Source organism: Xyrauchen texanus, chromosome 10 (genome assembly GCF_025860055.1).
Source record: "Xyrauchen texanus isolate HMW12.3.18 chromosome 10, RBS_HiC_50CHRs, whole genome shotgun sequence".
Classification (NCBI taxonomy): domain Eukaryota; kingdom Metazoa; phylum Chordata; class Actinopteri; order Cypriniformes; family Catostomidae; genus Xyrauchen; species Xyrauchen texanus.
Window position 1 is genome coordinate 38,015,297 of NC_068285.1, and position 144,179 is coordinate 38,159,475.

Here is a 144,179-nt window from a genome sequence, read left to right on the forward strand (position 1 = left end):
TTCAGTGTGGATCTTGGTTCTGAGTGAGGTTCTGGCCACATTGATGAGAGTCTCTCGGTCCATCTGCTTAGTGACCTTTATCTCCTCCAGCACCTCAAGAGCCTTTTCCTTAGCAGCCTCGAAGCCATCTGCGATTACTCTGGGTTGAAGACCCTCAGAGACATAGAGGTCTGACTGCTAGAGGAGCACATTTGATGTTGTGCCATCTCCTGTGATGTCATCCTGGGCTGTGGCGACCTTGGCGATCAAAGAAGCTGTGGGATGCTACATTTCCATCTTTGGTGAGTTTGATGTCTCCTGCACCAGACACAAGCATTTTCATGGTTCCTTTTGGTCCCAGGTTACTTTTGAGCACATCCTGAAGTCCACGGCCGGCACTGATGTTCACCGCTTCCTCCTTTATTGGTCCTCTTCTTCTTCTAGTGTTTTATGGCAGTTGGCAAACCAATGTAAGAGGTGCATTTCCATCACCAACTTGACTGGAGTGTGAAGCACAATATGGTTGTACGACATTGGTCCTCACCTCCTCGCGTTTATTTGAGAGAATTGATACATCCTTCATGATGGTGGACTTTGATCGGTTTTTGTGTCATTGGCTTGAGGAGGAGTGAGAAAACAATTTGAGAAGTGTGGAATGTTGGACACTTCATGCACTCAGGGCTTGCAGCTTGCCGTATGTAGCTGAAATGGTGGAGTTACTTGGCTGTGTTGCTGGTCTGAAAAAACAATTGTAAATGATGGAGAATGTAGCAACTAGTGAAGACATCACCTTCAGGGTAGACATCACCTTACAAATGTAAGTTGAATGCTTTACCATCATCGCACGCGTTGAGAAAATGTACGTTGTTTGAGATACAAGTGTTGAACTGAGGTTGACATACTGATGTTAGAAGAATATCTCAGCTCTGTAGGTCCATTCAATACAAGTGAATGGTGACCAGGCCTTTGAAGCTCCAAAAAGGAGATAAAATCAGCATAAAGGTAATCCATATTACTTCAGTGGTTTAATCAATGTCTTTTGAGGTTATCCAGTTCGTTTTGGGTGTGAACAGACCAAAATATAACTTATTGTTCACTGTACAGATATTCTTCTAAAAATCTTCATTTGTGCAGAGGAAAGAAAGTCATACACATCTTAGATGGCCAGAGGGTTAGTTGATGAGATCATTTTCATTTTTGGGTGAACTATCGCTTTAAGTGTTCCATTTGTGACGATACTACACTGTAACCGGGTTCATTTGTGGGGTAAAGGAGGAAACGGGAAGCGTGACTTTAACTTAGAAAGGTCAGTCTTTAATAACAACTCAAAATAGCTTTTTAGCACACAGCATTTAACTCACAGACAGCTTTTGTGCAACTCTCTCTCTCCCAGTCTCTGGCATGGTTCCTCCTTATATCGCTCACCCCATTGCTCACTGCAATCATAAACAGGTGTTAGACATATAGTACTCAAGTGTATAGTACTTACCGCTTTCTCTCTCTCTCTCTCTCTCTCTCTCTCTCTCTCTCTCTCAGAATGAACACTCCACCACTGCCCCACCTCCACATGCATTTTAAAAACTCAAACACTACATGCTGAGTGCATAGTGTATAGTGCGCCTAGAGACGGAGCACTTTAAAATGTGTGGGAGAATTTGGAACACTCAATATAGTCAAAGTCTTTCTAGAAAGATAGTCCACTGGCGACCATCTTTGGAACGCTCCCGGGCAGCTATTTTTCTTTGTATAATCGATTATTATTAAGGATGTAGCACTGTCTGATCATTTCTGTATTTTCTTTGATATATTGATCTCTCCTGCCATTGAAGCTAGATCTGTGTCTGTCAAGAAGAGATGCTTAAATGAGAACACTAGTGTACTATTTATGAAGGCTATATCTTTAACACCAAGTATATCTGCTGACTGTTGATTTTCTCCTTGATTCTTTTAACTCAAAAGTTAAAAGTGTAATTGATGATATTGCTCCTGTGAAAGTCAGAGTGGCAGACAAAAAGCACCTTGGAGAAACTCAACAGCAGTGCAGAATATGAAAAGACAATGCAGAAAAGCAGAGCGTATGTGGTGGAAGACAAAACTCGTAGTCCATTATAACATCTACAAAGACAGCATCCATGCTTTTAATATGGAAATAGGCAAAGCTAGACAGACTTTCTTCTAGAATATTATAAACAGCAACTTAAACAACACACGCACTCTTTTTGCGACTGTAGAGAGACTGACAAACCCCCCAAGCCAGATTCCCAGTGAAATGCTCTCAGACAGCAAGTGCAATGAGTTTGCTTCTTTCTTCTCTGAAAAAATCAATAATATCAGAAAGGTGATCAGCACATCCTTGAGTTGTGCTGGGGTCAGACAAATCAAACCACAACCTGAGAAAGTAGTTACTATGTCTGATTTCAAAGAAATTGATGGCAAAATTTTGGAAGAAACCGTACAGCACCTTAAAACATCAACCTGCGCCCTTGATGCACTTCCCACATCTTTTTTCAAAAGTGTGTTCAACTGTTTAGAAGCAGATCTCCTAGAAGTGATAAACTCTTCACTTCTCTCTGGGAGTTTTCCAAACTCCCTGAAAACTGCAGTTGTCAAGCCCCTCTTGAAAAAGAGCAATCTGGATAAGACCATATTAAGCAACTATAGACCGATCTCAAATCTTCCTTTCATAGGCAAGATCATTGAAAAAGTTGTCTTCAATCAGCTGAACAAATTCTTGAACTCAAATGGATACTTTGACAATTTTCAATCTGGTTTCCGATCGCATCACAGCACAGAAACAGGCTCATAAAGATAATAAACGATATTCAGCTTAAATACTGATACAGGCAAATTATCAGTACTGGTACTACTCGACCTCAGTGCTGCATTTGACACTGTTGATCACAACATACTTCTTGACAGGCTGGAAAACTGGGTGGGGCTTTCTGGGATGGGCCTAAAATGGTTCAAGTCATACTTAGAAGGGAGAGGTTATTATGTGAGTATAGGAGACCATAAGTCTGAGTGGACGTCCATGACATGCGGAGTCCCTCAAGGCTCAATTCTTGCGCCACTCCTGTTCAACCTGTATATGCTCCCAATGAGCCAAATAATGAGAAAGAACCAAATTGCTTACCACAGCTATGCAGACGACACACAGATCTACTTAGCCCTATCACCTAATGATTACAGCCCCATTGACTCCCTGTGCCAATGCATTGATGAAGTAAACAGTTGAATGTGTTAAAACTTTCTTCAGTTAAACAAAGACAAAACTGAAGTCATTGCGTTTGGAAACCAAGATGAAGTTCTCAAGGTGAATGCATACCTTGACGCTAGGGGTCAAACAACTAAAAATCAAGTCAGGAATCTTGGTGTGTCTCTAGAGTCAGATCTTAGTTTCAGTAGTCATGTCAAAGCAATAACTAAATCAGCATACTATCATCTGAAAAATATTGCAAGAATTAGATGCTTTGTTTCCAGTCAAGACCTAGAGAAACTTGTGCATGCTTTCATCACCAGCAGGGTGGATTATTGTAATGGACTCCTCACTGGCCTTCCCAAAAGACCATACGACAGTTGCAGCTCATACAGAACGCTGCTGCCAGGATTCTGAGCAGAACCAGAAAATATGAACATATCACACCAGTCCTCAGGTCTTTACACTGGCTCCCAGTTACATTTAGGATTGATTTTAAAGTATTATTACTGTTATATAAATCACTCAATGGGCTAGGACCTCAATATATTGCAGATATGCTCACTGAATATAAACCCAACAGATCACTCAGATCATTAGGATCACATCAGCTAGAAATACCACGGGTTCACTCTAAGCAAGGAGAGTCTGCTTTTAGCTATTATGCCAGCCGCAGCTGGAACCAGCTTCCAGAAGAGATCAGATGTGCTCCTACATTAGTCACATTCAAATCCAGACTCAAAACACATCTGTTTAGCTGTGCATTTACTGAATGAGCACTGTGCCACTGTGTGTCCGACTGTTTGTACTGTATTTAATTTTATATTCTAAACTGTTTCAATTATTCTTATTTTTTAATTTTTTTTATTCTTATTTTAATCTCTTTTATGTAAAGCACTTTGAATTACCATTGTGTATGAAATGTGCTATATAAATAAACTTGCCTTGCCTATGTAAACAAGCAGCATGACAGTGTAGCTCCTATCCACTTGAATGGGGAAAGACAGAAATCTCTAAAATGGTTGGTCAAGATTATGATCAAAATACATTTTTCAAATCAGCATTAAAATCTGGTATTGTAACTCTGGTTCCCCGTCTGTCGCTCACTTTGACGTTGTGTCGAAGAAGCGACACTAGGACACAACGTTTCGTTCCATCCATCAGGGAACGGAGGTTACAATAGTAACCTAGACGTTCCCCGTCTGTCACTCACTTCGACGTTGTTTCGAAAATGCCTCACGCATCTCTGAACTTGAGAAAAGGCCAATGAGAAATTGGCAGACAGAATTTGCATGTCCCGCCCCCAGACATACGGGTAAAAAGGGAGGGAAATGCAGGGGAGTCTGATGTGTGACCAGCGAGTACACACACCCACCGGCACATCACGGTAAACGTATGGTTTTCTGGTCTGATTTAGTCACAGTATGTCTGTGATAATCCTGTCTGAATGAATGAAAGAGCTTCTTTTAACTCCTGAAGAAGGATTTTGATGCATCTCACAGTGCAGCACAATGAAGGTATATAGAATATTGGTCACAAACATGGCGGCGATGTCATGTAACTTCACATGAAACAGATCAATAGCCAATACAGATGCGTGTTCTTGAGTTGATTGACAGGTGATATCTATATCTAAAAGGTCACTGACTCTTTTACCTTTAGGGCATGATTTAATTTCCACATCCATTGACCGTTGGGCATTCCAATTTCTCCCATTAATTTTAATAGAAAGGATCCATCTCTGCTAAATATTCTCTGAAATGGTGGATATAAAAAAAGTCCTGCCTTACTGGTAAAAGAGCCAATACACCTTTTAGATACAGAAATTGCCTCAGTCAACTTGAAAACGCACATTTGCATTAGCTGAACCAGCCTAAAAAAATTTAATTTTTTTGCAGGATTTCAGCTAAAGAAGCACAATTTATTAAACTATTGTTGTGAGATTTTACTGCTGATTTAAAATATGTTTTTTGATTGTAATCTTGACCAACCTTTTGGGCATTTCAGATTTTCCCCATTCAAGTAGATAGGAGCTGTATTTTTATGCTGCTAGATTCCACAGAAAATAGCTGCCTAGGAGCATTTTAAAAATGGCTGCTGAGTGAACTGACTTGCCCTAAAAAGGGACATTGATATTACATTTACATTTATTCATTTGGCAGACACTTTTATCCAAATTGACTTACAAAAGAGGAAAACATAAGCGAACCATCTTAAGGAGACAGTGGTACGAAAAGTGCCAGACTACACTAGCATCAGAATAGTATTCAAAACAGAAGTGCAACAAGAAATATATATATATATATATATATATATATATATATATATATATATATATATATATATATATATATATATATATATATATATATATTTTTTTTTTTTTTTTTTGTAGTGACTGGTTAATTGCTCATGGAAAAGATGTGTTTTATGTCGTTTTTTGAAGACAGAGAGGGAATCAGCTTCACGGATGCAGTTGGGAAGGTCATTCCACCAACATTGTATGATGAAACTGAAAGTCCGGCAAAGTGTTTTGGTGCCTCTTTGTGTTGGTACGACAAGGCTTCTGATGGACGTTTAGTTCTGCAGAAATGATTTTAGGTATGCAGGAGCAGATCCAGTGACTGTTTTGTATGCCAGCATCAGAGCCTTGAATTTAATATGTGCATCAACAGGCAACCAGTGTAGTGAGACAAAGAGTGATGCTGCATTCTGGATCATTTGCAGAGGTCTAATTGCACATGCAGGGAGGCCTGCAATGAGAGAGTTACAGTAGTCCAGACTAGTTATGACAAGTGACTGAACAAGCAGTTGTGTGGCATGTTCAGAGAGGAAGGGTCTTATCTTCCTGATATTGTAGAGTGTAAATCTACATGATCGTGCTGTCTTTGAGATGTGGTCTGTGAAATTTAGCTTGTTATTGATGGTTATCCCTCGATTTCTGACCGTTTTGGAAGGTGATACTGTAGTTGTGCCCAGCTGCATGGTGAAGTTGTGTTCAACAGCTGGGTTGGCTGGAAAGACAAGGAGTTAGAGATCTTGGTTGGGTTGAGTTGCAGGTGGTGTTTCTTCATCCAGTCTAAGATGTCTGCCAGGCAGGCAATGATTCGAGCAGTCACAGTGGTGTCGTAGGTCTGGAAAGACAAGTAGAGTTGCATGTCATCAGTATAGTAGTGGTAAGAGAATCCATGTGACTGGATGATGGGTCCCAGTGATGTTGTGTATATAGAGAAGAGAAGTGGCCCAAGCACTGATTCCTGAGGTACCCCAGTAAGTAACTGATGTGGCTTGGACACCTCACCTCTCCAGGCTATCTCCAGAAAGATAGGAGTTAAACCAGTCAAGCACAGTTCCTGTGATGTCCAGAGAAGTGAGGGTGGAGAGTAGGAACTGATGGTTGACTGTGTCAAAGGCTGCAGAAAGGTCCAGCAGAATCAGAACAGATGATCTGGATTCAGCTTTCACCTGTCTTAGTGACTCGGTGATAGACAGCAGGGCAGTCTCGGTGGAGTGTCCACTTTTGAAGCCTGACTGATTGTCATCCAGCAGCTTGTTCTGTGAGAGATAGGCAAAGATTTAATTGAAAACTGCCCTTTCAAGTGTTTTTGCAATGGATGGGATGAGAGAGACTGGTCTGTAGTGTCCTATCTGTGTGGAGTTAAGTGCAGGTTTTTCAGCAGCGGGGTTACTCGAGCCTGCTTAAATGTAGAGGGAAAAGTGCCTTTTCTATATTATAGATATATTACTATATCTTCGATCTAATTTTCTACAATTAAAGTATTTGTAAATCAACTTGCAATGGCAAAGAATAAATTATACTTACATGAATATATTTAGGATAGTTAGTTTTATTTATTAACAGCAAACAGAAAAAATCATACAGCTGAACCAGGGACATAAATCGTAACATCTGGGGTGGTCACACTATCTAAAAGAATCATGTTAATAGCATAGTACTTTTTGTTTATGAGGAGCCGTGTAGACCACAATTGTTGAAAAGCCTCTTACAAACACTAGTGAAATATAGATATTGATATAAACATGTGTGATACTCATTCATATGCATTACTGAAAATCTTACAAACACTAGTGAAATTATTATATTGATTTACACTGATCAGCCACAACATTAAAACCACCTGCCTAATATTGTGTTGGTCCCCCTCGTGCCACCAAAACAGCGTCAACCCACATCTCAGAATAGCATTCTTAGATGATATTCTAATAACTACAATTGTACAGAGTGGTTATCTGAGTTACAGTTATGGCAAAGTTATGGAATTGTTCCGATCCATGCAGTGTAGTCTCACATGTCAAATCAAACACAAGGCATCAGTGCAGTGCCACTCTCATACTGTATAATGACAGTGAACCCTTACCAGCTGCTCCAGCACCAGACGCAACAGGGAAAAATTATCGGTGGGGATTTTTGCCGTTAACCGATAGTTCCAGAAATCTGTTATAGGTGCCGATTAATTGGCAAAACCGATGTATCGGTCGACCTCTAGTGAAATTACAACATTGATATAAATATTCCTGAAATTCATTCATATAAATTATTGAAATGTTTCTTACATACACTAGTGAAATTAAGATATTCATAAAACTGATTCTGTTGACTTACATTACATTACCTAAACTAAATTTACACAGTTGTAGCTGAAAGTGTCTTTCAATCATTAATTAATCTCTTCTCATATATACTTATGAAATTGTCTTTCAATCACTACTGAAATATCTTTCAAACAAATGTATGAAAATGTCTTGCATTAACTACTGGGTGCTCATACTGATCTAATAAGATGCTGATATGATATTGTCTGACATCCTCTCAATAAGTTCAGTAAGCTGTGTTCCCACTTCCTGTTGAAATTGGTGTGTGTGTGGTGCAGGGAGACGAAGTTAGCTGATCAGCAGGTTTCTGTTAGCTCCTGCTGGGCTACCTTAACACCCTAGCAACCACCTAGCAACCTCCTAGCACCACCTGAGCAACCACCCAGAACACCCGAGTAACCGCCTAGCAACCAACTAGCAATGCCCTAGCCATCATCTAGAACACATAGAAGCTGCCTAGCAACCAATTAACATTGCCCTGTCAACCACCCAGAACACCCTAGCAACTGCCTAGCGACCACCTAGTAACCAGCTATAAATAAATAAAATAGAATAGCAAGGTGGTTGCTAAGGTGGTCTGGGTGGTTGCTAGGGTGTTGCCTAGCAGGGCCTAACAGGAACATGCAAACCATCTAATTCCTGACCCGCTCCATACACATACCAATTTCAACAGGAAGTGGGGACACAGCTCCTGTGTGGTCGCTAGGGAGTTGAAAGGTGGTTGCTAAGGTGTTCTGGGTGGTTGCTAGAGTGTTAGGGTAGCCCTGCAGGGGCTAACAGGAACATGCTATCAACTAATTCCTGACCCGCTGCACCACACACACACTGAATTCATCAGGAAGTGGGGACACAGCTTCTTAGTGGTCGCTAGGGAGTTGCAAGGTAGTGGATAATGTGTTCTGGGAGGTTGCTAGGGTGTTAGGGTAGCCCAACAGGGGCTAACAGGAAAATGCTAACCATCTAATTCTTGACCCGCTGCACCACACACACACATCGATTTCAACAGGAAGTGGGGCCACAGCTTCTGAGTGGTCACTAGGGAGATGCAAGGTGGTTGCTAAGGTGTTCTGGATGGTTGCTAGGGTGTTAGGATAGCCCAGCAGGCACTAACAGGAACATGCTAACCATCTAGTTCCTGCACCTCACACACCCACTGATTTCAACAGGTAGTGGGGCCACAACTTCTGAGTGGTCGCTAGGGAGTTGCAAGGTGGTTGCTAAGGTGTTCTGGGTGGTTGCTAGGGTATTAGAGTAGCCCAGCAGGGGCTAACAGGGACATGCCGATCAGCTAACTTTGACTCCATGCACCACACACACCGATTTCTACAGGAAGTGGGGACGCTGCTTCCTTTTCCAGTGAAATAAGCTCTCATCAACTACTGAAATCATCTCTCATCAACCTGTGAAAATGTCTCTTACTGAACTTATGGAGAGGATGACAGACAATATGACCATATCATCTCAACATCTTGTTAGATCAGTATGAGCACTACAGTTTACAGTTTTTCTCAATTGCTTTGGCACAATCGCCAAATGACTATGAAACTTCGTCATACTATATGACTAATTATATGAACATTAGGTCATTTGTTCACATGACTATTGTCATTTATAATTGCTTTGCCACAAAATGCATTGAGTAAGCCTTGCAGATCAAAATAGTTTGCATTAATTTGCTATTGAATGATATTACTCTCAAATGCAATTATTCACATGTTCATTGTGTAAATCCCTACAGGCTAAATAGAACAACCAACAATCACAATAACCTGTCACACTGGGGAACAATTCAATTTCCTCACAAGTTAGAGCAATGGATGTACAGGTAAGAATTCATCATTGTACACTACACAGTGCTGTAACCTTGTCTTTCAGTATTGACAAGTACAACCTGTATATGCAGAATATGTTACACTATGTGGATATGTTTAACTGGATGATTTACAATATCTACTGTAAATTAGTTCCTAAATTGCTTTACTATCTTTTATAGAGAATGATGGAGCTAGAGGCTGATGAATCAATACATTTTTGTGTATGTTGATGAGGCAGGATTCAACTTGACCAAAGTCAGGAGACATGGCCATAATATTATTGGTCACCGAGTCACTGTTGATGTGCCAGGCCAGTGTGGAGGGAACATTACAATGTGTGCTGCCATATATGAGAATGGTGTACTTAGCCACATTCCCATCATTGGGCTCTGTAACACACAACATCTACTCAGTTTCCTGGAAACTCTTTACAGGGATCTCATTCCTGAGAATGAGAGGGGGTTGGTAAGAAATCACTGCCAACTTATGTTATAGTTTGGGACAACATAAGTTTCCATTGTTCAAATACAGTCAGGGAATGGTTTGTTGCCCACCTACGTTTTTTGATGGAGTTTCTCAAACCATTCCTAAATCCCATTGAGAAGATCTTTTCTGCATGGAGATGGAAGGTCTTTGATCACAGTCCTCACCATCAGTTGTCCTTACTGGGTGCAATGGATGCTGGTTGTGAGGATATCGCAGTAGATTGTTGTTGGGGGTGACTGCAACATGCCAAAAGATTTTCCCCTCATTGCATTATAAGGGAGGATATCAGGTGTGATGTAAATGAAATGCTGTGGCCAGACAGAGAGGAGAGATTGGAAGACCCACGAGGTTGATGAACTTACAGCATATTTTATTTTTTCTTGCACATATTGTAGTTCCTGAATTTTGCTGTTGTATAAATTTTTTTCTGTACAAGCTTTCTATACGTATTTTCGGTTGGCTGTAAAGTGTGTAGGCCTACATACAATGATGAGAAATGTTTGAATAAATGTTTTGTTGAAAATAGTGTGTGCCATGACTTTTTGACATCAATACAATTCAGCCTACATATACAAAGTTATCAATTGGACAATATTACATAGTGGTTAACTATCACACTTTCAGAGTAGGGGCCTACACTGTCATTTGACAAGATGCCTTTGCATTTTGACTGTCTTGGTCTAAGCAATGATAAAGGAACCTTTTGTTTTGATGACAGGGATTTATCCATTGATAGATTTATTTACATTTGAAACACAAGTTAATTCTTTTGATTGCGTAATCACCTTTTGCAGGTCACATAAAGTGGTGTGCTGAATGTACCATGTGATGATTGTAAGTTTGTATCAGTGAATGTGCCAAATCGATTGAGAAAAGCGGTAAAGGCAGCGCTTGTCTTCGCAAGTCAATCAATTGGCTGTGTGGTTATGCTCTTTTGTGGTTGTGAGACCTTAAAGGTAAAAAAAACCCCCACACATTTGTTCGTGAAGGTGTACAACTGATTAAAATCCCACACTCGAACAGACAAGATGGAGAAAATGTCGCTAATAGCTTGCACAAACCAAGGCGATTTCGGAGCACTGCTGCTCCCTTCTGTCCAAACTGTTTTACAAACGTATTAAAAACAGCAGGCCTGTGTAAAACCGCATTGCTTCATACAATTAGAAACAGTACAACTATATTGCCAGCTAGTCTGAGCATATTCAGTGTCGGAATTCCTAATGGGTACATTATTTGCATGTGTGTTTCTTTTGAACCTTAAGTCAGTTGTGTTTTTGTTTGGTATGGTGGGTCTTACTTTACCTCCTTTGACATTAAACCAAGTGTCAGCATATTAATGACACATTCCCTTAAAATAGTCAAATAGGTCAAATAGGAAAATAGTCTTTAAACATGAACTAAATCAGAAATCTGAAAATCACATTTGGCTCTTAAGCTCATCGGCCTCCACAGCCAATTTTGTCTGCAACATTGTTCTAAACCGCTAGAGGGGGCTGTAATACAGTAAGCAGGCATCAATACCCAGACTGAACCCTTTTAGACAATACAACGTTTTGGCCAAAAAAATGTACACCAAATCATGCTGATACATAAACGGAAATAAAGTCTTTGCTCGCCAAATGGAAAATATGTAGGTGTTTGTTTGCCACTCAAATTTGAGTTTAACTGAAAGGTGTTCTTGCTGTGTAAAACAATTGCAAGGATATGCACAATTTAAAGAGGTATAGCACATGAGCATGACTTTCAAAGGTACATTTTCTCTAATTAGTCATCACATGGTTGTTTTTGCAGCAACCACACTTCATTTAAATATGAAAGGGACAGGATCTGACTTGTGCAGTGAATAGCATTGGCCTGCGAAGCTAATTTGACACACAAAGCTGCCTAAAGCAGAAGTGTGGTAAACTAAGAGAGATCTTCATGAACAAGGAATGCTGCAATAGACACATGTGCTAAATACAGTTCATATAGGAAAGAAAATGGATGAATGACAAATACGTGACCAATATGAAGTAAAGTATTAAAACTCATGTGCCAAGTTCTTAATAATTTACTATTTGTATTCTTGTTTCATTTGTATTTTCCTTTGTTTTTCAACAAACATTTTGATTGAACGCCTTTTAATGATTAAAAATGTAAAAGTAAAAATATTTATAATATGTGTATAAAAAAATAAAAAGGGGTTTCCGTTTTTTATTTATTATTATTTACTGTATATAGATCACAACAAAAATCATACATATTTCAATCATGAATTTTTGAAAAATTTCTTGGTGTATTATAATTTGACAATCTGTCCTGAACTAACATTGTCATGTCACAAAACCCAAATTATAGTCCAAACCTAAATATATTAATCGTCCCAAATTATCCAGTATTTTAAGAGACTTACGGACAGTGTCATGTATTTTTCTTGGGCTTTTATCATTTAGCAACCTGAACTAATCTTGCTGTCATAAAAATGGTCAAATTACCAGATATGTTTAAGAAACTTACACCGACTATGTCATGGGGATCTACAATGGGATCCACTATGATATCTTTCCTGTTTTATGGGTTTCATGTCAAATGAGAACAAAAAGGCTTCTTGTACGTTATTGTATCACTTGGCTTAGATTTGGCTGACAAATAGTTCAAATATTAACATAAACAAAACTGCTTCACTACGTATTAAAATAAATAAATGTAGTGTATGCTGCACACAGTACGCAGCTCACGCTGAACTCAGCACAATTAGGGTCTTGCAGAGCCAGAGGTCATATAGTGACCCATTTTCTTTAGCTTGTGGTTTATAATAAACCCTAGTAAATTTGTTACCATTAAATTGACACCGTTTTTCTCACTTGAACGAAAAGCAGAAAAGTAGGACAGTTTTGACAATAACATGCACATGGAAAAAACATTGAAACAAGGTTAAGTTTAAAAAAAACAGCTTTATTAGTATCTCTCGTTCAACGAAATACACATGTTTGAGAGTTATTTCTCTATTTACAGCACATAGTTTTTGCTTCAAACAAACAGAAACAAATCCTACTTGTACAAATTGAAAAAATATCCCCTGCTGTGCCAGTTTGATAACGTGTCAGCAGTAAAGAAAATAGTTCTCTTCATCTTTCAATAATAGTCTGTGCAAAGAAAGAATGCATATCAAACACACTGTGTTGCTGCTACATTAAGGCAAACCCCTAGGAACAATACACATAGAAAACTCCTTGGTAAAGTGACAGTGGCTATAAGATATTGGTCTTATACTTTTCTATAGATAACTTCCACAAAACAAGCTTTAAAAAAGGTAAACAAATAATAATAATAAAAAATAAAATAAAAAAAAACTCTTTAAATGGTTAACATTGCACTGATAAAACAATTCAGTACCCTTTAAATTCAAAAGCAAAATCTTATGTTGACCATAACAGTGAAATACATTACAGTTACAATACAATACAGTTTGACAACTTCCTCTCTACTCAAAGTGCTGCGAGTGTTGGCGCCCCTCACCATAAATACCTTGTCATTGGCATGGAAACTTCGAAGACCTCAAAACAAACCTAAAACAAACTCAAACCCACTGCAAAAGGAGCATACTGAAAAGTGGATATTGCATATTAAAAGCACAATGTAAAACTCAATTAAATTAGGAAAACAAAAGCTACTTCCTAAACAATAGAATTCCTCGTTGCTTAAAACAGATTTGGGCAGGTTATGAGGCAAATATGTCAGTTTGAACTTGCAGCATGCTATGGAAAAGTTCTATAAAAAATAAAAATAAAATAGATGTATATAGATATATTTTTTTAAAAGAAACCTTTATCAGATCAACTGATGAAATTAATTTAAGAGACAAACAGTAACATGACAAACAAATATCAAAGACTGAACAAAGTCCATCAATGGTTTCAAAAACAACATTTCCAAGTGACCCGACCATCACAGTGTTCCGACTCTTAGTCGGCCACGGAGTCATATCTAATAAAAGTCTCAGGGAAGACCGGTAGGCAAGCTTAGTTTTGGTACATCTTCTCACTGGTGGAGTAGTCATTGGTAGTGCAGGTGTGGGTGGCCATTACTCGGTGGATAGGTTCGGGGCTGTTGTCACCAGCGATGGTCAGACTGAGCAGACTCGTGCAAGTGGGCAAGTAGACGTGCTGGACGTGTTCCACCTCTGACCGACACACTGGACACGACTGCAAAGAAAACACATGCAAACTTGTTAATAAACATCTTAAAATGGGTCAGCTGCTTAATTCATAGCATGCCAGGGATATTGTTATATTGCCCTCATATATTGATATAAAGCGGGAGTGTAGGACTGATCTGATTAGTCACACAGTATTACGTTAAGTATTATATAAAAGGATAATGTACAGTCAGCCTGTTGTTATCACTAAATAAACCCAGATAGGGTTATCAGGACCCTGACACGAAGCGGACATGATCCCACTTATTACATGGCTATTAACAAAATATATAAATAAATACATGGGCATTTTATATTGACAGGCATTCCTAATTTTTCAGCCTAATACAAGACTACTTGCAAAAAAAATAAATGCACATGAAAGATGGCTCAGATACCTGGATGAGCAGTCTGATAAGTGGACATGCGGTTGTTACTGAGAAATATCAGGACACTAGATGGTGCCATTGACTAATCAGAATCAAGTATTTCAAAGAGCCGTGTAATAAACATATCTGTATATATTTAAATAGAACTGTGGCTCAGTTGGTAGAGCGGGTCGGCCACTAATCGCAGGGTTGGTGGTTTGAATCTTGGCCCACACGACTCCACATGCCGAAGTGTCCTTGGGCAAGACACTGAACCCCAAGTTGCTCCCAATGGCAGGCTAGCACCTCACTTAGCAGCTCTGCCGCCATTGGTGTATGAATGTGTGTGTGTGAATGGGTGAATGAGACGCAGTGTAAAGCGCTTTGAATACCATTAAGGCTTAAAAAGGCGCTATATAAGTGCAGACCATTTACCATCACAGAATAAACACAAATCAGAGGTTGATTTCAGCGGTTATGTGATTTTTTATTCTCACATAATTACGTAATTTCAGTGCAAAATAAAATGTCAATGTATTTATTTATTTGGTCAGTAGCTGTGTAATAAACAGGATAATGTAAAGTTAGCCGGATGTTATTGCAAAATAAACCCCTTCCCGTCAGTAAATTGTCATTTTTTTGTCATTTCTAAAAGTAGGGGTGGGACTCTTAAGATTCCTCACAAATCAAATCGATTTTGATTCAAGGAGTCACTATCCACATTTGTGTTTGAAAATGCATTGATTTTGCCATGTTTATGCCTCTACAGCAATGTTTTCCTCCACTGTAAATAGAGCATTCAAAAAGAGCTCTCCATTACCACATACTATGGAAAACGATGACGATAAAAACTAAACTAAAAATTGTTTAAAGTTTTAAACAAAAATGGATTAGCAAATTTTGAGTTTATCTGCCAAATTTAGAATTACGATTATACATGTTTAAGGATTGATCCATAATAGTTTGAGTCAATAACAATGCAATCTGTGAATCAATTTTTACCTCACCCCTAATGTCAGGGGACATGATCAATGCTACGCAGCTGACAGGACCCACAACCCTTCAGATTTTGGTCCGTGTTTGGGCTTGTAACTTGGGGTTTGAGCTTGTAATTAAATGAAAAATTATGCATGTGCGAGTTTGGGCTGTTCACAATGAACAGACAGACTTCTTTGACTGTGGTGTTGCATCTCACAGTTTTTCCAGCATTTCGCACAGGATTTTATCTTGAGATACCTGGATTCATTCACTGAACTGCCTTCAAAGATTTGACATTCTGAAGAAGTTCCAATTGGAAAGAGGACTTCATGTGACTGTTACACATGAATCCAGATTGTTTTTCACAAGGCAAAGTTTTAGTACTTATAATACACAGTAAGACAATGTTAGCCCTTTTGCTGAGGGGACGTCATGCCTTGTTAAAAATGTGGACGTTTACTGTAACTATACTGTTGCAAATGTTGTTACAATGCTTAAAAAAACAGCATATTGTAATAAACGTCATAGCTTTGTGAATAAATTATGAGAGATTGAGCGATTTCGGGTTTGGCCGGGTCTCGTGTTTGGGCCGGGTCTGGGCTTCAAATTACCGTGCAGACCTCTATGCGCCTGATACAAAGTTATGTGGTAAACAGTTGCAATGTTGGGCAAATTGTCCCTTTGATATGCATGTTCTCTCACCTGCAGCTGTGCAGTACAGTTCTGGCAGCAGACCATGTGACCGCAGGGGCAAAATGCGGCGTCGATCTCCTCCTCGCAGCACAGCATGCACAGCAGTGCCTCCCGCAGTTTCTGCAGCTTCTCCTGCAGCAGGCGACTCTGCTGGCAGCCTCCGCAGTCAAGCAGCCCCTCCTGGTCATGTGAGGGCGAGCGCGATAAAGGGGTGCGCTCGCCTGGCCTCGACATCATTTCCACGATACCAGCATTGTAGAGCGCGCGCCTGGCATAGTCGTACACTTCCTTAGAGGTGCGGCGGATGTCGAAAACATACTTCTTGCCCAGGTTGATATTCTCATTAAGGAAAAGTGAAGCCAGGTGACCCTTGAAATCCCGGCTATATTGCATCATGACCGCGTTTGTCACCGTGTCACATCTATGGAAAATAAACACATATTAAACATTAGCACATTATTTGCTCAGAGACTGACACGAAACAGCTCAAATGATCCATGATACATTAAACAGATTGGGGCACAGAACAGGTGCTATAGTTGTGGAAATGGAAGATTGCACCATGTGTTATGTGTTCAAGAGCAAAGAGCACTAGCTGAGGGTTTTCCAGCCCTGGATAAAAGCTTTAATTGCCCATTCATTGAAGTATGATGTAACAGCTCCCTGAACTTTCACCTGTTTTAATGTGTGTTAGTGTGTAAGGCAACAGAGACAAGCATGTCATTTTATGAAAAGGGCTATGTAACGCTGCCACTCCTATCTAGGTTGATTAATGGGAAGAAAAAAAGCTGTTAGCGTAAGGCATTTACAATGAAAGTGAATGGGGCCAGTCCATAACCCTTACAAAAAAAAAATCGAATAGTATAGTCAAGACATAAACATTACACGTTAACATGGATTTTAGTGTGATAAAATTGAAATCTGTGTAAAGCTATATTTATGAAGCAATGTTTATTTGAGCGTTTATGGACTGGCCTCATTCACTCACTTTGTAAGTCCATTACTGTAACCATAACTTTTGCTTTTTGTAAATAAAGGGTGTGGGGGTGAGGGGTGACTCAAAATATTTTTTGGGTGGAAATCATCATTATGCCAAAAATGTTGTAAACTGAGCTTAACTTGCAGAACTCTTAATTCTTAGTTTCAAATCAGTAGGACATACAAAACTTTATTACCAAAAAAAAGTATCATTGTATATTTTGTACAATTAGATTTTTAAACAGCTAAATGTTTACAGAAACAGCTTAGGGTTGCTATGAAAACTATGTACAGAGAAAGCCTGAAACAAAAGTGAATATTCCTGTACTTAACTAACAACCAAACAAACAAGGACAAAACTTGCGTTTTTGCAGCTCACAACAGAACAATTCAAACTGTTGACAAGGCTGGTTTCTACTAAGAAACTACACTTCAAAGAGAGCTTTACCAACAATAACCAGGGCAAAAAGAGAGATTATTTGTCTGTGATAATGTCTACAAAACATTTCTGAGTGGTTCAGACTATGGCAGGAGGCTTAAAGATAAGCTAAATCATGCAAGACACACCATTCCAAAACCTAGTGGGCTGCCTCGCTGTCTACTGCCTACATAGGCACATCAATTCTAAAGCAGCACCTTAGCCAATATGAAGCCTCATAAATATTGAATTGGAGAGCTTTACTTGCACACAGGAGACTCAACAATAGTTTCCAATTGAGTTCAGCATTAGCATGTTGCTAAGCTAGGAACGCAACGTTCCAATAAGCAACAAAAAGATGTAAAATTGTTTCTCATGACTCATCCAATATTTTGGATGAACACTGGGGTTAGCATGTTGCTAAGCTAACAACACAATGGTCCAATAAGCATAAAAATACATGATCAAACACTGAAACGTTCAATAAAAATGAAGTATATTTATCAACTGTATTTCTCTTGAGGCAGTTGCAATTTTGAATGAACATTTTCATAATCACACTGCAAAGCATTCAGGGATTACTTCCTTGAAGAACAAGCTATGCTGCCTAGAATTGGGGAAAAATTAAGTGGAGGGCAGAATAATGTTGCTCCCAATCTTTTAGAACAGCCTTCACGTCGAGTGTGCCTACGGTGTCTTAAAATGCAGCCTAGGTAGCTTTTGGAACAAAGTTTTAAGGTAAAGTAACAGAAGTCCTCTGCACAAGGCATGTAGTGGTGAGACTGGTGAATTAGTGACAACTTCTGCATAATAACACACTACAAACCATTTAAGAATCAAGGGTTTTGATGGTTTCACCCCTGAATGTTCGTGTTTTAATGAATCTCACCTGTAAAAGGCATGTGTCTCGGTGATCGCCCGGTACAGTCCACTGGCTGCTCGATTACTGATCAACTTGAACAGCAGAACCACACTGTCACTGGTTTCCTTGGTGACTGTTAAGTACACACTCTTCCCTGATTGCGTGGCAATTTGTATTATGGGATAGGATATCCTGCAATGAAGGGAAAAGATGAGACATTACGCAAAGGCAGTGACATCACAAATAGACGTAATTAGACTCCCTGCAAAAATTAAATACATAAATAAATTTGGTTTCAATCAATTTACCTATTTGTACTCTAAAAACGTACTCATACAATTTTTTTGTTTATTAACTAAATTCAAACCACATCTACGTGTTGTTTGAAATCAGACTATAATCAGGTTTTTGAAATTTCGGTCTGATTTCAAGTAGCTAGTTTTTCCTCTTGTAACATGAGTGTAGAAAATACATTTTAAAGATCAACACAGAAATCATATTGGAATTAGGTGCACTGTGTGAACAAAGCCTGTGTGTACCCTGTACCATATTATACATTTCTGACACTGTAATGTAAGATTTGATATATATGTTTGTGCTTGTGTCTTCATGACTGTTCTTTCGAATTACAACATCATCAGCACATCAAAGTTGTGTCACGCGGTCTTTTCTAACCTGTTAACCAGGGTGAAGTCTTCTCGGCAGATAGCGATGCCCTCTGGCCCCACTCCGATCGCCAACTTGTGTCCCTCTGCGTCCCGCACCCAGTGCCACTCCACTCCATAATGATCCAGTGATGAGACCAGCTGCAGGGCCTGGTACTCTACTGAGCCCTGACTAAATCCCTCCAGAGCCTTGTGCTTGGCTATGATACTGCCAAAAAAGCATCAACACAGAGACACTTTGAGTTTAGAGGGAAGATGAAAGGCACAGATGCTAAAAGACTGATCAAGTGAAAAGAGGGGGAGAAGTGGATAAGTTGAAGGTATAAAGTAAGGGGTTCTTGATATATCAGCGGCCAAAACATTATTGGTCGATAACTTGGAAAATTTAAAATTATTATTTGTGCAGATTAGTGGAATTAATACCGATATTTTCACCGATAATTTGTCAAGGTTTATTTGCATGTTTGTATCAAGTGAATAGTTTATTCATTTAAAGCAGCTCTAGTTTAAAGGTTTAAAAAGACAAAAAGCACAATTATCGGTATCGGCCACAATGAGCTGGGAATTATCGGTTTCGGCCCAGAAATTCAATTTAAAAGAATCCCTAGAAAGATGAGAGAAGAACGTTCTTTTAAGGGGATTTCTTTAAAATGTTATGTTGTGTTTGGCCAGAGATTATTTAGCAGAGACGAGACTCTTCTATTTAAATAAATTGAAGAAATTGCTCTAGCACACAACAGTCAACGGATGTAGAAAGGAAGTCCCACCTTACAGTTAAAAGAGCCAATCACCTTTTAGATACAAACATTACCTGTCAATCATCTCAAGAACACGTATGCACATTAGCTATGCAAGCTGAGAAAATAGCTTTTTTATTTTTGCGTATTATGGAGGTAAAAAAAATAAAATAAATCACAATATATTATTCCAGTATTGTATTGCTGATTTAAAATGTTCTTTGATCGTATACTTGACCAATTGTTGTTGTTTTTATTTTATTTTGGTCTTTCTCGATTCAAGTAGATTGGAGCTGCACTGGCCTGACTGGAAATGGCCTCACGACAGTGTTCAAAAGATGGCCGACAGTGGATTGACTTGCTAGAAAGACTTTGGTTTGCCATATACAGTATAAGATTAAATGGAACAAAATGGAACATTGTAGTTCAAGTTAACAGCCAACAGAATCTAGGGATGCACTGATATAGAAATTGACATATATCGATATAGCCATTAATTACTTTTATTATGTCCAATAACCAAAAATGACCGATATTATAAGTATAATGTTTGATCTGTCATTTTTTAAAAGTGCTCACAATCAAATATTCAATCTCAAGTTTTACTTGCTTTTGGAAACAATAAGCATCACATTTTCTGCTTCCAATATTGGCCAAATCGATAACAAAAATAAAATTAGCTAACTTTGATTAACACCAAAAACCACTGATTATTTATGTTATGGCAAATAAGTGATCTAATTATATAATACTGTTTTTGTGAATGAATTCTCATGCTAATATCTGGCATGTCAGCCACTAATAGGTGTTGCCATTTCCAAAGCTCTTGTTTTTATTATGTCTATACTTAAGTCTTGATTTGAGACTTTGAAAGAAAGTTTAAATGATGATTAAATCACTGCAGACAGGTTTCATTCATCCACTATGATTGCATTTTAATAAGGTCATCAATTATCTAACCAAAACTAAAGTTAAGAGCCTTGAATAAAAAAAAAATATATATATTTTGTGTCAGGGTTCTGCCCTTAGTTTTGGGGTTTTCCACTTTGTGGCAGAGCCCTGATATGTATGTGTTCCATGTCTGATTTAGGTCTTGTGTCTGGATTCAGCCACTTCAGTTGGTTTGGTTTATTTACTCTGTGGCACTTGTGTTTTGTCTCATGTTATGTGAATGCACTTGGATTTGTGTTTTCTCATTCCCTTGTGCATTCATGTCCGTCTTCAGTGATAACCCCACCCTCCCGTTTGCCTTAATATCTGTCTAATTATTAGTTTTTGTTCCACCTGCCACCCTCGTCATCTCCTTATTTCCTTCCTCTATTTAAGCTCCTCTTGTGTTCTGTCCTATACCAGTTTGTTGTGTGATGTTGCTTGTTTTTATGTCCCCTGTTAGGTCTCTGTCAGTGATGTTCCTGTCCAGTCAGATTTCTGTTGGTTCCCCATTCCAGCCCAGCCAGTCACTGTGTTATCAATCTGGAGTGTGTTTGTTTTTTACCCTTCGGGGTAGTTTGTTTGTTTTTGTAATATTGTGAGTCCTTCCATTTCCTCAATCCAAACCTGACACCATTAGACAAACACCATTAAGAGTGCTTGTTTACATGGACACACCCCTGGATTAGATGTTCATCAGAATGTTATCATACAGATTAGAGATGCTACAGTTCATGCAGGTCTAAAAAAAAAACAGTCAATATATGAATGCGTCTTCTACAATAGCACAAACAAACGGTCTTATTTGCAATGATTAGTGATAAAATATGTATTCTCTTGTTAAGTCTATCTTATTGTTCAATGTTGAAGTTTGACAAGGTAGTCTGAAACATACTTTACTAGACTCCAGAGTGTACACTAAACCACTGCCATGACAGGGTGCAACAGCTGCAAGCTATTTCAAATCAGTTGCAAAGAGAAAACACAAGTAACTAGCAGCGTTCACAAAGGTATTCATCAGCATTACTATTGCTCATACTCAGACTTAAGGATAAAGTCAGTTGTTCACTCTCTATCAAAGTTTCAAACCAAATAATTCAGAGTGAAAGAACACCCATTTTGCAACTGGTATGTATTGTAAGAAATGTTGTGGGAAAGAAAGCTCACTGTTAGCTTCTTTTGGGTTGCAGTTTGTGGGATGAGAATAATCCCAGCCTACAATTAGGGCTGCAACGAACAATTATTTTGATAATAGACTAATCTAGCAATTATTAAAATGATTATTCGACTATTCGGCCGATTATTGCAACTATTAACTATTGCAACTTATGTAAATACTGCAGTATTTACATCTTAAATTATAGGCCAATATCTGGCTAAATTCATAGTGCAAATGACTTGACAAACATTACTTCACATCAGTCGACTTCAAATTTCTTTGTTCTTTCTTATCGATTCATAACATGGTCGAACTGAATGCAATATAAGATCTTAAATCTGTTGTATATCCATTATAAAAACACCAAGTTGAAGGTCAGGAAAATAAATGTGACTGGCATTTAGGCTCACCTGTTGATGGTTGCCTGGTTGGGCTCTTGGCCACAGAGTTCTGTGTACCAGTACTTGGCTGTGTTCTGGTTGTAGTCACCAAACTCGGCTTGGGCGAGAAGGGCGCTGAGCACTTCGGCTTGTTCGGAGCACATTCGCAGATGTCCACGATGAAGATCCTCTTTCACGTGCATAAAAAACAGGTGTCTGCAGCACAGAAGAGAAAGACAAAGAAAGTGAGAGAGCGTTAGAATGGATGGAGGCAGATGGCTGGTGGTATTGTGGAACATGAGGGGACTACATATGGAAGACGACGGCAGGTGGTACGACTGGAAAGTGAGAGCACTTCATGCAGACTGGAGCAGGTGATGGGGAACTTGAATTACAAACACACATCTTACACATGCTCTCAAATGTGTTCCATCTAACTAACTTCTGAGTTTTACTATAACCTCAACAAAAAGAAAAGTTTCGATCAGTGTGTTTTAATCAAAATCAAATCAATGGGACATAAAAAGTGCCCATATTTGAAGAACCAACTACAGATGAGCCATTAAAATATACAACAACAACCAAAACTTTAAAGAGGAACAGTACAAACCAGAAATGCCTAACAATCAATTGAAAATAGCATTGGTTGAAGGAAAAGCAGAAATACTTGTTTCCATTCCAACTGATGTTCACTTTCACTTTAAAAATAAACATTGGAGATCTTTATAACTCATGTGTGTTCATGTATGTATGTATGTATGCATGTATGTGTGAAGTGGTTTGACTTTCACACCGGTCTCATTGGCTTGTGTCTCTTATCTAACCCTAGCAGTTGAATTGTTCCCTAACGCATAACCCAACCAGCTTGTTGCTAAATGATAAGCCTGCAGCCTCCCACAACATACAGTATGAACACCGCAATCACTATTCACAGCTGAAAAGGACTGACATAAGTCGACAGAAATCCCTAAAGCTGTAATTCAGGCGTGCTTATGTGTTTTTGTGAGGACTAGTACCATTTTAGCCTTCTGTAAGATTGCCAGTATTTGTTCTTTGATCGATCAGTGGGAGGAGTGGTGTCAAGTACCATAAACAAGCTTTTTCCCCTCACAAGTTTTCATTGATTTATTTATCTTTTTTATTGATTAACTCTCTCACTCTTTGGGATTTTTTTTTTTTTTTACATTTTAAGAGTCAGGCTACTTCCTGCTCCACTGCAAATGAAGAATACTGTAGACATATTCCACAGTAACGACAGTAATTAACAGGTATTTTGCAGATACAGTGATTTCCTGGTTCAACAGTCACTAAATGCTGATTAGAAGATCTAGAGAGACCGGCAAAGTCTGGAGTAAACAAAAATAAATATAAATAAATATAAAAAACAAATACAAACAAAACAGCACATGCATAACATAAAACCAAACCAACAAACAAAAAAAACACAACAATAACAACTTTGTGGGTTTGGGTGCCTGCATCACACTTCACGGGGAACGAATGCACACACACACACACACACACACACACACACACACACACACGTTTTCTTTACAGAATCTTCTAACTTCACAGGTGACATACTGCCTAAACATCCTTGCTGCTCTCCATTCTTCAGTGTACAACTGAGACATGGTAATCAGCTCAGGCTGCTTTACATAAATCTGACCCCAAGCCCTAATGTCCCCATAATGTCCAACTACACAACACAAATGTCAAATTGAGCATGTCCCCTGAGATTAAATTGAGACCAAACAGGACTGATGTTTTCCCCCATCATGCCTCTTTCCCCCCAGACAGCAGAGCATGGAAACTCTGAAAACAGGCTGGGATATATTCCTGCACGCAGGCGATGGATCTTTACGAAAACAAACACGGGCATATCAGTTACGCACAGTGTTGCCGACAAAACCCCCTACCGCTAAACATTGACTTTGGATGAAAAGAGTGCGTTACAAGAATTGCTGGAGTAAAAGATGGAGGTAGATTTATAGGCCAGACAAATAAACAAGACCTGCAGTTTGACAAAAGGAGTCTCGCCCAGTATGACGTGGCACTTCCCTAGTGATATCACATTCATGTGATGAATTACCTGACTTATAACAAAGGCGGCTGATAGGAGACATGGGGAGGGGGCAGGGAAAGGTTACTAGTGGTCAAACAGTAATCTAGGATTGAACATGTAGCTTCAATTAAGTCAAGCTTTTTATGAGGCTAATCTTAGAATCACGCAGCTGTGCTGATGCAGTTAGTCAACATCAACAAGCCCTGAATCACTACATGCGGGTCTAATTAGCTGGTGTGAACATACAACTGAAGTAAAATAAATGGAAAGATGATGAATTTGACAATAAATGTCTGCAGTTACAGTGATTTTATCATGCCTAAAAACCCCTTAACCATGGTAAATCACTTCATCTGCCTGTTCAAATATAAATGTCAATACATAATTGAATATTTGATGGAAAATAATATGCACAGTTAAATACATGTTGAGCATCACATACTGTAAATGTACTGACTGTTATATGAATTACACATTTTCAGTTTTTACAGATTACAATTTATTCATTTAGGGCTAGTGTTTAATCAAACAAGGCACCTGGTATTATGTCAGCCACAAAGCTTTCGTCTGCGAGCAGACAAAAGCATTTGGCTGTTGTGAAGTCTGGTGTCTTAATACTATCAGATCAGATAAGCGGGTTTAAGGCGGTCTGGAGGCCATAGGTGTCACCCAATTCTCTCCCTCCCTGTCTAAAGATCCTCCACCTGTCAAAACCTATGGGTCCTTTCAGCAAGAAGCGATTGAGGCCTATGTGAACCCTGAACATGTGCGCATGAGGTCAGGCTTTCATGTTAAGAGTTTAAACAGACATCATTCTGTCTGCCGGTAATCTTCATTAGCAATGACACGGCTCCTTTCAGGGGCCGCAAACAATAGAAGAGCACAAAACGGTACATTTTTCCTATCAGCTCTGCATGTACGTACATAAAAGTACACCCTATTTGATTGCGTTTACAGTTTAAAATCATGATATTTTTAACTGAAAAGTTTGGCCATACCTCAACAAAGTACACTATAACTTGAAAGTGAAACTAAGCCAATTAAAAGACATAACCTGCTGAAATACAACTAAAATAATTGAATTTATTCAGCAGTTTGCTTGGACTATTCTATACTACGCCAGAATTAAAATCTACTCTGCTTTTCAAAGAATGCATTTTGTGTAATTTCAGAATGAAAATACACTTTGTCATGTCCCTGCTTAAACATTCCCCACAAAAAGAAACAAATCGTCCCTTTCCATCTGAAATGCTTTGCACTCGATTATGTAATTCGAAGAATTCAATTAGAAACACCTGCACCCTTCAATTTACAAGAAATGGGTCATTGTATGATATGAGAGAGAACTGGAGGGTTTTGTGAAACAGGGCTTTTGAGGATTTGGCTTCAGATGTGGTGCACTTTCTGCAGAATTTCCTCACATGTTTTGGCTAGAAAGTGAATCTTATGACCTAATAGTATTTCTTAATAATCTGAAATACTGCACAGAGTTCAAAATTTACAGAACCGTCAAAATCCTTTTATCACCCCATTTTTTGGTTTCAAAACAGTAGCTAAGCATAATTTCACATGAAAAAACAGCTGGTTGTTGGTTTGTCATTGAAGAGCTTAAACAGAAAGGCTGGAAGTAGGCAGTATTTATTATTTTTATTTTTTTTGTGAATTTAATGCTAGTAAAAATTGTAAGTTGAGTAAAATTTTTTATGACAAATTTATACAGAGTAAATGTTGCAAGTTCTCTCTACACTTAACCTTTGTATTCTGGACAAAAACACTAAATATACTCAAATAAATAAATAAATATAAATATATATACAGTATATATATGCGCATGTGTGTGTGTGTGTGTTGCAAGATTAAGTTCTTACAAATTTTGGAAAAACTAAAACAAATAAAATACAATGTATAAAATGAAAGTTATATTTAAATTGAAAAAAACAAAAACAAATATTATATAAAATGCTGTTTAACCTAAGCTGATAAAAGTTAAGTGTTCCTAAGTGATGACGTTCTCTCTCCACTTAACCTTACAGGATCCTGGCCACTATATTTCCCCGAGCTAATTTTTCCCTTACTAATTGCTTTATCTTCGCAATTACAGACAGATTCACTGTGTCAGACCCCCAAACATCTGGGCCCCAACAAAGAACAAAACATTTCCCTGAAATGAAATGAGAAGCTTCTGCCCAGAGACGGCAACAACGAGGTCAATCCACACAGGTCTTTCATTCTATTCAGGCACCCTTTGAAACAATGTGGTTTCAGAGTTATTCAAATAACATTGCTCTGAGCAATGCGGCAGGGGTTACTCGCGGTCAACAAACTTTAGTAAACCCTGCCATCAGTTCCGTGCACGTCAGGTAAACACCTCCTCACTAAACCACAAAGTGTTAATCATCATTCGCAAGAACTTGAAAGCAAATGCAGAATAATATTCAACCAACAACTGACATTCAAACAAAGATATGTATTGTTGAGTAAACACCTCAGGTAAGGGATGTGTTCAGCAAACAGCAAATCGCTGTGGTTGAAAAATAAAACTTAAACACAATTTAAATGTGTGCCCAGACAACACAACCTCATTACTGAGTGATAAATAATCAGAGAGGTGGAGGTTACTATAGTTTATCCACAGAGGTGGTTAAACCTGTTCTGATGCTATAGGGGCACATGCATCCTGCTAACCCAGCAAAAAAAACACCACTCTTGTGATTTAGCTCACTAAACGAACACCTGATTGAGACAAATAATTCTGTAAAAATGGTTGGAATTAGTTTATAGAGAGAGAGAGAGAGAGAGAAAATAAATAAAATACATATATAAAACTGACAAAGAATGTAGTCAGATATATGCATAACTGATGTTTCTGAAGAATTTAAGACTTTTGGAACAGCATACAGTCACCTTTGTTCTGGTGACTTTCAGGAAATGATGGGAAACTGGATTTGGAACAATTGTGAGTTGAATTTGAATTCATTTTTCTAGTATGAGCACCAAAGCTCAGAGTTTCAGAGCATTTTCGGTAACCGCTAGCCCATAGCTCAAATATACTGTAAACTGTTTTTTTGTTTTGTTTTTTTAAAATGGTATGAACATCTTAGGAAGGGTCTTGCAAGTCACCTTCCTCAGTGTTTTCCAGAGATGTCCTGCTGCGTTAAGGAGGCAATCAGGAGCTTACGAGGATTGCTGGTGACCCGGTTACTGGGATTGGCCGTGGGGTGAGAGTGGCGAGAGGATTGTCTCTGCAGTTGTCTGTTCATATTCACGTTGACCCTGAATAACACTGGAACAAGCTCCTGTTACTGCAGAAAACATCCAGGTCCCTGACTGTGTAAACAACAAGCACTGAGATCATGGAGGTGTGTTTTGCATATTTGGAGGCGTATGGAAAACCAGTGGTTTCACTTATGAGAATGCTGTGAAAGTTAATATTTTTGAATTGGAACCAAGATGCCAGGGTCACAGTATATGCACACAATTTAATATTTTAAGCATTATTTGCTGCTCTTTCTTATAAGAGCCTTTGTTTTTTTTGTTGTTTTTTTTTAAGTGTGCTGTACCTCTGATATTGGTGCTGGCCTCTGTGGATCACAAGGATCATGGAGTCCTGATGAAAACACTCAAGCCCTGCAAAACAATACAGCAGCCTTCCAGAAGCCTGGCACAAACCACGTGCAATTTCGACTAGCTAGTACATAATAACTGATGTACAACCACCGTAAGGGCTGATGACGAATGTAATTTAGTGAATGCGAATCCAGGTTAAACTGGTAGTGGTTTTTGGAAAATGGTAACTGGTTTGTAGCTGGCCATAATTAGATGCTCCAAATTGGTAGACCATCATGGTGTTTATCCAGCCAGGTCATAGATGGTCAGGCTAGTTTTAGAGGGGTTTTAAAAAACACTTTTTTTTTTTTTTAAGCTGGTCAGGGTGATCTAAGCTGGTCTCCCAAACTGAATAAGCTGGTCTGAGCAACTAAAATGTGTTGAATACCCCTATAAATCCATACCAAGTTGCCTGACCAGCTTAGGCTAGTTTTCCAATTTTTTTTGAAGTATAGGTCTCTGCAGAACAATAAATGGGCATTTCCCAAACAGTGTGCGTTTTCAAACCAGGTTGGGCATTTCTTAACTATCCAATGAAAGTAGGGAATCTAGTAAGGAATCTATGTTTTAAGCAAAGAGTGAAAAGCGGTTGAAAACACATACTGATTGGGAAACGTACACATTTGTAGTCAATTAGTCTTTTTTTTCCAGAAGGGCAGGATGCAGATTTTGGAATTCTAGTATGGCAGAATTCATTCATATTTGAGTTAAGCACTACCTGATTTGGTGGCATGCAGCCATTTTAGAATGCAGTCGGATAACACTTGGCTTGACAAGTGTGAACATCATCTGTTTTCTCATGCTGAAAATAGAGCAGGGCAGATTAAGAGATGCCATTCTGGTTGCGGGAATATATATATATATATATATATATATATATATATTTTTTTTTTTAAACACATGGGAGAGTATGCGTGTGAGTGTTTGTGGTCAGGAGAAAGGGTAAGGCTGCTCTGCTCCTCAAAGGATTGAATAATGCTGAAAGCAGGATTAAGCCCTCAGGGCCAGTGATTATCTTTAAACTATGCCTCGTTTAAGGATTTTATCCAGCCTGTAATACAAATTTTGATATCCAGGGACTGTAAAGCAACCATTTCTGCCAAGTCCCTTTCCATACTAGTAAATACTGTATTTCTTCCATCTGGCAATCCTCCACCAGCACTCTGCATAGAGGAAGTATAAGGATCTAATTTTAGAAGATGCACTTAGTCTAATGAACATGATGGACTGTCATAATAATGGACTACAGAAGCTAGTTTTTCATTCAACCTGCTCCTAGTCTTATATAAGCAGCTTGCCTGCATTCAGAGGCCTGTGCACAGTTTAGTCTATCTTACATAATAAGAGCAGACAGAGATAGAAAGGAACTGGAGAGAGAGTGAAAGGCTGAACAGAGTTCTGGCCTTGGACAGAAGGGGAATCCAACAAGGCTCAGTGCTCGGCCCCATCTCGTTTCAACATTTCCAACTTGGGCAACTCTCAATGCACACAGGATTTTTGCTTTTTTGTAATAGGCTAAAAGGTAGTGTATGTTCATCATATTTATTGAAAAGGTCCCATCCCCTTACCCTGGGGTATTACTATAAAAATGTATAACAGAAAAAACATGGACTACCTTGATTTTTCACCACTACCACGATGGTATACATGTTGCTGGTCTTATTGTGCAAAACGTAGAAGTTGATTTTATTCCAAAGGGGTGGAAAACGTCTCTACACAATATTTCGATCAAAATGTAATAACTTGTTTCGATTTTGAAACAAATTTCCTATTTGCTGACATCACAATGTCCTCTTATTTTAAAACCCCTCCCCTTAAACCACATAGTTTCTATTCTGATATGAAACATTTATGATCCAATAAATAAAGGCTTTTTGACTATAAAAAATTTTGCAAATACACATGCTCGCACGCACACATACATACAATAATCATGGTATTACCATCTGACATCAACACTGAAATAATACTGTCGGTCACAGTATATTTTTGACCATGACTGACGAGGCCCAATCAGCCCCTCTCATGCTTGGAACAGTATGTTCCTGACGCGTGTGTGCGTGTGGTACAGCCCTCTCTTTCAGTCATTAATCAGATTGTTTGGCTCCCTGGAACAGTTTTATGGGGACTCTAGTTTCCCTAAAGCTGAAAGATGTTGAGACTTTTCCAGAGCTTACATCAAACGGAGCAGAAGTTCCAGACAGAATGCGCACAAAGAGAATGACCGACCTGATGTGCATGCAGAATGACAGACCTGACGTGCATGCACAATTCCACTTAAAACATTCACTTGGGGAAAACTAAGTGGCATGTAGTGAATACATGCCAGAGCTCACTCACGGTCGATGCGATGCATACTGGCACACAGTGTCAAACTAGGGCAGTGGTCATTGCACAAAGAAGGTTAGAGAACATGACCCTAGCGGCTGGAAGCCAGGGCACATCATGTGTGCATGTGCACACACACACACATATGCATTTGACGACAGTGCCAGAGGAGGAACAATGGACTGTTTTCATGGGACAGCATCCTGTGTTACACTCAGAAATGCCAGGCAGCCATCTAATAATCTGCCACCTTGATTTAGTCTATCAACATCCTTCTATCAATCACAATGATAAATACAAAGAGAAACTATGTGAAATTGTGTTTGTGAAGGTAAAGACATAAGCTCAGAATAGCATACACTATGCTGCTCTTTCGACAAAAGTATACTTCGGTTTTCCGTGCACATTGTTTTAAAATTTATATTTTTTGTTTATTTTATATAAATATGACTGTAAATGTGCCAGAATTAGCCAAATTGCTATTTTTCATCTGTAGACCCTTTAGAATGTTAAAAAGTCACACCTAAAATACAAGGCATTTATATATTACTATATTAAAAAACAAACACAAACTACATTATCAAATACAAATAATAAAAAAATAAATACATACAAGCACATAATCGATTCCAAGCACAATAAATCATATTAAATACATTATATTAGTAACAGATTTTATCTAGACTTATATTGTGCTATTTATGAGGTCAGAGAGATAGCGACAGGAGAATAAACAATTAACCAAGAACAATTGTTACAGACAAGCTAAAAATGAGAATAATATAACTAATGTAGGCAGTGCTGGTATTAATGAACCATTTTTTTTAAGATGAAACTTAAAAGAACTGTATGTATCCAGTCCTCTAATTGTTGATGGGATGGAGTTCCATTTCCATGCAGCTTTAACAGAAAATACAGACTGACTAAATATACACTTTCTGGGGGAATAATACAGTCCCCCCTCTTGCCCCACCCCTTGTGAACCGATGGGCAGTTGTTCTTATGTTAACATATTGTTTCAACGGGGAGGCCAAGTTATGTATAGTCTTGAACAGAAAGACAAAACATCTACATATTTGATCATGTTATCCCAACCAAGAAGATTATATTTTTTTAATATTGGACAATGATGAAAATAAACAGATTTTTTTATACAGAGACTCCAATGGTTTTAGAGTAGTTATACTAGCTTGTGACCAAGTTGATAAACAATAAGTAATATGAGAAATAACCATAGAGTGTACATACATCACAGCGGCCTCTGTAGACACAATCTCGAATAAATCTAAAATTTGAGACTAAATTTGACCCGATTACAGACCTTTTTAACCTGAGCTTTGAAAAAGTCTTGAATCAATCAAAACTCCATGGTACTTATATTCAGATACAACTTGCAGCCTCTTCCCTGTCACAAAAACATCTGGGACTACACTTGAAATATTTGTTTTGGTAAAAAAACATACAAACTGTTTTAGAGAGATTTAATTGTAAACAGCATTGTTCTAACCAAGCTGTAACATGAACCATGGATTTTGTAAGTTCATTAGCAACTTGTGACACACTGCTCCGCTGTATATAAATAACAGTGTCGTCTGCATACATTTGGATGTTAGTGTCGGGACAAACAGATGGAAGATCATTAATATACAAAGTAAATAGCAATGGACCCAAAATAGATCCTTGGGGAACACCTGTGGATACATTTAGGGCTGTTGATTTATAATTCATTACTTGAACATACTGTGTTCGACCTGACAAATATGATTCCATCCATCTCAATGTCTCTGGAGAAAAATTTTATATATAAAGAAAAACTAATAATAATTAGTTTTTAGACATAAGAATTCAATGGTTAACAGTATCAAAAACACAGCTCCAACAACCCCACCTTTGTCCAATTGAGGCTTTTTCAACGAAGTAGCAATTTGCCATCTCTGTTGAGTAGTTTGCTCTGAAGCCAAATTGCATTGGATGCATAGCAAATTAACTAGTATTTAGATGATCAGTAATTTGCGCAGCTATCAATTTCTCTGCAACCTTTGACACTATAGGTAAAAGACTAATAGGCCTATAATTACTGGCACAATGAAAATCTCCACTTTTGAATACAGGTACAACAACAGATGACTTCCAAGCACATGGAAACGTCCCCTGAAGAATGGAGTGGTTGATCATTTTAGCGATGGAATAAATTAGTGACACGCTAAGCTCTTTAAGCATTACTACATCCATACCAAATATATCCTTTGCTCTAGATGGTGTAAGAGATGTAATTGATCTTATGACATCTAATTCAGTGACGGCCTTTAGAGTAAAGGCTTGTTCAACTGTATTAACTGTACAAACTTCTGTATTTTCAGGGGAAAAACATTGTGCAATTGAGACTACAGAATCAATAAAGTAATTATTAAGTGCTTCGGCCATTTCAGCTGCATGCAACACAAATTTTGTCATCAGCACAGTTTGCATGGACTGTCCGCATGCAGCCTAGTGTTTTTTTTTGTTACGCGGATAGTCCGCATTTTTGCACGTCATCAGCACATGCCTGCAGTTGACTTTACTAAAGAGTATAACAAAGCAGTAATGGTGCACGTGTCGAACGCGTTCGTATGGCCGCATCAACTTTGAAAGCCTTGAGCACTTGAGCAATTGCGGAAGACAGAATGACACTGAAAAAAGCTAAGTACAGTTGAAGTCAGAAGTTTACATACACCTTTGCCAAATACATTTAAACTAAATTTGTCATAATTCCTGACATTTAATCGTAGTAAACATTCCCTGTCTTAGGTCAGTTAGGATCACTATTTTATATTAAGAATGTGAAATGTCAGAATAATAGTAGAGAGAATTATTATTTCAGCTTTTATTTCTTTCATCACAGTCCCAGTGGGTCAGAAGTTTACACTTTGTTAATATTTGGTAGCATTGCCTTTATATTGTTTAACTTGGGTTAAATATTTTGAGTATCCTTCCACATGCTTCACAATAAGTTGCTGGAATGTTGGCCCATTCCTCCAGACAGAACTGGTGTAACTGAGTCAGGTTTATAGGCCTCCTTGCTTGCACATGCCTTTTCTTTTCTGCCGGATTGAGGTCAAGGCTTTGTGATGGCCACTCCAATACCTTGACATTGTTGACCTTAAACCATTTTGCCACAACTTTGGAGGTATGCTTGGGGTCACTGTCCATTTGGAAGACCCTTTTGCGACCGAGCTTTAACTTCCTGACTGATGTCTTAAGATGATGTTTCAATACATCCACATAGATTTCCTTTCTCGTGATTCCATCTATTTTGTGTGCACCAGTGCCTTCTGCAGCAAAGCACCCCCACAACATGATGCTGCTACCCCAATGCTTCACGGATGGGATGGTGTTCTTCAGCTTGCAAGTCTCATCCATTTTCCTCCAAACAGAACTATGGTCATTAAGACCAAAGAGTTCAAATTTTCATTAGACCAGAGGACATTTTTCCAAAAAGTAAGCTCGAACTACATTCATCTCTAGGGGACCGAATGAGTCTCCTTCCTGAGTGGTATGATGGCTGTGATGGGGTTTATACTTGAGTACGTACAGATGATCATTGTACCTTCCGGCATTTGGAACTTGCTCCCAAGGATGAACCAGACTTGTGGAGGCCCACAATGTTTTTTCTGAGGTCTTGGCTGATTTCCCCATGATGTCAAACAAAGAGGCACAGAGTTTGAATGCAGGTCTTAAAATACATCCACAGGTACACCTCCAATTCAGTACACCTCATATCAGAAGATAATTAGCTAATTGTCTCAAGGCTTGACATCATTTTCTGGAATTTTCCAAGCTACTGAAAAGGCACAGTTAGCTTGGTGTATGTAAACTTCTGACCCATTGAAATAGTCAATTAAAAGTTAAACAATCTATCTGTAAACAATTGTTGGAACAATTACTGATGTGCACTACACCATGGACATTCCCCTTTGGAACTTCTGCAATATATTTAAGGAACCACGTAAAATGAATTAGCAAAAATAGCGCCATAGCCGGGTAATTTTTATGAGACCAGGCTGAGAAAAAGCCAAAATGCATGTATTGCATTGGTAAAGAATAACTAGAACTTAATTTGTGTGGAATAGTAGTCCGTCCTCTAAAGTGACTATTTAGACAACTTTGCCACTAAAACCTTTTATCAGGTAGGAGTTGAAATAATCTTCTATGGTAATGGACATTATGCCACAAATGCTGTCAACAGAGCTTAAAACTTGGTAAAACCCAGAACATTCCTTTAATAATGTATGAAAATGAAACCACAGTTTCTTTTCTGAACTCAATTTTGAAGAAATTAGTCCTTAGAAATGGATTTAAACCGGTTTTACGGTGTGTAAGAATCTGCCATGTGGTGACATGTCATGCACAAAGTAGATGTGTTAAACGACTTGCCAAAACTCTCGTTTGCTAAAATGAAATCTGTCGAGTGGTTAAACGACTTCAACCTAAGTGTATGTAAACCTTTGACTTTGTGTATACCATGACCTTTATTATTTGTAGTGCTTCCACAATCTGCAGGTTTGTAGACAGCATGCATTTTCACAATTAGTGGTATGCATGACCTGCTACATCTGCTAAAATGTTTAGTATACAACAGAGCACACTGCTTGGAATACTGTATCCCAAAAGCAATGCACTCAACTTTAATTTCCACAATCTTGGACAAAAATTTTAAAACTACTTTTTATTTCTGAGCTATAAGGATTTTGCTCAAATTCTAGGAATATAAATTATTACTCTTTGAACAGTTTTTAGTATAATGTCTAAGGCTTCACAATTTTTTTTTTTTAAATGGTAGCGCAAATTCAATGTATAATATACAGTATTCAGTAATCAACATGCTAGTATTCGGTTCTGAACATAGCCATTGGGTTAAAAATGCAAATAACAGATTACATTTCTGAGATAAAAAAGGATGTCACTTGCAGAATTAAAAATGCATAGAATGAGGTCACGTGACAAAGGTAATGAGGTCATGCGACAACACAGTAGCATCCTACTGTTTGAAATGTTTCTTACTTACTGCATATTGTTTGAAAGGGCTGGGTATCAACAACAACCTCACAATTTATGTATCGCAATACACATTTCATGATTCAATATATAGTGATGAATCACAATATCATAACAAAACTTTATTAACCTACATCAATATTGAACTGTTGGACATGAACACACAAATATCGACAGCGTGACCTAAAGCCTCAATACTATATCATAATAAAAAAGTAATGCAACATACAACATTTGATTGCATCAGCACATCCCTATTGTTCTACACAGGGCAGTATGTAGTAAGCAGAATGTTAGTACAAAATTCCGAACAGCCATTGTGCCCCAAGTGCCAGAAACTATCAGTCTTCTTTGTCATTCAAACACCGAATCTCAGTCTGCTGACATGCTGTCGTGTTGATGTCAGCTGAGAAACAAAAGTCTCAACCCCTGCCATCTCAAATTTACCCAAAACATCAGCTTTCACACACTGCAAGCCGTTTTCATGGCCATTTGGAAACCCATTCAGGCTGCCATAACAGCTTGAATGATCTTACTTGTGGCATTTCTGAGGGAGTCACGTCCCTCCACCCTGCATCAAGAAGTCTTGCGGAATGAAGCGCAACACGTGCAACTTTTAATTAGCAGTCCAAGTTTCTCCTTTCGACCCCCCACACCAACATCCTTCAATCCTACTCAGCGACAGCTGTCAGCGACCCCCGCTAATCTCCCTCAGGTCACCAGAAAACCAAGTAACTGCCCTCTAAATGCAAAAAAGTGGCGTCGGAATAAAAAATCCTCACAGGAGAATGACAGGAAATGGAAGCAAGCCTACAAGCACATGCTACCCTGCCAGAGTAATTCTGCCAAGAGGCCGCATGGCTGTGGGAATGCCCGCAGGAGTTGGCAACATAATAGGCATCAGTTTAATGAAAAGAACCCAGCTGAGCTTAGAGCGCATGGAACATTGTACTCCAAAATGGGCCGAATATCAAATAATAGCAGCAGTAGATACTGGTGGTGTAGAGAGTTCCCTGTAGTGAACCTTGAGCACTTTGAATCAGGAAATCACCATCCGATTCCAAAACTCTTCTAAATTAATCTATTTTTAGCAATAGCACAGGGGAAATAAAACTTGGCCAATTCAAAATTCCCATCATGAATGTGTGTATTAATCCAGAATAATTTAAGAAAGTATTGTGATGCATCCGTGAATCTATTTTCCCCCAACCCCAGCTCACTTTTGGTTTAAAGTTGTAAAGTGCAAGTAAACTCACTCCCACTGGAAAGCAAAGCCATGCACAATCTGATGCTAATTAACTATGTATGAGCAGGTCATGGAAGACTCTATTTATAACATCAAAGGAGGAGAGAGAGTGGAAAGTCAGAGGAAAATGCTTGTTAACACCAGTTTCTGCTTCTTTGTCAGACCCAAACAGACATTTCTGGGACCAACATCCTGACAGAAAGCAGAGTAGTATTGTACCGACCCAGTCAAATGATACTCATTGGAAGTTTTTGAAGTTGGCTACTCCAGAGCAGGAACAAGTGTCTTATGCTAGGATGGCCCCGATATGACACCTGGATCAGTATCGGGTCTGATACTGACATTTTTACCCGGATCGTGTATTGATCCGACGAGCCTGATCGAAATCCAATACCACATGTTGGTCATTGACGTTACTGCCAAGCTCAAATAATGACATAAATATCCATCAAATCACCATTAAAACGCAGTCCATATAACTTGTGCATTTTATTCAGGCTCTTACAGTCATCCAATAGCTTTATGAATTGCAAAAGGATGTGATTAACAATAAATATACAGTCAGCATTCACAGCGAAGTCTCTGGCACCACACTTTACTGAACGAGCGTCGCACTGCCGACACACACACATAAACGTGGAGGATTGTGATATGCTGCTCAGAGCAATAAGTGGTTGCACCACACAAACTCCATCTCAGATGTAGATGATCAATAGTTCGGTCCGCCTATAACATGCATTGAGAATGGAACTGGAAAAGTATTTTACCAGATGTTGAATGAGAAGCTTATTGCACTACTGTGAATTAGCCTTCAAACAAACACTCAAATAGACATGCAAAAAAATAGGACATATAACATAGAATGGTGTATTCACATGTGCAAGTGGTAATATACATGCAAGGTAGGGGTATGTACAGTTATTGAATTAAATAGTGCAATAATGAAAATAAATATCTGATGTACATATGTAAATTCACTCCTATGGGGAGTCTTGAAGCCAGTTTAATTGTGTTCATGTGGGGGAGGGATTTCTCCTGAAGTCCACTAGCCCAGTCTCACAAGCTGCTTCCTATGTCAGAAAGCTGTTGATCCACCGACAGTTTGTGGTTGGCAAGGAGAGCTGGGTCAGTTTGGTTGAGAGAAGATCGTGCATGAAGGCTGAACTGAAGTCCACAAATAGGATCCTTGCATAAGTCCCAGGTCTGTCATGTTGCAGGATATAATGCAGTCCCATGTTGACAGCATCATCCACAGACCTGTTTGCTCAGTAAGCAATCTGAAAGGGGTCTAGCAGGGGTCCAGAGATATTCTTCAGGTTGGCCAAAACCAGTCTCTCAAATTACTTAATGACCACATATGTGACAGCGACAGGGGAGGGTGTGAGACTAGGTTTTTCAAACCTGCAGTAAAACACATTCAGTTCATCAGCCAATTGATTCTCTACAGAGCGAGGGGGAAGTGTCTTATAATTGGTAATGCTTTTCAGGCCTTTCCACACAGATGCAGGATCGTTGGCTGAAAACTGTTTTTTCAGCTTTTCAGAGTAGCTTCTTTTATCCACTCTGATTTCCTTTGTACAACCAGACCAGAAACACATTGACTATGTTTTATCACCACTTCTGTAAGCATCCTCTTTGGAGTTTTCTTGTACATCATGGTTTATCATTATTGAATGATAAAAACGTCCTAGTAGGGATGCATATATTCTCACAGAAACTGATATATGATGTCACATTATCTGAGTTCGTCCAGGTCTGTGGCTGCAGCTTCACTCCAGTCAGTGCAGTCAAAGCAGGCTTGTAGTTTCAGCTTTGTTTCATTAGTCCACCTCTTTACAGTATTAACTACAGGCTTAGCTGATTTTAGTTTTGAAATTCTTCTTGTACGGTTGGGAGAAGATGAACCAGACAGTGATAAGAGAGTCCTAAAGTTGTGCGTGGGACAGAGCGATATGCATCCTTTACAGTGGTGTAGCAGTGGTCCAGTATATTTCTGGACCAGTATATTTGGTATCATTCCATCCCTATCTTATGCTCTTAAAAATCTTGAAAGGATGGCTTAAATCCATTTTCAAGGACTAATTTCTTCAAAACCGAGTTCAGAAAAGAAAGCAAAAGATTTTCATATGTTATTAAAGGAATGTTCTGGGTAACGCCCTATTGACAGCATTTGTGGTATAATGTCCATTACCACAGAAAATTATTTCAACTCCTACCTGATAAAATGTTTTAGTGGCAAAGTTGAATAAATAGTCTCTTTAGAGGAGGGACTACTATTCCACGCAAATTAAGTTTTAGTTATGGTTTACCAATGCAATACATGCATTTTGGCTTTTTCTCAGACTGGTCTCATGAAAATTACCCAGCTATGGTGCCATTGTTGCAAAATCACTGGTAAACATCAGGAGACGAAGTTGGAAACAACAGTGGATGTGCACGTCAGGAGGGTGTGTGTGTGAGAAGGTCAAGAGATACCTGCATTTGTATACCTGCAACTTGAGTCTGAAGGCATATAAAGACACCTTTATGGGTCGAAACTCCTGAAGACAAACTCCTGTATGCGTGCACAGGCAAATGTAGTATACAGTACTTTGAAAGGCATGCACTCGTTTGCGTCTGCGTCAAAACAAATGTATACATTGGGCTTAAGGTTAATGCTCTATCAAGTTTTAACTCGACAAAACCTACCTCCAAACCCTAAACCTGAATGATAATGATACTGCAATTGCTGGAGCTACCACATCATTTTATGGTGCTTCCATGACACTTTTGGCTCACCGGTTTGACTCGCGTACCCATCATTTCAAAAGTAACAGGGTTTACGGAGTTGGAAATATTGGAAGTAACTTTGTATAACAAGGTTAGTAAACGATTCTATGACACTAGTCTCAGTTTAACAAATTAATGTGTAAAATTGTGTGGCTATACTTGTGCAACAGCTTTTTTTACTAAATTATTTTCTGTGGTATTCAGCATTATGCCACAGATATGGTCAACATTTTTTATTTGTATTAAAAGGACACCCAAAAAGTCCAGAACTGTCACAATTTTGGTGGAAAAGGGATATGTGAAAATGAGTCTGTGAGCTGGGGGGGATCATATTTCCTGCTGCCGCTCACAGCACCACGACCTACAGTAACCCACAGGGAACAGGGTTACTACAGGGCACTCCACTGTACTTAAAAAAAAAAAAAAAAAAAAAAAAAAAAACTTTATAAGCTACTGTGTGCAAAGTAGCCTTTGTCATTTGTCCTGCCCAAGAAACATAACTGTAGTTGATGTGTATATGAAAAAACACTTATAAAACCAGTATTGCAAAATGAATGTAACATGCCCTAGATTTTTATCGTTATATCTTAACACAGACATGCTCCAAAAAAAGATATGGCTAAAGTTGGGCATGGAACATTAGACACAGAAGAACAATCGCTTTTTTCCTAGTTATCTCACAGAAGATATTCGTACACCCACATACTCTAAAGAATGACAGGGAAAAAAAAACTCCTTTTTTCCCCACTGTACTGTAATATTTATTTTAAAACGTGTCTACCCACAAATGACCCTGAAATGTTCTCTCTCACAGCTTCCTCATATAATGCCATTTTTTATCATTCTAATGTGCATGCTACTCATACGCTGTGTGTTTATGTACCTCGTCTGTTCCTGCAGAATAAGATGAGGCTCCACAAAGAACTTCACTCTGAGTCGTAGTCTGCAGGGTGTGAGATTGTCCATCTGCTGGGAGATTCTGTTCCTCAGGTTCAGCCACAGGTTTTCTCCCTTGCTGCCAGAAAACTGCAGCCCGAAGTAATCAACTTCTATGATTCCTAGCTTCCGACATACCTATAGGGAAAGAGTGGGTTCTCTTTTAATCATTAGGCAATGGTAGGCAGCAAAGAATATTTCATAACTCTATTTTGCATACCAGGCAAACAATCCTAATCTCAAGCAGTAGCCATCTCATTCTCCAGTAAAAAAAAAAATAAAAATCTAAACATCCTAGATTTTGAGAAAACTAGGTAAAGTTAAGTTTAGCTGAGACACAAAAGTGCTTAAAGTAATAGTTCACCCAAAAATGAAAATGTTCTCATCATTTACTCACCCTCATGCCATCCCAGATGTGAATGACTTTCTTCTGCAGAACACAAATGAAGATTTTAGCAGAATATCTCAGTGGGTCCATACAATGTGACCAAAACTTGAAAGCTCTAAAAAGCAAATGAAGGCAGCATAAATGTAATCCATATGTCTCCAGTGATTTAATCCATGTCTTCTAAAGTGATTCAATCGGTTTTGGGTGAGTACAGACCAAAACACAACACCTTTTCACTGTAAATCTTGAAATCAGTAGTCTCCTTAGTGATCATGATTACAAGGTTGATTACACTTCCTAGCAACATCTAGCTCTCTTTGCATACGTCAAGCACTAGAAAGTGTAATCATAATCTTGAGACAGCAATGGCAAGATGTACAGTGAAAAAGGAGGTATATTTTGGTCTGTTCTCACCCAAAATCAATTGGATCACTTCAGAAGACAATGATTATAACACTGGAGACTTATGGATGATTTATATGCTTTTTGGAACTTCACAGTTTTGGTCACCATTCACTTGCATTGTATGGACCTACAGAGCTTAGATATTTTTCCAAAAATCTTCATTTGATTTCAGAAGAAGAAAGAAAGTCATAAACATCTGGGATGGCATGAGGGTGAGTAAAATGATGACAGAATTTTCTTTTTGGGTGAACTATCCCTTTAAGACTTGTTTTTAGAGAATGTGCATTGAATGTACGTTTTGTTCCATTGATATTTTTTTACTTATTGTTTTAAAAGGAATAGATGATACAAAAAGGAAAATACTGTCATCATTTATCACATCCAGCCTGAGTGATTTTGTTTTGGTCCACAAACAGAGATATTTTAAAGGCTGTATCAAAAACAGCAGCATGAATCATTAAAGCAGAAAGTGTCTAAGGGTTGTCTAAATACAGCAAAATGAATAATAAACGTAGTCAATATGACTTATTATCTTTATCTTATCTTATTGGCACTTCCACTTATTCAAACTTGGTGCATCACGATCGGCTACAAAACATGAGACCATAGCATTTGGCATTAATTAATTAATGTGCAAATATCCAAATAAAACTAAGCGTTACAGAGACTCATTTTCAGTGAATAAAAGACCATTTCAGTCTGTTTCTCCCTCAAAGCTAACGTATGCCATCAGAAGACTCGGAATATAGTGTACAAAACATATAGACTAGTTTTATGACACTTTAATTATGGATTTTGTCCTTTTTGGGTGTAGCCTAACATTCTCAGTCCCCCACTTTTGTTGTATGGAAAAAGAGTAGCTTGAACATTCTACCTAACATCCTCTTTATCCACTAAAGAAAGTAAGTCATGAATGTTTTGGAACAATATGAAGTTGATTAAATAACGACAGAATTCTAATTTGGGGTAAAAGGTTCCTTGAAGCCTCACTAAAAACCTCACTATACTGCATTGCTTATTTTTAATAGCCATTTTGCAGTGCAAGCCTGACATTGTTCACATGGACATTACATTAGGGAAAATGTAGCAGTTTATTGTAAACAAGACCAAAATCCAACAGTGTAGGCATATGCATGTGTGAATGGGTCAGAAGTCCAATTTAAAGGCAAATCTGAAGTAATATACTACAAAATGATGTTATTAGTGCACTATAATTTGGATAGAGAATACTCTGCAAAGCCAATGAAAACAGCCTGCAATGACACGCTGATACTTGCGGAATTAATGCATTAAACCAACCAAAGCCCCGTTAAGGAAAAATTCTGTGTTACACAAATTAACACACAAATGTCATCTGGCTCGTGCAAATTTGATTTCTTTGTTTTCCAAATTGCTGTCAGACTAAAACAATGGTTTAGGCTAATTTTTGTATAATAATAATAATAATATATATATATTTATATTAGGGCTGTCGATTTAACGCGTTAATTCAGTGTGATTAATTTGACAAGAAATAACGCGTTAAATTAATTAACGCAATTAATCGCAATGCCCCTGGACCATAATAAGGAAGATTCCTGAGAAATGCAAGCTTGCAGTACCACCTTTTTACTCTGTAAGTGAAGTTTCATCTGTATGAGCAACGCGCAATTTATACAGTGAAGAAAACAACCTTAAGTAGGCAGAACAACCCAAACATACGTTACGTTCTTGCGTTCAAAACACTTCAAGGAGCGCAAATGCGAACTAAGGGATCTCAAGATGTTGTTAAAGATTGAGTATTAAACTATATTTAACTTGACACAGTGGCCTAAACATTTTATGTTTATGACGCAACGCACCAGAGACGCTACACAAGCATGTCTGACGCAGGTGTAAATTGACAGGCTCTTAAACAAGCCCTCATAATAAATCTCCAACTGATAAATTAACTTGTGAAATGATTGCTGTGAACTGTGTGCCAATGATTGACTTATGACCAATAATATGGTTGTAAACAATACATTTTGTATTGTCTTATCAATGATTAACTCTTCTGCCAAAAGAATGTAATGCATTTTACTTATCTGAATATTTGTTATTATATATAAACAAATTTAATATTTAAAGATAACTATGTATAATTATATTCTGATATTAATATGTATAATCTTTATCGGTTGAATTATTGTTATATGAGGGGCTTTCTCAGCAAATATGTATATGCGATTAATTAATCGGGACACCCTGTAATTAATTTGATTAAAAATTGTAAGCGATTGACAGCTCTAATATATATATATATATATATATATATATACACACACACACACTATTATTATTATTATTATTATTATACACAATGCAAATGAGAAACTAAACAATTGTTTTAGTCTGACAGCAAATTATATAAATTTAAGATCTAGCTGTCTCTAAAATAGTTATATTAAAGTGTCAAAAAGTAGAAAGCTCAGTACACGAGCCAAACAACCACGCTGAAGCGATTGAACTTTAGTAACCTCCAGATGCCATTAGATCACACATGCAAAGAGCACGCTACTGTTTAGAGTAGCTCAAACAAACATTGTGTCCTTTAATACTTCATTTCTTTTCTTAGTATACATGTAGGTAGCCTAAACATGTATCATTAAACTGCTTGATTTAATGTGCAAACGGTGACCATGTCACAACAATGTTTTAAATTCATGCAAAATAACATCTCTCTCTTTTCCCCGAATAAGCACATCTAATCAAAGAGATGCAAAAAACAAAACAAAACAAAAAAAAACCCCATCAAGTTTCCATTGTGACACATCAACTCATTCGTTTGGCGCTCAGTCTATAGTTAATTTTTCTATATGAAATGAGGCATCATTGAACAAAATCCCATTTGTTTCACATTGACATTTTCAAGCATTATGTACCTTATTCAGACAGTCTTCTCCGTTCGCCTTTGCATCCACTTCAATCTCCATTACCACCGAATCCGGTCGAGTTACATGGCAAAGCATCTTGGAGAGGTGTTTTGTCTTTGGTCTACTCGTCCTTTGTGAAAAACACTAAAAACAGCTCTCACTGTTCTCCTCTCTAAGAACCCTACATCAGCGCTTGGTCACTTTCCTAAAGCCTTCTGTTTCTCTCGGAGTACAACGCTCTCTGCACTATATTAAACGAGCACTATCTAAGCACCGCCCACTTCCACAACAGCCAATCATATTATGCGGATCACAGCCTAGAGCCAGCGCTCTGACAGCAACAGCAAGTCCTGCTGTGTTCACTTAGCAGTGAATACTGTAGATGCCACTAGCGTCCCCTACCGGTGCATTATATTCTAATTGAAGATGCAGGAATTGTTTCACATTTACAATAGACAGACAGACAGACAGACAGATAGACAGACAGACAGATATACTTTTTTATAATATATTTTGTCACACAAAATTAAGCCTTCTAAGAGACCTATTCACTTGGTCCTTGACTGAGAGTCCCATCACGTGTTACCCCAGCAAATATCTCTCGAGTGAGAATGCCTGCTATCCTGTTCAGTGCCAGCGGACGGCTAGAGTGAGTGCCAGCATGCAACAGACTTGAGCTTACACTGCACATGTTTTATACATGTATGCCTGGAACATTCCCTGAGGAGCGTGTTGACACTGTGAGTGAGACATCACCCCAAAAGCCTCTCTGATGTATATTTAAGTTGCTAGAAGAAAACCGGGGGAAAAAAATAAATGCATTTAGAGAAATAGCATCTATGCCCCTTCCATTCTAATGTTCTGTATGTTATGTCAGAGCACATAGGGGTGTGTCTAGATTCTACAGTCCGGTGTGCAACCGCATTTAAGGTTATGGCTAGGGTCAGGGTCTGAGTTAGGATAAGAATTAATCATGTTTGATGGTAATGTTGCTAATGTTATTATGTTTAGTGGTCTCATTATCACAGTGATTAGCTTTCCCAACATAGACAAGCCTGTAGCAACTCCATATTGAAATGCATGTAAACACAGTCTGTTTTTTCTGCCTATATGATTCTAATCACTCCATTATTTTGACAGGGGTTGAGGCCTATCTTGACCTTGTAGGAAGAGTTCTGCAAGACAGTTGCCCAGAGTTCCAACACCTGTTCCCAAACTCCTCTCACTGATCCCTGAATACATCACATGCAGAGACTTTCCTCACGTTTGAGTGAACTAACCATTTCAGGCTGCTTGTAGAGGAAAACAACAAACGTGAGATGCCCAGTTGGATCTTTTCTGCTGACTGTAGCCTGCCCACGCATTGCCAGTTCAGAATTCTCTCTCTGTAAGGATTCACGACCAAACATGACAACAGTCTGACTAAATTTGTCTGCACAGACCATTTGGCCCTTTAAGTTAAGTTGTTGGTGCAAGATACTGGAATTTATAGGTTTCTGTAGGTTTTCTCTAAATACGTGGTTCTCAAATAATATAATGCAACAATATAATTGTGCATATTAAGAATAAACGCACATAGAGAGCATACCTCTTCTTAACAAGCAGTTTGATTTGAGTTATTGTTCATGTCAATGAATGGTTGCCTTACCAAGCACAGCTAAACACATCAACCCAGAAATGAGAGCATTGGGATTTAGATTAGCTGTATGATTGCTGATAGTTGTCCATCTGTGGTTTCCATGGATTTACAGCTGTACTTGCTGTACCTCTCTCTGTGGGTATGGGATGAAATTAATGAATGGTATTTCAATGATGCAATAGAGAAGCATGTGGCATTCCAGTCCTGAACCAAAGAATATTATAAAATAATGTCTAGAAATAATTGCATAACCAATTAATTATTAATTCAAGGAGCAACAACAACAAAAAAGAAAAGCTTTTGCTAGGATGCTGAGTACATTGGTCCAGCATCATTATGCCAATGTTGGAAATTTGGCAGTAATTTCTCTTTAATAGCTGAACAGCTTTCCAAAAACAGTTCTAATTGGCAAATTATCATATGGAAAAGTACTCTTAAAGACACAGAATGTCCAGTCCTCAATAGTTACGTTTGCCTCAATTACCCAAATAGGACATGCTCCTCGTTGGTCCTGGAACAACATTCCACTCCCCCAATTACATACAGTATATTCCACAACATGAGGTTTAGGTTAGGTTTAGGTACACTCATAGTAAAGTTCTTCATCGTTCTTCACTCAGAGCTAGAAAGAAGGTTGATAAAGCTGAGCAAAGATACACTGTTTTGAAACAAGTTTTGTAAAGAAAGACATTGATACTGCAAAGATTGATGTATAAAAGGGTGACAAATCTGCACTCCTGTGTGTTCATGTTGACTGATCTCGACTGAGTGAAGAAATTACCTGGAAAAAGATGTTGGTGTCAAATAGGTGGGGCACCGGGTAAGACCCACCTATGAGGTGGACCAATAGGAGTAAGAAGAAATTTAAGAGCCAACATAAAGTTTTCCTAAAAGTTCATACTGGCGAGCTGTTTTGAAGCACTGAGAAAAAATCGAAAACCCCTTTCTTTTTGGGCAGATTTTGTTTTTATTTTCTAAATGACATCAAACCAGTTCATTTTACAATTTCACTAGAAGTCTATTGCTGCCTTTAGGGTTGTTGGGGTTACGGATAGAGTTAAGGGGGTTGCAAACCAGATGCGTCTGTCAGACAACATGGTGCGTTCTAAAATTTGAAACATCTGTTTTCAATGAAGGTACATACACCGCCACTGACACTCACCATCTGCCGGCAGCGCCCATCTACGAATCTAGAGGCTGCTCAAACTTGCAGATTTTCAGTTAAATTAGATCCAAATCATTATAAAAGGACATATATTATTTACTCTTGCATTGATCATTCTTGAAAAAGGAAAAATCATTGGTAACTCTTGTGTGTATTGTCTGCAGCATTGACATGCCACGTGTTTGATACATGTGCTGTGTCCTAGCCGCAGTGTCCGGTGTGCGACTTCCTTTAGGGTTATGATTATGGCTAGGGTCAGGGTCTGAGTTAGGATAAGAATTAATCATGTTTGATGGTAATGTTGCTCTTGTTATTATGTTAAGTGGTCCCTTTATCACAGTGGTTAGCTTTCCCAACAAAGACAAGCCTGTAGCAACTCCATTTCGAAATGCATGTAAACACAGTCTATTTCTAATCACTCCATTATTTTGACAGGAATGGAGGCCTATCTTGACATTACATCATATTATTCTGATAGAAACACACTTCCAGTATAAAGAGAAGCTCAGGATCTGTCCCCACATTTGCAAATTAGGCCACTGTGGGAGGGCGGAGGGCGGGGCCAGGTTGTGATTATACACACCCGGTCCCTTATCAGGCTAATTAAGCCTCCGAGAGGGATAAAGGCCGATGGCAGACGGCAGGCACGTGCGGGGGGGGGGGGCGTTGGGTGCTTGAGCACCTGCCCCTTTGCCCCCAAAGTGCCCTTTTGTCAAAGAAAAAAATTCCTCTTATTTTTATTTATTAAAGGCCCTTTTGTGAATGCCTGCCTATGCCAAATCTAAATATTAGTAAAATGTATGATTAATAATTTAGCCTTAAATAAAATGATCCAGATGATGACCTTTCACCTGACGACGACCTCATCCGACCGGGACTATTCCTCACGCCGTACGGCCGCAGCACGCGCATTTTTTAATTACCGGAAGATATCTTCAACACCGCGACCGCGGCAGCTGGTAAGTGGGGATTCATTCCCAGTGAAGTGATTTTGAGGTTTATTTACTTATTATTATTATTATTATTATTATTATTATTATTATTTTACAAGAACGACGTGAAGAGAGCATGCAGATATGTTGTATATATTGCTGTGTGTAGCCTGTAGAAGTAACGTTAAGTTAGCTTGCTGTTTGAGGGAGAAAAGTTTCACTCACAGGCGTCGAGGGGTCTTGTCTTTTTATGCCTTTTGACTAAATTATTATTATTATTTCAGTATTTATTTTAAAAAAATGTAGAGTGCCTTAAAATAATTATCACAACAACACTGATAAGGCTTATACTGATTTTCTCATTCTCTGAATTATCATTATAAAAATAAAACAATTCAGAACAGGATTAAAATATAATTATATTTTAAATGACAAAAATATTTTCTTTCCACAACAGCAAAGACCACTATTCAGAGACGCTTTAAAGGAGGAGATAATTCCAAATGGGAAATATTGCATGCCTTCCATTGCCTGACAGTCCCAGAGAACTGGAAAACAGCTAGCATTCCAACAGCAGCACTCCAAGCTGTGAAGAAACTGTGCCAGTTCTACAATATTGAAGATGAAGACAAATTGCAGACAGAATTGAAGGTCTTCCATACGTCATACTCATGCCCACCACCAGCCAATGTGTCTTCTATTCTGTCAGTTGTCAAGGAAAACAATGCACATCTAGTTTTCCCCAACATGACTCTGCTGCTGAAGACATATGGCACACTTCCGGTGTCCACAGCAACTGTGGAACATTCCTTCTCAAAACTGAAGCTTGTGAAAACCAAACTTCGCAGCCTTTGCAAAGAGGAGAGATTGTCTGACCTTCTTCTGTTGGCCATTGAGAAGGACATTCCAATTAATGACAATAATGTCATTAACATTTTTAGGGACATGGCCAACAGGAAATTTCTGTTATAAAAGTCTACAACAACTCATCCTCCACTTATTGGTAAGATTAATGCTACACTGTGATTTTTAGTAGGTGCCAACAGAATGAACACACATACACATTTTAGTTTCTTTATTTATATTTTTGATTAGACATAATCAATCAAAATCCAACTACATCTCAAATTCACAATGCAACATGAAATCATGATCACAGTATTGTGTACCGTAGACAGACAAGCACACACACACCTCTGTCTATATAGATGTTTGTGTCTCACTCTCACCTCTGCCATGGCCACCATCATCCTATCCCCCATTAATGTTTTTTTTTTTTCTCAGATAATTTTACTTTTTTGAATCTGGTATCTTATTTTCTCTACCTGCAGCTCTTGGTGTGCAGCAGCCTCTGTGAGCATCTCCCTCTTATTTTCTTGGAGCAGTCAGCCTTGGCAGGTCAGTGAGCCAGTTCCAAACACACTCAGCAATCTTTACATCTTGTCATGGTAACATAACAATTGTTTAATCAGCTAATATATCTCCTATATGTTTGTTGTTTTAATGTCTACAGTCTCTCAGATCAACTCCAGTATTAGCAGCAACAACAAACGCAAAGGCAGCATACTCACTCAAGGAATTTAGTAAGATTTTACCAGAACAGGTATCACATTAATGTAAAAAATCTGTTGTATTTGCTGTAAAATAAAATTGCTGTACTTTTTGTAAAATTGCACCGCGCTATTTAAAGCCTTGTTCTATGTGCCCCTTTTATACTTTGAGCACCTGCCCCTCCAAAGGTCTCTGCACGGCCCTGGCAGACGGTGGTGCGAGAGAGAGAGAAATAGTTTACGGACATGTCCGTCATGTGTGTGTTTGTCTTTTAGTTTAAGTTATTCATTAAAATATTATTTATATTATCAAGCCGGTTCTCGCCGCCTCCTTTCCATTGAACTATGTTACAGCCACCATTACTACCTTTCACATCAACATCAAGCTCTGAGGAATTTAAATATATTTCTTACTCTCCTGCTGGCTCCACTCGTCCAGTTGATGAAATGGACTGTCCTGAGTTTAAATAAAATTTCAATGACAAGTAGTTTTATCCATAGACAGTTTATAAAATGTACTAAATTAAAAACTGAAGAGATCAAATCACAAGAAGCTAACATTTGATATACAAAGGACATACTTTCCTCATAAAAAAGTTGTATTCATAAATTTTTTTTAAAGTACTTCTGAAAGATATGTTTAAGCTGATCTCTCACATGAGTTAAATGATAAATGAGATAAATAACTGATCACATTGTGAATTTGGCAAAGTTGGTCGAAATGTTTACTGCTGAAATCAGATCTGAGTTTACCGATATTTGAATCACTGCCCCCAGTGGTCAAAACTGGAAGTGCGTGAACTCCAGGTGAAATATCCACAGTGTCAACAAAAGTGATTTTATTATAATAGAGTCAACAGGAATACATATTTTATTAACCGTACCCCCAAACACAAATCCCAAACCTAAACCTAACCATCAGTGGACTAAAAATGATATTTTAGAGCGAATATTCAACCTCTGAAATTGCACTCACCATTGGACCACATGAATGCATAGAGGATTCTCCAGTCTCAAAGGACCCTTGCTCGGCAACCATCTTGGTTTTTGCTACTGGCAACCTGCTGAACTCTGACTCCCCCAATGATAAATATACTTTTAAAGACTCAGGATTGAAGGGAGGCTCCTGTACCAAGACACATACAAACAGGGCCAGAAAATGGTGTCTGTCATGTCTTCTGTGGCAATGTGTCCAATGGAGGAGGCCAAACTGAGATTTTGTCTTCTGCAAATAGTTTTTTTGCCCTCAATATAACATCCAGACCACAAAATCAAATGTGCATGCAACTCACATTTATTATAACTCACATTTCTAGTTATTTTGTGAGTTTTTTTCATGTTTTCATGAACAGCGTTTTTAAACAGTAAAAGTTATGATAACACTCAGAATCATGTTAATTGTAGGTATGACATTGATAGGATATTGGTCTTGGTGGACTACCCTTTACATACTGTACTGTAACGAGGTTAAAAAGGGGAAAGGAGGAGGCTGGAACCGGCTGAACAGTCAAAGTATTATTTGAATAAGAACTTAAACAAAAAGACACAAATATAAACACACACGGCAGCTGCATGTGGCTCTCTCTCTCTTGTACTTCCACATCTGACTCTGCTTTATCCCTCTCCTTGGCTGTTTAGCCCGATTGGGGGCCGGCCATAAAATCTCACGGCCCCGCCCTCCTCCTCATCACATGTACACATCAACCATATGGTCATGGATGATTTTGAAAAACTCTGGTATACAAGTAGTTTTGTATTACTCATATATATTTATCATGTTTTTAAAGTTTAACCTATATCCTATATATGGTGATGCAATAAAAAAAAACAAATTCACACAAACAAAAGTCTAAAATATGGTTGAGAAGTGAGTTAAAGGGTTAAAAGTGAGTAAATATCAAATTAAACAAAATCTCGCTTTTTCACTAAGGAAAACAATTGTGCTTTAAGCGTCAAAAAGTAATAAAACAAACAATTTGTTTCGCAAGATGGAAGAAATTGACAGCATGCATGTATTTTACATTTTTAGACAATCGTTATCATGGAAATTCAGAATAGGGGTCGTATAGGGTTTCTGTTTCAAAGGACAACTAATGGTGCATTCAAATCATGTCGAAATTATTGTATTAGCAATTTGAGTGCACATCAATGCCATTGCAAAGTTGTAATTACCAGTGAGGAACTCTGTATTTTCTTTGAGCCCATGACTTTCCGAGTTGGCAGCATATTGATTGATCATTTATCATGGTGGAAGCAAATTGGTATTGGTTCAGTTTGACTTGTGGATTTTGACTGTAAAGTTTAGTTTGTATACATGTTTTGTACTGATAATGGGGAATAGCAATACATTTTGCCAGAAATAAGACTCATTTGGCTGGTTTATGAAGTCACTGGCGTGTGCAATACAACTACATTTCCCATCATTATTTATGGTGGCAGAAGAATGCTAAGATAGATGGATAACACATCAATCACACAATTAATTCATTTTGTTGCATTAGTGTTAAAAAAGGTTTTTGTCACTATATGAGAAAGAGAGAAAGAAATGTCTTGGTTACTGTCGTAACCTCTGTTCCCTGATGGAGGGAACGAGACGTTGTGTCGAGGAAGTGAAACTAGGGAGCCCTTGAGAGCCCGAAGGCCAACGAGAATTGGCAAGTTGAATTTGCATCTCACTCCCCCGACATACAGGTATAAAAGGGAGGCCAGCAGGCAAGTTCATTCAGGTTTTGCACTGAGGAGCTGAGACAAGGTCCCGGCCATTACAGCGGTAAAGTTCTGTCTGTGGCAAAAGGGACACAATGTCTCATTCCCTCCATCAGGGGATCGCCAGCCATTTTCTCTCCGTAGAAAAATAGATTCAGCTGGGGCCTAAAAAAGAGTGGCAACTACACCATACGGGCCCAATGGCCGGACATGGGAGAGGCGCTGTGGTAAGTTCTGCCTTTCTTGGGGGGGAGATTCTATAACACAGCGACTGGGGCAGAGAGGGCTCTGCCAAGGGAGACGCGGGTCTACCACAAGGAAGGGGGAGACCGTGCCACAGAAGATACATCACAGTAGGTTAACAGGGAAACCGAAAAACTGTGGAGCACTTACCCCGGTACAGGGTATGTAGCACAATTACTGGGTCTGACCACGAATTCCTCCGCAGAATTCGTGAGTCAGAGTGCTAGGAGGAAGAACATCCAGGGTTCACAAGCCGTGAACCCGCACGGGAGAGAAGAGTGCACGGCTTCAACTTCTTGGAGGGGAAAGGCGCTATGCACAAGCGGTACACCCGGCCAGCTCTCCGTGAAATGAAACTTACTTACCTGCTCGCACCTGAAAGAACACAAGACGAGACCAGCTCAACCCGGAGATTTTAAAACCTCGCAAAGGTATTGGGTGTTGCCCAGCCCGCTGCCCTACATATGTCTGCTAGAGAGGTGCCATTGGCCAGTGCCCACAAGGTAGGCCAACGTTATGGCGTCCATGACACAGTGGACAAGCCTCTGTTTGGAGACAGAGTTCCCTTTCACTGTCCACCAAAGCAGACAAAGAGCTGTTCAGAGCATATAAAGCTCAGCGTGCAATCCAAATTGATGTTCAAAACGTGCACCGGACACAGCAACGATAAGGCTGGGTCTACCTCCTCTGGGGGCAGCGCTTGTAGGCTCACCATTTGATCCCTAAAAGGGGTCGTGGTAACCTTTGCCAGGTAGCCCAGTCGGGGTCTGAGGATCACGTGAGAGACTTCCGGGCCAAAATGTAGGCACTCTTCGCTGACAGAGAACGCTTGCAGGTCCCCAACCCTCTTGATGGAAGTGAGCGTGGTCGGGAGGGCAGTCTTCAGATAGGCTGCCTTTAACTCAACTGACTCGAGGTGCTCTTCACGTAGAGGTCCCATGAAGGAAAGAGAAGCGGTCTAGGAGGGTTCAGCCTCCTGGCGCCTGTCAGGAACTTGATGATCAGGTCGTGCTTACCGAGGGACTTACCTTGAACCACGTCGTGGTGTGCCGCTATGGCAGCTACGTAGACCTTGACAGTGGAGGGGGACAGCTGCCCATTCAACATCTCTTGCAGGAAGGCAAGCACTGACCCGACTGCGCAGCTCTGGGGGTCTTCATTCTGGGAAGAACACCACTTAGCACAGACACGCCACTTCAGGTAATAGAGCTGCCTTGTAGAAGGTCCTTCCTCAGGGGAAGGCCCTGAGCGGCACACCGACCCGAGAAACCAGTCATCCAGCCGCGAGTGATCAGGGGCGGGCGGAGGGTTCCACTCAAGCCCGACACTCGCAGCAGCCTGGGAAAGCATGGAAGTGAGTTCAGCGTCCGCCTCAGATCGGGATACCACACCCGAAGGCGGCAGTCCGGTCGAGTCTTCAGCATTTTACACCACTAGGATGCCCTCCGATGCAGTGATCAACATCTTGCATCATGATCGATCGTCTCTCCCGGGTCTCAGCCTCCGGGAGAGACATTAGGCTGGCACTGATGCGAGTTGCCTGTCTCATCCCAGAGGTGGACAAAGTGCGCTGTGGGGTGGGCGGCCCATGGGGAATTACCCGGCGGGACCATACCCAGTGAAGCCCTCTAAACATCTACAGCGTCAGCCACATCACAGGGGGACGGCTGAATATGTGCTCCCTCGAATGAAGGAGAGCACATAAGAGCCGTGAAGTGGCCATGGTAATGTTCTCGCTGTGAGAACATGAACCATCCACGAATGCTTCCTCAATGTGACATTGGCCCAGACACGTGAGGCAGTGTTTGTGACCATCAGAGGTGGAGAGGTAACGACCGCATCCAGGAACTACACAGAGACGGAACGGCAACTTTAAATAGATGCATCTTTTAAAGGATATTCAATGTCACTGTGCACACTCTTTTATAGAAAAGAAAAACTGTTTGAGAAGCGATGTCGAAGCGCCCAGGGGTGTAGTCTGCAGTGGAGAGCAGAGTGGAGAGAGACCAACAGCAACGCTCTGAGAGGGAAGTTGAATGAGTGAGCAGACGACTTCAGCTTGCTGTAGTGCGACTGCTTGGCTCCGAAGAACAAATCTGAATGAACTTGCCTGCTGGCCTCCCTTTTATACCCGTATGTCGGGGGGAGTGGCATGCCCTAGTGTCACTTCATCAACACAACGAGGAGTGAGTGACAGAAGGGGAACATGAAATAGAAAAATGGATACAGTAATTCCGACTATAATCAACTGAACGCACATCACATCATATTTATTACTTCTGACCTTGTAAGTACGAAGGTACTTCCCAGGAGTACTTTAAAACAGCATTATACACATTGAGTAGTTTTAATAAGCTGTGTGCAAAAGTATATGCTCTTTTCCCAATTTCAGGTACTATACACCTCACTGACAAAAAGACAAAGCTACAAAGCACATACTCTCATAAACTTATATTCATAAAGCTTAAGAATTTTTGGCAGACAAAACACGTTTTATTTTACTGGAGAGAATTATCAATGGAGATGGAGGCTATTAGGAATATTCCATAATTCAGACGTATTTTATATTCTGCTCTTGGAGTGTGACAGAGTGTAAAGCATATGATTCAACCGCCTTGAATCTGCCAGAGGGATCATAGGCTGCAGAAAGCAAGAAAGCAGCAAAGAGACAGGGAGGGAAAAGAAAGAACCACCTTTTGACAATACAACCAGGCAGCAACAAATATTTTCTGATTAACTGTCAAAGGTAGAGCCATCCCAGAAGGAAATGTTATTGTTCAGAAACGTCGTGGAGTACTCAGTGACCTTAAATTTCAGTATCAATTTTGTCTCAGATGTTTCTATAAAATATCCTTAATAATAAATGTAGAGTCAAAAATGACATACAGTAAGAGTGTAAAAAAGTTGCCTGGTAGAGGGAGCTCTGGCTTGGTTGATCATGTCTATGACAGCAGGTGGTAGGTCACTTAGATCTTCCGCATCCCATCCAGGGGCCAGACGTGGAGGTTCCAGAGTTCTGGGCGCGGATGCCAGAGTGTGCCCCGTCCTTGAGAAAGAAAATCCTTCCTCAGGGGCATTTGCCAGGGAGGGGCTGTCGCGAGGAGCGTGAGATCCGAGAACCAAGTCCGTGTGGGCCAGTAGAGGGCCACCAGAATGACTTGTTCCTCGTTCTCCCTGAACTTGCACAGCACCCGTGCAAGTAGGCTCACTGGGGGAAATGCGTACTTGCTCAAGTCTGGAGCCAGCACCGAATGCAGTCTCATATGCATCAATCCCAGTGAGTTTGCTCTATTCCCAGTTGACCTGAAGCCCTCGTCGGCTCTCGAGAGTGGGCAAGGATGAGCCAGTCGTCGAGGTAATTGAGTATGCAGATTCCCACTGGGACAGGGACAAGCCGAAGGGGAGGACCTTGTACTGTTACGCCTGGCCGTCGAACGTGAACCGTAGGAAGGGTCGGTGTCAAGGCAAGATAGAGACATGTAAGTACGTGTCCTTCAGGTCTACCGCTGCGAAACAATATTGATGCTGTATGCAAGTTAGAATGTGTCTTTGCGTGATTATTTTGAACGGGATTTTGTATAAGGCCCGGTTGAAAACTGGAAGTTAGAGCCATGCGGCCAAGCTCTGATGATCATTTTTTATATACCGGAGCAGAGCAGATAGTGTGGCATCGGGAGGCAAAAGCGCATCCTGAGGACATTCGAGAGACGGGGGCGTGCACTTCCTGCGGGGCACTCAACACTGGGGCTGAGAGCTGGGCCCAGGTTGGGGCGGAGCTGCACGTCGTTTGGAAGCCACAGGAGGATGCCCTCGGCGAGCAGACGGAGCACGGCCTGCGCTGGTGTGGCGGAGGGGCATAATGTGGGAAATGGCCTCCGTCTGTTTCTTCACCGCTGAGAACTGCTGGGCGAAGTCCTCCAAGGTGTCGCCAAATAGACTGAACTGGGAGACGGGGGCATTAAGGAAGCGTGCTTTGTCCACATCCTGCATCTCGACCAGGTTCAGCCACAGATGATGCTCCTGGACCACGAGGGTGGTCAACGCCTGCCCGAGTGTCCACGCTGTGACCTTCGTGGCCCTGAGGGCAAGGTCAGTCGCATAGCGCAGTTCCTGCAACACGTCAGGGTCAGGACTACCCAAGTGCAGATCTCTGAGTGCCTTGGCCTGGTGAACTTGCAGGAGGGCCATGGCATGCAGATCGGAGGCGGCCTGTCCAGTGGCGCTGTAGGCTTTGGTGGTTAGTAACGGTTACGTCCCTATTTAGTCTAGGGTTGAAGGAACATATAACAGAATAAAATCAAAGAAATAAATGATGTGATGTGATGTGTGGAGGCAGCAAAGTTCAGCTCCCAACCCCAATACTTTAACAAGGATAACCCAAGACAAACTCAAAAGCAAACAAGGGGTTTTATTCTTATGAGTGATGGAGGATTTCAAGGCTTCAAGAGGGGGAAAAGGAGAAATAACAAACATAAACCCTCTAACTATTAAGGTGGAAAACTAACTAGGCTACACAAGAAAAGAAAAGGAAAAATACAATAAATACTCTAACTCCCTGACTAACTTAACCAGGAGAAAACAAGATACAATAAAGAAAAAACACCCACCTCTCTACCAATCCTTTCTCCAAAGACTTAACATAGTAATACTAATAATAAAGACTTTAACACAGATAAATATTAGTAAATAATAACTTACAACATAACAAGAAACTCTTGTTGTAGGCACCAATTACCACAAGAGTGTTCAACAAGATGACACTGAAAAGGATCAATCAACTAAATATAATTAAGAAGAACATTTCAATAGAACTTCGGGGTTGAGATTTGGAACCACACGATGCAGCCTCCACACACACACACACAGGTCTATGGAATCATGCTGCTTAAATCCCCACAGCTTCCTCTCCTCCTCCAATCACATCAGGTTACCAATCATTGGAGTCAGGTGGCAGCCATTAATTCCTGCTTATGGTACAGAGAGTGAGAGAGAGAGAAACGGGAAGAAAGAAAAGAAAAAGAAACAACAAACCCAATACGTCTTTGGACGTAACACCCTCACCACAAAAGACTACGGCCATAGGCTGTAATACACACAACATTCAACTGCACAAGTCTTAATTACCCAGAACATAAGTTCTTGACAAAGCATCTGCTACAACGTTGTCATCTCCCTTTTTATGCCGGATATCAATGTTATACCCTTGCACAATAAGAGACCAGCGCATTAGTCGTTGATTAGAATTGGACATTCTCAAAAGAAACACCAAGGGATTATGATCAGTGTACACTGTAATAGGGCTATTACTTCCACCCAAATACACTTCAAAATGTTGAAGTGCTAGCAATAAAGCTAATGCCTCCTTCTCAATTGTACTGTAATTCAGTTGACTCTTGGAAAACTTCCTAGAGAAAAAGATACAGGATGTTCAATGCCCACTGGGTCCTCCTGCATCAACACGGCTCCAGCTCCGGTAGCACTGGCGTCCACCTGCAACTGGAAGGGGAATGCAAAATTGGGAGCAGAGAGAACAGGAGCAGTACACAGAAGGTCTTTAGCAGCGTTAAAAGCACGGGTACACTCTAAGGTCCATACAAATGTCCTAGATGTACTTAGGAGGACAGTAAGGGGTGAAACAATGGCAGAAAAGTTTCTGCAGAAGCCACGATAGTATCCGGCCATTCCTAAAAAACGTCTCAACTCACGCTTGTTAGTCGGGGTGGGGAACTCAATAATTGCAGAGACCTTAGCCTCTACTGGTCACACCTGACCCTGTCCCACACATTTACCTAGATATACAACCACAGCTTTCACAAATTCACATTTTGCTAAATTTAAGGTTAGTGAAGCATCAGCTAACCGTTCAAACACCTCCTCCAACCTGATCAAGTGATCCTCCCATGAATCAGAGTACACCACCACATCATCTAAATAAACTTCAGTATTCTGCAGTCCTGCCAATACCCTGTTCATGAGTCTTTGGAAGGTGGAAGGTGCATTTCTCATACCAAACGCCATGACAGAGTATTGCAGGAAGTTATCAGGTGTAACAAATGCGGAAACTTCTGAAGCACGAGGTGTTAGAGGGACTTGCCAATATCCTTTTAGCAAGTCCAGTTTTGTGACGTAGCGTGCACTACCAACTCGATCTACACAATCCTCCATTCGCAGGAGTGGGAAGGAATCTGGCTTGGTCACAGAATTAAGCTTACGATAATCGGTGCAAAATCTAAAAGTGGAGTCAGACTTAGGTATCAATATACAAGGTGAACTCCATGGACTTTGGCTAGGCACAGCCAATCCATTATCAAGCAGATAGTGGACCTCAGATTGCATAACACCACGTTTCCGTGGGTTCACTCAGTAAGGATGTTGCTTACTTGGTGGACTATTACCAACATCGATGTCATGACATAATACAGTAGTTTGAGATGGAACATCGGCGTAAAGGCTGGGATATTTACCAATCAAACTACTAATGATTTCAAACTCACTTGGAGACAAATGAGAGAGGCAAGATTTCAAATTACCCAAAACAACAGAATTCTGCAGATGAGCACATGACGTTTGAGTATCTTTTACCATTAACCCATCCTCCTCAGGGCAATACACTGGTGGCACCACTAGGGTAGCAACAGACACTGGCTTAGAGGAATTCACTTTACTTACATCCCGTACAATGTAAGCTTTTAACCTGTTCACATGACATACTCTGCTTTTGCATCTCCGATCAGGAGTACAGATCACATAGTTAGTATCACTTAGCTTACTCTCTACTGTGTAAGGCCCAGAGAACCTAGCCTGCAATGCAGATCCAGGTACAGGAAGCAGGACGAGCACAGCATCACCAGGCTGAAAAGTACGTGCCACACTCTTACAATCATACTGCACTTTCATCTTCGTCTGGGAGTTAGCAAGGTGAGCCTTAGCAATCTCACAGGCTTTGTGAAGTCGTTCCCGAAAAGAACTGACATAATCGAGGACAGTCATAGGTGAAGAACCCTGAGACAGCAACTGCTCACTAATCAACTTGAGAGGACCTCTTATAGTGTGTCCAAACACCAGCTCTGCTGGACTAAAACCCAATGACTCCTGGACACTCTCCCTTGCAGCAAACATAATCAATGGTAAACCCTCAACCCATTCCCTACCGGTCTCGATACAAAATTTTCGGAGCATCGACTTAAGAGTTTGATGGAATCTCTCCAAGGCACCTTGTGATTCCGGGTGATAAGCACTAGACAATTGGTGCTTAATCCCAAACTCATTCAACATCTGTGAAAATACTTTAGACGTGAAATTAGTGCCTCGATCTGACTGGATCACCTTCGGTAACCCAAAGGTAGAGCAAAACTTAATGAGCTCTCGAACAACTGTTCTAGCTTTGAGAGTGCGGAGAGGCACTGCCTCAGGATAACGGGTCACAGCACACATAATAGTCAACACATATTGGTGACCCGACTTTGACTTCGGCAAGGGCCCTACACAGTCAATAATTAACTGCTCGAATGGTTCCCCAAGAACTGGTATTGGATTCAATGGAGCGGGCGGAATGGTTTGGTTTGGATTTCCAGCAAATAAACATATAGGACAGGAACGCACAAATTTGGACACAGATGACTTTAGGCCTGGCCAAAAGAAATATTTGGAAATGCGATGAAAAGTTTTTGTCACACCTAAGTGACCTGATAGAGCATTCTCATGAGCTAATCACAACACCTGTGAACGATACCCAGAAGGCAAGACTATTTGGTGAACCTCTTGCCACTTCAAATCAGGACACTGGGGCTTCCATCTACGCTTCAGTACACCATCCTCCAAAAAGTAAACTACCCCAGCTTCCGACGCTTGCATAATGTCCACCACAGCATCCATGCAAGATGCTAGGGAAGAATCAGAAGACTGAGCAACAATTAAATCCTCCCTACCAACTTTTAAAGCAAGTTCTGGTATCGCACCCATTTCAACAGGTTCTGAAACCAAATCAGGTACCACACTCAGCTCACATTTCTCACCGTTAGGCTGAGATGTGTGCTTCTGCCAAAGCCACATGTTTGGGCTTGGCAGAAGCACTTTTCTGTTTCCAAGCCTTACACTCTGAAATTATATGACTAGGGTCAAGACAATAGAAACAGACCCGCTTGTCCCCTAAACGTTTAGGACTAACCTTACGTCTAACCACAGCAGCCATATCCAATTTAGCATTACGAGAAGACGGAAATAGTTCTGAACTCTCCGTACCTGAAAACTGACTTTTGGCCTGACGTGTAGAGGAGAAAACATTACGATGAGTCAAAACAAACTCATCAGCTACCACCGCAGCATCAGTCAGAGCTTGCACTTTCTGTTCATTCAAATGAACAACAACGCTTTCTGGGGCACATGCTTTAAAGTCTTCTAACAAGATCAACTCTTGGAGCTGCTCAAAAGTAGTAATCCTACTAGAAGTACACCACTTTTCAAACAGTGCCTTTTTCTCACGTGCAAATTCAACGTAAGTTTGTCTGGCTGTTTTTACATGGGACCTGAACTTTTGCCGATAAGCTTCTGGCACCAACTCATATGCTCGCAGCACAGCAGCCTTCATCACATCATAATCAAGAGATTGTTCAATGGGTAACGCAGCTGAAACCTCTTGCGCCTTACCCGACAAATTACACTGCAGCAGTAGCGCCCACATATCCCTAGGCCACAGTAGTTTTGCAGCCACACGTTCAAATGCGGTAAAATACGCATCTACTTCTGACTCTCTAAATGGTGGTAATAGTCTGATATATTTACTGACATCAAAAACTGATGGTGACTCAGCGGAACTATTATTAGAGGTGTGCACAGAATCTACTATCGGCATACCAGCCGATGAACCTGAAGATCTACTACGAGGTAATGGAACGGGTCTACCCCTTAATCTCAGAGCCTCCATCTCATTCCCATGACGCTCACTATCCCGTGCTCGTTCAGCGCCTATCACTCGGAGCCTGATGCGCTGAGCCTCACATTCTTGTCGTTTCAATTCAAGCTCTAATTCTTTTAGTTTAATTGCTAAACCAGCATCAGAAACAGATTCTTTTGACTCTATGTTAAAAACAGAACCAGCAGCCTCAGATTCATCCTCAACACTCCCATCTGGTGCTGCCAGAATGCCAGCTCCTACTAATTCCTCATACAATTTCTCTTTGATAATTTGTGTGCACACCTCTTTTGGTATGTTAACATTAAAGAAGTCTGCTATGGAAATTAAATCCTTTTTACGACACCGATTATATACTTCCAAAGTTGGAAGCAATGTAAAGGCGAGTAAGTCAAACTCCATAATTCAAGCCCCAATCTTTCCCACATCAAAAGAGCAAAAACAGCCAAACAAAGCAGAGAAAAAGGACACTTACCAATTTTGAATCACCCACCAATAGATTCCTTTTCAACTTTGTTGACAAACACATAGATAACATCCAATTGTTACAAACACTTTGCACGAGCAATCCCAGACGAGCCCCCAAATTCTGTTATATCCCTATTTAGTCTAGGGTTGAAGGAACGTGTAACAGAATAAAATCAAAGAAATAAATGGTGTGATGTGTGGAGGCAGCAAAGTTCAGCTCCCAACCCCAATACTTTAACAAGGATAACCCAAGACAAACTCAAAAGCAAACAAGGGGTTTTATTCTTATGAGTGATGGAGGATTTCAAGGCTTCAAGAGGGGGAAAAGGAGAAATAACAAACATAAACCCTCTAACTATTAAGGGGGAAAACTAACTAGGCTACACAAGAAAAGAAAAGAAAAAATAACTCCCTGACTAACTTAACCAGGAGAAAACAAGATAAAATGAAGAAAAAACACCCACCTCTCTACCAATCCTTTCTCCAAAGACTTAACATAGTAATACTAATAATAAAGACTTTAACACAGATAAATATTAGTAAATAATAACTTACAACATAACAAGAAACTCTTGTTGTAGGCACCAATTACCACAAGAGTGTTCAACAAGATGAACACTCAAGAATGACACCCTGCCATTTTAAATCTGAATTAAAAACATATTTTTATTCATTAGCTTTTTAAATCAATTTTAATTATGGATATTGATTTTAGGCCCAGGTATTTATCAGTATTTATATAAGGGTATATTTTGCTTATTATGTTGTGATTTAAATGTGTATTGGAAAGCACTTTGGGTCAATTACAAAGGTTGAGTTGAGTTGATTTAAAGTTCATATCATTTTCTCTTGGTTATAAACATGTGTAGTGTCTTGTTAAATATCAACAGCTGAAAATTGGCCATTTGTCGAGTGTCCTGATCATTAGCTATATAGCTAACCTGGCTGACTGTGTGAGTCTGCTATTTTAATTTTACCCAAGTTTCTTGACTGAAATGTGATGTCAAAACCTTTACTCTTAATGTTACATGGCAGATCCAAACAGCCACACAAAAGGTCTGTAGTACAGATAGTGTCTTTATAAAAAATTAATAATATTGGATGACCTTAGGAGAACAAACCATAAATGAATACCCTATATTACACAGTGTACAAGATCTGCTATGCCATTAATTTGGTTTCACATTATGTTAATGTATATACATAGAAAGAATTGAAGTAATATTTCAAATTATTTGTATTTTTATCACTTTTTATGGCAGACCAGTCCAGTGTTACTCACAAACAAATAATGATGTTAACCCTGTAAAACAATGTGTGTTTCACTTATTTACTCAGGAAGTATGTGGGCTGTGAGATACAGGAGGGCAATAATAATAATAATAATAATAATTGTGAGGATACTCAAGAACTGGTGCTTTCTCTGCTCCACATCACAAAATTATGGAAACAGTTGTGGGACTTTTGTGATACATGGTAAGACATCGCAAAGCTCCATGGCCCAATCTTGTTTGTGTAACATGTACTTCTATAATGGACTTCTTTTTAACATGTAACTATGTTTTCCAATCATTTGTGCAGAACGTTCTTACCCTGACTAGGAGTATCTGTCCCAGACAACTGATACAACACTGTGACCTGGCAATGAAAAAAAAAAAAAAAATAACACAAAGATTGTTTCAATCTGCATTCTGGTTTTGAGACTGACAGTGTTCCCATGGTATCTTTAACTTTAAAGAAAATGTGCACTGGAACCACTGAGCTTTGGAGCAGGTGAGTCAAGTGCTCATAGTTGATGTGCAGAACACATCTGAAAAAGATGGCAATAACCAATTATCACTGTCAGAACATGATGCTGTATTATATGAAGGGACCCTGTAATAGTACCTCCTAAAACATTTGCACAAAAGTGCTAAAATACAAAATTAGAATAAATATTACCTTACAACTGCTTTTGTTAAATACATTACAAAAATGTTAAACCAAATGATTGGCATAGCAGCTCTTGTACACTGTGTAATATAGGGTATTCATTTTTGGTTTGTTCTCCTAAGGTCATCCAATATTATTATTTTTTTATAAAGACACTGTAACGCAGTTCAATGGAAAGGAGGATGCGAGAACCGGCTTGACAATATAAATAATAGTTTAATGAGAAACTTAAAAGACAAACACACACATGACGGACATGTCCGTAAACGTCTCTCTCCGCAGTCGGCCTTTATCCCTCTCGGAGGCTTGATTAGTCTGATAAGGGACCGGGTGAGTAGAATCACGACCCGGCCCCGCCCTCCACCCTGCCACAGACACTATCTGTACTACTGAACTTTTGTAGTGTCTAGTAGTGTGTCTGTTTGGATCTGCCATGTAAAATGAGGACATTTTAAAATTAAAATAGCAGACTCATACAGTCAGCCAGGTTAACTCTAAAGCTAATGATCAGGACACTCTACAAATGGGTAATTTTAAGCTGTTAATATTTAACAAGACAATACACATGTTTATAAACAAGAAAAAAATGACACGAACTTTAACAGTATTCCTCTGCTGATATCCGTTTCTTTAAATGTTTGCGCCGTTGGAGCTTATCTGTATGTGCTTGATTCCATGCTCATGAGAGCACTGTGACTCTGGTCCCACCCTGATAGTAAAACAAAGCATGATTGGTTGAAGATAGAATGTGCTTCGATTGGCCCGAGTAATGTGGCCCTTATCTGATTGGCTTGAGTAGACGATGGGTGGAGTCAACCTAATGTAGATTTGTGTACACGTCTCGATGCTAGATTTGTTTCAAAATCGACAAATGCATGTTGTGATCCGCAAATGCACAGGAAGCGATCCACAAATAAATGTGCATGATTCACAAATGAATACTGGACAGAATTGTGTTTGTTAGTTAGAAAATATATTGTAAATAATTTTTTTATTTGCAAATCTCAGTTTATTTATTTGGGAATTCACTATATTTTGGTGAAACTCCTAACATATATTTGTAAATCTCATTCTTTTTATTTGTGAATTGAATTATTAAATTTTTTGTGATGCTCCATACATTTATTTGTGGATCTCATTTAAATTATTTGTGAACCAACTTTCTAATTGTAAATCTATTTCCATTTGTACAGTATGTTAATATGCAACAATTCCATCTCCATACCCTGACTAAGCCCACACCAAAAGGTCCACCATCTTTAACTTTATGAGTTTAAGACAAAGGAAAGTTTGGAATATTTTATCAAAATGAATTCTCTAATTAGATCAGGATGAGTTCAAGCGTACAGTTCCTTTACAACAGTATCCGATTTGGACTAGACTCAGTAAGCACAAGTCATCAGAGGTAAACATTTGAAACCAATTATTGTTCCATTAAAACACTCGACACAACCAAAAAGCTAATTATATTTATCACTGCCAAAGGGATTTTTATGAGCCCTCCACCACAAATCCCTTAAACAAGTTACTTTAGTTATTTCATTAATCCTAAAATAGTTTAGATTTTCAAATGCGAGTTAAAATTATGTAAGTGTTGCTTGCCTGTGCAAAGTTTGTCTGCACAATGTTAGGATGTTGTGGGTGATCAACATGATTACACAAGAAATTAACATGTTGGTTCCAAAACTTAATGTACCCTGAAATCAACACCATTTTCTGAATCTCTGACAAGTGCCCCAGCATGGTCTTCTAGGCTGATGTATGCTGGCTAGTGCTGGTTTGGTGCTGGTCTAGCTGGTGGACCTGCAGAGTCATGCTTTTCACCTGCAATACTGAACTGGTAATAGTCAATAAAATATGCATTCCTGTTGACACACTACATAATTTACAACTAAGGATAAGGGTTTGGGTTAGGCTCCCCCATACAACTGCATTTGGCAACAATCTGTTAATTTTACTGGGCAACTGGTCAACAATACTTTGTCCACTGTTCAGCAGTTTCAAAGTTTCAACCTTCTTTTGACAGTTTCACAATGTGATCAGTCTGGGGTGGTTGCCAGGGTGTTGCTATGCATTTTAGTGCATTGCAAGGTGTGACAGTGCGGAGGGTGGGGCTGTGTCGTGATGCTAAACACCCGACCCCTAATTAGGCTAATCAAGCCTCAGAGAGGCATAAAGGCAGACTGGAGACTGACAGTGGGACAGAGAGAGAGAATTACGGGCAGCTGTCCAACACATTTGTGTGTTTGTCTTTTTTTTTAGTTCTACATTGAAATATTATTTATATTATCAAGCCGGTTCTCACCTCCTCCTTTCCATTAATCCCTTTACACTGGTGCCGAAACCCGGGAAGGAGGAGGGATGCGCCGTAGTAGAGACATCACCACTATCATCCACCCCAACGGGCAGCCGCGGCCATCTGCCGAAGGAGCCCGGCCGCATGAGGGCAGACAAACGGCCGCCAACCGCAAAGGGAGAAGGGGCTCCTAACCGACCGCCTGGAGTGGTTAGGGCCACAGCCAGGCGCGGAGGAGACCCCTACCAGCCGATGAAACGTGGCAGGGGATGAGACCACCAACCGCGAGCGTGCAGGGGCTCCTGGCCAACCTCCTGGAGCAGGAGTTCCATCCGCCAGGGGCTAAAAGACTGCCTCCGATCCATCCGGGGAGTTGCAGCTGTCATCCGTTGGAGGAGTGGATAAGGACCAAGCTACGGCATATCAGAGGTTTTTTTTTCTCTCTCTCCTCTCTCTCTCCCACTGCCGCTCCGTGTTGGCCTTTCCCTCTCTTTTTTAAAATGTTTTTGTTAATTTGCCACGATCGCCGTTACGGTGCATAGGTGCCACATTTTTTTTTGTTTTCCTCTAATCAAGACTCAGAGAGGGATAAAGGCTGACTGGAGACTGCATTGGGACAGAGAGAGAGATTTACGGGCAGCTGTCCGACAGCTTTGTGTGTTTGTCTTTTTTTTTAGTTATACATTGAAATATTATTTATATTATCAAGCCGGTTCTCGCCTCCTCCTTTCCATTAATCCCTTTACACAAGGATATTCTGGTTGGCTGATTGAATGTTGCTAAGTGATTGCTTACATGTCCAAGTCAAAAGAACCCACCTCACGATTTGAGATATAGACAAATGTTTGCTCAGCAGCATTCTGAGACAGAAAATATGATTATAGATGCTGGATAAGTTAGATATTGTGTCCACCACATATAGATAAAAGAAAGATGAGCTGGAATTATGCCATCCAGGAACCGTGTTTACATGTCTCTGTTTTTAGACCCGTCAGACCCGTTGCCCTGACGTCTGTGGTTATGAAGTCCTTTGAGCGCCTTGTGCTTTCACACCTCAAAGACATCATCGACCCCCTCCTGGACCCCCTGCAGTTTGCATACAGAGCCAACAGATCTGTAGACGATGCAGTCAACTTGGCCCTCCACTACATCCTCCAGCACCTGGACTCCACAGGAACCTACGCCAGGATCCTGTTTGTGGATTTCAGCTCTGCCTTTAACACCATCATCTCGGCTCTGCTACAGGAGAAGCTCTCCCAGCTAAGTGTGCCTGACTCCACCTGCAGGTGGATCACTGACTTCCTGTCTGACAGGAATCAGCATGTGAAGCTGGGGAAACACGTCTCCGACTCACAGACCATTAGCACTGGATCCCCCCCAGGACTGCGTTCTTTCTCCTCCGCTCTTCTCCCTGTACACTAACAGCTGCACCTCCAGTCACCAGTCCATCAAGCTTCTGAAGTTCGCGGATGACACCTCCCTCATCGGACTCATCTCTGATGGTGACGAGTCCACCTACAGGTGGGAGGTTGACCACCTGGTGACCTGGTGCAATCATAACAACCTTGAGCTCAACACTCTAAAGACAATGGAGATGGTTGTGGACTTCAGGAAGAACTCAGCCTCACCTGCACCTGCCCCCATCACCCTCTGTGACTCCACAATTAACACTGTGGAGTCTTTCCGCTTCCTGGGAACTATCATCTCCCAGGACCTCAAGTGGGATCTGAACATCAGCTCCCTCATCAAGAAAGCACAACAGATAATGTACTTCCTGTGGCAGTTGAAGAAATTCAACCTGCCAAAGACAATGATGTACACTTCTACACAGCCATCATCAAGTCCATCCTCACATCCTCCATCACTATCTGGTACGCTGCTACTACTGCCAAGAACAAGGGCAGACTGCAGCGTGTAATCCGTCTGCAGAGAAGGTGACTGGCTGCAATCTGCCACCGCTCTAGGACCTGTACGCCTCCAGTACACTGAAGCGTGCTGGAAAGATTGTGGCTGATCTCTCCCACCCCGGCCACAATCTCTTTGAGACACTCCCCTCTGGCAGAAGGGTGAGGTCCATCAGGACAAAAACCTCACGCCACAAGAACAGTTTCTTCCCGTCCAACACTTGCCTTATCAACAAGGCCCGGTACCCACCCTGACACTCTCCACACTCCACCTCTGGCTCTACATGCCACTGTACTTACTCTGCTGTACTGCTCTCTTTTATTTTTATTCTTACTTGAATATATATACTGTGTGGACATATTTTGTTATATTGCTTATATTTTAATACTTATTTCTTATATTTAGAGAATGTGTGACATGCGCCTACAACACAAAACAAATTCCTTGTATGTGTAAAAAACGTACTTGGCAATAAAGCTTTTTCTGATTCTGATTCTGATAGGTCTGATATGTCTCAAAAGAGGCAACACTGGACACTTACCCTCATACTCTCACTCACAGTGGGAACCATACATTATTACTGCTGTGCCTCATTAGCTAGAAGTTTATCTTTTCATGAGGTCTCCAGTTCAAGTAGATCAATAAGTCATGGGTTCGATTCTCATGGAATCAGAATCACTAACCATTTACTGATAAAATGCATTGCTTGAAAGTCATACAGACAACATGAGGGTTGATTAATTTATGACACTGTTTTCCTTTTTTGATTAAAGACCATGTTAATACACATTTTTAAGTGTTTATTTTAGTGAGATAATCACATAGAACAGAGCTATTTCAAGCTCTTTCTGTCTGTGAGTCTGTCAAGACAGTTGGGAGCATGCTGCGTGCATTCAGTGATGCGTTATCCTCCATACTTGATTCTTTTATGCTGAACAGCTTTAATTTTTCTCATGCAAAACTGCTGACTAACAGGCTAATTAAGAGCACTCCCTGCTGCCTCACAGACTGAAATCAACTGTGCTTCAAAGAACTCCAGTCATCCTTGAATTCTGCTTCACTGAGATATGGCACCCTGCCATTTGGATGCCAGACCTTTTAATGTTATTTGTCAGACTGTTATAACACAATCTTATCTGGTGGGTTTGGCAATAGAATTACATTCCTAAAGGCTCTACATTGTAATTTTAAAACCTGGTGCAACCTGTCTTGCCAACCATTTATTTAATTGAATTCAAGCCCAAACAAGATTTGAGAGGGGAAGATATCAATCAAAAGCAAAGTCATATATCGCCATGCTGTTTCAGCATTAGCTATTGTAGTTTTTATTACAGGCAACATGGAGTTAAGTTAGTAAGATTCCTTTACTATGTTAGAGTTCACTGCATTGACAAATTGCCATCATGTCCAGACATGGGCCTCAGGTGCAAATTAACGAGGGTTATTGACTGAAACACTCTCCCAGAAAGCACTGCCCATTCAAGGCTTGCTACTTATCACCATGACAAAGAGGAAATACCTCAGTAGAAGTCTGCTAGTACAGTTTTTATTGGTCAGATAAGAGTGCTCTTAAGAGGAACTTTACTTATTGTATTGATCTTATTGTTTTTATTACTATTCTTTGTGTTTTTAATCATGTTTATTTTCTTATTCTTGTATAATTCTATGTATAAGAACATCTGTAAAGAACTTTGTAAACAATGTTTTAAAAGTAAAATCTTTTAAATAAAGCTTCACTTAGCAGTTGATGACATATGACAGACATTAAATAAGAAAATTAGGACAGCAGTTCCTAAGTACTACAAATCATTCAAGACCCTAAGAAATCAACATTTTTGTGTCTTTTAGTCCAGGTCTAATAGCTTTGAGGTCATCTATATGCTTGTTTACTCCTAAAAGATGACAACATTTACTTTCAATCAGTCACATTTATTTTTATAGTACATTTAAGAACAACAATTGTTCACCAAGTGCTGTACAATAAAATTTGAAATAATGCATTAGGAGACATAAAAAGATACACACAAAAAACAACAACATCAGTATGACATATAAAACAGAGTAGCACTACTACAATCCTGTTTTTGAGAAGATATACATATTAAAATCTACAGTCTTTCTCTTCCAGGAAATTTATTGATGGAAAAATATTGATGACTTTTGTCTAATCAAATGCTCTCTAGAATGAGAATGTCATGGCCCTTAATACCGCCTATGACCAAGCAAGAATCAAATCATTGTTCATGACCGTGAAGCAATTTAAACCATTTGCCTATTTATTAATATTTTTAAGGATGAGCACTTCGATGTGTCCTGCCCAAACTTAATAGGAAATACAGTACATCAACAGTCTTTAAGAGAAAGACACTGGCAGGGGCACATCTTTAGCAAGAAATACTAGTTTCTCTCATTATTTTCTCACCCTCATGATATCCCAGGTGTGTATGTCTTTCTTTCTTCAACAGAACACATTTGTTGAAAAATAGAACAATATAGCTCAGTAGGTCCTTAAAATGCAAGTGAATCGTGATCAGACCTTTGAAGCTCCAAAAATCACAGACAGTCAGCATAAATGCCATCCATACTACACCAGCTGTTACAGTAAATGGATGTCTTCTAAAGCAACACGATCGCTTCTGGTGTGAAAAAAAGATAAATATTTATAAATATAGTAATTTTTAAACTCTATAGCATGCTTCAGTTCTGCTGCTGTATGCACTTGTGACATAATCACCTTGGTACTTGAAACTCACGAGAACCGATGCACGTGTGTCACAGGTGGTAGAGCAGCGCTGTTTACAAGTGAGAAGGAGAAACATAGCTGTACAGAAGCGTGGTTGATTTTGGTTTAGATATGTATTGATCTGTTTCTTTATTCACAATGGTGCTTTTGTGTGCTCATCCTAGATGTCTCAACCGAGTGGAGAACATGAGATTACGTATGTAGCATGGCAACGCAAATATATCACATCTCATGAAGCTTACATTAAGTGTAGAATCATAGTTAAAAAGTACTTAAAGATCTATATTTTTTCACATCTAAAGGGATCGTATCGCTTTAAAATACATTCATTTATCTGCTGGAGTCGAATCGATAACTTAGATGCTGAATGTCTGTGATTGTTGGAGCATCAAAAGAGAAATCAGCATTCACTTGCATTTTAAGGACCTATTAAGCTAAGATATTTTTCTATTTTTCTTAAAATGTGTTCTGGTGAAGAAAAAGTCATACACACCTAGCATATCATGAGGGTGAGTAAATGATAAGAGAATTTTCATTTTTGGGTGAACTATCCCTTTAACAGCACAAATTCACAAAACACAGCACCACAAGATGGTGAAACGTGCCTAGACAATCCAGCATAATACAAACAATGCAATGTCTGGATTATGATTTGTATATTCTTCTGAATATGCATCAAAATGTCTGAAAGCCCCAGTTTAAAAATCCTAAAGCAATGTTCAGGATTGCTCGTGTAGATTCTATAATAATTTAGAACCAATAATCCTAAATTATTCTAGTGGAATCAAATCATCAATGAAGAGGCAAACAAGATACAACTGGATAAATTCTGAAAGAATAAAGTGAAAAGTAGTATTTTCAGTTATCCTTTAAGGACTAGTATTCATATTTGATCTAATTACAATCCATTAAGATGGCTGGTTCTGAATTATCATTGTCTGTACATTTCTTCAAGGTTTTTGACTGACGATGCCCAGGTGAAAAAGACGTACAATTAAGTGTATTAAAAATGTACTTAAATATGTTTTTAGTACAATACAAATATAATGTAATGCATTTTTAATACACTTAATTGTACGTCTTTTTCACCTGGGTGGTCATTTTGACATAAGTGTTTTGCGTCTTATTTTACTGCCCTGCTTCTTTATTGATATGTTTGTGAAGGCTTTGGTAATCTCTCAGCACTTATGGGTATAAAAGGAAGTAAAAGAGAAGAATGCCTGTTTGTATCATAAACGCTTTAACCAATGGTTCTGTTTGGCCATGTGCATTGGAAGTTTAGATATTGTCCAAAAGACACCACACTGAAAATCTGTAAAACCATTCAAACCAAAGGGGAAATTCCATATACTTAGAAATAATCAAATTCATGACAGTTTTCACTTAAAATGTTACGCTGATTATCAGGGGTGGAAGAGTACTGAAAAATCATATTCAAGTAGAAGTACTGTTACTTCCCAAAAGCTGTGGTGTGAGTAGACTAAAAGGAGCTGTCCTAAAAACTACTCAAGTAAGAGTAAAAGTGTATCTCATTTAAAAGTACTCATGAGTAGTAAGTATTGAGTACTGAGTTTCAAAACCTTTGCCCCATTATAATGAACACGGTATGCCAACTTTTAAAATACATCACTTATCTATGATAAACACTACATGAATCTGATTCCAAAAAAATACATTGTCCTCTGTTTGAGATACATGATGCACAATTTTGTGAAGTTTGTGACTGGTGGAATGTTCTGCTGAAGTATTGCTCTGCAAATGTTAATACTTTTCTATCTTTATAAAGGCTAATCATAATTATAAATTAATTTATCATCTTTACTTTCCTGGTAATTTATTATACCAATAAACACTCTCTATATCAGGGGTCGGTATTATTAAAAAACGAACAATATTTTCCAAAAATATTATTAATAAAAATGTCACTGTTTTATTCTATTCCATTAATACTTTTAAAGCTACTGAAGTTATTCAGCCAAAAGTACTGAGTAGTTTTCTCGTTTCCTTGTTATTGTTGTTTGATTAATAGCCTTTATATGACATAGCCTACTAGACAGTGCTCAATTCAGTTACATGTACATTTACATTTATGCATTTGGCAGACGCTTTTATCCAAAGTGACTTACAGTGCACTTATTACAGGGACAATGCCCCTGGAGCAACCTGGAGTTAAGTACCTTGCTCAAGGACACAATGGTGGTGGCTGTGGGGCTCAAACCAGCATCCTTCTGATCACCAGATTACCAGTTATGTGCTTAGACCACTACACCACCACCACAAATACGCTTTTTGTCACACTGTTTACGTTCACTTTAGACCAAACCGACTGCGTTTACATTAAATCCTCATCAAGATGGGCATTGGCGTAATTATAAAGTGTATTTGATCATTTAATCACGTATCCACATTAGCGCTCAAACATTAGCCGCCTGTCAATCAAACAGCACACAGCAACAGATGTCAGGAAATAAAAAGTCATTCTTTTATATTTCATCTAGATCAACCAACCAGTGGTGCTCTTACTATCATGATTGATGTAATGAACACCTCTGTTCTAGATGTGAAACATAGGCTAAATATAGAAAACCACTCAAAAGTTTGATCGAGGACTTCTCTCTTTTATCGATAAACATCTAGCCCTTTTTATAAACTTGCATTAATCTCACACAGCAGCACAATAATCTCAGTGATAGATAGTTAAATTACAGGCAACTTTATATCACACAAAATCTAGTAAGCAGAAATATTACATTTAAAACAAAATTAAAAAATTACCTCAACATGTTTCTTCAAATTTGAGGCAGGATTAATGCCGATATCTGGCTTGAGCAAGTTAAACGCACATGACACAATCAAGCAATTGGCCTTTTTCACAGCAAAAATCCCTTCCAGGTGGGACTGAGATGTTCAGCTGTAAACTGCGTGTAAACTGTAGCTGCCGTTCAAGTTTTTTTACATGTGATTTAATGGGAATCACAAGTCTCTCCCTAGCCAATCATGTTTTTAGATAAAAATAAAATCAGGACAGGGAAGTAGCGAACACAGACGGTGGGAAAATAGCAAAGTAAATGTACAGTTTCAGCATTTAAAATATACTCAAGTAAAAGTATAACATTTTTAAACTACTTAAAGTACAATTCTTGGGAAAAAGTCATTAGTATTTGTAATTCGTTACTTTACACCACTGCTGATTATCTAATTTGTGATGACATTGTTTTATTAAATTAGAGAAATGCTAACTAAAAGCTTTTACACTAGTGCTCTAAGATTTTCTGACACCACTCCACCTGAGCTTTGATCAGGCTGGTTGATATGCAGTTGGTCACCTAACCCTGATTGTACTTGGATAGAAACATGTGTTTAAGCCATGATTTCATGTTGCACATGTCTGATCATTCAGGTCACCATGCTTCCTCTCCTCATTAAAGACTGACTGATGTACTGTTGTGGAGTTGGCTGTTAAATCATCTCCTTGTGTTTCTGTAATTACCTCTCAAAAAGAAAGAAAGCGGGTGCGATTGCATTTATGAGCTATACCTAGGAGGAGGTTCAGGGAGATTTAGAAAGACAAATGATGTGCCATACCTCACCTTGAGATGAGAGACATGTCCAGCATGTTAATATACCTTGTTAAAATTGAAATCTACAATGTCATGCTGGAATGCGGAGTTCTATCAGTGCTGTGTGAGTACACCACAGGTATCCTCATAGAGAAACAGATACAGTTTGCCTCTAATCTACATATGTGGATTGCTTAATATGTAATTACTGGAAGCTGTTTAAGAGGTCTAGTAGACTGCTGTAATAAGCAAACCGAAGGTTAATCAGTGTAGTGGGGTTACTTAGCAAGGTTAAGGTTCATATCTTATCTGGGTGGGTGTTTAAGTCAGGATCATTCTTTAAGCATTTGTTTGAGTGTGCATGAAGATTACCGTCAAACAACACCCATCACTCATTTGCAAAATCTGCAACTCATGCATATGCTTTAATTTATCAGTGAGCAACAACCTGTAAACAACTTATTTAAAGTGAGTTTATTCAGAAAATTGTGCTTGTTCCAGACTTGTTCTGGACTTTCCACCACAATTAAACTCAGTGACACATCTCAGTGTTGACTGCAGCAAACCACAGTGGAAGTTTGTTTTCATCTATCCTCTACATTCATTATATACACTTTTGCCCTAAATACACATGCTAATTAAATAAAGAACCAAAATGAACAAGACAGAACAGTATTAACAAAGGTAGATTCTGAAAAATAAATAAATAAATAAATAAGAATTTCTCTAGGAAAGAAAAAATACAAATGAGATATCTTTAATATGTATTTTTCTGTGACCGATTATCAATCTCGCATGTGTCTTCTCCTGAGCTGCAAAAGAGATCTCAGCAATACTACAAACTCCACTTCGCTGTTACATAAAGTCAAGGAGCATAAGGTAAATGTATTTGAAGTGCTGAGCAGGACCCCCATATTTTAAGCTTCTGTGAGCAATGGGGCTAATTACTTGTAATTACTAATTTGTTTAGATCTTAATAAATTAAGGTGTAAAGTTTATGGAGTCACAGAGAATAGAGATTCACTACTGATTCACATGCTTAACAAACATGAAGAGACACCTACTATTAAATAGCTATTTACCTGTATTCTTCTAAAAAAATATGCATGTAGTCTTAAATGTTGGCTTATTTCCATATCGTGAAGCCCAATTTAGATACAATCAATGGGCCAAGACCGTCTCAGAGGACTGCCAATAATAAGTCACTGATTCTTGAGATAAGGGACAAAACATGTTTAAAATCATGCAAAATAAATAAAGAATTTATATATTTTTATTTTTTTCATTAATTTGAAATTTATATAATTGTAGACAAAGGTCTCAGCTAATGAACAATATAAGAGAACAGGTTTTTATGAAAAACGTCATGGTTACTTTTGTAACCTCCGTTCCCTGATGGAGGGAATGAGACGTTGTGTTAATGTAGTGACACTAGGGGTCGCTCTTGAGAGCCCCAAACACCTCCCATTCTTTGAGAAAAGGCCAATGAAAATTGGCTGGTGGAATTTGCATGCCACTCCCCCGGACATACGGGTATAAAAGGAGCTGGAATGCCCATTCCATTCAGGTTTTGTGCTGGGGAGCCAAGACTAGGTTCGGCCATTTCAGGGGCTAGTACAGTGTTGTGGCAAGAGTGACACAACGTCTCGTTCCCTCCATCAGGATGTTCCCCTTCTGTCACTCACTCGACATTGTATCGATGTAGTGACACTAAGGGTCCCTATAGAAAAACGCCACAACAGCTGAACCGTGTTACGTGAACTGCTGATGCAGGTGCAAGCAAGCTGCTGTGTGCGTAATACCAGATCCCCATATCCCTGGGGGGGAGCGATGTAATTAGCATGGGAGCAGGCCGCACCAGCCATTGCCTTTTCTCTATATATTTTTCTCTCCAGAGAGTAATCGATTCGGCTGGGGCCAGTTAACGCTATTGTACTCATCGGGGACAGTGTTCTTTTCCTTTCCTATACTTTGGGAAAAGACCCCACAGAAGCCACACCCTGCCCAGAGGGGAGGTTAACATGTGGCAATATATCATGTGGGCTGTAGAGTTGCATATGGAAGAGGCACGGTGGTAGGTCCTGCCGTGAAGGGGAGGAGCTCTACAAACACAGTGGCCGGGGCAGAAAGGGCTCTGCCCAAGGGAGACATGGGTTCGCTGACAGGGAGACCATACTACGAAAAATACATCACAGGGGGTTACCGGAGTAATCGGCACCTATAGAGAACCTATCCCAGTACAGGGCATATTAGTACCCATAGTGTGTCTGCCTGCGAACTCCGCAGAATTCACAAGACACAGGGCTAGGGAGGAAGGATATCCAGGGTCCACGACTTTGTAAATTAGTTTGAGTGTAAAAGCGCACGTTTTAGCCTCAGGGGAGGAGAATGGCGCCATATGCAAACAATACACCCGGCCAGCTGTTCCATATTACCAAACTCTACCTGTTCGTACCTGACAAAACATAGGATGAAACTGGCTCAACCTGGAGATTGTAAAATCTTGCAAAGGTGTTGGGTGTAGTTCAGTCCGCTGCTCTGCAGATGTCTGCTAGAGAGGTGCCATTGGACAGAGCCCACGAGGATGCCACACTCCTTGTAGATTGTGCTCGTATTCCCAAAGGCGGCGAACAAAAGAGAAAAGGGAACAAAGGATTTACGTCTCGCTCCCTGGGTCGCCATCTCAGGGGCGCTTAGGAACCTTCCGGTTCCTCGTGCCGGCCCGTGAGACGGGGGTGTCAGCTCCCTGTGGAGGGCTCTATGTCTAGGGCTGAGAACTGGGCTCTGGTTGAGGCGGAGCTGTCTGTGCTTTCGCCATTGCAGGGGAACGCCCTTGGTGAGCAGACAGGGTGCGGGACATTGAGCCGCGCCGGGTTAAAATGTGCTGGATGGCCTCTGTCTGCTTATTTACTGGCGAGAACTGCTGGGCGAAGTCCTCAACGGTGTTGCCGAAAAGTCGGTGTCCAGCGGCACTGTAGGCTTTGGTCACCAGTGATGACGTAGTCCTACAAGCTCTGGAGGGGAGCGCCGGTCGATCCTTCATTTTGCGGGCACACGTGCATCGCAACTGCCTTATCCACCTGAGGGACCTCTGTGTACCTGTGGACTGCCCCGCCATCGAGGGTAGTGAGAGCGTACAAACCTGGAAGTCTGTTTCGGGCAGCGAATGGTGCCCTCCACGACCTCATCAGTTCGTTGTGCACCTCCAGAAAGAAAGGGACTGGGTGCGTGGCCGTGAGCACCGCCACGAGCGCTCAGGGGAGGGTGGAGGGTTCCATTCTAACCCGATGCTTGCGGCGGCCTGGGCAACCATGGTGGTCAGATCTGCATCAGCCTCAGACTGTGAGACCCGAAGGTGGCAGCCCAGTCGGGTGATCGGCATCCGACATCGCCAGTAAACTCTCTGATGCAGCAATCGAAAACTCATCCTGCTCACAGGCCCCGAAAGAGACATCATGCTGGTCGTGAGTGGACGGGAGCAAACGAGCAAGTCTCCCACTCTGTTTTTTAAAACTCTACTTAAAACTCATCTATTTTCTTTAGCTTTTAACCTTCCTTGAAAGATGAGTGCATCTTAATGTTTGCTTTTTTGGTTTGTATTCTTTTGACTGTACAGAATTTTGGTCAACCTTGGTTGTTTTTAAATGTGCTATATAAATAAATATTGATTGATTGATTCTTTGATACTAGATCAGTTCGTGTGAAGTGTGTTTGAGGGGGATGTTTCTGATCTGCGTGTGTGTAATTCAGTGCACTGTGGTGTCCTTGGGACTTGTGGCTGTGCAACAAGATAATTTACTATGTCTACATACACACAATAAGTCTAGCCATTGTTTGATCCCTCCTAATTTACATGTATGAAATTATAATCAAAGCATATTTATTACACATACTGTTGGCTCTGTCCCCAATTCTTCTGTCTGGAAGGTCAGAGATGACTCATGTACATGCTAATATCTGGATGAGCGGAGGTCACATTGATTAAAAGCTCACAAACGGTTATGGAGGAAAGTACACACAACATACTGCTTTTCACCAGATTAAAGCTAACGAGATAACATTATGCAAAAAACGTTGAGCCAGCTCAAAATTATATGTTAAATGAATAGTTCAGCCAAAAGATGTATAAAAAAATAAATCAGTCAGAATTGAATCACCCTCATGAAATTCCAAACCCATATGACTTGTTTTGTTATGTAGAGCACACAAGGAGATCATTTAATGAAAATGCCCACCTTACCTAATTACTTTGGTGCCAAAACCAGGGAGGGAGGTGGGATGCGCTGTCGCAGATTCCTCGCCGCTGCCGTTCACCAAAAGAGCAGCCACGGCCATCTGCCTGGGGACGGAGGGGATGCTGACGGCTGCCAAGAGCCGGAGGAACCACTGTCATCTGCCGAAGAAGGGGAGGAACAGTTACATCTGCAGGGGCAGGAGGACACACTGCTGTCCACCGGGGGAGAAGCGAGCTGGCATCCGTCAGAGGAGAAGTTGAGGAACGGGCGACACTACGTACAGGAGCCCGCAAGCAAGTTTTCTCTCTCTCTCCTCTCTCTCTCTGTCTGTCCCTCTGCCTCGTTCTTTCCCTCTCCCATTTCCCTCCACTTGTCTCTCCCGGGCTCCAAAAGAGGTGGAGAAGACCTGTTGGCAGGATGGGAGGGGACATCACCTATCAGACATTTTTGCATCAGCTCCAATTTGTTTGCTTTCCCTTGTGGCACGACCGGAAGTGTGTTGCATCCGCAATGTGGGAGACCTTGGTTTAGATCCTGCGTAAAAACAAGGAAGTAATCATGTCTGCAAAATCAGTAACAAAGCCGATTCGAAGGTTACATTACATTTTTACTTCACTGGTGGTTAGGTTTAGGTTTGGGGGTTAAAGTTTATAAGATATGCATTCCTCTTAACTGTATTACAGCCAGTACAGCTAAAAACAACTCACTTGTGGTGCCCCACTGTGGAAATGTTATCTGTAAAATGGAGCTCACACGTGCCCATACACCCAAAACACTTACAGCTTTGGCCACTGGGGCCAGTGTTTTGCATTTTGGTAAGCACAGACCTGCCACTCAGATATGAGCTGTTGCGACTCTTCCATGTTCCCCAACAGCCGTCAGACCAACACCTAGAGTTTCAAGAACTGTAATGGTTCTTTGCATTCATGCTTTTCAGCAACTGAATCTTTGTTTTAAGCAGTTAGGTCTATAGGGATGACCTGCCCTGTTTATTTGACTGTTTGTCCTTGTGGCAGGGTGGAGGGCGGGGCCGGGTCGTGATCCTACACACCCGGTCCCGTATTAGGCTAATTATGCCTCCGTGAGGGATAAAGGTCGACTGCAAGGGATCGTGCGGGAGAGAGAGATCGTTACGGACATGTCCGTCATGTGTGTGTTTGTGTCTTCTTTTAAGTTTATCATTAAACTATTATTTATATCGTCAAGCCGGTTCTCGCCTCCTCCTTTCCATTGATCCCTTTATACTGGTGCCGGAAACCCGGGAAGGAGGAGGGATACGCCGTAGTAGAGTTCTCGTCACTACCGTCCACCCCAACGGAGCAGCCGCGGCCGCAAGGGGAGAAGGGGCTCCTAACTGACCGCCTGGAGCGGTCAGGGCCGCTGCCAGGGGCGCAGGAGTCACCTACCGGCCGCTGAAACGCAGCGGGGTTTAAGACCGCCGACCGCGAGCAGGGAGGGGCTCATTGGCGACCGCCTGGAGTGGGAGAAGCGCTGCCAGGGGCGAGGGAGACCCCTTCTGTTCCCCGAGAATGCGGCGGGGCGTTCCGTCCGCCAGAGGCTGGAGGACTGCCTCTGATCTGCCCAGAGAGGCGTGGCTGTCGTCCGATAGAGGGTGGAGGAGTGGCCGAGGAACAAGCTGCGGCGTATCGGAGAACCTGCAAGTTTTTTTTTTTTCATCTCTCTCTCCTCTCTCTCTCACTGTTGGTCTGCGTTGGCCTTTTCCCTGTTTTACATTTTACAGTGTTTTTTGGGGGGGTACTACACTGTTACTGGAAGTACCCCCCCCCATTTTAATTATTTCTGTTTCCCTCCCCTTGTCCCCTCCCTCATCCAGGTAGATGGGGATGACCTGCCGGCAGACTAGACTTAACGCACGCCCTCCCCCAGGGAAAGAGTGTACGTCAGGCCGGGGGCTCCGCAGCCTGAGAGAACGAGGGAGGAATGTGGCAGGGCGGAGGGCGGGGCCGGGTCGTGATCCTACACACCGGGTATTAGGCTAATTATGCCTCCGTGAGGGATAAAGGTCGACTGCAGGGGATCGTGCGGGAGAGAGAGATCGTTACGGACATGTCCGTCATGTGTGTGTTTGTGTCTTCTTTTAAGTTTATTATATATTATTTATATCGTCAAGCCGGTTCTCGCCTCCTCCTTTCCATTGATCCCTTTACAGTCCTGTTTTGTTATTGTAAGTGAGGTTAGTTGAATTGTATTTTATTTATTTTTCTTTCAGGTTATTTATTTTCTCCTTTTCTTTCTAGGTTGATTTATTATTTTGGGCCAAGGGTCACCCTGAAGCCCAAATACCTGAAAATATTTACTTCCAATGAAAAACAATATTGGATCTATGATCACTGTTTTTTTGATCTGACAGTTGTGCAGGGAATACATCTCCCTTTACTTGTAACAATCTGGATAACTTGATACTTGTTTTTGAATGTCATCATCTATCCTATTATTATTGGCTACGTCACTATCAGTATAGCTTATTTGATTTGTTCTAATGTATTAAAATATTTTGGCATTGCATTTTATGTTTTTAAATGCCTGATAAATATCATGGAAAAGAAACATTGCAATAAATACTGATTGTTTTTGCAAGCTATGGTAGTGTGCCAGATTTTTTCTTAGAAAAAAACTTAAACTTACCATTTTTATTTCTGAAATGCAAACTGGATGGCACTTTTTGAAAACAATGTAACAATGCAATGTAACAAGGTCATGTTTAAAATGTTTGTCATTAAAAAATTAGTAGCGTTTCAAATATTATTAAAACCATGACTGGCAGTATATAGTTTATAATGTGCAGTAGCATTCTATTCTAAACATAGCCTTTTATTAGTCTAAGTGATGTTCACTAATGAATGGTAGGTGACAGACTAATGCTAGTATCTTTAGCACTCATGCATTACAACCTGATTTCTTATTTTAATTTAAAATGAGCAAATCTCTGAACATGAGTTTGAGCCCACAAGAATGGTAATGTTGTATAGTAAATCAACATCCTGGAGCTAATTTGAAAATGACTTGATCTTGTAAAACTGATCTGCAGCAATTACAAACAGAATCAAATAATTTTCAGATAACATATATAATGTCTTTGAATAAGAGTGATTCATGGGCCAATTCAGGCACTGTTAAGAGGTGTTACACATGGTCTTACTGAGTACCTCTCAGATCAGAAGCAGGACATGTGAAAGGGTCCCAAGGTAGATCTTACCCAAGGGACATGGTTTACCAACAGGGAAACCTTTTGCGGAAAATGCGTCACATGGGGTTATCAACGGGATAACCAGCGCATGTGGAGCACCTACCTCAGTAAAGGGCCTAGTTGACGCAAGTACTGGGCTGGCGGTGAGCTTCTCCGAAGACTCACCAGCCAGAGGCCTTAGGGGGAAGAATGTCCAGGGTTAACACTTTTTTGTGAACACAACTGGGAAAGGAGTGCACGTCTTAACCTCAAGGGAGGGGAAAGGCATTATGCGCAAGTGGTACACCCAGCCAACTGTCCCAAACTTACCTGTTTGTGTCACCTAATAACACACATGATGAATCTGGCTCAACCCTGAGGTTGTAAAACCTTGCAAAGGTGTTAGTTGTTGCCCAGCTAACTGCTCTACAGATGTCGCCGTTGGTCAAAGCCCAAGAGGCTGTTACGCCCCTGGTTGAATGGGCACGCAGCCCAGCAGGGGGTGGCACATGCTAGGCATGATATGCCATAGCGTTGGGCACATAGCCAGGTCGGGGTCTCAAGATCACGTGAGAGTAATCCGGGCCAAACTGCAGGCATGATTCACTGACAGAGAATGCCTGCAGGTCCCCTACCCTCTTGATGGAGGTGAGCCCGTCAGGAGGGCAGACTTCAAAGAGTGTGCCTTTAACTCAGCTGACACTAGGGGCTCAAAAGGACTACGGGGAGGTCCCACGAGGCAACAAGGCACAGCCAGGGGGGTTTAACCTCCTTGCGCCTCTCAGGAACCTGAGGATCAATTGTGCTTCCCAAATACTTACCGTCTACTGCATCATAATGTGCCAATACAGCGGCCACATACACCATCAAGGTGGAGGGGGACAGCCACCCCTCCTACCTCTCCTGCAGGAAGGAAAGCACTGATCTGACTGTGGATCTCTGGGGGACTTTGTGTCAGGAAGAACACCACTTAGCAAACAGATGTCACTTCTGGTCATACGGGCGCCTTGTTGACGGGGCCCTGGCCTGAGTGATCGTGTCTACCACCGCAGGCCATTTAAGTTTTCCGCATCCCGTCCAAGGGCCAAGGGTTGAAAAGACGGCAGCAGGCCTGCGGGATGAGCATGCGGTATGTGCTGTTGCGCCATGCCCATCTCGCAACTCAGACACAAAGCCAGTGCTGAAGCAGTCTCATATGCATCAACCCGAGTGGCGTGACCGCCGCTGAGGATGCTATATGCCCCAGGAGCCTCTGAAAAGATTTCAGTGGGGCCGACGTGTTTTGCCTGAATGTCCGGAGGGCGAGATCGGTCGCTGAGCGCAGCTCCTGCATAAATCCCGTGTCAGGACTACCCTCATGCAGCTCTTTAAGTGCCTTGGCCTGGTACCCCTGCAGGAGTGCCATGGCATGCAGGGTGGAGATGGCATGTCCAGCAGCATCGACAAGCTGTGAGGGTTCGGGGGGGAGCGGAGGGTTCCCATTCATCCATGATGATGTCCCATTCAGACATGATGAGCCAGCCCTCCGATGCAGTAATCGATAGCTCATCCTCTTCATGAGCTCTGAATGGAGCCACGAACCCGCCGTGAGACGAGCCCGCGGTTTCATCCCAGAACTCGGGCGGGGCGTATGACCGTACTGGGGAATGGGAGGTCCGTGGGAGGTTTCCCAACATTGCCCCCAATGCTAACCTATTCGCTTCATACCCGTAGGTAGAAGGACCTCTTACGAAGGAAAGCCGTGACCGCAACATAGCCATGGTCATAATCTCGCAATGAGGACATGAACCATCCACGAACCCAGTCTCCGCATGGGAAGCACCCAGACAGCGATCGTGGCCATCAGAAACTGAGCGATAACGACCTCAACCAGGAATAACACGCAAGCGAAAAGGTAAATTGAGAGTTGTCTCCCCTGCCCCCTCCTCCTCAGACTCCAAGCTCACGTGGGTTGCCAGGTTTAGGACAACAGGAATGAATAAAATGACAATGGCAAGCGATGAGCCTTACACTGTAAGTTGATCAGCTAATGTATACGTTTGCCATGTTTTTATTGTTTGCAAATTATAAACCAGCTCATGTGTATTTTTTTTTTAACTCTGTCAATGTTAGATAGATGTATTGCTGGCTTCCATGGCTGCAGCGCACTGTGTTTGCCTACTAACTTGTTTCAAATCTGACAACCTGGGGTGTCACACAGGCCAAAACACAAACAGAAATTCCGGCCCAGAATGGACATTTCAAGGTAGAATATACTGGCTTTAGCATTGCTTTCATAGAAGCCAGTATTTTAACTTACAGCATGGTTCCTAAATCTCTTATAACATATTATGATAATTTTATGCTTTAGTACACTAAATATATTACATATTACACCTTTCACATTGACCAATCTAATTCCCTAATTAATCCCGCACTGACACCTCCCCCCAATAAATATGCCACACATAATGATAGACACCAATAAGAGGGGGGTATTTAGAGAGGCAACAGTCCTCTGCGCCACAAAATATTTAATTTGTATTTTATTCTATTTCCACGTCATAGTTAATGTGGCTCTCTGTCTGCGAATGGTGTAACTAGATTGCCTGTGCGTCATATGTTTAATTTAATTTAATTATTATTATTATTTTAATTGTATTTCTGTGTTATAGTTAATGGATGGTGAATTATGGTGAGAGCCACATGAATCCCTTCTGACTTGCTCTTCACCTGGGTCTACGATCAGCACAAAGCTTTGCTGTACATTCAGGGCTTTCATATATTCTATGTGCAGAGTGATGATCTGGCTTAATAAAGTGCTGACTCCTGATGACTAAAAACAGCATGAATAATCACAAAAACGTATTTGGATGAGTGAGAAGACACTGATTTCATAGAAAGCAGTTCTTCTTTAGGAACATTTGGTGACATTTCAAAACAAGACAGTGGACAGTCATTTGTAATTTCTGGAGGTAATTTTTCTTGCAATAAATAAATACCTAAATTCAGCAAAATGTTGCACAGACCATTTTTTGCAGCTGAAACCATATCTCTCTCTAACAGAGGTGAAAAATAAAAAATCGCAAAAGCTAGTATTTGGTGCATATGCAATTTAATTACATTTTCAAATATAATTAGAATGTTTATGGAGTTCTTTCCCTCGATAATATTCATGCTTCATGCACTGTTTGCAGACTCTGCATGTACTCGGAGGCTGTGTGCTAAATTGGTCCAATTAGGTTAACAATTATTATGCACCTTTCAAAGAGAGGCCTAAAGACAACTCACATAACTCTTCAGAATACAACAGCATGATCACACATAAATGAGTGATGTCTTAATATAGGGCAATAAGTCCATGTCAGTGCTTAAACAGAAAGAAAAATTAAATCTATTTAAGAATATTGCTACTAATTGTAAATAACTGGACAATTACTTGAATATAAAAGAGCTGAATGTGGAAAAAAAGAGAGATAAAATATGGCAAATAAGGCATCAGGGCTGATTGTGCTGATTTGCATTCTGTACAGTATGTACCATGACATCTCTGATGGAATATTTGCATATGTCTGTTGACACAGATAATTATTTTGGCAAGGTTTTTTAGATCCCATTCAAATATATCGGCCAACACAAACTTACAATAAATACATTCTAAATGGACAAAATCTAAAACATTTACACATAAGCACTGAAATGAAGGTATCACTATATAGCCTGAAATTAATATAGGCTCTTGATAACGTTTTGCTTTTAATTCAGTGTCACAGTAACACATTTCTAAACAGCTTTTCTAAAGCAAGACATGTTTTGACTTTGCCAACCCTAATCAAGCATCTGTTTTCCCCAATCAATTGAAAACTCATTTTATCCAGTAGTATTCTGGTGATTTTCTCCTTTGTGAGTATAGTAGATTTATAATGAAGAGGAGCAACTATCATAACAAACAGGAAAATACATGTACATTTATCCCCACTTCAACTCAGTTGTGACATCATTTTGGGCTGTTGGTTGTTTTTGTGTCTTTGTTTCCTGGATTGTCTCAGACTTTATTTTTTGGCTTGCAACTCAAGATAGGTCACTTAAGAGCATACACAGTCAAAGACGAGTTTTGATTTCACATAACTTATTAATAGATGTGAAGTAACTCTTTCCGTTCATTCACATTTAATGACATCCTGTGGTAGCTGATCCTGAATAATTACACTGATATTGGCCGAGTTCATAATTTCTTTATCCACCTGTTGTACTGATTGTGTAGAAGCCCAAATAAAAGCTTTTACTTTATTATGAGCTACAGTATTTTCTTTTTGGAATGCTAGACAGGTCAAATAAAAAACATTCACTCAATCAAAATACAATCTTTGTCATTATAACTCGTAACTGGAAAAGTTGTGTCACAAAATAACAAGAATATTTTATCCACTTTGACGTTATCCAATAACCTTAATGGCTTTTTCCACTTGTTTGTGAGACAACACCAACTCAAGTTACTGTCATGGAAAGTGAAACAGACCTGTAGTCTTGCTCAACAGGAAACCTATCCTTAGTTTTTTGTGTGCAACACCAAATAAAGCCTGAGAAAGAGAGGTTAAATGTTTTATCTAGCAAAATAACAATACCTATTTCTACCAACAGAGGGCTGCTATTGCTCCTCAACAACGTCACAATTTGTATTTATTAATTTTTTAATTAAACTATTCATATGTCAGTTTAAATTGCCATATAATGATGTAAAATAATGGTAATGCTGGGACATCATTTAGTTTAAATGGTGGAATGAATATTACATTTGGCATTGCAGTTTCTAGGCATGATCATGATTTCAAACTAAATTACATTTCTATCGGGAAGACACGCAGGCTTGAGTGAAGTTTAAGATGCCATTTATTTGAGAAATGTAAAACAGAAAGTAATGTCTCTTTCTTTGGCTTAGGCCCCATCCAGCGGTCTGAGGGAGTTGTACCCAGAACCGTCATGTCCGGAGATAGGAGGCAGGGGCGAGGAGCCTACCCCCGTGCTGGACAGGGCTCAACTGGTGGTGGTGGGGTGGTGGAGGTTGCCGTGTTAGCACACTGAAATAGCAATGTGATAGATTGTGAGCAGACTTATAAAGCAATGGCTTACATGCGATTGGCTAGGAATTACCCAGATAATGATGTGATGATGTACGGCTGCTAGTCTTCCCGCTAGAACTACGCTGCGCTTCCATTTCCTAGTACTTGGTGAATGCACCGAGGCCCATTGTACAAAAGAGCATCAGTTTGTTCACACCCTAATCCTAACCATACGGAGCCTGCAAGGTGGAGTAGCCTAGAGCTAGATGGCGCTAGGAAGTATAATCGAGCTTGAAATCATGATCGCCAAGGAAACTGAAGATGTTATAGTGAGGAAGGAGTGATTCCAAAGATTGATTCCAAAGACACTGAATTAACCATTTGAGTCTGACCACCATTAATTTGCATTGTATGGAAATGTTCTTCTAAAAATCTTCATTTGTGTTCTGCTGAAAGAAGAAATTCATACACATCTGGGATGGCATGAGGGTGAGTATATGACGAGAGAATTTTCATTTTTGGGTGAACTATCCCTTTAAAAGTTTATTTTTTTCTGAGGGCTTTCTCATCAAAATGCCAATCAGTGCCAATCTATCTCTTCACAGTAATACACGGAAGAGACAAAATTACATCTTTTACAAAGTAATTCCACTGTAGATAAATTATCATCACAATTCAATTACATCCTAATGATTTTCTTCTGTGGAACACAAAAGGAGATGTTTTGCTTAATGTCTTAGCTGCTATTTCCCATATAATAAAAGTCAGTGGGGACAGACAGTGGCAGGATTATGATTTCTGAAGCCTCAAGCAACCAACCAACCCGGGGCCCCATTTTGAAAAATTTGCAAAAAAAAAAAAAAAGACTATTTATTTTTTCAATTACATTTTTGAATTCTTCTTATCAGTCATAGTAGCTAAGAACATTCATGTGTTTAATAAAATAAAAATCTATTTAAAGATAATGAATGCATGTTTTCCAGTTTTTCCACAATACAGTGATAGAAAACGTCTTGGTTTCTGTCTTAACCTTCGTTCCATGATGGAGGGAACGAGATGTTGTGTTGATGTAGTGACACTAGGGGTCACTACTGGGGACAGATACTGTCAAGTTCCAACAATGATAAAAACACAATAAAAGTATTCATAAAAAGTACTCCATACAACTTATGCAAAAAGTCAGCTGAAACCAGCAATGTGTAACGGACAAAAAAATCACTTTACATTTACATTTAGCAGACGCTTTTATCCAAAGCGACTTACAGTGCACTTATTACAGGGACAATCCCCCCGGAGCAACCTGGAGTTAAGTGCCTTGCTCAAGGACGCAATGGTGATGGCTGTGGGGATCGAACCAGCAACCTTCTGATTAACAGTTGTGTGCATTAGCCCACTATGCCACCACCACACCAGATATATTTAAAATGTTTCTCTGAAAATGTTGCCCTCCACTATGGGACTCAAAACTCATTCATGTGCATATGCATTTAAAAACTGTCATTTAAAGATCTGTCGGTTTGTCATAATTGTTAGCAAAACATTTGTCATTTTTGGGTGAACTTTTCCTTTAAGATTTCAAAGTCTTACCCTAAAGGAAATAATTTGCCAAAATGAACTAGCTCTGTGTTTTTCATTCCACTGTGCTGTAATAAGTACTTTTTGGTTTTTCTTTATAATTTTCACCTATTGAAGTGAGAATGTGTTGATTGAAGAGTGATTGTCATGTAGCTACACTTTACATTGTCACTTAAGTAAGTAAGACACTGCTACTGTGCACAGTGTCTTACATTTGTCTACAGCCATAAAGGGACAAGCATAAAAACAAATTACCCCTTGTTTGATTCATAAATCCTGTGATTTATATGCATAATGGCTGTACACACAGGAACACTGCCATTTTCAACACTCTCTCCACCAATGACAAAGTGTATTGTCTTATCAACTTGAGTGGTATTTCCAGAGTGACTGAAAAAATGGCAGGCTCTGACAGTGGCAGTACCACTCTGGCACAGTCTACAGCATCACTCTGCGTCTAACTCAGCTTGGCACTGTGCCTGTTGCTTTTGCCAACTTTGCTTTAGGTTTAAAACACTATTCAAATAACCTTTTCAACTCAGTTTAAAGCAAGTCTATTTAATGATGCCCTCTCTTACTGTGTCAGCTAAGATTAATAAAAAAATAAAAAATATTCTGTTCAGACCCAGTGTCCATTCCAATAGAGCACCTTACTCTGGTGTTTTTTAATGGTTTTTATTCATTTAGTGCTACACAAATCACAAGGAGTTATTAGACTAGATGATGCAAAGCCATCTCATACTTCATGATGGAAACAAAAACATAATAATGATATTATAAATATATACTAATTTAATGTTTATATATATAAACATTAATACTTTTTTTATCATTTATGGCTGCGTTTACAGTAAAAATATATATGGTCAAATTGTTGTCTCCCTGGAATATAATTTGTTTCTGAATGGGATATTCCTAATCCCCTGTGTGTTTGACTAGGATTTCTGCCCTACTTGCACACATCTCTAAAACATTCAGGCAAACATACAATTACTCGCCCACACATACCAGCACAAGCACTGCTGGGCCTCATGGTGGTGTGGGCGGCTCTGTGCCAGTCCTGTTGCTGTGGTGGGCACACAGAAAGAGACCAGGCTGCTGGTGTATGGATGACTCTCCTGTCTCTCTATAGTAGATGTCTTCCAGGCATGCATATGTGTGTTTGAAACGCAGCTCTCCAGAAAACTTGTATTTATAGCATTACCAGCGTCAGCATCTCCCCTGTTAATTGCTGCCTTTTCTTTATATACATTCTACATGGTCCTGGTTTTACAGTATGTTATGAATAGTTAATTTAATTTTGGTCTTGTTCCCCACAACAAACTAAAGCATGACTTCAAATGACTTTGTCCTTTTGTGTTCCAAAATAAAATCGGAAGAAATAATACAAGATTATTGAACCTTTAATGCCAAAAGAATGCATACTTTTCCACTCCAGTACATTGATGTTCTAAGAGCATTAAATTGTATTCTCAATGTGTGCCTGTTTCTAGGTCAGTGATACAAACATCCATCCAAGCTGAATAAAATACTCATATTCATCTGCCTGGATGAGCAGGTCACATATATTTACTCTTTATTTAAAGGAATATTCCAGGATTCCATAATAATTCAGCTCAAATGCAGCATCTGTTGCATAATGTTGAATACCACAAAAATTAATTTTGCTGTAATTTGCCCCTTAAATATCTGGGTTACAGTTATAATGGAAGTAAATGGGGGCCAATCAGTAAATGTTAAAATAATCACTGTTTCAAAAGTATAGCCACAAGATGTAAACTATATGTGTGTTAAAATTATTTTAGTTTGATAAAATCACTTACTAACCTTTTATGTGTAAAGTTATAGCCAATTTTACAACTCCATAATTAACAGAATAATTCATGCAAGTGATTTATAAAATTATAAGTATTTTAAGAGGAGTAGACCACACACTGGAAATTTTGATTTGTGTCCTGCTGAAAGGTACCTCTTAATTAATCTAAATTCTTCTCTTTCTTCTAAAATTTCAAAAGCAAAAGAATCAAATCTGGTCTGGAATAAAGCTGAATTAATTAGTGCTCTTAAAGTACTACGAGAGTGTAGTTTAGAATCAGGTCAAAATTACTCCCAGAGGCCCAGTGCAGTTAGTTTTAATTAAGCATTTCATTTATTCTGCGTAAATCATTTTATTCAGTTTACGAAGATGTTTTTAAATCATTAGTATTTTTCTTAGTCTAAGTATACAATTATTACTATGACTCACAGTTTAAGGATGGGATTTTGTGTTTAAAAAGGGTGTTATGTTGCCGGGTGGCTAGGGCTGCTCCCTGGTCTTTTGGTCCGACCTGATTACAGTGTTAAATGAGGACCCATGCTCATAGTTGCAGATTGGGTCATGCTCAAGAGACAGACCCTTAAAAAACATTATAGGCAGATGGCATAATTTACACTTTAATTATCTAATCAGAAACCTGAATATAAAGCTTATGAAAAGGTTATAATTTAATGAGCTCTCTCAGTGCATTCATTTGGAATTTTATTAAGCAGATTAAAAGTCATTTTTAGCACAGATACAATAGGAATGACTCCGTATAGGCCTTCAGAAAAAGGCATGAAAGTGCAAATCCTGTATTAATAAAACTAATTTGTCACATTAATTGTTTGTCCCTTCATGTGAATTAAAGTACTTGAAAGGAGTGTCGTTGCATCATGACTTTTAAGGTTTCCTCTTGTTCTTTTTGTTGCAACTTGATGCATTGTTTTTGTGACTTTTGTACAATTAATGTTGTAGCACAATATCTGCATTAATGCTGTAGGATGTTAATAATACATTGAATTAATGACAGAATGCAATACTGCATTGTTACTGAACAGCAGCAAAATAAGAAAACTAATCTTCAAGCTCTAGAAAAGGATTATTTTAATTCTGTTAAGATAGGAACAAGCTTGTTACTGTGATGGTGGTTCAGTGGTATTTAAGCAAGAAAGCTTACCTTTTTTGAGTGTATGCTGCCCTCACCAGTCGAGCATCCATTAGTATGATTTCTTCCTTCATTTCAGCGCAAAAATAGATATTTAGATATTTTGAATCTGAACATGAGCAAAAGGAACAAAATGTCTACATTGCAAAATTATTTTTTACAGATTCACTCAAATGAAGAGTAAGTCCCTTAAAAAAGCGGTTTACAATATTAATAATAAAAATATGATTCCTAACTTTTTTTCATGTATAAAGGCCTACTGTGTAAGTGCCATATTATAAAGACCTCAGTAATGATATTGTCAACACAACTCATATAAAATAATTTACCAAACTTTTATTAAGCCAACTATGATGTATGATGCAACCAGCCAAGAGCAACATCAGTTTTTGGGTAAATTATGTGATGGTTTTCCCCCCTCTAGATCTATTAAATTATTCAAAACATGTTGGCATATGTTGTAGAGAATAATCTTTTATTTCTATGTATTTAAAAACAATTAAGCAAAATGGAACATTGTTTTTGTGTTTTAAATTGTGTTTCAAAATGTAATTGACATTTTATAAAATTTTGACCACTAAATAAAAGTAATGTGGTGTAACCAAGATGCAGGTAGCTAATTTGTTGATTAAGTAAAACCATAAACCAAGAGAGGCAGTGTGAATTAAAAAAACTAATCAAAAATTACCATACATTTTTTTATGAAAAGGCACATTTTGTTCAAGTCATGTGATGTAACCGTGAGAAAACTTCTTGATATGTTTGACAAAAAAATGCATAATATTAGTATAATATATATATACACGCACTATATTGTAGCGCAGAGGAGGGTGGGGCCAGTCTGGAACAACGTCCCCAATCAGCCTGATGGGGGCGCGCGAGGGATAAAATCAGCCGGTTTATGTTTGTGTGTTTTTCGTTCAGTTTATTATTAAAACTATTATTTACATTGTCAAGCCAGTTCTCGCCTCCTCCTTTCCATTGAACTGCTTCACAAATATATATTATACGCACCGGCTACCACGAAATAGGGAGAATTACCCCTGCTTGGACGCTATTTTTCCACTGAGAAAGCTGATCTTCAGAAAGCTGACAGCATATCTGCTTGGGAACAGGTAATCGTACACGCTCTATCTCTCTCTCTTCGTCTCTCTCTCTCTCTTTCTCTCTCTCTCTCTCTCTCTCTCTCTCTCTCGCTCTCTCTCTCATACACACACATCCATCCTTGTTTATCTAATAACTTGTTAGAAACAACACAAGCCCTGATACAATTTATGAAGTGAACTTTTTGAATTACTAATGGAAGCTTGGACGCGTCATTTGGTTTGAACCAGCAACGGCAGATTCTGATCTGTCACATAATAAAGTAGTTCCATGCACAAATGCGTTTTTATGAGCGTACTCAGTTTTTCCTAATTTTTTAAAATGTACTTGTTCATTGAACTGATGTATATAAGCAATATCACACTTGCAATCATGCTATACAGTATGGCCCTATATCAGCACTGCTGTGATTACCTACGGCACTCGACCTGCGGCTGAATCAAAGCAGTGCTGGTGTAGGGCCATATCGCACTCTTGCTATATATTTAATACATTTTTTTAATACATTTTACTTAATGGTTATACCACATGACATATTTAAAGTCATTAAACTCTCTCTCTCTCTCTCTCTCTCTCTCTCTTTTGTGAAGAAAATGCTATAAATGTTTTTCAATAATGTATGAAACCAAAATAATCTTCACAAATAACACAAATAACCTTCTACAAACTTGACGTGTGTTTTGTTTCCTTTTAAAAAGATTTCCCATTTTTATCACCTTATATGTCATTTTTCATACTTTTTAAATAGGACTCAGTGGGATAGAAGCTCCATGGGCTGTTTCTGAGGGCTGTCAATGACCAGAATTTATGACATTACATTAAAAGCCCCATTTATTTTATCATTTTCCCATCAGCTCAGAGGACTAAAGATCCATTAAGAGGAGAACATGGCATGATTGACAGTTGTCTGGATTTGAAAAGGACTTTAGTGACGAGAAATAGAAGAGTCTCTTAAACTGTCATCGGCCAATTCAGTGTTTTTGGCTTGTCATTGTAATTATATTAAAGGATGTGAAGGCTTCAATAATGAGAAGTTAAGGTGAACATCTTCACAGACCTTGATTTTGCATTTGAATTAATCTGTGAAAGTGCGTTGCGGGCGGGTGAATCGCAGCTTTATTGCTTATGTTACACAGTGGGTTTGTAAACTGACATGAAATCAGGTGTCATCAATGGTTTCAGGGCCAAGGGCCAAACACAGACAAAGATACAGTATGAACATAAATGTTATTGGCCTGAGCATTCAGAGAGCCAAAATATGATTAATAGAATATTTATTTTTTTTATTCTTTTGCTTGGGTCATCAAACCTCCAGAAAAATTGTTATATTATTGTATATATAAATTATACTCTTACAATAAAATGACCATGGTGTCTTTTAAACAAGTGTATTTCTGGTGAAATCACTTGTTTTATATTAAATGAAACATTTAATACGTTTTAATATTTAAACCACTTAAATTGGACATAAAATTATGTTTTCATGGATAACCATTTCAAAATTTGAGTACTCATATCAGAGAACAATTATTCATGTAAGAGTGTGTATTTTACTTCATTTCACCACTAGGTGTCGTAGAAGGTTGATAAATTGTGTCCTTTATCTTGACTCAGACATTCTCTATCAGCAGATGTGCTGAATTGACATCTTCATCCAAATGCTTTTAACAGCTTGAGACAAACTGACAAACTACTGACACTGTTTATTTATACCTTATATACTGTATATATTCTGAACCCAAATAAAAGTATTGAGTTGATTAAACTATACATTAAAGTGAAGGATTTTGAAGGAAGGAAGCAAATGAAGTATATTAAACTTTTTAAACTTCTTGTTTACAGATCCCTACATTGGAAATAAACCTACATAGTAATATATCAGCTAAAGCTACTAACTTTTTAATGTTGGGCTGATTCAAATTTGACTGGAGACAATACACCCTCCATGAGACAGTGTGGGCCCTCATTCACCTGTGCTGCTCTTAGGAGTGTAATCGAAAGTCCTTTCTTTCATCTGTCATAAAACCATTCAACCAACATCACACATGATTAAAAGAGTGCTTTTACATAAATATATATATATATATATATATATATATATATATATGCAATATTTATTAAATTATTTTAAATGTACCTGTGCAGTATCTAAGTGCTGCTATACTAAATTGGTACCTTATTACTGTTTGCTGGTACTTATTACTTAGTACATAATTAGTTTCTCTTATATGTTATTTATATGTATATATGTTTTTTGTCCATGAACTCAATCGTAAATGAATGAAATGTGGCTCTGTAATATGCTGAGTCATTAAAGGGATAGTTCACCAAATGAAAATTATCTCATCATTTACTCATCCTCATGCCATCTTAGATGTGGATGACTTTCTATATTCTGCAAAACACAAACGAATCTTCAATTCTTCTTTTAAAATAATATTGCAGCTCTATAAGTGAATGAAAGTGAAGGAAAATGGAATCTCCAAAAATCATATAAATGCAGCATACAAGTAATCCATAAGACTCCAGTGGTTAAATCCATGGCTTCTGAAGTGATTTGAGGAGAAACAGAACAATATTTAAGTACTTTTTTTTACTATACATGTCCACTTTCTCTACCACATCCCTATTCTTTTGTTTATTGGCCATTAGCATTCTTAATGTGTCTGGTCAAAGGATTTCTGTTAAAAAATAAATAAATTTGGACTTAAATGTTGATCTCTTTCTCACCCACACCTTTTCATATCCCTACTAAATCATAGAATTACCCACTGAAGTCATATGAAATAATTTTATGTTGACTTTCTTATTTTTGCAGATTTAAAGTTCAAGTCACCATTCACTTGCATTAAATGGACCTACAGAGCTGAGATATTCATTTGTGTTCAGCAGAAGAAAGAAAATCATACACATCTGGGCTGGCATGAAGTGAATAAATGATGATAGAATTTTAATTTTTGGGTGAACTGTCTCTTTCATGAAGAAAAAGCCTTTAATTTAGTTTAAACACTTTCTAATCACTTTTTAAGTGACATTCACACAGAAAACCACATCATTTTAAAGTGTTCACATTTTTCCTAATATTAGCCCAAATGTAACAACCTTTCTACTCATAAACAACTATGAGGACCCTGCTAATTGCTGTATCTGGGGTGAGAGCCAACAGTTGCTGAATGGGTGTTCGCTGTCCTTTTCTGGCACCGTTTTGTTTTCTGTTCTGCATAACGCGGCGGCTCATTTAATCTTATCGTGGCCTATTTGGCACCACTCGGTTCTCCCAATGACCATTCCGCCCCTGATCGGCCCCAAAGTGCGTCGGCCCACCGGGAAAATGCCCTGTATGCCAGATTACCAGTCGAGCCTGCCGGTTCACAGCTTCACAATTTTCTTCCACACAGAGTTTATTTATACGTGTACAATTACTAGTGCTATAGACTTAAAAGTGTGCACGTTTATTTCTGTCTAATACATCATGGGTATATAATACATTTTCCTGGCTGCAATGTTGAACCAAATGAACCAACTATTTAACAAAATAAAGTGAACAATCAAGGTAGAAGACAACACGAGAGATTTTCAAAGACACCATCTAAAATTCCGCAGCGATCGGAAATACCATATATGGTAATGCCAGTAATACAAATTCCAGCATATGAATAAATAAATAATTTAATAATAAATAACACATAAATAATAAAAAGTATAATTGTAATCACAATTTTGTAAAATAATTTATTTATTGCTTTGTTATTTTTTGTTGCACTTAGAGACAACATCAAGGCAACAACATTAACATTTAAAAAATAAAAAACGTTTAACAGAACAACATTAAACAAAACTTCAACTCGCATGTTTCTACGGCGACAAAACATTCCATCAAGCCGAAAAGCTCAAATCATCAGTCATTCGCCAGCACTCAACAGAGACACGATTGTCAGGGACCAAAAACAACAGGTTTTAAATTTCGGTTCATTCTGAGCAGAAGCTGTATTTTATCATTCTGATTCAGAAGTTCCACCGTCTCCTTTCAAAAAGATTACCAGTTAGAAAAAAAAAATAATAAATATATATATATATATATATATATATATATATATATATATATATATGTTTCTTTTTTTTAATGACAGTAGCTACTCTGCATTAAGGGGTGGGTGAAACACCAATTATAGGGTTGCCAGATCTCGCAAGAGAAACAAACGACCTGATCTGGAAAAACAAAAAACCCACCTGCCTCTCCGAAATAAGCGAAATTAAGCAATTTTTCCCCCCTGTGTGGTGGATTTATAAGTATAAAATCATAGCAAGCATAGAGTTAATTCAAGTATCAATTTAATTACACATCAGCTTCTCAGTCAAAACCAGGCAGCATCAATCTGTATTAATGTATCATATCTACCAATAATTGAGTGAAGACTTGGAAACAATAATGAAACTAATAATGTTTCCTTGTATCTGGATTAACCATGCATGTATATGTAATAATTATACATAGTTGTTAAAAAGGTCTTCATTCACATAATGTGACAGCCACAACGGGCAGTTGAGAAAAGGCAGATGCTATATACATCCTGGTGCAAATAATGGTATATGCTATTTACACAGTGCAAATAGTTGCATATATTATTTGCACCCCAACCCTGGTGCAAATAGTATCTGATACCCATATTTAAATACTAGCATACAGTATGGGCATCAATGCAGTGTGTTTCTTGTCTTTATTTAAAGTCTCATCGACACACTACATTAAGCTCTACCCATAAACCTAACTTTAACCTTACCTTAGAAAAAAATGAATACAGATAAATGCAATCTACACAAAACAATCATGACCTGGCCCCACCCTCCGCCCTGTCTCATTCCTTCCTCGTTCTCTCAGGCCGGGAAGCCCCCGGAATGACATACATTTTGTAGAGCATCACTAAATTAAAACTTCTTGTCATTTATTTTTAAGGTATTTAAGATATTTTACACTTTTTATGGCCATAAATGATAAAAAGTCCATTTAAGACTTTTTAAGGACCCACAGGTACCCTGATATACGTTGGTTAGGTATGACAAATGATACAGGAAGTGCTGGCCTTATTTTAGAAAATAAACATAAATAGATGTAATTGATGTAACTTCCATTGCCTTTAAGTGCTGCCAAACAGGAGTATCCACTTGGCCCGGCCCAGATCTTCAGTGTATCTTTCACCCATGATTTACCACGATTCAGAGACCAGCGAAGGGTGAGGTCAACTCCTGAGAAAACAGAAATGACACTTATACATGCTTATCTCTCACTGAGTTTATGGAGCACTAATCAGCTGATAAGTTGCAGGGTCGAGAACCACGGAGTTAATATATTCAAGTACAGTAACTAGTTTAGTCCATTACTTTTCACCACAGCCCATCTCTAAAGAAATTCTTATAATATCATCCTCACTGCTATGAGAGTTGGCTGGGTTAGTGAAGTAAAGCACTCCTTCTTTCTGTAAAGCTCCAGCTGCGACCGCAGGGTCCACCAGAGTCTGATCAAACACCAGCTCCCCCATGGGCAGAGACTCGCCTCCATCCAGACTGCGCGCAATCATCCGACAGCGGCAGTGATAGTGGTTCTGGTTCTGGTTGTGTTGTCTAGTTCAACTGACTTAGAGGAAGCAAGCATGCAGATAAAGGTAAACACAATTATATAGTTGTCAGAGCATGTGATAGAGGTTTGGTGATCAGGGCCATCATGTTTGAATGTAGTTTTGTCTCACCAAGGCATGCTATATTAGACAATCGTGTGATTTGATTATGAAAAAATATTGTGTTATAGGAAAAAAAAAAAGCAGAAAGAGATCCATATAATCAGATTTAATCAGGATAACACACAATGTTATAGACTACTGTACTTCAACATCCACACTTACATATTATAGTTTGAAAATGCATTCATTTTCATTAATTGCATTAATTAATGTTTATGCCTCTCATCCTAAATAGAACAGTTTTCCTCCTCTGAAAATCAAGACATTTGAAAACACTCTTAATACCCGCGTACTTGCGTAGGAAAACTATGTCATTAGATAGATCTGTGTTAAAACCTGCTTAGGCTGCAACATCATGATGTGCTGTAGGCGATTTGGTGACTAATTATGGGTCTCATTTGCTGATTACAATAAGACACACACCTGTAAAGATTGTAAAAATAGTGTGGTATCTGTTTGTGGCAGCAAGCTTGTATTTAATTATTCATTGTGGCAGGGTGGAGGGCAGGGCCGGGTCGTGATCCTACACACCCGGTCCTGTATTAGGATAATTATGCCTCCGTGAGGGATAAAGGTCGACTGCAGAGGATCGTGCGGGAGAGAGAGATTGTTTACGGACATGCCCGTCATGTGTGTGTTTATGTTGTCTTTTAAGTTTATCATTAAACTATTATTTATATTGAAAAGCCGGTTCTCGCCTCCTCCTTTCCATTGATCACTTTACATTCATGATATTCCAACTCTGGACAATCTGAAGCAAATGACAATAACAGTGGCTGTGGTATATGAACGTACAATCACATACTGTAAGAAAAAACAAAAAAAGAAAAGAAAATCAGGTTAAAGTAGCCTAAAAAGATAAAATCTTAATTGCATTGTTCACACATAAATGACAACTCTGTCATCATTTACTCAACATCATTTTGCTCCAAATTATTGTTTCCTTTCCTCCATGGAGCACAAAAGGGGATGTTGAACAGAATGTGGGTCTGAAAGCCAATTTGTTAAGTCGGTTGTTATCACACAATAAACCCGACATGGGTTTATTTTGCACAATGACTTTGTACAATATCCTGCTTATTTCAAGGCTACTAACCAAATAAAGAAATACATGGACATAAAATATTGATTTGCATTGAAATTATGTAATTTGAGAAGAAATAAATTGCTGAACAACTGAAATTGTGACTAAGGCTGTCAGTCCCTAACATTCTGCCTAACAATTTCCATTTATGTTCCAAGAAAATCATACAGGTTTGGAACAACATCAGGTTAGGCAAATAATTACATAATTTCCATTTTTGTGTGAACTATTCTTTAATTGGTTTAATCCATGTAAAATATTTTTTGAATATGACTAAATAAACCTGACTATATTAGCCTACACCAACAAGAGTCAATTCAGCTGTTATAGGTTCAGTTCTGGTAGAAATAGCGCATGAGGATAACAGCTGCACATATTCACCATAATGACCCCAGTATAGTAGTAATGATTTTATTTGACATTAATTTTTTGAACATACACCATGGCAATGCATTGGAATATCATGTAAATATCATTGTTTATGGTATTTGGGAACCATTCAGTATGATGGTATAAATCAAAGTACAAATGGCACCTGCAGATATGCACTGTGCGTACAATGAGTGCTCTGACTGTGATCAGAAACATTTTCCCTGAGAATATTTCAGCTCTCATGACGTGTTCTCTGTATTTCTGTCGGCTGTTTAGAATCGAATCTAACAATGCATGACTGGCAAATGGATCATTCTTTTGAGCCGGTGCGTTTAGTGAATTGGCCAAGAATGTTTGTGAAATAGTCTTCATCGATTCTCGATTCTCGATACAGTATCACTGATTTCTCATGCACTGAATAACATGGAACAATCTCTCACTCAATAAAAATGTACCTGGATACTAGAAAACAGAACAAACAGAGAGCTGGATGAAGTGGATATTATCTGCAATCAATTGAAACAAAAGGCTATTGTTTTGCGAGGTACCTTTGAGAAACTACAACTAGTGCTGTGTCATGCAAACAAGTCACTCAGATGAAATGTATAAATACTTCACTCAAAGGCTTTGGTGCTGTTTTTGCAAAAAACAAAAATGTGTGTAGTTAGAATCTGAACATGTATAGTGAGAGTGAACGGTGCATTATTGGTCATGAAGCTCTAGTTTCTCTCTGGACAGTTCTACTTTGAGACGTATGTGTGTGAAGAGGCAAAACTAATCTCCTCTAATCCTCTAATTGAGTCAGTTCAGTCACAGCTGCATCAGCCAGACTACTGAGTCACACACACACACACACACACACACACACACACACACACACACACACACACACACACACACACACACACACACACACACACACACACACACTTTTAAAGGAAGAGGGCATGCACTTTAGAATGTAGAATGCAGTCATCTGTATCTCTCTGTCTATAGTCACTATTTTGCATGCACTCTCTCATCTGCTTTCACCCACAATCCCCCCTGCACATTCTTATTCTCCCTTTCAGTTGCTTTAGTCCCTATTCACTCTCACAGTCTGCCTGATTCACTTTTACCCTCACTTGACCTGTCAAAACATTACTTTCTTCTGCCTCCTGCTCCAGTGACAACATTTTTCTTGCTCATATTGTAAAGGAATATAGCAAGTACTGGGCCACAGTGCCTGACTATCAGTTAAATCCCAGCAGTGTCACGGTATTTAATCCTATGTCTCTTCCTTGTCTCGTGCCTTGTTCTTAGTGTGTGTTGTGTGGGTGCGTGAATGTGTGGGCGTGTTGTTTGTACCATGATTAGCGCTCTGCCGCAATCACTCCTCTCACCAGCTGTTACTCATTCCCATTCCCTTTAAATTCTCACCACTCTCTCATCTCCTTGTCAGATCGTTGTTTGTGATGTCGGTGTTGTTAAGCTCTTCAGAGTTCCAGTCCAGTTCTCTCGTTGTCCCTGTTTACGTGTCCTGTTTGCTGTTACCGGATTCGCCGTGTCTGTTCAACACTTCTCTTCACTCTTCTCACCACGATCATCTGACCATTGGAGACTCTGCGCCACTAGACCATCACCCCGGACTTTTCCCCTATCTTCTCAATTTGACTGTCAATAAACTAATTGTCAACTTGCAACTTGCTTCCTAGCTTCATTACGTCACAGAGCGATCTGACCACAAGATGGAAGCAGCGAGTAACAATTCAGACAGCCTAGAAGAATTACGTGATGAACAGCAGACTTACGTATGGAGAACCAGGAGAAGAATCTTAATGACACGGCTCAGCTGTCCAGGCTCTAGTGGCGCAGGTGTCCGGACTCACCCAGCAAATTCAACTTCTCTGAGCCCCCACTGCGCCACCCGCACCGCTGATTCCTCAACCACCACCAGCATCCCCCTCCCAGTCGGAGCCCGCCTACGGTTCCAGAGCTATATTCAGGTGAACCTAATTTTTGCCGAGCTTTTCTAACCACGATGCTCAATGCATTTTTCTTTACAACCCAGAACATTCTGTGATGAAAGAACCAAGGTAAGCTTTTGTCCTGGCGCTACTTTCTGGGAGAGCGGCCCTTTGGGAACGGCGGTGTGGGAGAATCAAGATGAATGCTGCACCTCTTTTCAAGCACTCTCAGCGGAGATGAGGCGAGTTTTCGACCGTGCTGTCTCGGTAGAGAGGCAGCCAGAGTGCTGGCCGACTTGCGTCAGGGGAGAGATCTGTATCAGACTTTTCTATCGAGTTCGGACGCTAGCGGCGGAGAGCCAATGGAGCGAGGCGCAGTGGGACATGTTCCTGCATGGGCTGGCTGATCGGCGTCCAAAAGGAGATATACGCCATGGATCTCCCCACCAAGCTAAGCGATTTGATCGCCTTGACGCTAGAGTGGGCGCAAGGTTATCCAGAATGGAACAGCGAGTACAAACCAACCGCCCCTTGAGAGGATTAGGCGGTCAATGTTCTGGAGGCGGGGCGCGTTCAGCCCGTCTGTGATCCCGAGCCCATGCAGGTGGGTCGAGCCCGGCTTTCCGGGAGGAGAAGGAAAGGCGGAGATCCCAGGGACTGTGTTTGTACTGTGGTGGTGCTGGACATTTTGCCTACAACTGTCCTTTAAAAGGATCCGCCCGATAGCAAGTATGAGGCTACTATCGGGTGGGATCTCCGCCAGAAGACCTCATCCACATCTACCCTCCTTCCGGTAAGTCTTCAATGGTCTAATCACCGTCACGACTGTCGAGCACTTCTGGATTCTGGGGCGAAGGAAATTTCATGGACTACACTTTTGCACTCAACCACCAAGTCCCCTCAAGTCTCTCACTCACCGGATCGCTGTTCACGCCCTCAATGGCCAGAAACTTCCCACCATTTCCCTAGCCACTGAAGACATCACTCTCGTCACGTCAGGCAATCACACCGAGACCATCTCCTTCTACATACTGGACACTCCTCTTGCCCCCATCGTCCTTGGTCATCCCTGGCTCACCCATCACAACCCTAAAGTGGACTGGCAGTCTAAGTCTGTGTCAGCGTGGAGCACTCAATGTCATAAGTCTTGTCTTGTTTCTGCCTGTTAGTCTGTTTTTGTCCCTGTTTTTCAGGAAGAGGCGTGGATTTATCTAGCGTGCCCGTGAGTACCTGGACCTGAAGGAGGTGTTCAGTAAGTCTCGGCGGCTTCTCTCCCTCCACATCGATCCCTATGACTGTGCCATAGAGTTATTGCCAGGTACATCTCCGCCTAAGGGCAAGTTATATTCACTCTCGATTCCAGAGAGGAGGCTATGGAGAAATATATTTCTGATTCTCTAGCTAATGGATTCATCCGCCCTTCCTCTTCTCCAGCGGTGGGATTCTTTTTGTGGGGAAGAAGGATGGATCTCTGCGACCTTGCATTGATTACCGGGGCTGAACAACATCACGGTAAAGAATACTTATCCTCTACCGTTGATGTCTTCAGCTTTTGAGAGGTTGCAGGGAGCATCCATCTTCACGAAATTGGATTTACGTAATGCTTATCATTTGGTCCGCATCAGGGAGGGGATGAATGGAAAACCGCTTTTAACACCCCAGGGGTACTTTGAATACTTGGTCATGCCGTTCGACTTGTCCAACTCCCCAGCGGTCTTCCAGGCACTTTCGTCAATGGCGTGCTGCGAGACATGGTTGATCAGTTCATATATGTTTACCTGGATGACATATTGATTTTTCTTCTTCTCTCCAGGAACATGTGCAGCACGTCCGGCTAGTGCTTCAGAGATTGCTAGAGAATGGGCTTTTTGTCAAGGCGGAGAAATGCGCTTTTCATGCACAGTCTGTTCCTTTCTTAGGGTACATCGTGTCGGTTGAGGGAATCGCATGGATCCTGAGAAGATCAAGGCTGTGGTAGATTGGCCAAGTCCAGAGTCTCGTAAGGCCCTACTGAGATTCCTGGGGTTAGCCAATTTCTACCGGCGTTTCATTCGCAATTTCAGTCAACTAGCCACACCTCTGACCGCCCTGACCTCCCCAGAACAACGTTCAGGTGGTCAGACGCAGCTGAGGCTGCGTTTGCCAAACTGAAAGGTTGCTTTGTTTCAGCCCCCATCCTGATAACCCCTGATCCATCACGTCAGTTACGTGGTGGAGGTCGATGCATCAGAGGTGGGGGTAGGCGCAGTGCTATCCCAGCGTTCTCCTTCAGGCGACAAGATACACCCTTGCGCGTTTTTTCTCATCAGCTTGTCCTCGGCGAGCGTAATTATGACATTGGTAACAGAGAGTTGTTGGCAGTCAAGTTAGCTTTGGAGGAATGAGCCACTGGTTGGAGGGTTCGGGGTACCTTTTATCGTCTGGACCGATCACAAGAATTTGGAATATATTCGCACAGCTAAAAGATTAAACTCCAGGCAGGCTCGGTGGGCTCTTTTTTCGGTCGTTTTGATTTTACTCTCTCGTACCGCCGGGTTCCAAGAACATCAAACCCGATTCTTTATCACGTATTTTTGATCACTCCGAGCGCCCGTCTACTCCGAGTGCATTTTACCAGAGACTCTATTCATCTCTACACTCACATGGGAGATCGAATCGAAGGTCAAGACGGCCTTAGAAGGAGTAGCGCCTCGGCTCGGTGCCCACCGAACCGTTTGTTTGTGCCGGAGGGTTACGGTCCAGCGTTATTCAGTGGGGACATTGTTCTAATGTGGCTTGTCATCCAGGAGTTAATCGAACTAAGTTTTTAGTCAAGCAACGATTCTGGTGGCCGTTGATGGTTCGTGGCGTTCACAGTTTTGTTTTGGCTTGCTCAGTCTGCGCCACTGGTAAGAGTTCCAATCGACCCCCAGGCGGGTTACTTCAACCGCTGCGGTGCCATCGAGACCCTGGTCCCATATCGCTCTAGATTTTATCACCGCCCTCCCACCCTCACAGGGACACACGGTAGTTTTAACCGTGGTGGACCGGTTCTCGAGCTGGCCCACTTCATTCCCTTGCCCAAATTACCCTCTGCCAAGGAGACAGCGGTGATTGTCATTGACCACGTCTTTCGGCTACATGGCCTCCCGACAGATGTGGTCTCTGACAGAGGACCCCAATTTGTGTCCAAATTTTGGCGAGAATTTTGTAAATTACTGGGAGCGACTGTTAGTCTGTCCTCAGGGTTTCATCCCCAGAGCAATGGTCAATCTGAGCGAGCCAACCAGGATCTGGAGAGAGCGTTACGATGTTTGGTATCCAAGAATCCTTCCTCATGGAGTCAGCAACTGTCTTTTGTTGAGTACGCCCACAACACGTTACCAGTATCATCCACGGGCCTATCTCCGTTTGAGTGTAGTGTAGGTTACCAGCCACCTATTTTTCCTAGTCTGGAATCCGAGTCGCGGTCCCTCCGCTCACGCCTTCGTCCAGAGGTGTCACCGCACTTGGACTAGGGCCGGAGACTCTACTCCAAGTGGGGTCACGCACCAAGGCCAAAGCTGATCGCCACCGGTCTAGGCCTCCCGTATCGTCGTTGGTCAAAAGTGTGGCTTTCTACTAAGAACATTCCTCTACGTTCCGTATCTAATAAACTTGCACCTAAATTTATTGGCCCGTTCAGCTGTCACCAAGATCGTTAGTCCGGTGGCAGTCCGCCTCAACCTTCCTCCAGCGTACAGGAGAATTCACCCCGTATTTCATGTATCCAAAATAAAACCCGTCTTTTATTCCCGCATTAACCCGCCGGTTCGGTTCCCCCGCCGCGACTTCGTAGAGCGGGAACCTACTTATTCGGTCAACCGTATTCTGGACTCAAGGCGGAGGGGCGCGGATTTCAGTACCTGGTGGACTGGGAAGGTTACGGTCCGGAGGAGAGAGGTTGGGTACCGGCCAGAGACATTCTGGATCACTCCCTTATCGATGACTACAATCGGCAGGTAAGGGAGCCTGGGAACGCCAGGAGGCGTTCCTAGGGGAAGGGTACTGTCACGGTATTTAATCCTATGTCTCTTCCTTGTCTCGTGCCTTGTTCTTAGTGTGTGTTGTGTGGGTGCGTGAATGTGTGGGCGTGTTGTTTGTACCATGATTAGCGCTCTGCACAATCACTCCTCTCACCAGCTGTTACTCATTCCCATTCCCTTTAAATTCTCACCACTCTCTCATCTCCTTGTCAGATCGTTGTTTGTGATGTCCGGTGTTGTTCGCTCTTCAGAGTTCCAGTCCAGTTCTCTCGTTGTCCCTGTTTCGTGTCCTGTTTGCTGTTACCCGGATTCGCCGTGTCTGTTCAACACTTCTCTTCACTCTTCTCACCACGATCATCTGACCATTGGAGACTCTGCGCCACTAGACCATCACCCCGGACTTTTCCCCTATCTTCTCAATTTGACTGTCAATAAACTAATTGTCAACTTGCAACTTGCTTCCTAGCTTCATTACGTCACAAGCAGTCTATGAAATGGTGGAAATAAAGATGACTAAGGTGCATGTGTGGTCAGCTCTGGTCTTGCTGGGTTATATATAAAAATATATATATTTTTCTCTTTTAAATGTTCAAGAAAAGTAACTTATCCTCTTGTTTAGTTGTACATCTGGCCTTCCACATCTCTTTCTGTAGAGCCAGTTGTCCTTTGTCTTTGAAGACAAAACACTTAATTCAGTTGATTTCATACAAAGGTGTACACCTTGAAATCAATTGAATTAAGTTTTCTTTGGCAATTTCAAGCACTGGGGGATAAAGGCAGATGGTGGTGCGACGAGAGAGAGATAGTTTACGGACATGTCCATCATGTGTGTGTTTTGTCTTTTTAAGTTTATCATTAAAAATATTATTCATATTGCCAAGCCGGTTCTCGCCTCCTCCTTCCCTTTACAATGACATCATGAGTAATCCAGTTCTATATTATATATCAGTGGTCACAACCCTCTGCAAGCGTTCACTCGGTTAACTATAAGTCATTATTTGGGCAAGTTTTTTTGCTTGACCGTCTGATTGTCTCCCAGGGTTCCTGTGGTTGTGACACTCTCCCATGGCCTTATGTAGGCTGTTTCTCTTATGTGATTTCACATTGTGATTCAACGTTTTGAGTTCAATGTTTTGCTGCTCTGGACCTTCCTCCAGGTAAGAATCTACTGGTTGTTTCTCAAGTGTTCTATTCTCAGTGTAGATTGTGAAGAATGGGGCCAGAAGAGATAGTCACAAAATGTTATACTCAACACCCACTTTAGAACAAGAAATTCCAGCTCGCCAGATAGAAGTCTGTAGTTCTTTTTGGCTGGTATCAGCATCCTCGACCCATATGCAATGATACATAACTTCCACTCTTGTCATTGGTACTGGACTGGCACAAGTCCCTGCTCTGAAGCGTCTGTATGCAGTACAAAAGTGTGGTCAAAATCAGGGGAAGTGAGAATGGGTGGGCTGGTTAGCATGTCAATGCCTAACCAGGCTCTGCTGAAGATTATCTTTCCACATGACTGGTGTAAGATATTTGGTATGGGACATTTAGGAGGGAACCGTGAAATTGCCATTATTCTCACACCATTATATGTAAGGATATTTGGTGTGCTAATTTAGAAGGTAATTTAGGGTCTCAAAATATGTGAGCTATGAACGAAATAAACTGTCCTTATTGTACATCATTAGGTAATGAAATTTATAATGGAATTAGTCGCGTTTGACAACCATTATAAATTAGATAAATGTCAAATAACTAGATCATTCTCCTCCATTAAAATCGAAATATCCGCTCACAATTTCTACTGTAAGGAATTAGCTTTAATAAGTGAATTATGAATAATTCACTTATTGGAGTGATATTATTCTCAAGGTTTATTGAAAATAATATCACACGTATTTAGGTACAGCTTTGAAGTGAAATCTTTTAGAAACAGGGATGAGATTATTTATCAAAATATACCACAGTCAATCATCTTTGAATACAGACATGCTTTATTACTATTCTAAACATAAATCTATCTAAGAGTGACAGAATGTGAACTAAATGATCAGTACAGTGAAAATGAACTGAGTCTGTTGACAATACCTAAAGAACCATTTATCCTTCTACAAGTCTACATTGATTTGCTATCGGATTACCCAAATTATTTAATTAATACACCAGCACATTGAGCACAATATTGGAGATGTACTTGCGTGTCTTTGTGGTGTTTCTTTGCGTTCTTTGTGTTGCTTGGTTCTTGGCGCTTGGTTGAATGTCCATTCCGTCTATGTTTTGGACCTCTGTAAGATCTGAGTTTTTGTCTGTATGAATGATGAGGTTGGCTTTGAAGCGAGGCCTTCTCATGGGTGTGTGAACCATAGAGAGTGATGAGCTTCCTTGGACCTCACATGGAGAAGAGTTAGAGCGAAGTCTGAGCAGTCAGCGGAGCGACATGATGCACAATCAGGCAGAAGAGAGGAAGAGAGAAGAAAAAAACGTGTTCTTCCTGTTTGGAAACATTTGAACTGAAATTGGCTGCATCCCCAAAGGTATCCTGCACCAATCAGAAGTGACTTTTCAGAGTCACATGGTCAACTGGGCTGTCTTTTCCGACAGTTGATTTATGGTCCTTTGTTTCAGATTCGTACAAATCTCACGCTCAAAAATAGTGCATATTTAATCATGAACTTTTATATCTTGAGAATGGTACAAGAGACACGATATTCATGGTCATCAGCTTTCTCTGCATATGCCAGCAAATGCTTGCATACTAAACATGAAATGTTTTCATGGATATTATATGTGTAGTTAACAAAACATGAAAATCCCTGGTTACAAATCATACTGGTTAATTCCTTGGTTATACCACATGGATAAAAAATGACACACATTTGTAAAGAGGTATATAAGGCTATAATCATTAATTTGTTAGTTACTCAAGTTACCTCAGAATTACCTAGCAAGACTAGGTCTTGTATAAATTGGGCTGATAAAAATGAAAACTTATTTGCCTTTTAATTAATTTTGAATGGGCAAAAAGTTATTTTAAAATCTAAAGCATCCTATATTTTAGTTAAAACTTCAATTTTTGTCGATGCCATCAAAAAAACTGCCGCAAGGTGCCAAATCTTCTCAGTTTCCGGATAGTGCTATTGACATCATGGTGCTGGCTAATCAAGTGGCTGGCCTAGGATTGGAAGAAAAAAGTATGTCGCTGATGTTACATGAGATTTCTGATAAGATTCTCAGTGCTCTTAATGAAAGATTTTATAAACATGAAGCAACTTTTCAAGTTATGCAAATGGTGCAACAGGAACTGGGTGAGAAAATTTAGATGGTAGAGGGGCAGGCCAAGGATCAGATCATCTCTCTGGAATCTTCTCTGAGTATCCTACATAAGGAGAACAAGATGCTTAAATTCAAACTCAACGATATCGAGGGCAGATCACGTCGTAACATTAGGTTTGTTGGCATTACTGAGGGAGTTGAAAAAGGACGACTGACTGAGTTTGTGGCGAATTTTATTAAGCAACTTTTCAAGGACTTTACTGATCCCCCAGTTATTGATCGAGCTCACCAGGTTCCACAGACAAAGCCCTCAAATGCAGCCAAGCCACGTGCAATTATTGTACAGTTTCAATACTATCAGGATAAAGAACATATGCTATGACTTTGACTGTGGTGCCATCTGGATTACCATGGGCACAAGATACTAATTTTTCCAGATTACACCATGGAGGTAGTGGGGCAAAGTTGGAGCTTCAGCGAGGTGATGCAAATATTGAAAGAGCTCAAGGCGGGACAGGTTTTGCATTTTCCTGCTAAGATTTGCATCGACCACAATGGAGTTTCCAGGTTGTTCACATCCCCTGTGGAGGCCAAGCTTTATGTGGATAAAGATCTGAGACTAATCGTGGTGACGGACCATGATTAAATTCTGGTATTACTGATATTTCTTCTTTTTGTCTTCTTTTTTTTTGTGATGCACAGGACCCTGGTGGTTGTATAGATGGTAAATTCATGTCATCCAACTAGATAAGGCTTGGATGTGGAATAGTTCTTTCTCTATGTTTTCTTCTTCTTTCTTTTGTAATATTAGACTAGTTGTTAGCACTAGTACAAGTTGTTATTCTACTTCTACTTGTCTCTAGGGGGAGCTATAATGATTTGTTTGGGGAAGTCATTGAGGCACGGGGTGGGGGGTTAGGGAGTTCTAAATTTGTTAGTTTTTATGGTGGTTGTAGCTCATATAATATTTAAATGAAAGGTAATGATGAAGCATATAGAGGAAATACTACATGAACTTTAGCATTGTGGAATGTTAAAGGGCTTGGTCACATCATTAAAAGGGGCAAATTGTGTGCGTATCTCAAATCGCTGAAAGCAGATATTCTCTTTCTTCAAGAAATACATTTAGCTTTCGGGCATGAACGTAAACTTAGTGTGAACTGGATATCCCAGGGATAACAGGCGACATTTAATAGTAAAGCCAGGGGAGTAGCAATTCTCTTTCTGAAGGGTACTTAATTTCAGCTTGATTCGATGATTGCTTAATCCCATGACAGATATGTTATGATTTCGGGCTGAATTAACTATCTTTATATAATAGTGTTAAATGTATGGCCCAAAAACCGATGAACCCAATTAAAAATAAAAATAAATGTTTGATATATTACCATATGGGTGTGCAAATGTTATTATTGGGGGGGACATTGATTGCTAACTGGACCCGTATTTAGATTGATCGTCCACAAAGCCCCCTCCCACTATAGCCTCTGTACAGATGTTAAATAGGTCGATTAAAGGAATATGGTAGATATTTGGAGACTGCAACACCCAACATATAAAGAGTATTCATTTTACTCTCACGTCTATAAATCCTATACTATGATTGAAAATGTATTGATTTCTTCTGAACTTGTACACAATATAGTTGGTACTCAATACCACAATATGTTGATTTCTGACCACAATCCCATCTCGCTTCAACTCAAGGATGTCTTGCCGCAACTGAGCTATCATTGGCGATTTAATCTTTTTCTACTTAAGGATCCAGCTTTAGAAAAATATATTGGGGCTAAGCTTGACAACATTTTTTGTTACCAATGATAATGGCCAAGTCTCTGATTCAGTCTTATGGGAAACCCTTAAGGTAGTGATGAGGGCTCATATTATTTCCTTTGAAGCAGCCAAAAAGAAGAGCAATCATAGCAGATGTTTAGAAAATCTACTCCCAAAATTCGAGCAGACATATAGAAGCTATGGATCACAAAAACTATAACAAGATCTTGAAGCTGGAATATGAATACAATTCCATTATAGGTAAAAAAAATTAGAGCCTTTCACTTAAACAAAAGCACTTTGAATTTGGCGATAAGTGGAAACATTATTGGCAAGACAGCTAAGAGGGGAGCAAGCAATTTATAAAATCAAACTGAAGACAACTAAAATCATAACGGATCCAAAATAATTTATTGAATGTTTTAGAGAATTTTACTCAGAACTTTTTTTGACAATGTGTAATGACATTGCAAGTCAAGCAGATCATGACATATTTTTCAATAATCTCAACCTCGCTCAATTAAATGAGAGCTCAAGGGAGGACCTAGATAGTTCCTTTTCTGAAGCTGACATACTGTGGGCCATTAAGTCCTTCCCGTCTGGCAAAACACTAGGTCCAGATGGCTTTGGCTGTGGATTCTACAAAGCTTTCTGTTTAAAACTAGCTCCTTATTTATTGAGAATGGTCAATGACTCCTATAAAAATTATACACTTCCAAGTTAATTTTTTTAACTGACCCAGCTAATTATAGACCTATAGTGCTCTTAAATTTGTATCAGAAAGTGGAGCCAGTGGTAGCTCAGCGGCTAAGGCTCTGGGTTACTGACCAAAAGGTCACGTGTTCAAGCCCCAGCACTGTCAAGATACCACTGTTGGGCACTTGAGCAAGGCCCTTGACCCTATCTGCTCCAGGGGTGCTGTTTCATGGCTGACCCTGCACTCTGACCCCAGCTTAGTTGGGATATGTGAAAATAACTGCATTTCATTGGCTCTGTACCTGTACTCTGCACAATGACAATAAAGTTGAATCTTAATAACGAAAGTGCTGACTAACAGATTGAGAAAGCATATTTCATCAATAGTACATTTGGACCAAGCTGGGTTTATACCTGGTTGATTTTCTTTTTGCAGTGTCCGCTTGCTTCTTAATACTCTTTATAGGGACCGTGGGAAAGAAGCCCCAGCAGCGATCATTTTGTTAGATGCTCAAAAGGCTTTAGATCAAATAGAGTGGCGATTCATGTTAAAAGTGCTTGAGCACTTTGGGTTTGGAAACCGTATTGTCAAGTGGGTAAGAATCCTGTATTTATGTCCCTTGGCATCTATCCTGACAAACACTGACAAATCTAAACCTTTTGAGTCAGGGAGTTGGGGAGTCAGACAAAGTGATCCTCTGTCTCCTCTCCTTTTCGATATTGCCTTGGAGCTGTTGGCAGTAGGGATTAGAAATCATCCTCATATACATGGAATAGAGTTCGGAATATGAGGCACTGGTCAGTCTAGATGCTGATGACCTCTTACTATATCTCTCTGATCCAGTCAAATCGTTTCCGCACCTGCTCAATTATATTAATGCCTTTGGCAAACTATCCGGATACTCTATCAACTGGATCAAGAGTGAATTTATGTCACTCTTGGTACATATAATTTTCTGGCAGAAGGGTGCTCCTAGTGAAGCCTTCCTCTATGGATCTTTTGTGGATTAAGGTAGAAACAAATTCCATCCATCCATCTTCAACCGCTTATCCGAAGTCGGGTCACGGGAGCAGCTGCTCCAGCAGGGGGCCCCAAACTTCCCTATCCCGAGCCACATTAACCAGCTCTGACTGGGGGACCCCGAGGCATTCCCAGGCCAGTGTGGAGATGTAATCTCTCCGCCTAATCCTGGGTCTTCCCCGAGGCCTCCTCCCAGCTGGACGTGCCTGAAACACCTCCCTAGGGAGGCGGCCAGGGGACATCGTTAGCAGATGCCCAAACCACCTCAACTGACTCCTTTCGACGCAAAGGAGTAGCGGCTCTACTCCGAGCTCCTCACGTATGACTGAGCTCCTCACCCTATCTCTAAGGGAGAAGCCCACCACCCTTCTGAGGAAGCCCATTTCGGCCACTTGTACCCGTGACCTAGTTCTTTCGGTCATGACCCAGCCTTCATGACCATAGGTGAGAGTAGGAACAAAAATTGACCATTAGATCGAGAGCTTTGCCTTCCGGCTCAGCTCTCTTTTCGTGACAACGGTGCGATAGAGCGAGTGCAATACCGCCCCCGCTGCCCGCTCCATTGTCCCCTTACTCGTGAACAAGACCCCGAGGTACTTGATCTCCTTCACTTGGGGCAATACCTCCTTCCTTACCTGGAGTACGCACTCCATCGGTTTCCTGCTGAGAACCATGGCCTCAGACTTAGAGGTGCTAATCCTCATCCCAGCCACTTCACACTCGACTGCCAAGCAATCCAGTGAGAGCTGAAGGTCACGGACCGATGATGACATGAAGACAACATCATCTGCAAAAGGCAGCGATGAGATCCCAGCCCACCGAAACCGCACACCTTCCCCACCCGACTACGCCTCGATATCCTGTCCATGAATATCACAAACAGGATTGGTGACAAAGCGCAGCCTTGGCAGAGACCAACCCCCACATGGAATGAACTCGACTTCGTGCCGAGGATCCGGACACAGCTCTCGCTTTGGACGTACAGGGATTGTATCGCCCTAAAAAGGGACCCCCCCACCCCGTACTTCCGCAGCACCTCCCACAGTCTCTCCCGGGGACCCGGTCATGTGCCTTCTCCAGATCCACAAAACACATGTAGACTGGATGGACATACTCCCAGGCCCCCTCCAGGATCCCTGCGAGAGTAAAGATCTGGTCCGTCGTTCCATGGCCAGGACGAAAACTGCATTGTTCCTCTTCAATCCGAGGTTCGACAATCGGCCAAACCCTCCTCTCCAGCACCTTGGAGTAAACTTTACCAGGGAGGTTGAGAAGTGTGATACCCCTGTAGTTGGCACATACTCTCTGATACCCCTTTTTGAAGAGGGAAACCACCACCCCATTCTGCCACTCCTTAGGCACTGTCCCAGATTTCCATGCAATGTTGAAGAGGCGTGTCATCCATGACACCCACTCCACATCCAAAGCTTTCAGCATTTCTGGTCGGATCTCATCAATCCCTGGGGCTTTGCCACTGCAGAGTTGTTTGACTACCTCAGTGACCTCCCCCAGGGAAATAGAATCTGATCCCCCATCAGCCTCTGGCTCTGCCTCTAGCATAGAGGGCGTGTTGGGATTTAGGACTTCTTCAAAGTGTTCATTTCCACCACCCAATAACCTCCTCGGTTGAGGTCAACAGCGTCCCATTTTTGGGTGGCGGACAGTTTTCCAGAATCACTTTGGTGCGGACCGAAAGTCCTTCTCCATGGCTTCTCCGAACCTTTCCCACACCCACTGCTTTGCCTCTCTCACGGCCGAGGCCGCAGCCATTCGGGCCTGTCGGTACCTTGCAACTGCCTCCGGATACCTCCGATACCTCTCCACCGTGGCTTTGGCAATGGAAGCTTTGAACATTGCCCACTCCGATTCAATGTCCCCAACCTCTGCAGGGATGACTGAAAAGCTATGCCGGAGGTGTGATTTGAATATCTCGCGGACAGGGACCTCCTCCAAAAGTTCCCAGTTCACCCGCACTACTCGCTTGGGCTTCCCAGGTCTGTCCAGAGTCTTTCCCCACCCCCTGACCCAACTCCCCACCAGATGGTGATCGGTTGACAGCTCTGCCCCTGTCTTCACCTGAGTGTCCAAAACATATGGGCTCAGATCCGACGACACGATTACAAAATCGATCATCGACCTTCGGCCTAGGGTGCTCTGGTACCACGTAAACTTATGAGCATCTTTATGTTCGAACATGGTGTTTGTTATAGATAATCCATGACTAGCACAGAAGTCTAATAACAAACATCCACTTGAGTTCAGATCGGGGAGGCCGTTCCTCCCAATCACGCCTTTCCAGGTGTCCCTGTCAACCCACGTGCGCATTGAAGTCACCCAGCATGACTATGGAGTCCCCTACTGGGGCCCTATTCAGGACTCCATTCAGGGTCTCTAAGAATGCCGAATACTCGGACTGTTGTCTGTGCATATGCAGTTCAGAGTTTCCCCCCCACAACCCGTAGGCGTAGGGAGGCGACCCTCCCGTCCACCGGGGTAAACTCCAACTTAGCGGCGCTCAGCCGGGGGCTCGTGAGTATCCCCACACCCGCCTGTCGCCTCACACCCTGGGAAACTCCAGAGAAGAATAGAGTCCTTCCCCTATCCAGGAGTGCGGATCCAGAGCCAAAACTGTGTGTCAAAGTAAGCCTCACCAGATCCAACTGGTAACGCTCCACCTCCCTCACTAGTTCCGGCTCCTTCCCCCCCAGTGAGGTGAAATTCCTTGTCCCTAGAGCTAGCCTTTGCTGCCCTGGTCTGGTCCGTCGAGGCCCATGGCCTTCACTGCCACCCATATGGCAGCGCACCCGACTCCTGCAGTTTCTCCAATGGGTGGTGGGCCCAAGGGATGTAGAGGGGGGTTTCACGTTGCTTCTTCGGGCTGTGCCCGGCCAGGCTCCGTGACAAGCCCGGCCACCAGGCGCTCGCCGACGAGCCCTCCATCTGCGCCTGGCTTCAGACGGGGGCCCCGGGCTTCCTCCGGGCAGGGTAACTCCTCCTCTTGCCGTTTTTTTTCATGGAGTCTTTGTGAACCATTCTTAGTCTGGCCCCTTACCTGAGACCACTTTGCCTTGGGAGACCCTACCAGGAGCACCTGGCTCCAGACAACACAGCCCTCAGGATCATAAGGGCACACAAACTTCTCCACCACGATAAGGTGCTGGTTCCCGGAGAGGTAGAAACAAATTCCCTGGCAAAATCTTCTTTTCCAGTTCTACTTTTTTCTAAAGTGTCGCCTTCATCAAAATTGATTTGAAATAACTTTATGTTAAAAAATTTGTTACGAATATTGAACCAAATAAATAAATATTTTAAATTGCCTGACAAATCTGTTCACACTCCCATCACCCACAACCACTTATTTAAGCAATCTCAGCAGGATCTGGGGTTTTCTCTGTGGAGAAATAAAGGTTTAATATCCATTGTGGATCTCTATGGAGAAGGGAAATTTGTATCCTTAAGCCAATTACAGTTGATTTTAAGTCTCCCTGGGTCAGATATATTTTTATATATACAACTGAGGCGTTATGTCCAAGAAGTCATCCCACAATAAGCCAAAGATTAACATATTGGATGAATGCTTTCTTTTAAACCCAAGCTGTAGACATTTGGTTTCATGTTTTGTTAGTGCTTTCTCGATGTCTGTTAATACAAATCACCTAAAAGATGCTTGGACCAAGAACTTTGGTGTAGAAGTGTCTGAAGAGGTTTGGAATTAATGTCTTGGCAGGATCCAATGCTGTTCAATAAACTCGAGACATAGGTTGATCCAATTTAAAGTGGTACATAGACTTTATTATTCCAAAACAAAATTCTGTCAAATATACAGTTCTGTTTCTTCAATAGACCTGCCGATTTTAGGGTCTTCTGATACTTTGGCCACTCTGGAAATCATTGGACTCCCCTTGCCTCAAAACCTGGTTGAAGAAGCTGCTTCATGTTATACAAATGGAGGGTATGCGTTCTTCTGACCCACACCTGCATGGTTGATTTAAAAATGTATGGCAGTCTTTCTGCATTTCCTCAAGTCTGCATAATGTACCCCTATGTAAAGCTCTCCCTGCAACAATTTTTGGAACCTTTTTTCCTTAGGCTATGCTTTGCTTATGCCAGTCAACCCTTTTTTTCCCCTTAATTTGTTTTATTTGTTATTTTTTATCTATTTAGTTATTATCATTGTTGTCACTGTATTGTTTCTATTCCTTACTTTGTATATAATGTTAAAAACTTAATTTAAAAAAAAAAAAAACCTAGCAAGCCTTGCGTTTAGCTGGACACAATTTGATTCCATGTTTGTGAAGAGCTCTGAATACCACTTGCAATTCGATAAACCGAAGGGTATACTTACCCATCCGAATTGACCCCAGGGGGTTAGAAATGCTGTGAGGTGTCGTGACCCTTCAGCCATGAATCCCTAGTGGTAGGCCTTACCTTGTCAAGTATGGAGAACCAATGGTAACCAACCAGAGTTTTCATCAGGTCTTGAATTAATGGTAAGTGATGGCGGTCTGAAACTTTCTGAAATAAGTATATCTGTTGAGCTGTCGATGGTCGATGCATAATCGCAATGCACCATCTTTTTGCGAACACATACTACCGGTGCTGCATAGGGCGACTTTGATATTACTATCCAGCCTTTTGCAAGTAGGTCTTGAACAGGGCCGTAGCTAGTGGGGTAAAGGTTGGTAATGATTCTAGGGGCCCACAGTTCCAGAGGGGCCCACAACAAATTCTAAACTGTATTTTATAATAGGAAAGGGGCCCAGAGAAATATAGAGTGAGGGGGTCCGGAATATCTTGATACGGCCCTGCCAACACATACTCTCCAACTTCTCTCATCAGTTGCTTTGGTATTGAGGTGTAGGCCTTTTACACAGGAATCTCATCCTTTAAGCTCAGGGTAAACTGGGAATGCACCTGATGTCGTTCTCATCATGGGAGAACACTACTGACTCTTCATAGAGCATTTGCCACACAACAGCAGATGACTTAGTTTGTCAGAGGGGTGCCAGAGAGGGTCATCATCTGTCTCTCTAACTGCAGTTGACTCACTAAGAAGGGGACTTGGATGGAGTGTTGAGAGCCTTTGGAACCACAAACTCGCCCTCATGTCATATGACTTTTTTCTTTCTATCATTGAACACAAAAGGAGATGTTTTGCAGAGAGTCCTGGCTGTTGTTTTCCCATTAAACATGTTCTCATTACACATGTTTTCACAAATAACATGTATTACACTTATTTGGAAAACACCTTGGGCTATAAATCATTAAATGAGATATGATTCATATAGAATGTATATACCCAGTCATCACATGTGTGCCCAAATGTGGTCAAACTCCACACAAGAAAACCATGTATCCTTCAAAAATACCCCATAACAAACACTCAATTTTAACGTATGACTCTTTCGAACACATAACTAGTAGTAGTAGTAGTAGTCCTTTATTGTCACATAGTCACAAGTACCAGTGAAATTGGCCATCGACCTGTCCATACAAACATACATATGACAATGGGGTAGACAGGACAGGAAGACAGGGAATTAGAAAGAAATACAGCATGACATGAGGAGAGGTGAGGAGAAAAAAGGCAGCCCCCAGACTATGCTCCTTAAGGAGTACAGTGTGGGAACAGGAAAAAAACACCTCAGCAACATTAGCACATAATCAGTACACTCTACAACATGAACAAGACTTGCAACAGGGGTGGGGATTGGGGGGTGGAGGTGGCCCAGCACAGGCAAGCAGCCATCCGGTCCTGCAGCCATTCTCGGTGCTGGTCATAGACCCGCCTGTCAGACTGGGGGTACAAAGCGGCGAAGGCGAGGGATAGGGTATTGGGCGGATGATTGCATATCTGTATATATATATGTAAGAGTTCATGTGTGTGTAGGCCTGGAGAGTCACTATGCCAGCATCTTAATCTAGGTGCCTCAGTCCGCAGGGTTGTCATAGCGATACACAGCAAGTTGCCATGGAGACAACCTTGATCAGGTCCCAGACATAGTCAACAATCACCAGGTGTCTGGGGAGTCGGGGAAGGAATGCAAGAGTGGCTCACTGCAGTGCTCTACCGGGTGAGTTGTTGTTCCAACAGCGGCCTTGGCCAAGGCCAGTGCTGGTTGAGGGCGGCCGAAACAGATAAGATTGGGATTGTTTGGTCTTGAGGCGAGTAGCCGCATTATAATTTACACAGCTATTCTCCTGGTCCATTTTGGTCTCTGAAATGATCCATTTGCCTTTGCAAAGCTGTGAGCTTCTCCATGATGTTATCCTTATTTTGGTTCATAGACCCAGTCTGAGTGCAGACAGCTCTGCCCACTGCTTCAATCATGACGTGCAGCCTTGTGAGGCTTTGGACAGCTGTCACCGTCTTCTTAATTCCTCGATAAACCAGGGCAATGCCTAATCCAATCAGCAGAAGACCTGTTATCATAGTACCGAATAGGTAGATATCTTCAACGTCCTCCACGGAAAGAGCCGCCAGACACACGACCCGCCACCTCTCCCACGCGTCCATCGTGTAGCCAGCTGCGAACGTTCCGGCAGGGCAGTCAGATTCCCCGAACCCAAGCTTCTCATCGAGAGACCAGTTGATCAAATCCATGATGTCTTAGTTTGGAGAGAAGTGCTGAGAGAGTCTCTCAAAGTACAAGACAGTAGACTAGACGTGATGAGAGGAGCAGAGCAGGGAAGGTAAGGGGAGCCAAGAGAAGAAGGCAACTAATGCAATTTAACAAAATTTTGCATAGAATTTGTATATTTACCCAAAGAATTCTCAACTGATGAAAAAACCTTGAGCTCTCTTGCCCAACCTATGCTCACATAAACAGCACACCTGTGTGTAACACAGTGCTATCGCAAAACTCTTAAAGAGGCCACATCCATGTTAAATTACATGACATTTCTCCACTTGACTACAGTCAAATAGGAAATTTGTAGTGGTGTAGATAAGATGTCCTCTTCTTCAGCAATAAATTGTGGTGTTCTGCAAAGATCCCTGTTAGGGCCACTGGATAGAACCCAGTTGTTACCATTGGGTTCTGTGATAAAAAAACAACATTATGTAATTGTAGGGTTGGAGTACTCGAGTTTGGAGTTGGACTCGAGTCCTAGTCACGAGTCCTAGTCGAGCCTTTGATACTCTGGATTTTTTTCGAGTCCATAACATTTATGTTGCAATGAAAATAAATAAATAAATAACAAAGTAGAAATTAATTAACACATCTCTGTCTGCATGCAGCTGTATTAGCCCTTGAAGTTGTAGACGTAGCCAGAAGTTGTTTCACTGTTTAAGCAAACACACACACGTAAGCACACGCACAGGCACACTCATCAGTCAACCAATACACTTGGATGTTATACAGAGACTGCTGCCTAAATAGTCGTGTGGGGGGTGGGTTATTCCTAAAGCAGTCAGCAACTATAAACAGATAAACAGCACCTATGTATTAATAACTGGCTATTTCAAAACATTGACGAGCTGCTTAAAATACATTCTTTTACAGCATTTGTCCACCATTCACAACATTCAACCATGCACAATAAAATCAGGATATTTTGGGCAGTGAAATGTTTTGTTTATAATTTAATTATAGACTATAAAATACATTTATAATTTGATGACAGAGTTTGTGTATGAAGCTAAAATTCATGTTATGAGATGAATTTAGATGGTTATGAAATTTTTATTTAAATTTATATTAAAATTTTATTGTAAACCACCGGGTAACTTATTCACATCTTCTTCAGCATACATCTCTGCCACTTTGAATGACAATTCTGTTCAATTTATGACTCATTTATTATTCTCCATGTTTTTGCAGTTAAAGAAGAGCTCAATTAAAGGTGCAATATGTAAAATGTTTCATGTAAAATGTGTGAACAGCTTGTAACGCAACTTAAAAAATTAGCCCTTCTCTTCCACTATTCAACAAACTTAAGCTTACATAACTGCAGAGCATGTGAAATATAGTGCCATAAGGATTGATCTGTGTAATTTTAGCTAACTTGATCTTGCCTGCACAGTAACGGTCATAAACAATAATTTGTAATTATTCAGCAAGGTAAACTACAATAACACATGAAATAAATGCTAGGCAATGTTCAAGAGTTTACGGTTACAATTTTAATTCAGATTCATAAACAGATTCATTCTGACACAGATTTGACTCGGACTTGGCATGTTATGGACTCTGACTTGACTCGGACTCGACTAATTTGGATTCGAACCCAACACTATGTCATTGTATCCCAATGATCAGACTAATTTAAATATTGTTCAAACATGTACAGTATAGCAGATATAAAAAATTGGACGGCATGTCATTTTCAGCTGTTAAATCAATCGGTCAGGGTTTTAAAAAAGGCAAATTGAGTCTGCACTTAATAAGGTGGTCACATATATTCAGCAGGTGGTGAGAAATGTGGGCATCTATTTTGATACTAATTTAAATTTGGAATATCATGTCAGGAAGTTAATCCAGTCTTGTTTATATTTGTTAAGGAGCATTTGAAAGGTTTAGCATGTTTTGAGTTTTAGGGATACAGATGAGCATATTCATGCTTTTATTTAGTCTCACCTTGATTATTATAATGCCCTTTTTTCATTGTTAAATCACTGCACTTTAGCATGGCTACAATCAGTGCAAAATGCTGCATCTAGACTTTTGACTCACACTTGCATCATATGCTATACTTTTGATCATATTACTCCAGTTTTAGCTTCTTTGCATTGGTTGCCAATTCATTTTAGGGTTGATTTTTAAGATTTGATTAATTACATCTAAGGCATTACATTATTTGGCACCAGCTTATTTACCATAACTTTAAATACCCTACAAAACAGTTAGACCTCTTAGATCTTCGAAAAAAAAAAAAGATCCACATACAAAACTAAAAGTGAAAGAGCTTTCAAAGGTGAAGGACCCATGGTTATGGAACTGCCTGCCCAGGGATATTAGATATGCTGAATCTGTGTCTATGTTTAAATCTTGTATAAAAACTCATTTGTATAGACTTGCATTTACTACTTTGTGACTTTTTGTTTTTACCTTGTGTTTTACTAAGTGTTTTGATTTAATGTTTTGTGAAGCACTTTTTGCTAAATTGCAGAAAGGTGCTAAAAAGTTATATATATATATATATATATATAATGTGCTTGAGTGAACATTTTAATATATCTGGATGCAATGTTGGATGTACGTTATATGAACCCTAAAATGTAGTTTTATAATGCTGTAGAGCTTGTTCATTATGTTCCAATTAAGATTCAAATATGCCTATATGCGAGGGGCTGCACAATTCTAGCCAATCATAACAGTAGGTGTTTATATTGAAGTTTAAATGAGGTGCTTAGGCCAAAACCAAGTGTTTCAGACAGAGGGCCAGAGACAGGGTGGAAAATTATTGACTCTTTTGGTGCAAAAATACTTTACTAGCATTATCAGTGGACCTCAGGAAAGATAATAAAATGATAAAAAATGAGTACGTCATGACCCCTTTAAATACAGGTCTTCAGAAGTGATATGATAGGTGTAGGTAAGAATCAGATCAATATTTAATTCCTTTTGTTTCGATAAATTCTCCTCTCTGTCAACATGGTGGCAATATTCACAAAGAATGCGAATCGTCAAAAACAAAAGAAGAATGTGAAAGTTAAAGTGGAGATTTAAAAGTAAAAAGTAAAAAAAAGATTTAAGTAAAAAAAAAAAAAGGATTACAATATTTATCTGTTTCTCACCCACACCATCAAATCACTTCTGAAGACTTGGATTATACCACTGGAGTTGAATGGATTACTTTTATACTGCCTTTATGTGCTTTTTGGAGTCCACTTGTACAGCTACAGAGCTGAGATAATTTTTCAAAAAATCTTTGTTTGTGTTCTTAAGAAGAAAGTCAGTCATACACATCTGAAATGGCTTGAGGGTGAGTAAATTATGAGAGAATTAAAATTTTTGGGTGATCTATTCCTTTATGTTATTGTTCACAGATAATCTTCCCTGTTGCATTTGTACTTGCATTCAATTCAAATATTGCACATCAAGATGCCAGGTTTGATATCAAAAATGTATATCGCAAGAACAAACGATAGGTTTGGAACAACATGAGGATAAGTAAATTATAACATATTTTTCTCTTTAATTTATCCCTTTAAATGTATACGTGTATCACTTCATTTAGCCACCTGTCTTCCTCACACTCCTTGTTGACGTGGAGATTCATCAAGGAACATTACATGACAGTGTTCAATGACATTGCATTTTCAAGGCGGTATTTTGAGTGTGTTGATTCAGATGTGCCCCTCATGATGTGTGAGAGCCATGGTTTGAACCCTGCTTGAGCAATCCAATTACAGACTGTGATTTGATCATGGTTGGCCATCAAAGCTCAGGCTATGTTCTGAGCGCTGTGTGCTGCTGTCTGGCTGCTACTCCAGTGCTCCTGTAGATCCATATCTCTGTCACCATTACCACGCACATCTCCACTCTCCTGTTAAATAAAGGCCTTGGATAATAATGGCGGATGTGCAATGCTAACCAGTGTTACCAAGGCCAATGAGCGGCAGATGCTCAACCAAAAACTCAATTTGTTAAAAGGAGATCATTTTTGTGCCCGTTGCCTTTCTATAGTACAAACTGAAAGTTATTTAAACAACAACAACATTAAAGGAATAGATCACCCAAAAATACAATTATCATATTATTATTTTCCCTAATGTCAATCCAAACCCACATGACTTTCTTTCTTATGTGGAACACAAAAGGTTCATGTGGAAAAAGTCCTTGCAGTTTGTGGCAGCGGGGGCGTGGTCAAGCGCTCGTCCGGTAGAGGAAAGCGGTAAGGGCGCTTACACCTGAGCTAAATTACAGAGAACACCTGTCTCTAATTCCAGTGAGCACGAGGAGAGCGGCATAAAAGCAGACTCCGAGCCTCCAGTCGGAGAGAGAGAGAGAGCCCAAAAAACAACCCAGTGTGCTGTATGTTGTAGTGATTGTTCAAACAAAAGAGAAAAACGGCAATTAAAAGGCCTACCTTCAGTTATCGAACCCCGTTTCCTGTGTCCTCGTGCACGAATTTACGAATCATATTTTTTAGCGTCTTATTAAATCGTTCCACTAGGCCATCTGTCTGTGGATGGTACACGCTAGTGCGAATCGACTTAATGCCCAACAGTTCGTAAAGTTTGCAAAGTGTTCGTGACATAAAAGTCGTGCCTTGGTCGGTGAGGATTTCTTTCGGAACCCCCACCCGGGAGATTATCCTGAAGAGTGCCTCTGCAACACTACGTGCTGAGATGTTGCTTAGAGGCACTGCTTCCGGATATCGCGTTGCCTAATCCACCAGGACTAACACAAAGCCATGTCCGCGTGCTGTCCGTTCTAATGGTCTGACGAGGTTCATTCCAATTCTCTCGAAGGGGACTTCAATCAATGGAAGGGGGCGCAATGGCGCTTTTGGGGTGGCCAGTGGGTTTACAAGCTGACATCTGCGGACGTCACCGCCAATGCCCGGCCAGTAGAAACGGGCTATTAGATGGAGAAGCGTCTTCCTTTCCCCTAGGTGACCGGCCATAGGATTATAGTGAGCCGCCTGGAAAATCATTTCCCGGCGGCTCCGTGGAATCAATAATTGTGTCACTTCCTCTTTTGTTTGACCGTCCTGCGTCACTCTATATAGCCGATCTTTAATCAAGGCAAAATATGGGTATGAAATGGAGCTGCCGGCCGGAGCTGTTGACCATCAATTACCCTCACTTGGTCAAGAGCATGTTTAAGGGTTTCATCCTGCGACTAGAGGAAAGTCCCCCTCAGGGAACTCCCTGAGAGGAGGGGCGGCCACCTCACCCCTTCCCTCGTCATTCAGAGCAGGCGAGGACGGCCCCGGCTCCGCCTCCCCTGCCAAAGCATCGCACACCGCACACCTCTTTATGCAGGACCCATCCGCGCAAATACCCTCTAAAATATCTCTAAAATCCGGCCAATCAGTACCCAAGATTAGCGCATGAGTGAGGCGGGAACTAACCGCTGCCTCCACACTATGGTTTCTTCCCCTGAATTTAATCGCCAAAGTCACCATGGGATACTTGTGAACATCCCCATGCACACAACTCACCCTCACCACTTTAGCTAAACCCAAAGCCCCGGGTTGAATCAAGCGTTGGTGGATGGTGGTCTGATTGCAGCCAGTATCCAGCAAAGCTTGGTAACTACCCCCCCTGATCCTTACCGGAATCCGGTATGCTCCAGCCCAATCGGGGGCAGCCTGCGGGGCGTCAGAGACCCGCACCACCGTCCCCACCTCCATCAGCGGACACTGATCCCGGAAATGGTCTGGGTCCCCGCACCTCCAACAGGCCGGCCCAGGCGTTACGCCCGCACTTGAGGAGGAGAGCGGCTGAATGACGGGGAAGGGGAAGAAGCATTCTCCCAAGGCCGGGAAGCAGGTCGCTGATACCCTCCATGCCTGCGCGGGGCAGGAACGGGCCCTGGGGAGAGAGCAGAGCGAGAGAACACAGGGGAGGGGGAGGAGGGGGGTGCAGACACAGGGGAACGGGCGAGAAAGGGAGAAGAAGAAGAAGAAGAAGGCTCGCCCTCCGGATCGCCGCCAAGTGGTCCTCCGCCAGCTGAACAGCTTCCTCCAGCGACGCCGGGCGGTGGCACTGGACCCACTCCGCCTTTCTCCTGGGCAGCCGTTGGGCGAATTGCTCCAGCACCACTTGATCGATTATTCCCTCGACGTTGCGGTCCCTCGTGAGCAGCCACTGCCGACAGGCGTCCCGGAGCCGTTGAGCAAACGCGAACGGCCGATCGGACTTCTCTAACTTCATGCCCCGGAAGAGCTGGCGATTCTCTTCCAGGCTCCGACCGACCCGTTGCAGAATGGCCCTCTTCAGGTCAGAGTAAGCCAGGAAGTTTGTTGCCGGCAGTTGTTGTGCCGCGACTTGAGCTTCCCCGGACTGGAGAGGAATTAGGCGGGCTGCCCACTGTTCGGGCGGCCAGCCCCAGATTTCTTCCGTCTGCTCGAATAAATCGAGGAAGGCCTCAGGATCATCTGCTGCCCCCATCTTCTGTAACGTGGGCAGGGGTAGCGTAGCGCGGGTGTCCGGGGTCGCGGCTGTGGCCGAAGCAGTCTCCTGGCTGAGGAGGCTCCGGATGGCGAGCCGGTCCTCTGCCTGAGCCCGCATGATCTCGAAAAACCGTCAATCTTGGTCCTGCTGGAGCTCAAGCAGGGATTACTGGTGGCTTTGATGTAACGTCGCGAGGGACTGGAGGACCTCCGCCAGCTGGGAGGACTCTATGGGGTGACCTTGCTCCATGCTTGGACGTACTTGAAAAGGAATTCCCGGGTTTCGGCACCAGTGTAACAAAGTTACGGGAAGGATGGTCAAGGAGGACACAGGAAACGGGGTTCGATAACTGAAGGTAGGCCTTTTAATTGCCGTTTTTCTCTTTTGTTTGAACAATCACTACAACATACAGCACACTGGGTTGCTTTTTGGGCTCTCTCTCTCTCTCCGACTGGAGGCTCAGAGTCTGCTTTTATGCCGCTCTCCTCGTGCTCACTGGAATTAGAGACAGGTGTTAGCTCAGGTGTAAGCACCCTTACCTCTTTCCTCTCCCGGACGGGCGCTTGACCACGCCCCCGCTGCCATACAGTTTTTTTGCTATATAATTCAAATGAATAAGATATCTGGTCTGTCAAGCTCGGAATAGACAAAGAAAAAAACAGAAGTAACAGTACAGTCATTGATACGACTCACACACTCTATTCCAAGTATAATGAAGAGATACAATCACTTAGTGTAATGAACAGATCACATAAATCAAATATGGCAGCTACGACTCGCGCTGCGCATGCAAGAAATTTGCGCATCACAATCTGTTCAACAATTTAGCCCTTTTTGGTAAACCACACCTGCAAAATCTTACAATTTTGTATCCAGGTTTAATTTAGATTTTGAATAGACTCTGAGTTTTGAATCCCACAATGTGGGTTCATGTTTTTTATTTTAATCATTTAATGTAGCCTAATTTTGAATGTGACTGGTTTAAGGAGGGTGTACCTGTATGCTGGCTTTGTAAAATCAAGGATTAATAATGGTGTTTTCCTTATTAAATCACGTGTTGTTCTGAAAGCAAAAAGAAACAAATTAAACACGGAATGTAGGCTGTCATCCCGCAGCCTGACTGAAGCAGAGCGGGAGCGTTTACTCGCACGTTTACCTGAAATTTACCTGAAAGTGCTGCTAGCTCGTGATGCGTGAATGACTTGCGCACGCTGCACGAGTCTGTAGGGTATACTGCAGTCTCATCACATTTTTACTTTTTGTTTATCCTCCCATTCACCCCCTGGCCTATGATTTTATTTGAGTATGAATAACGACATAAGTTTCATTCTGTTCATCACACAAAGTGATCATTTAACTTCAGAAGACTTGGAATATATTGCATGAGCCATATTAATTACTTTTCTAGTGGTTTTATAATGTTTTTTGTTTTTTTACGAGCTTGACAGACCGGAGTCTCTATTCACTTAAATTAGCCATAATAATAGAGTTGGGGTACTCGAGTTCGGACTTGGACTCGAGTCCAATTTTAATGGGCTTGGACTTGTCGCAGACTCTGATTTGACTCAGACTTCGAGCCTTTTTCTAAGTCCAGCTGAGTCCATGGCATTTGATTTGTGATGCAATGAACAAAATAAATAAATACAAATAACGAAACAGAAATAAATGGACAATCTGTCTGCAAGCAGTTGTAGCACTCCCTGATGTCGTAGACGAGGCCAGAGTTTGTTTCACCATGTTGAGCAAACACACCTGCAGAGCGGCACTCAGTCAACCAGTATGCTTGCATGTTACTACTGAGGCTGTATAACATCGATTACAGAGGTGGCTGGCATGATGAACACATAAAGACAGGTATGAAGCCAATGTACTAGAAACTACAAGGCAGTTTCACACGGGACCTGACAACTGGTAAAATCGCACGCAGCATCGCAGTTTTGTCATGGTTAATATTTGGCTATTAAGTCTTTTAAGGTGTAATGCATCCACACTTGTACGCATCCGTAGTCTATTGTGGTCAACGCCGTGTTGTCAATTTAAACTGATCCTTGATGAATTAACTGTAACTTTTAATATTCATTTTTTTTTATTGCTAAAGCAGACAGCAACTCTGATAAGATAAACAGAACCTATTTATTGTTTTTCTATTTTAAAATCATTGACAAGCTGCTTAAAATATGTTCTTTTGAAAGGTGAAATATAAAGTTATTTTGGGCAATGAAGTGTTTTATTTATAATTTAATAATAGATTGGGTGACCATACATCCTAGTTTAATACACAGGACAGCCCTGGTTTTGGGTAGGTTCACTGATTTTATCTTAAGTTAAATCTCCTCATTGTCCTTCTTGCTATTGTCTCTGGTTTCATTTACAGAGAAGAAAATCAATTTTGTTGTGTCGCAAGTTGATTTGACAATACATTTAATCTAGTCTTCAGTAATCAGCTGAAATGTGTCTGGTTACCATGGCAATGACTTCATGTGCTCTATGTCATCCTGTCAGTCAGAGCAAATGCCCAAAATAAAGCAAAACTGCGTTTTCAACAACGAGCTGAAAGAAGCCAATCCATGTCTTCTTGAGACTTGTAAAAATGTAAACAGGGTGTTTTCTGAATGTTCATTTTCCCCACGAACACAGAGAAAAATTAGACAATGTCACATTCAGTCAGATACACTGCACTTTGCACTTTTACATAGTACAAGCACTTAAAGGAATATTCCGGGTTCAATACATGTTAAGGTCAATCAACAGCATTTGTGGCATAATATTGATTACCACAAAAATACATTTTGACTCGTCCTTCTTTCGGGCTACAGGGTCTCGGGTTCTGTTCGGGTTTCATTTAAAGGCACATGCAGACCTCTAGGCAGATTTCTGTGTATACCCTAATTGTCCTAAATGTCAAAAGCTGGATGTCCATATCATTTAGCCACTTTTGGGAAGAACTCAAATGTGCAGAAGATGCTGGGAAACCAAAGGATGTACAGTATTTATCTTAAGAAAAGTGGGCAGCTTCACAGCTCAGGACAAAGCAGGAACAATTATTGCCCAAACAGGCATTAATCATAGAGAAAGTGTTACGAATGGAGGCAGTGAAGGCAGACGAGGAGAGTGGATCTAAATGCAACTTACTTTATTAAATAAATAAATGAATAAACACAAAAGAAACAACCACAATGGGAAAACAGGAAACTAAACATTTGAAATAAAACTGAGAACTCGGGCAGGGAACATATACCAGGCATGACAACATTCAACGATTGACACAGGGGAGTGAAAACAACCGGGTTAAAATACATGGACATGGGAAAACGGGAGCCAATGAACAAACAGAACTCAAACAAGATGACAAGGTGATAAACAGAAACCAATGGGAAACTAATGAGGGCAGGTGAAAACAATGAACAGCGAACACGAGGGCTAACAAGAAGACTATGGAGCTACAAGGGTGACAAATGTGAAAACTAAGGGACTACAAAAGTGACAAAAATGACAAACAAAGGGCAGCAGTGAGACAAGACAAGGTATACATAACAGAAAGCAACACACCATATTAAAGGGTTTGCACTCATGCCAGTAGCTCTAAAGCTCACGTGCAGTCTGTCTCATGAACTCAAACAGGAGATCAACGGTCGGTGAAGAGTTTCACATCCTAATACATAAGAGTTTTTTTTCTCACCAAACCGTATCTTATATTTTCAGAACAAGATATGAGTTGCATACAATAATTTGTTAGACTTCTGAATTATGCTTTTGTGTCCTTTTGAAGCTTGAAGAACTGGTCACCATAAACTACCATTGTGTGACATCACTGAGCACAAATTTATTTTATTTAAAAAAAAAAATTATACATTTTTTCACAATTCTTAACACTTTGTTTTTATAAAAAAGAAAGAAAATCATATGGAGTTATAACAACAAGCAATTAATGAAATTTCATTTTTGGGTGAACTAATCCTTTTAGAACCAAGGGAATGTAAACTTTTGAATCAGATCATTTGTTTAAATTCAGTTACCATTTGTTCTTGTGGAATATACAGTATGTGAGTATCTGTTGTCAAATAGCTTCTTCAAGATAGTACTAAATACATTTTTATGATACCTCTTATTCTTTAAAACGATAACACATGGACGCATCAGGGTTTTAGGTGCACAAGTTGTGCATAGAACAGCCCCACGTTTTCCACGAATTAACAATCATGTCTGAGTTAAATGGCCCTATTATTATTAGTGTGTTTTACCAGTGTTCTCAGATGTAGCATTTGCAGTCAAGTTGTGAGATGTAACTTCTCAGCGAGTGCTAATTTCTACTGTGTTGACTCATTATTTTCCCAAACCAGTTGGCAGATAGAGACAAAAAATAAATGTCAGTATATAGTATTTCTTTAGATAGGGATAATTTTAGATAAAACTAAACAAAATTTAAAGGACATATTGAAAATTCATCGGCCAGAGTTTAGATATGTGGCTCGCTCTTTCCAACCTGTCGAGATGGCTATCCCGGACCGTCCGACTCGGCTACACGATTCACTTCACAGACACCCGCCCATGTTTCCTGGCATCTTCTACGGAAGCACGCGATAGAGCCTGTCCCTCCAGCCGAGATGAGGAGTGGATTTTACAGCCCCTACTTCATTGTACCGGAAAAAGGTGGTGGATTGCGGCCAATCTTGGACTTACGAGTTCTGAACCGGGCCTTACACAGAATCCCATTCAAGATGCTGTTGCTAAGGCGCATTCTAGAGAGCGTCCGGCATCAAGATTGGTTTGCGCGGTAGACCTGAAGGACGCGTACTTCCACTTCTCGATTTTACCTCGACACAGACCCTTCCTGCAGTTTGCATTCAAGGGTTGGGCGTACCAGTACAAAGTCCTCCCTTTCGGCCTGTCCTTGTCCCCTCGTGTCTTCACGAAGGTTGCTGAGGCTGACCTTGCCCCGTTAAGGGAAGTGGGCATCCGCATTCTCAACTACCTCGATGACTGGCTAATCCTAGCTTACTCTCGGGACGTGTTGTGTGCACACAGGGACCTGGTGCTCACGCACCTCAGCCGGATAGGGCTTCGGGTCAACTGGGAAAAGAGCAAGCTCCTCCCAGTTCAGAGCATCTCTTTTCTCGGTCTGGAGTTGGACTCACAAACAAGCATGCCTCCTCTGGAGTCAGCAGCACCTCAAGTCGCTGTGAGCCACTCACATCCCGGGTGACCTCAACACCATGGTGGAAGCGCTGTCACGACAGGTCACCAGCAAAGGAGAGTGGAAACTCCACCCTCAGGTGCCCTTGCTTCTGAGGATGTGGAGGGTAAACCACCTGGCAACACATAAGCTTTGTCCATATGACTTTCTCGTTGAAACAAGAACAGTTCATATATATGGTCAAATACACTCACCTAAAGGATTATTAGGAACACCATACTAATACTGTGTTTGACCCCCTTTCGCCTTCAGAACTGCCTTAATTCTATGTGGCATTGATTCAACAAGGTGCTAAAAGCATTCTTTAGAAATGTTGGCCCATATTGATAGGATAGCATCTTGCAGTTGATGGAGATTTGTGGGATGCACATCCACGGCACGAAGCTCCCGTTCCACCACATCCCAAAGATGCTCTATTGGTTTGAGATCTGGTGACTGTGGGGGCCATTTTAGTACAGTGAACTCATTGTCATGTTCAAGAAACCAATTTGAAATTATTCGAGCTTTGTGACATGGTGCATTATCCTGCTGGAAGTAGCCATCAGAGGATGGGTACATGGTGGCCATAAAGGGATGGACATGGTCAGAAACAATGCTCAGGTAGGCCGTGGCATTTAAGCGATGCCCAATTGGCACTAAGGGGCCTAAAGTGTGCCAAGAAAACATCCCCACACATTACACCACCACCACCAGCCTGCACAGTGGTAACAAGGCATGATGGATCCATGTTCTCATTCTGTTTACGTCAAATTCTGACTCTACCATCTGAATGTCTCAACAGAAATCGAGACTCATCAGACCAGGCAACATTTTTCCAGTCTTCAACTGTCCAATTTTGGTGAGCTCTTGCAAATTGTAGCCTCTTTTTCCTATTTGTAGTGGAGATGAGTGGTACCCGGTGGGGTCTTCTGCTGTTTTAGCCCATCCGCCTCAAGGTTGTGCGTGTTGTGGCTTCACAAATGCTTTGCTGCATACCTCGGTTGTAACGAGTGGTTATTTCAGGCAAAGTTGCTCTTCTATCAGCTTGAATCAGTCGGCCCATTCTCCTCTGACCTCTAGCATCAACAAGGCATTTTCGCCCACATGACTGCCACATACTGGATGTTTTTCCCTTTTCACACCATTCTTTGTAAACCCTAGAAATGGTTGTGCGTGAAAATCCCAGTAACTGAGCAGATTGTGAAATACTCAGACTGGCCCGTCTGGCACCAACAACCATGCCACGCTCAAAATTGCTTAAATCACCTTTCTTTCCCATTCTGACATTCAGTTTGGAGATCAGGAGATTGTCTTGACCAGGACCACACCCCTAAATGCATTGAAGCAACTGCCATGTGATTGGTTGATTAGATAATTGCATTAATGAGAAATTTAACAGGTGTTCCTAATAATCCTTTAGGTGAGTGTAAATGCAGATTAAATGAGAAGATGTTTCACAATAGATGACACAGAAGCACATGAAAATTTGAAAGGAGAGAAAAAAATGGAATAGTGAAATGTAATCATATACTCAATGTAGGTGTGTGTGATCCATCATCTGAACTGTCTAGATGGTCATTATCTGGAATGTTCCCAAAAGGTTGCTGGCTCTCAATTATTCCTGTCATTAACTCATCCAACTGGTCAGGATCTTAATTTGCAGGTTCTCAGTCAGTCTTAAACCTCTCTCTTCAGGCTTCAGCAGCGTTTTTTTAGGTTTAATTTTATATTCTTCCACAATACCTGTACTGAATAACAACTGTAATTTCAAACCAGTGATTTCACAAAACAGTAAGCTGACAATTCTTACCTGAAGTTGTTGTATTGTTTTTGTAGATGTGTGTTCATTTGCATTGCATTTCTTACAAATAGATTTTTAGGCATTCATTTTCTTTGATTCCACAGCTGATGTGTGCAGTTTATCTTCAATGATGGGATGTCCTGAAACTATTTGTTTTAAAACAGTTTTCTCATGCTCAGTACATTTTTTGATCACAGTCTCTTTTCTGCTACTATTGCTTTCCTGGGGTTTGCTTCTCCAGTTCCATACAATTTTATGTATGAATGGGTCCATTCTAAGTTTTATAGGCAACGTTGGTCAGACTAGCACAGGGTAGTTTTAAAAGAATATTGCTTACTTTAGTTCAGGACTCCATAGTCCAGGTGTTAGTAATCTGTACGTAATCTGTTTTTCAGAAAGCCATTTTTTAAGCCATGATTAAGGCCTAGATTAAGGCCTACTCCTGTCTTAATTTAAACCCTGACCAGGAAACCACACATTTAAGTTTTTCCCTTAAGTATAACACTTAAAGCTTTTCTCTTTGGTTAGAATCAGAATGAGCTTTATTGCCAAGTATGCTTACACACACAATGCATTTGTCCTTGAAGTTGACTTGAAGCTTCCAGTGCAAACGCAACCGTATATACATAAATACAAACATATACATATAAACAAATATACATCTAGTGACATAAAAATACAAAATAAGATATAACACATGAAAAAAGAGAAATATACAATAGAGCAATAATGATGTTTGAATATTTTATATACAGATATACAGTTATGTATATACAGGTATGCAATGTATTGAAGAAGAGGTAGGATATGTAAAAGAATATAAAGGAAATATGGATATAAGTAGGAGTGGATGGATTGAATATTGCACATAGTTGCATTGACAAAAGGAAAGTATTTGGGGGCAGTTTTAACTCTTCATGAGGTGAATGGCCTGAGGGAAAGAACTGTTCTTGTTCCTGGCTGTTCTGGTGCTCAGTGCTCTGTAGCGCCGGCCAGAGAGCAACATTTGTATATGTGTATAATCCACTCAGCAGTCCAAACTATCCTTTGAAGTCTTCTGATATCCGATTTTGTAGCTAAACCAAAACAGACAGTTCTAAAAATGCAAAGGACAGACTCACTGACTGCTGAGTTGAACTGTATCAGCAGCGCCTGTGACAGGTTGAACTTCCTCAGCTGGCAAAGGAAGTACAATCTCTGCTGGGCCTTTTTCAAAATTAAGTCTATGTGGGCCTCCTACTTCAGGTCCAGTGAGATGGTAGTGCCCAGGAACCTGACCTGGGCACTGGGTAAGAGAAACCATTAAGGGATTTACTACAGTGAGAGAGGTTTTACCGTAATAAAACGGTTTTGTTACCATGGACACGGCATGTCTCTGCAAACTTTTAGAAATTGGAAATGTTCTGACCAACACTTGGGCCACATAAAAAATACTTTCACTTTACAATATGATATTATTTTAATATTTATAACAGTTAAAGTTTTTCTGAATCATTATTCATGAGTAAATTATTGTCCAACCTCTTCTGAAGCAGCGCGTAAATGGCATTGTCACGTGTCACCTGTTAGTTTTCACAGCACTTTTCAGTATGCACCAATCACAGTAGTTTACGATTACTGCATATATATTTTCTGGAGGATACAAAGGTGGATTTTCATTTCTATCTTAGGTAAAATCCTCAAATTTAATCGATTCAAACACTTTTTTGTGTAAACATTTTTCCTGTGTAAGCGTCCTGAGTTTTGCATGCAGACCAGTTAATGGAGGATTCTGCTTTTACGGCCTTTTGAGAAAGACACCTTTAAAAGACTGCCCAGTAAGAGTTGGATTAGAGGTGCAAGACATTAAGATGCTTGTATAAATGTGCAGAGAACTGATTGCCATCCCAAATTATGAACATTAGTGGTCAGTAGCGGTGTAGGATATATATATAGAAATTTGCGAAATATCACAAATTAACTTGTGGTATGATTTAAATTCATCCATTTGAACAATTTATAAAGATGCAGAGAGCAGATTATACTGGGTCTAAAATGGTCTTTAAATGGTCTAAACTGGGTTCTCCCTTTCATGAACAATTTGCCTTCAATTGGTTGCATAAACGTAGCTATTTCTTCATTTTTATAAACCTTGAAACTCTTAAACTATACTTAAGGTGAAGTTTTCCTTACCTTAAGAAATACAGAAAATTGCAGTTATGGGGCTTTATGCAACACTTAAAGATTTTTGAGGGCACACTTAAGTAAAAAATAAATACTCAAGGAAAATCTTAAGGGATTATGATGTTTTACCCATAAAAACATTTAGGTAGCAATTAAGTGTTATTTCCTGCAACACCCTTAAGTTTAAGGGAAAATTACACTTAAGGTACTTTATGCAACTGGGCACTGGACTTACAATTTTCACTGGTGAGATGATAAAATGGGTGATAAAATCCCAAAACATTACATTGAAGGAGTGACCCGAGCCATATCTAGATACCAGCTTTTTAAAATTGATTTAAAACAATGAGAATATTCTAGCAATCCTCTAGGAATGACCTAGCAATAACCCAAGCACCCTAGCAACCACATAGCAATACCCTAACAACTACCCACAACAAGCCTGGCTCTACAAAGGTGCCAGAGTGTGCCTGTCCCACCCAGTCATACGCTTCTCCCCACCTTGACAATACCCACCCCTCTAACTGTTCCCCAAACATCTAAGAGATAGAGGCTGGCCCGATCCACAACACCCTATCATTGTGGTTGCGAGCTTTGCAAGCAAATGCACCACTAAGAAAATAACTAGTTCAGTAATGTAGTATTATAAAGATGTAATAATAATCTATGAATGGCTGTCAAGAAATGTATGCTGTCATAGCACAACCCCAATGTTGGAGAGACAAGTTCCAGAAATTCAGACCGCAAGCAGACCTAATGGGTTATGCAGCTCTAAATGACATTGCACACTTGAATGTGAACATCGAGACTTACTGAATTATTTCTGATTATGAACAGAAGGTTTTTCTGGCTGTTATTAACTGCACAAATGACCACTCTAAATCTCCCTAAAAGTAATTTGGAAAGTGTGAACTGTAAAGAATAGAAGGAAGAAATCCAATTAGAAGGACTTCAGTGGAATACATATCAGGGTATAAAGAAAGATGGTTCTGTTAACATAATTAACAGAACATAATTTAAGGATGGTAGTTCTCCTAAATGGTTTCCCTAACATGTCCTATTATTTCCTGTCCTTGTGTTTTTTAAATGTACTGTTAGTATTTTATGATTTCATTAAAGAATGAAATGCTAAAAGTAATTAGATTACATGCCAAGTATCATTCATGGTCATTGCACAAACCTTTGATTAGGGGCTTGTTGAAATCTCTACCTCAAAGAATTATACTTGCATTAGCACCACTATTTCTTTTTTCTGATAATTTTAGAGACATTATGCTACCAGTAAGTATTCATGTAGCATGGTTAATATAGTATATCATCTCACTGTCACAATAATATGCAGTATGTTTTATAAAATCTAGCTTCCGCAACTACAATACATTTTTATTGCTTAGAAGATGAGGCATTCAGATTTGCTTACCAACTCATTGAAACACTGTGATGATCGAAGGTGGCATATTGCATCCTTGAAAGGCAGAAATCCATGTTTCTTCAAGAAGACTGTGGAATGAACAGATGGCATGCAAGAGATATAGCAACAACTTTCTATGAGTGTGTGTGTGTGTGTGTGTGTGTGTGTGTGTGTGTGTGTGTGTGTGTGTGTGTGTGTGTGTGTGTGTGTGTGTGCATGTGCTACTCATTTCATGACATGAACACCTGCTGGGGAATGTTTGACACAGGTCTGAACTGAATCTACCACCTGCTGCTATGGACAAGTGCATGTTTGCTGTATTTGTGCTCGACTGCTGTCATTTGCCAGATGGGTTGCAAAATAAACTGACTGTTAAAAAAGAACAAACCTGCCAGAACAGTAATACTCAGTATTCATGAAACAGAAGAACCATACTTGGATGATATATTGCATTTTGGTTCTAACTCAGTTTTGAACAAAATGTGTATACCCCTCCAGGGTCAAAGAACAGTGTCAACATGGTGGATGTAATATGTGTGGGAATTACACTACATATGTACCTACATACCTGAAGAACCTACAGTATGTAATTCTGAACATTCGGATGGACACCGTTTTGACTGCACATTCATATCCTTATACCCAAGGGGGTGTACATGTTTCCACTGATCATAGTATAAATATTTGTTTATTGGCCCAACTGTCCTTTCTTCTTTTTCACAGTTGTTTGTCTTTAGTCCCTGCTACCTGTTACACTTTTATATGTCTTTTTCCAGTGCTAACAGGACAATATTTTTAAATGTACCAGTTTCTCCTTTGGCTGGTATTCTAAACCCCAATACAACAATTGCTTGCCTCTTATTCTGAGGAGAAGCCAAAGGGAGCTGTGATTCAAATGTTTTAAAGTTGCCCAGAGTATGCCGTCGCCTAGCAACTGCCTCCCACCTTCACTGTCATGTAGCCTGTAGCAGACTTCCAGAGTAGTAAACTCCAGGCCTGGACTTGTTAAGTCAGTTGGGATACTCTTCCACTCATGCCTCAGAGCCTTCGTTTACACTGTTTTTCTGTTGTTGTTTTTTTGTTACCTTCTTTCACTTCAATATGTGCTTTGTAAGTATGAGATTCACTTTATGATTGTACATGAAGCCATTCCAAGATATACTGCAAACAGACCCCACAAGGAGTCTCTATATTCTGGGCAGCAAATATTACACAAAGTGCACATATTATTACACAACTATTTTAAATGGTTTAGTATTACACAGATATTGCAAAAGAGCATGCATTACACTGTGTAAAAAATTATAATTTTTTTGGTTCCAGGGTAGTAAGTGTTATTTCCTAATTGCTTATGCCTCAAAAGTATAGAAAACGTCTTGGTTACTCCAGGGAACGAGACGTTGCGTCAATGTAGTGAAACTAGGGGGTTTTAGGTGGAGAAAGGTTATTCCTGCACATTTACAATTTCCTTATACGTTAGATAAGGCCTATTGTGATAAACCATTAAGGTCCCGGCCATTTCAGCGGCTTAGTACAGTGTTGTGGCAAGAGGGACACAACGTCTCGTTCCCTCCATCAGGGAACAGAGGTTACGAAAGTAACCGAGACATTCCCCTTCTGTCACTCACTCAAAGTTGTGTCGATGTAGTTACACTAGGGGTCCCTATTTAAAAACACCACAACACTGAACATGTTACGTGGACTGCTGATGCAGGTGCAAGCAAGCTGTTGCATGCAAAAATAGCAGGTGCATCAGACTGCACGTAACCTTCCCCAATGCCCCAAGAGACATCATATAGTTCCCTATATCCCTGAGGGAGGGAAGCACCTGCTATTTTTGTAATTAGCCTGGGAGCAGACCACACCAGCTGAGGCCTTTTCTCTCTCTATGTTTTCTCTCCATAGGGTGTTAGATTTGGCTGGGGGCATCTAACACTATAACACGCATCGGGGAACGTGTTCTTTTCCAATCCTATACTTTCAGGGGGACAAGACCCCGCAGAGACCACATCTTGCCCAACAGGGGAGGTCAACATGTGGCAAATACGTCACATGGGCTTACCAGCCACACACAGAAGTGGCGCGGTGGTAGGTCCTGCCTCGACGGAGAGGAGCTCTACAAACACTGCGACTGGGGGGGCAGAGAGATCTCTGCCCCAAGGGAGATGCGGGTCCGCCAACAGGGGGACCATACCACGGAAAATACATCACAGGATATATTGGAATAATGAAAACCTGTGGAGCACCTATTCCACACAGGCATGTCAGTACCTGTGGTGGGTCTGGCTGCAAACTTCCTCCGCTGAGTTTGGAGCCAGAGGGCTAGGGAGGAAAGACACCTAGGGTCCGTGATTTGTGGACTCGACTGGGGCTGTAGAGCGCACGTCTTCACCTCAGGGGAGGGGAAAGGCGCTATGCGCAAGCGATACACCCGGCCAGCTGTTGTAATCGTATCACCGAATTCTACATGTTCTGTCAAAACAAGGGGCGAAACCGGCTCAACCCGGAGATTGTAAGACCACGCGAAGGTATTGGGTGTTGCTCAGCCCGCCGCTCTGCAGATGTCTGCTGGAGAGGTGCCATGGCCAGTGCCCACGAGGATGCCACACCCCCCGTAGAGTGTGCTCGAAACCCAGAAGGGGGCGGGCATGGCCCGGGTCTGGAAAGCCAACACAATGGCGTCCACGATCCCATGAAAGGGGTTGTAGGAAACTTAGGCATGAGAGTCTGCCGAACCGGGCTCTAGACAAGAGTCGCTGACAGAGAACGCTTGCAGGTCCCCAACCCTCTTGATGGAAGTGAGCGCAATCAGGAGAGCCGTCTTCAAGGAGAGGGCCTTTAGTTCGACTGATTCTAGCGGCTCAAACGGGGCTCTCCGAAGGTCCGAGAGGACAACGGAGATATCCCATGAGGGGAACAGGCATAGCCTAGGAGGGTTCAGCCTCCGGGCGCCTCTAAGGAACCTGATGATCAGGTCGTGCTACCCAAATGACTTACCGTCAACTGCATCGTGCTGAGCCGCTACAGCGGCTACATGGATCTTCAAGGAGGAGGGGTACAGCTGCCCCTCCAGCCTCTCCTGCAGGAAAGGGAGCACTGACCGACTGTGCACCTCTGCGGATCTTCAGATCGGGAAGAACACCCATTTGCAAATAAGTGCCACTTTGAGGCATAAAGCCTGGTAGAGGGAGCTCTGGCTTGAGTGATCGTGTCTACGACGGCTGGAGGTAGACCGTTTTTGACCTTCTGCATCCCATCCAAGGGCCATACATGGAGGTTCCAGCTTGAAAAAGACTCGTCTTTAAAAAGACATCCAATGTCCAAATGCTTGCTCTTTTAGAGAAATAAAACTTTTTTTTATGTTATATCTTGTTTGAAGATCTAAAACAATTTAGTATGAAAAATACACAAAAAATAATAGAAGAAATCAGGAAGGGGCAAATACTTTTTCAGATCACTGAATTACAAATAAACATTCATTATAACACAAGTTTTAGAAAAAAGTGCATGCAATATTGCACAAACACTTAAGGAACATGCATTATTATACAAATGTTACATAAAGAACATGCAATATTTTACAAGTATTACAGAAACAGCATGCATTACTAAACAAATATTAGAAAAAGAGCATGCATTTGCATTACTGCACACCTACTAAACAAAGCACATGCATTTGCATTAATACACAAATATTACATAGAGTATGCGCTATTACACAAATATTAGAGAAAGAGTATGCATTATTACACACCTAATAAACAAATATCATACAATATTAATATTACACACACATATTACACAAAAAGAGTATGCATTATTACATAGATATTACACAGAACATGCTTTATTGCGCACATGGGAAATCAAACATAATCCCTCACACACAGCTTCCCTACAGCCCAAGAGTTTTGTGATGAAGCTGTTATGCTGTTACTGTTAAGAGCTGTTAAGAGAACAATGACAAACTTGTGCTCTCATCTTTCTCATCTGTTACTCTCTCTCTCCTTCTCACACTCACACACGCATGCACGCAGAGTTGTATATAGACAGTACTGTACGCATGATAACTACATAATTTTTTTTAATGATTTTAATAACTTATTTGTGTCTCCCAAATGCAATTATTATATTTTTTGTTGATGTTTTAACATCAACTTGTTTTGGTGGTTTTGTTTTTCTAATTAATTTCTCCTTGTGAAATTCACCTAACATTGTATTAAATTAAATCCATTCATTATTAAAGTGTACATTTTGATGCATATTCATAAGTTGCATATTCCTAATTTAAATAAAGGTGCGTCACACATTTTTTAAAATTCTAAATTGTCTAATTCTGCCATAATTAAGAGAAAAAAAAAGAATGGAAATATTAATGGTATACAGTTGTTACGAATGAGGACAGCGAAGGCAGACGAGGAGAGCGGATCTAAGTGCAGCTTTACTTTTATTAACAAAAGGTTCAAACTCAAAACAAAGGAAAAAACCCTCAATGGGGAAATAAACATAACACTGAAAATACAGGCAGGGAACACATACCAGGCTAACAACATTCAACGATTGACAGCGATGAAACAAACAGACAGGGTTTAAATACTACGGAACTACAAAAGTGACAAAAATGACAAACAATGGGCAACGGTGAAACACGACAAGGTATACATAACAGAGCCCCACCTCAAGGATCGGATTCCAGACGATCCTAAATGATAAAAAGAAACAAATAAAAGAAGGCACCAGGAGCCGACAGGCAGATCAGGGGGGGCACGAGAGCAAGAAGGCAGTCCAAGGGGGCACAGAGGGCAGGCAGGAAGTCCAAGGGGGCACAAAGGGCAGGCAGGAAGTCCAGGGGGGCACAAAGGGCAGACAGGAAGTCCAGGGGGGCACAAAGGGCAGGCAGGAAGTCCAAGGGGGGCACAAAGGGCAGGCAGGAAGTCCAAGGGGGCACCAAGGGCAGAACGGCAGTCCAAGGGGGGTACAGAGGGGACTGGGTCAGGAGGCCTGGGAGCTGGCCACAGGGCGAGGACAGGTTCAGGAGGTCTGGGAGCTGGCCATAGGGCAAGGATAGGTTCAGGAGGCCTGGGAGCTGGCCACAGGTCAAGGATAGGTTCAGGAGGCCTGGGAGCTGGCCACAGGGCAAGGACAGGTTCAGGAGGTCTGGGAGCTGGCCACAGGGCAAGGACAGGTTCAGGAGGCCTGGGAGGAGGCCACAGGACAGGAACAGGGTCAGGAGGCCTGGGAGGAGGCCACAGGACAGGGACTGGGTCAGGGGGCCTGGGAGGAGGCCACAGGACAGGGACCGGGTCAGGAGGCCTGGGAGGAGGCCACAGGTCAGGAACAGGGTCAGGGGGCCTGGGAGGAGGCCACCGGACAGGGGCAGGTTCAGGAGGCGGAGCTGAGGGAGGCTCAGGAGGCGGAGCCTTGGGAGGCTCAGGAGGCAGCGCTGAGTGAGGTGGTGCCGTAGGAGGCTCTAGAGGTGGAGACCTGGAAGGCTCTAGAGGCGGAGCCGAGGGAGGTGGCGCCATAGGAGGCTCTAGAGGCAGGGCCGTGGAAGGCTCGGGGAGCGGAGCTGTGGGAGGATTTAGGGGCGGAGATCTGGAAGGCTCTGGAGGCGGAGCCGAGGGAGGCTCGGGGGGCTTTGGAGGCGGAGCCGTAGGAGGCTCGGGAAGCGGAGCCCAGGAAGGCTTGAGAGACCTGAGGGGCAGAGCCCGGGAGGCTCGAGAGACCCGAGGAGCGGAGCCCTAGAAGGCTCGAGAGGCCCGAGGGGCGGAGTCCCGGAAGGCCCGGGAGGTGGAGCCGTAGGAGGCTCGGGAGGCGGGGCCGTAGGAGATTCGGGAGGCGGGGCCTTAGGAGGCTCGGGAGGTGGCGCCCTGGAAGGCACGAGAGGCGGAGCCCCGGGAGGCTCGAGAGACTTGAGGAGCGGAGCCCTAGAAGGCTCAAGAGGCTTGAGGGGCGGAGCTCTGGGAAGCTCGGGAGGCAGAGCTCTGGAAAGCGCAGGAAGCTCGGAAGGCAGAGTTCTAGGAAGCTCGGAGGGCGGAGCTCTGGAAAACTCGGAGGGTGGAGCTCTGGAAAGCTCGGGAGGCGGAGCTCTGGAAAGCTCAGGTAGCTCGGAAGGCGGAGTTCTAGGAAGCTCGGAAGGCGGAGCTCTGGAAAGCTCGAAGGGCGGAGCTCTGGAAAGCTCGGGAAGCTCGGAAGGCAGAGCTCTGGAAAGCTCGGAAGCGGAGCTCTGGAAAGCTCGGGAGGCGGAGCTCTGGAAAGCTTGGAAGGCGGAGCTCTGGAAAGCTCGGGAGGCGGAGCTCTGGAAAGCTCGGGAAGCGGAGTTCTAGGAAGCTCGGAAGGCGGAGCTCTTGAAAGCTCTGGAGGCGGAGCTCTAGAAAGCTCGGAAGGAGGAGCTCTGGAAAGCTCGAAGGGCGGAGCTCTGGAAAGCTCGGGAGGCGCTGACTCTTGGACGGTACGACCACTGGCGCTGGCTTTTGGACGGTCATGGCTACTGGTGCTGGCCCTGGGACGGTCGAGGCTACCGGCGCTGGCTCACTGCTGTCGGAGGCTACAGGCGCTGGCTCACTGACATCGGAGGCTAGAGGCACTGGCTCACTGACATCGGAGGCTACAGGCGCTGGCTCGCTGACATCGGAGGCTAGAGGCGCTGGCTCGCTGACATCGGAGGCTACAGACGCTGGCTCGCTGACATCGGAGGCTACAGGCGCTGGCTCGCTGACATCGGAGGCTACAGGCGCTGGCTCGCTGACGGCTGAGGCGACAGGCGCTTGCTCACTGACATCGGGGGCTAATGGCTCGCTCGCAGCGACAGGCGTGGGCTCTGGCTCACAGACCGGGGCAGGCGTGGGCTCTGACTCGCAGACCGGGGCAGGTGTGGGCTCTGGCTCGCAGACCGGGGCAGGCGTGGGCTCTGGCTCACAGACCGGGGCAGGTGTGGTCCGGGAGGCGGAAGCCCGTCTTCTCTTCCTCCTCTGGGCAGACAAAGAGGAACGCGCTGGCTCGTGGGGGGCGACTGGCGTGGGGATGGACTCGCTGTCAGGTGGGGCTGGTGCGACCGGAAGTGCCATGGACGACTGGGGAGTCACCACTGTGGGAGGAGAGGTGGAATCCTCCTCGGCGATGCCCACGGTGTACGGCGAGCCACAGACCAGTAAGGTCGCCTCCAGGAAGTCGCGATGAGTCCAGCCACGCGTTGCCGGTGGCAACCGCTCCTGGAGCGAACCGGTCAGGCTAGCCTGGAAAAACACCACCAGGGAGGAGTCAGGGAAGTCGGTGGCTCTCGCTAGGTCCAGGAAGTCCCTAACGTGATCCTCCGCTGGGCGGCTTCCTTGCCTCAGATCCAGAAGGCGACAGCTTGCCCGGAGAACTGCTAGATCCATTGAGGTTCAATCGTTCTGTTACGAATGAGGACAGCGAAGGCAGATGAGGAAAGCGGATCTAAGTGCAGCTTTACTTTTATTAACAAAAGGAACAAACTCAAAACAAAGGAAAAAACCCTCAATGGGGAAATAAACATAACACTGAAAATACGGGCAGGGAACACATACCAGGCTAACAACATTCAACGATTGACAGCGACGAAACAAACAGACAGGGTTTAAATACATGGACATGGGGAGACAAGAACCAATGAACAAACAGAACTCAAACAAGATAACAAGGTGATAAACTAAAACCAAAGACAACTAACGAGGGCAGGTGAAAACAATGAACAGAGCACGCAAAGGCTGACAAGAAAACTATGGAACTAAAAGGGTGACAAAAGTGAAAACTACGGAACTACAAAAGTGACAAAAATGACAAACATAGGGCAACGGTGAAACACGACAAGGTATACATAACAACAGTATATTGAAAATTATTTTTGTGTAGAGGTGCCAAAATAAATTTGTTGAATATAAACATCATTATAAACATAATAATATAAACATCATGTAACATATTTCAAAGTATGGTTTTCTGCATTATTTAATAATAATAACAATAATAATAATAAGTGATACATATCATAAATAAATAATAAATAAATATTGATATACTTTATGATTGGAATTAAAAAAAAAACTTCTTGACAATTTTGTAAGATATGTGATCAAATAATCTAAACATTCATGATATTATTACATTCAAATACAAATAAATAAATAAATATTGATATACTTGACGATTGGAATTAAAAAGAAATATTTCCTTTTCACAATTTTGTAATATATGTGATCAAATATTTTAAACATCCATGACAATGTTATGTTCAAATCCAAAAGGTTTCATTGTTATACTTTTATGAGCATTCAAGAGTATGTGTAATGAAACTATCTATGAATAATAGATATAGCAAAATGTGTAAGCTGTACAAATTTGCGCATGAGTGTGGTGGGTTGGGGCTCCATCTCCAGAGAGACAGCG

General features: G+C 40.9%; 2 protein-coding genes across 2 annotated transcripts; both read right to left on the bottom strand.

The window, feature by feature from the left end:
• Positions 1 to 13,025: 13,025 nt before the first annotated feature.
• LOC127650016 (E3 ubiquitin-protein ligase MYLIP-A-like) lies at positions 13,026 to 44,317 on the bottom strand. Its single transcript, XM_052135127.1, has 7 exons — positions 44,115 to 44,317; positions 40,366 to 40,556; positions 22,465 to 22,650; positions 19,239 to 19,436; positions 18,591 to 18,755; positions 16,315 to 16,726; positions 13,026 to 14,273 (listed from the first exon to the last, which is right to left on the bottom strand). The coding sequence occupies exons 1-7, from the start codon at positions 44,199 to 44,201 to the stop codon at positions 14,091 to 14,093; spliced, it is 1,422 nt and encodes a 473-aa protein (XP_051991087.1). The 5' UTR covers positions 44,202 to 44,317; the 3' UTR covers positions 13,026 to 14,090.
• An 18,971-nt stretch (positions 44,318 to 63,288) lies between these two features.
• LOC127650115 (sialidase-1-like) lies at positions 63,289 to 97,848 on the bottom strand. The gene is made up of 5 exons (XM_052135309.1): positions 97,687 to 97,848; positions 97,383 to 97,502; positions 81,702 to 81,774; positions 63,469 to 63,529; positions 63,289 to 63,357 (listed from the first exon to the last, which is right to left on the bottom strand). The coding sequence occupies exons 1-5, from the start codon at positions 97,832 to 97,834 to the stop codon at positions 63,289 to 63,291; spliced, it is 471 nt and encodes a 156-aa protein (XP_051991269.1). The 5' UTR covers positions 97,835 to 97,848.
• Positions 97,849 to 144,179: the final 46,331 nt, after the last annotated feature.

What these genes read in the sequence shown, in the direction of transcription:
- LOC127650016 (XM_052135127.1), bottom strand. Translation starts at nt 44,201, where the DNA reads ATGCTTTGCCATGTAACTCGACCGGATTCGGTGGTAATGGAGATTGAA. An exon ending in GAGAAGACTGTCTGAATAAG is followed by an intron (nt 40,557 to 44,114) that starts GTACATAATGCT and finishes CTTTCCCTATAG; the next exon opens with GTATGTCGGAAGCTAGGAAT. An exon ending in GACTTCACCCTGGTTAACAG is followed by an intron (nt 18,756 to 19,238) that starts GTTAGAAAAGAC and finishes CCTTCATTGCAG; the next exon opens with GATATCCTATCCCATAATAC.
- LOC127650115 (XM_052135309.1), bottom strand. Translation starts at nt 97,834, where the DNA reads ATGATTGCGCGCAGTCTGGATGGAGGCGAGTCTCTGCCCATGGGGGAG. An exon ending in AGCACTTAAAGGCAATGGAA is followed by an intron (nt 81,775 to 97,382) that starts GTTACATCAATT and finishes CTTCCCCCTAAG; the next exon opens with GCCTCTGGCTGGTGAGTCTT. An exon ending in TCCAAAGCTCAGTGGTTCCA is followed by an intron (nt 63,358 to 63,468) that starts GTGCACATTTTC and finishes TTTCATTGCCAG; the next exon opens with GTCACAGTGTTGTATCAGTT.